Source organism: Manis javanica, chromosome X (assembly GCF_040802235.1).
Source record: "Manis javanica isolate MJ-LG chromosome X, MJ_LKY, whole genome shotgun sequence".
Taxonomy (NCBI): Eukaryota; Metazoa; Chordata; class Mammalia; order Pholidota; family Manidae; genus Manis; species Manis javanica.
Genome location: NC_133174.1, coordinates 45,564,046 through 45,688,650, shown reverse-complemented (window position 1 = coordinate 45,688,650; position 124,605 = coordinate 45,564,046). Strand labels below are relative to the sequence as shown.

Here is a 124,605-nt window from a genome sequence, read left to right as displayed (position 1 = left end):
GATGACACTGTCCCCTTCCTTCTTCTTACTGCCTTGGATATAGTTATACCGCCTGGAGCTGTGACAGGAATGTACCTGTAAGGGCATGAGCATGAGGATGAAGACTCAACAAGTTAAGGAAGAAAAAGAAAGAACTTGGCTCCTTGGTGGTGTCACTGGGCAGCTGAACCCATGTCACACTTCTGTTAGTAATATATTACTATGTATATAGTAATATAATATATTACTGTATTAACTTCCTGGAAAAATAAATAATGCCATATGTGTTTAAGTCACTGTCCATTGAGTTTTTTGTTACTTGTAGCTGCAAGGACTTTTATATGTAACTATGTAATATACTTATACTACTATTTCTCAACTTACTAATTTGAGATATTATTTCTTGTCATCTCATGGTAGAAGAGGATTTTATCCCCCAGGAAACATACATCCCTATTTTCCCTCCCTTCACTCTTCCAGTATGTTTATATCCCAATTCCTACTAAATCAGTAGTTGCTACAGAGCTAGGAATGTACTTTAATTACCTGGATATTTTGTGAGTTCCTGAACTTAATAATTGCTTAGTTTGTTTTTTCACTTGAAACATGCCCAGCCTTAGTTTTTTCCATTTGCTCATCAGTCTGTTCGTAAACCTATTAGCATATTATCCACAGATGTTTGAACTTGTCAGCTCACTGACTTGAGGGAAAAAAAGCAATAAAAAGGTGATTGGTTGGGTGCTGTGTAGTGAGCCAGAGTTTGTTACTCCATTGCTACACTTCCCTTTAAGATGACTGGGTGGGGACCTGCACATTCTGCTGGACAAACTCCAAGTCCAGAATGTGGTGACTTTTTAAAATTTATTTGGGGAACCCTCTGTATTTTCCTTGAGTGTAGATGCTTGACTCTTTTTACTTTTACCCATAAACATTGGGAAGGGAAGGGGGTGGTGAGGGAAACAACTATTCCAACACATAATTTCAATTCTCCCCCTGTTGGGGCCTCTATGTATCACTCCCACCGTCAGAATACCTTTTTTTTTTTCATTTTATTATCATTAATCTACAATCACATGAAGAACATTACGGTTACTAGACTCCCCCCTTCACCAAGTTCCCCCCAAAAACCCCACCACAGTCACTGTCCATCAGCGTAGCAAGATGCTGCAGACTCACTACTTGTCTTCTCTGTGTTGCACATCCCTCCCTATGCCCCCCCCAACATAATACATGCTAATCGTAAGGCCCCCTTTCTTTCTCCTCGCCCTTATCCCTCCCTTCCCACGCCTCCTGCCCAGTCCCTTTCCCTTTGGTAAACGTTAGTCCATTCTTGGGTTCTGTGATTCTGCTGCAATTTTGTTCCTTCAGTTTTTCTTTGTTCTTATACTCCACATATGAGAGAAATCTTTTGATCCTTGTCTTTCTCCGCCTGGCTTATTTCACTGAGCATAATACCCTCTAGCTCCATTCATGTTGCTGCAAATGGTAGGATCTGTTTTTTTCTTATGGCTGAGTAATATTCCATTGTGTATATGTACCACATCTTCTTTATCCATTCATCTACTGATGGACATTTAGGTTGCTTCCATTTCTTGGCTATTGGAAATAGTGCTACGATAAACATAGGGGTGCACCTGTCTTTTTCAAACTGGAGTGCTGCATTCTTAGGGTAAATTCCTAGGAGTGCAATTCCTGGGTCAAATGGTATTTCTATTTTGAGCTTTTTGAGGAACCTCCATACTGCTTTCCACAATGGTTGAACTAATTTGCATTCCTACCAGCAATGTAGGAGGGTTCCCCTTTCTCCACAACCTTGCCAACATTTGTTGTTGCTTGTCTTTTGGATGGTGGTGATCCTTAGTGGTGCGAGGTGATACCTCATTGTGGTTTTAATTTGCATTTCTCTGATGACAAGCAATGTGGAGCATCTTTTCATCTGTCTGTTGGCCATCTGAATTTCTTCTTTGGAGAACTGTCTGTTCAGCTCCTCTGCCCATTTTTTAATTGGATGATTTGCTTTTTGTTGAGGTGCGTGAGCTCTTTATATATTTTGGATGTCAACCCTTTATCGGATCTGTCATTTGTGAATATATTCTCCCATACTGTAGGGTACCTTTTTGTTCTATTGATGGTGTCCTTTGCTGTACAGAAGCTTTTCAGCTTGATATAGTCCCACTTGTTCATTTTTGCTTTTGTTTCCCTTTCCCAGGGAGATATGTTCATGAGAAGTCACTCATGTTTATGTCCAAGAGATTTTTGCCTCTGTTTTTTTCTAAGAGTTTTATGGTTTCATGACTTACATTCAGGTCTTTGATCCATTTAGAATTTACTTTTGTGTATGGGGTTAGACAGTGATCCAGTTTCATTCTCTTACATGTAGCTGTCCAGTTTTGCCAGCACCATCTGTTGAAGAGACTGTCATTTCCCCATTGTATGTCCATGGCTCCTTTATCATATACTAATTGACGATAAATGTTTGGGTTAATATCTGGGGTCTCTATTCTGTTCCATGGCTCTGTGGCTCTGTTCTTGTGCCAGGACCAAAGTGTCTTGATTACTTTGGCTTTGTAGTAGAGCTTGAAGTTGGGGAATGAGATCCCCCAAACTTTATTCTTCCTTCTCAGTATTGCTTTGGCTATTCGGGGTCTTTAGTGTTTCCATATGAATTTTTGAACTATTTTTTCCAGTTTGTTGAATAATGTTGGTAATTTGATAGGGATTGCATCAAATCTGTATATTACTTTGGGCAGGATGGCCAATTTGACGATATTAATTCTTCCTAGCCAAGAGCATGGGATGAGTGTCCTCTTTAATTTCTCTTAAGAGTGTCTTATAGTTTTCAGGGTATTGGTCTTTCACTTCTTGGTAAGGTTTATTACTAAGTATTTTATTCTTTTTGATGCAATTGTGAATGGAATTGTTTTTCCTGATTTCTCTTTATATTAGTTCATTGTTAGTGTATAGGAAAGCCACAGAATTCTGTGTGTTAATTTTGTATCCTGCAACTTTGCTGTATTCTGATATCAGTTCTAGTAGTTTTAGAGTGGAGTCTTTAGGGTTTTTTATGTACAATATCATCTCATCTGCAAATAGTGACAGTTTGACTTCTTCTTTACTGAAAGGAAGGAGTGACACACAGCAGCAATTCACCAGAGAAATCCGCTTTATTAGGAAAGGTGCTGGGTTATATAGGAAGGGTCATGGGGTGATTGTGGTGTTACTTCTACAAGGCTGGTGGCTATTGGCTAGGTGCTGGTGGCACCATCGGGAACCGAGGACCCGGAAGAGAAGCCGGAATTTCGCCATCTTACGTGTGGGGGCCATTCATTTACCAATTTGGATTCCTTGTATTTCTTTGTTTTGTCTAATTTCCGTGGCTAGGACCTCCAGTACTATGTTGAATATCAGTGGGGAGAGTGGGCATCACTGTCTTGTTCCCGATCTCAGAGGAAAAGTTTTCAGCTTTTCACTGTTCAGTATGATGTTGGCTGTGGGTCTATCATACATGGCCTTTATTATGTTGAGGTACCTGCCCTCTGTACCCATTTTGTTGAGAGTTTTTATCATGAATGGATGTTGAATTTTGTCGAATGCTTTTTCAGCATCTATGAAGATGATGTGCTTTTTGTCCTTCTTTTTGTTGATGTGGTGGATGATGTTGATGGATTTTCAAATGTTGTACATCCTTACATCCCTGGGATGAATCCCACTTGGTCATGGTGTATGATCCTTTTGATGTATTTTTGAATTTGGGTTGCTAATATTTTGTTGAGTATTTTTGCATCTACGTTCATCAGGGATATTGGTCTGTAATTTTCTTTTTTGGTGAGGTCTTTGCCTGGTTTTGGTATTAGGGTGATATTGGCTTCATAGAATGAGTTTGGGAGTATTCCCTCCTCTTCTATTTTTTGGAAAACTTTAAGGAGAATGGGAATTATATCTTCTCTGTATATCTGATAAAATTCCGAGGTAAATCCGTCTGGCCCGGGGGTTTTGTTCTTGGGTAGTTTTTTGATTACTGCTTCAATTTCTTTGCTGGTAATTGGTTTGTTTAGATTTTGTGTTTCTTCCTTGGTCAGTCTTGGAAGGTTGTATTTTTCTAGGAAGTTGTCCATTTCTTCTAGGTTTTCCAGCTTGGTAGCATATAGGTTTTCATAGTAGTCTCTAATAATTCTTTGTATTTCTGTGGGGTCTGTCGTGATGTTTCCTTTCTCGTTTCTGATTCTGTTGATGTGTGTTGACTCTCTTTTTCTCGTAATAAGTCTGGCTAGAGGCTTATCTATTTTGTTTATTTTCTCGAAGAACCAGCTCTTGGTTTCATTGATTTTTTCTATTGTTTTATTCCTTTCAATTTTATTTATTTCTTCTCTGATCTTTATTATGTCCCTCCTTCTGCTGACTTTAGGCCTCATTTGTTCTTCTTTTTCCAATTTTGATAATTGTGATGTTAGACTATTCATTTGGGTTTGTTCTTCCTTCTTTAAATATGCCTGGATTGCTATATACTTTCCTCTTACCATTGCTTTCGCTGCATCCCACAGAAGTTGGGGCTTTGTGTGGTTGTTGTCATTTCTTTCCATATATTGCTGGATCTCCATTTTAATTTGGTCGTTGATCCATTGACTATTTAGGAGCGTGTTCTTAAGCCTCCATGTGTTTGTGAGCCTTTTTGCTTTCTTTGTACAATTTATTTCTAGTTTTATACCTTTGTGGTCTGAAAAGTTGGTTGGTAGAATTTCAATGTTTTTTAATTTACTGAGGCTCTTTTTGTGGCCTAGTATGTGGTCTATTCTGGAGAATGTTCCATGTGCACTTAAGAAGAATGTGTATCCTTTTGCTTTGTGTGTAGAGTTCTATAGATGTCTATTAGGTCCATCTGTTCTATTGTGTTGTTCAGTGCCTCTGTGTCCTTACTTATTTTCTTTCCTGTGGATCTGTCCTTTGGAATGAATGGTGTGTTGAAGTCTTGTAAAATGAATGCATTGTATTCTATTTCCTCCTTTAGTTCTGTTAGTATTTGTTTCGCATATGCTGGTGGTCCTGTGTTGGATGCATATGTATTTATAATGGTTATATCCTCTTGTTGAACTGAGCCTTTTATCATTATGTAATACCCTTCTTTATCTCTTGTTACTTTCTTTGTTTTGAAGTCTATTTTTTCTGATACTAGTACTGCAACAGCTGCTTTTTTCTCCCTATTGTTTGCGTGAAATATTGTTTTCCATCCCTTGACTTTTAGTCTGTGCATGTCTTTGGGTTTAAGGTGAGTCTCTTTTAAGCAGCATATAGATGGGTCTTGTTTTTTTATCCATTCAGTGACTCTATATCTTTTGATTGATACATTCAGTCCATTTACATTTAGGGTGATTATCGATAGGTAAGTACTTATTGCCATTGCAGGCTTTAGATTCATGGTGACCAAAGTTTCCAGGTTACTTTCCTTACTATCTAAGAGTCTAACTTAACTCACTTAGTATGCTGTTACAAACACAATCTAAAGGTTCTTTTCTATTTCTCCTCCTTTTTCTTCCTCCTTCATTCTTTATATATTAGGTATCAAATTCTGTACTTTTTGTCTATCCCTTGATTGACTTTGAGGATAGTTAATTTAATTTTGAATTTGCTTTGTAATTAGCTATTCTACTTTCTTTACTGTGGTTTTATTACCTCTGGTTGACAGCTATTCAACCTTAGGAACACTTCCATCTATAGCAGTCCCTCCAAAGTAGACTGTAGAGATGGTTTGTGGGAGGTAAACTCTCTCAGCTTTTGCTTATCTGGAAATTGTTTAATCCCTCCTTGAAATTTAAATGATAATCTTGCCAGATAAAGTAATCTTGTTTCCAGGCCCTTCTGCTTCATGGCATTAAATACATCATGCTACTCCCTTCTTGCCTGTAAGGTTTCTGCTGAGAAGTCTGATGTTAGCCTGGTGGGCTTTCCTTTGTATGTGATCTTATTTCTCTCGCTGGCTGCTTTTAGCAGTCTGTCCTTATCCTTGATCTTTCCCATTTTAATTACTATGTGTCTTGGTGTTGTCTTCCTTGGGTCCCTTGTGTTGGGAGATCTGTGGATCTCCATGGCCTGAGAGACTATGTCCTTCACCAGATTGGGGAAGTTCTCAGCAATTACCTCCTCAAAGACACTTTCTATCCCTTTCTCTCTCTCTTCTTCTTCTGGTATCCCTATAATGCGAATATTGTTCTGCTTGGATTGGTCACACAGTTCTCTCAATATTCTTTGATTCTCACAGATCCTTTTTTCTCTCTGTGCCTCAGTTTCTTTGTATTCCTTTTCTCTAGTTTCTATTTCATTTATTGTCTCCTCCACCATATCCAACCTGCTTTTAATACCCTCCATCATGCTCTTCAATGATTGGATCTCTGACCTGAATTCATTCCTGAGTTCTTGGATGTCTTTCCGTACCTCCATTAGAATGTTGATGATTTTTATTTTGAACTCCCTTTCAGGAAGAGTCACAAGGTCCGTATCATTTAAATCTTTCTCGGGAGTTGTATTAATTTTACTCTGAACAAGGTTCCTTTGGCATTTCATGTTTGTGTATGGTGCCCTCTAGTGTCCAGAAGCTGTAATCTGTGCAGCTGCTCAGCCCCTGAAGCAATGTCGGGGGTCGCAGGGGAGCGGTACTGGTGCCTGGGGGGAGGAAAGAGCTGTTCCCCACCTCCCAGCTGCTGTGCCTGTCTCCACTGCCTGAGTCAGTGTGCCGGTCACACAGGTATAAGTTTTTGTCCCAGAGCAGGCGTATATGGATACCTACTTTCCCAGTTTCTGGTATTCCCAGAACTGGCCAGATTCCCAGTTTCCCCAGGAACTCTGCCTGTATTAACTTTCCAACCTGATAGTCATACGAGTCTCATGAAAGCACCAGGAAATGTAGGTTTGTGCTCCCAGCACAGGTCTCCGGAGCTAGGTATTCAGCAGTCCCAGGCCTTCCAGTCCCTCCCTGCTCTGTTTCTCTTCCTCCCGCCGATGAGCTGGGGTGGGGGAAGGGCTCGGGTCCCGCTGGGCCACAGCTCTGGTACGTTACCCTGTTCGGTGAGGTCTGCTCTTTTCTCCAGGTGTGTGCAGTCTGACGCTGTCCTCTTTCCTGTTGCTCTCTCAGGATTAGTTGCGCCAACTGTATTTTCCAATTGTATCCAGTTTTAGGAGGAAACCTCTGTCTCTCCTCTCACACCATCATCTTTAATCCCCAGAATACCTTTTTTGTACCAGAATCTCTTAGGGATTTTGCAGAGTAGACCAGTGCTCTCCTTCACAGATCTCCTTTCACCTCCCACAAGGAGACTGCCTCTACCTTTCTCTGGCCTGTTTTCCCAGTTACCAACCTCCAGCCCCTTTCTGCTTGCCAGAAAATTGTTGAAATCTCTCACCCACTGATGGGACCTCCTCCAGTTTCCTTTGGAGATGTGGATTTATAAACTTGATTCCTTCACTCTTATTTTATGGGGTCTCCAGGGGTTAGAGGGGACAGATGTGTTACACGTTCTTGAATGGAAGTTAGAATCAGAATTTAACTGTCCCACATGATCTGGATATTCTCCAAGTGTGGAGACCATTTGTGAATCATTGGCAATGGAAAAGGCCTGAGTTTGGGCAGCTGATGGATTTGAATTTGATTTCTGGCTCTCTGACCTCCTTACTCAAGTCACATCCATGGGCCTGAATTTTCTCCTCTACAAAATGGGAATAATAATGTCTATCTGATAGAGTTCTGGGAAGATTTTCTTAGCTATTGTATGTATAGCATCCAACACAGGACTTGGCAGACAGTAGGTACTCAAAATAGGAGTGATCACTTTTTAATGGGAGCAAGTGGGAAATGTAACTGGAAAGATTTGAATGAGGTTTTAGGAAGGCCTAAGATGCCAAGACTTATTCTGGTAACACAAGGAGCCCTGGCAGGCTTGTGAACTGGAGAGTGATGATCATAAAGAATTTGTCAGATTGTTTCCTCAGTCCAGAGTGGGGAGGGATTAAGATGCCCTTGGTCCAGCAGCTTTTGGGTTAAAATCTTCGTCTGCTTCTGAGTTATTTGTAACCCGTTGTCATGGCAACAAGTTTGGCAAGCTGAGCCAGTGCTGCAAGCTCCTGACAGTAGGGAAGGGAGGGCAGTGGGAGAAGACAGAGAATTTGTAAGGAGGGGTCCTCTGTGACTAGCGCCTCACTTCTCTCTGATTTGTCTGAAGCATTCTGCTAGAGTTAAGGGTGACTGTTCTCCAGGGAGAATCAGTGGACAATGGGTAGTCTCCTGCCCAATGTCCTGGTACTCCAGATGTGAAAAAAAGGCCCAGAAGGGTCCAGCATCGGGCTCAAGGCCACACAGTAAGTCAGGGAAGGAGACAGGACTTGACTTTTTAAAAAACGACCCATGGTCATTGAACTGAGGCATAACAAACCTGGAGAGGACCTTTGGAAACATTTCATCCCCCACTCCACCAATACACACATGCTTTTATTGTTGTTGTTCATATGGGAAACCTGGGAACCAGAGAGGGTTAGAACTAACTCAGAGTCACACAGCAACTCAGGTGCTGACGTAGATTAGAACCCAGAGGCCTCAGGCCTCCCAGGCCTGGGTACTTCCCGAGAACGTAGCAGTCTAGGGTTCATGGTTCAGAGAAGACCCTCATTGCTGACTGCCAAGATAAGGCCTCCCTGGGCAAGATTCATTTGACTGCCTTGGTCTTTGAACCCCTCACATCCAACATGCATGTGTTCAGTCACATTTCCCCTCCCTACACACCTCCTTCTGGTGCAAGTATGTGTTTCCCACTGCCAATGGCAATGCTGTTGCACAAATGGCAGCCCAGCCACACCCCACCCTGGATGAAACGCACCTGCCACACGCCTTCCCCTCCACATCACCCACAGGGCTGAGCACTTCCTAGACCTTCTTTTATATCATTCATCCCTCACAATTTTCATCCTCAGTCTCCCAACTTAGCAGGTGGAAACCTAAGGAAATAACAGTGAAAGATCTGTGACTGCCCCAAAGTCACATCGTGAGTCTTAGCCTGAATCCCTCTTCTTCCAGAAAGGTTTTTCTGCCCCTTCTGTCCTACACTGTTTTCTCAGCCCTCAGAGGTCCTCCAGCCATTATCCTTGCCTTAATCACCCCCTTGGCACTTGTGCAATTCCTTTGTGTCCTCTGCCTTATGTGCAAACCAAACTAGAAAGTTAGGCTGCCCACTGAGGTGAGTGTTGTTATTTCCCCTCCCCTTATAGGCAAAGAAACTGAGGCACAGGGGGACTTAGGTGTCTTGCCAATGCCACACAGCTGAGTGCAGTTGTGGTCAGACTGGAACTCTGATCACATTCCAAGTCACTTTCCACGTTGTCTCTGCCTCTCTTCTGGATAACAGGTTTGCAGTAGTTAAGGGTGGAGTCATGCTTCTAACCGGGTCTTAGAAACGATTGCCAGGGAAGAAGAGAGAGAAGACATCAGATCTTGAAAACCTACTGTGACCTTGTTGGGTGGGGGTGGGGGGAAGTGGGAAGGTTGGTAGGGAACACCAAGAGGAATGGGGAAGGCAGGGATGGAGTTTGAACTTTTATTGAGCTTCTGTTACCTGCTTGGGTTTCTGTATACATGACCTCTTAACACTCAAAGCAGCCCCTTTATGTGGAAATTATTACTATCCTGTTTCATTTCTGAAAAGCTGAGGCTCCTAGAGAGGAAGTGGCTTACATAAGTTTAGGCACCTAATAAGTAGTAAGGGCAGGACTTGAATTGGGTTTCAGGCTCCACAAAGAAAGGGGATGAGCAAAGCTCAGAAGAAAATTAGATCATGGCTACTGCAAGGAGCTGGTCAGCGCTGTGCTTTGAAAGGAAGGGTAGATTTGGGCTGTGGAGGACCCAGAGCTAGAAGGCCAACCCCAGACAGGGCACTTTCCATTAAAAAATATATATATGTATATAATATTTATATATAAATATATATTTCTCTACATTATTATATAGAGAATAATATATATGTTTATATATTTTATATAGAGTATATATCGTACATATACTATATTAATTTTAATATATATGTGTGTATACATAGATTCAAAATTTTGTGATGGCAAAAGTAAAACCCGCTAAATACACTTTAATGTTTGTCTTTGTGGCAAATGGGAGTGCGAGTGGGATGTGGGAATTCTAGACAATAAATAAATGAAATGAACAAACAAAGGAATCAAGAGCCTGGAAGGAACCAGTGATGATAATGGGTCTGATCTGAAGGCATGAATAATTTTATTTTCTGCCCAGAAGTTCCAAAACAGCAAAACAAAGTAGTACACGTTCGTTGACGAAAATTTTGGGGAAAAATACACCTTACCATCCAAACACAACCAATGTTAGCATCTTGTCATATCCTGACTTTTTGTAGGCCTTCCAAAAAAAAACAATACATTTCAGATCATGCATATTCCATGATATATTATGATTTTCTTATAAACATTTTCCATTTAAATTTCTTTATGAACATCATTTAAATGGTCAAAAAATATTCCATTGAGTGGATATACTTATGGAATTCATTTTTGCATGGGTCTTGGCATCTTTTTCCTTTCCTTAAATTTCTTTGGCCAGGTTTTAGGTTTGATTTTCTCTGCATCTTATTTTGGGAGACAGCATAAAGTGGGGTTGTTTGTGAGAAGTCAGGAGAATCAGATGGGCTTGTTGGAAGCAGTGGCATTTGAGGGGCACTTTGAAGCATGTTAAACATGCACAGGATAAAACCTCCAAAGGACACAAGAAAGTATATGGTGAAAAATACATCTCTCACCTCACCCTCAGTTCCCAGTTCTCCACTGGGGATCTCCACTGTTAGCATCTTCTTGTAGGACCTTTTTGTGGATAGTCTAAGCCTATACAAGTGTGTATGTTTTTATTTTTTAAAGAGTTTTATTGAGATACTATTCAGATGCTATACAAGCCATCCATTTAGAGTGGCTTTTAGTATATCCATAGAGTTATGCAACCATCACCACAATGTTTTAGAGTACTGTCATTACCCCCAGGAGAAACCCTATACCCCTTAACTGCCTTCCCCAAATTCCAAACTGCCCAGCCCCTGTCAACTGCGAGTCTACTTTCTGTCTCTATAGATTTGCCTATTCTAAATGTTTCATGTAAAATGGAATCATACAATATGTGGCCTTCTGAGACTGACAGCTTTCACTTACCATGTTTTTAAGGTTCATCTGTGTTGTCATATGTATCAGGATTTCATTCCTTCTTTAATATATAGGCTCCTTTCTTTTAGCATTTTTAGGTTTTAGCTGGAATGTACAGAGTTCCTATATACCCCTCACCCAACCCAGTTTCCCTATTAACATCTTTCATTAGTATAGTACATTTGTTACAGTTGATGAACCAATAATGATACACTTATTTCTTCTTTTTCTCCAGCTTTATTGAGATATAATTGACAGATACATTATTATTAACTAAAGTTCATATGTTACATTAGTGTTCACTTTTTGTGTTGTACATTCTATGATTTTTGACAAATGTACAGTGACATGTATCTACCATTACAGTATCACACAGAGTAATTTCACTGCCCTAAAAATCTTTACTCCTCCCATTCACCCTTTCCTTCCACTGCCCAAACCCTGGCAACTACTGATCATTATACCGTCTCCATACTTTTGCCTTTTCCAGAATGTTTTATAGTTGTAACCATACACAATATAGTCTTTTCAGATTGGTTTCTTTCACTTAGTAATATGCATTTAAGTTTCCTCCATGTCCTTTCATGACATGCTAGTTTCATTTCTTTCTATCACAGAATAATACTTCATTGTCTGGATGTACCACAATTCATTTATTCACTCAAGTACTTAAGGACATTTTGGTTGCTTACAAGTTTTGGCAACTATGAATAAAGTTTCTATAAACATTCGTGTGCAGGTTTGTGTGTGGACATAAACTGTCAGCTCATCTGGATAAATACCAAGGGGCATGATTGCTGGATAGTATGGTAAAAATATGTTTAGTTTTGTAAGAAACTGCTAAACTGTTTTTCAAAGTGGCTGGACCATTTTGTGTTCCTACAAGCGACGAATGAGAATTCCTCTTGCTCCATCTTGCCAGCATTTGGTGTTGTCAGTGTTCTTCTGGATTTTAGCCATTCTCATAAGTGTTTGGTGGTATCTCATTATTGTTTTAATTTGCATTTCTCTACAACATAGTTATAGGTCATCTTTTTGTATGCTTATTTGCCATCTATATATCTTCTTTGGTGAGGTATCTGTTGAGCTTTTTTGCCCATTTTTTCCCTTTTTAAAAAATTTTGGTATCATTAGTATACAATTACATGAGCAACATTGTGGTTACTAGATTCCCCCCATTATCAAGTCCCCACCACATACCCCATTACGGTCACTGTCCATCAGCATAGTAAGATACTATAAAATCACTACTTGTCTTCTCTGTGCTATACTGCCTTCCCTGTGTCCCCCTGCTACATTATGTGTGCTAATCGTAGTGCCCCTTATTTCCCTTGTCCTTCCCTTCCCACCCACCCAGCCCCAGTCCCTTTCCCTTTGGCAACTGTTAGTCCATTCTTGAATTCTGTGAGTCTGCTGCTGTTTTGTTCCTTCAGTTTTTGCTTTATTCTTACACTCCACAGATGAGTGAAATCATTTGGTGCTTGTCTTTCTCCGCCTGGCTTATTTCACTGAGCATAATACCCTCCAGCTCCATCCATGTTGTTGCAAATGGTAGGATTTCTTTTCTTCTTATGGCTGGATAATACTCCATTGTGTATATGTACCACATATTCTTTATCCATTCATCTTTTGCCCATTTTTTAATTGGGTTTTTTGTTTTCTTAGTTTTGAGTTTTAAGAATTCCTTGTAGATTCTTGTTACTAGTCTTTTATCAGATATATGTTTTTGAAATATTTTCACTCATTCTGTGGCTTGCCTTTTCATTCTCTTTACAGTGTCTTCCACCGATAATGAAGCCTAATTTGTCGATTTTTTTTCTTTCATGAATTGTGCTTTGGGTGTTACTTTTAGGCATTGCCAAACTGAAGGTCACCTAGATTTTCCAGTTATCTTCTATGAATTTTATAATTTGGCATTTTACATTTAGGATTATGATCCATTCTGAGCTCTTTTTAGGGGAGGTGTAAAGTCTGTGTCTAGATTAATGTTTTTGCATGTGAATGTCCAGTTGTTTGAGTATCATTTGTTGAAAATACTGTCCTTTCTCCATTCAATTGCCTTTGCTCCTTTGTCAAAGAACAGTTGACTATATTTATGTGGATGTCTTTCTGCTCTCTATTTTGTTTCATTAATCTATTCTTTTGCCAATATCACTCCATCCTGATTACTATAGCTTTCTAATAAGTCCTGAAGTTGGGTAGCATCAGTCCTCCAACTTTGTTTTCTCCTTCAATATTGTGTTGGGCATTCTGGGTCCTTTACCTCTCCATACACAGTTTAGAATCAGTTTGTCAATGTCCACAAAATTACTTGCTAGCATTTTGATTTGGGACTGCATTGAATCTAAAAGGATCAATTTGGGAAGAACTGACATCTTGTCAGCATTAAGTTTTCTTATCCATGAACACGGACTATCTGTTTATTTGGTTCTTTAATTTTGTTCATCAGAGTTTAATGGTTTTCCTCATTTGATCTTTGCCCACTATTTTAGATTTGTTCCTAAGTATTTAATTTTCTGGGTACTAATTTAAATGGTATTGGTTTTTTTATTTTCAAATTCCACTTTCTCATTGCAAGCATATAGGGAAGTGGCTGGTTTTTTTTTTTTTTTTTTTCATTGGTCTTATATTACTTCCAGGAGGTTTTTTTGGTTTTTTGTTTTGGTTCTTTTGGATTTTCTGCATAGACAAGTCATGCCTGAAAAGATAGTTTTATTACTTCCTTCCCAATCTGTATACCTTTTATTCTTTTTCTTCCTACTGTATTAGCTAGAATTTCCAGTATAATGTTGAAAAGGAGTGGTGAGAGTGGATATCCTTGCTTTGTACCCTATCTTAGAGGGAAAGTTTCAACTTTTCCACATTAATTAAGTGTGGTTTTTTTGTAGATATTCTTTAACGAGTTGAGGTTGGCTGCCGCTATTTCTAATTTACTGGGTTTTTAAAAAAATCATGAATGGGGGAGAGGAGCCAAGATGGTGGCATGAGTAGGACAGTGGAAATCTCCTCCCCAAAACATATATTCCTGAAAATACAGCAAATACAACTATTCCTAAAAGAGAGACCAGAAGATACAGGACAATAGCCAGGCTACATCTACACCTGCGATAACCCAGCGCCTCATGAAGGGGGTAAGATACGAGATGCAGACCAGCGGGAACCGAGCGCCTCTCACCCCAGCTCCCAGCAGGAGGAGAGGAGTCGGAGCGGGGTGGGGAGGGAGTCCAGAACTGCTAAACACCCAGCCCTAGTCATCCGCATTGGGAGCGCAGACACACAGTGCATGGTGTGCTGGATACTAGGGAAACAGAACAGTAAAATCTGCGAGCAGGTCCCCACAGCTGGTGCCCCTGGGACAAAAGAAAAGTGAGTGCTTTTTGAAAGTCTTAAAGGGACAGGGGCCTCACAGCTGGACGGAAGCTTCCTGGTGCACTCGGCCCAATGGCTGGGAATCCCACGGAACTCTGGGCACCCTAACCCCCTGGGCAGCAGCGCAGCTTGGAAGCCCCTCATGGTGATAAACTGCCTCCCGCCCATTCCCCCTCTGGCGCGGCCCCACCATAGCAGAGTAGCGACCTGAAAGTAGTCACACCCAAAGCAACTGCGTGGAGCTTACTCCACAGTGGCTGGGCAACAATCAAAGACCCCATCTGTGCACAGCTGCCCAGGACTAGCCACTACGGGTCACTGTTCTTGAAGGAAAGGATGGCCAGGAGCAAGTGGAAAGGGACTTTGTTCCCCCAGCTGACACATGCGTCAACTGCATACTACCACCTCTATCGCCATGAAAAGGCAGAAGAATTTGATACAGACCAGACAAACCCAAACATTCTCCCTTGAGAAGGAATGTGGGGAGGTAGAATTAACCAATCTTCCTGAAAAAGAATTCAAAATAAAGGTCATAACAATGCTGATGGACTTGCAGAGTAATATGCAGGAGCTAAGGAGGGAGAATACAGAAATAAAACAATCTCTGGAAGGACTTAAAAACAGAATGGACGAGATGCAAGAGGCCTTTAATGGAATAGAAATCAGAGAACAGGAACACAAGAAGCAGACGCAGAGAGAGATAAAAGGATCTCCAGGAAAGAAAGAATATTAACAGAACTGTGTGACCAATCCAAAAGGAACAATATCTGCATTGTAGGAGTACCAGAAGAAGAAGAGAGAGAAAAAGGGATAGAAAGTGTCTTTGAAGAAATGATTGCTGAAAACTTCCCCAAACTGGGGGAGGAAATAGCCTCTCAGACCACGGAAGCACACAGAACTCCAAACTCAAGGGACCCAAGGAGGACAACACCAAGACACATAATAATTAAAATGGCAAATATCAAAGACAAGGACAGAATATTAAAGGCAGCCAGAGAGAGAAAAAAGGTCACCTACAAAGGAAAGCCCATCAGGCTATCATCAGACTTCTCAACAGAAACCTTACAGGCCAGAAGAGAATAGCATGATATATTTAATACAATGAAACAGAATGGCCTTGAACCAAGGATACTGTATCCAGCACGATTATCATTTAAATATGAAGGAGGGATGAAACAATTCCCAGACAAGCAAAAGTTGAGGGAATTTGCCTCCCACAAACCACCTCTACAGAGTAGTTCAGAGGGACTGCTCTAGATGGAAGCACTCCTAAGGCTAAACAGATGTCATGAGAGAAAATAAAATCACGGCAAAGAAAGTGGAACTATCAAATACTAACTAAAAGCAACAAATAAAATCAACTACGCACAAAAGCAGTCAAAGGAAACACAAAAGAGCACAAAAATAAAAAAACACCTAACATACAAAGAATGGAGGAGGAGGAAGAAGAAGGGAAAGAAATAAAGAATCATCAGACTGTGTTTATAATAGCTCAATAAGTGAGTTAAGTTGGACAGTAATATAGTACAGAAGCTAACCTTGAAACTTTGGTAACCACGAACCTAAAGCCTGCAATGGCAATAACTACATATCTTTCAATAATCACCCTAAATTTAAATGGACTGAATGCACCAATCAAAAGACACAGAGTAATAGACTGGATAAAAAAGCAAGACCCATCTATATGCTGCTTACAAGAGACTCACCTCAAACCCAAAGACATGCACAGACTAAAACTCAAGTGATGGGAAAAGATATTCCATGCAAACAACAGGGAGAAAAAAGCAGGTGTTTCAGTACTAGTATCAGACAAAATAGACTTCAAAACAAAGAAAGTAACAAGAGATAAAGAAGGACATTACATAATGATAAAGGGCTCAGTCCAACAAGAGGATATAACCATTATAAACATATATGCACACAACACAGGAGCACCAGCATAAGTAAAAGAAATACTAACAGAACTAAAGGAGGAAATAGAATGCAATGCATTCATTTTAGAAGAATTCAACACACCACTCACTCCAAAGGATAGATCCACCAGACAGAAAATAACCAAGGACACAGAGGCACTGAACAACACACTAGAAAAGATGGACCTAATAGACATCTATAGAACTCTACATCCAAAGGCAACAGAATACACATTCTTCTCAAGTGCACATGGAACATTCTCCAAAATAGACAACATACAAGGCCAAGAAAAGAGCCTCAGTATATACAAAAAGATTGAAATTCTACCAAACAACTTCTCAGACCCCAAAGGTACAAAACTAGAAATTATTGTACAAAGAAAGCAAAAATGCTCACAAACACATGAAGGCTTAACAACATGCTCTTAAATAATCAATGGATCAACGACCAAATCAAAATAGAGATCAAGCAATATATGGAAACAAATGACAACAACAACACAAAGCCCCAAATTCTGTGGGATGCAGCGAAAGCAGTTTTAAGAGGAAAGTATATAGCAATCCAGGCATATTTATACAACAAAGAACAATCCCAAATGTCTAATGTCACAATTATCAAATTGGAAAAAGAAGAACAAATGAGGCCTAAAGTCAGCAGAAGGAGGGACATAATAAAGACCAGAGAATAAATAAATAAAATTGAGAAGAATAAAACAATAGAAAAAAATCAATGAAACCAAGAGCTGGTTCTTTGAGAAACTAAACAAAATAAAAAAGCCTCTAGGCAGACTTATTAAGAGAAAAAAAGAATCAACACACATCAACAGAATCAGAAACGAGAAAGGAAAAATCATGACGGACCCCACAGAAATACAAAGAATTATTAGAGAATACTATGGAAACCTATATGCTACCAAGCTGGAAAACCTAGAAGAAATGGACAACTTCCTAGAAAAATACAACCTTCCAAGACTGACCAAGGAAGAAACACAAAATCTAAACAAACCAATTACCAGAAAAGAAATTGAATCCGTAATCAAAAAACTACACAAGAACAAAACCCCTGGGCCAGATGGATTTACCTCGGAATTTTATCAGAGACACAGAGAAGATATAATACCCATTCTCCTTAAAGTTTTCCAAAAAATAGAAGAGGAGGGAATACTCCCAAACTCATTCTATGAAGCCAACATCACCCTAATACCAAAACCAGGAAAAGACCTCACCAAAAAAGAAAATTACAGACCAATATCCCTGATGAACGTAGGTGCAAAAATACTCAACAAAATATTAGCAAACCGAATTCAAAAATACATCAAAAGGATCATACACCATGACCAAGTGGGATTCATCCCAGGGATGCAAGGATGGTACAACATTTGAAAATCCATCAACATCATCCACCACATGAATAAAAAGAAGGACAAAAACCACATGATCATCTCCATAGATGATGAAAAAGCATTCAACAAAATTCAATATCCATTCATGATAAAAACTCTCAGCAAAATGGCTATAGAGGGCAAGTACCTCAACATAATAAAAGCCATATATGATAAACACACAGCCAACATCGTACTGAACAGGGAGAAGCTGAAAGCTTTCCCTCTGAGATCGGGAACAAGACAGGGATGCCCACTCTCCCCACTGTTATTCAACATAGTACTGGAGGTCCTAGCCATGGCAATTATACAAAACAAAGAAATACAAGGAGTCCAGATTGGGAAAGAAGAAGTTAAACTGTCACTATTTGCAGATTACATGATATTGTACATAAAAAACTCTAACGACTCTACTCCAAAACTACTAGAAGTAATATCGGAATTCAACAAAGTTGCAGGATACAAAATTAACACACAGACATCTGTGGTGTTCCTATACACTAACAATGAACTAATAGAAAGAGAAATCAGGAAAACAAGTCCATTCACAATAGCATCAAAAAGAATAAAATACCTAGGAATAAACCTAACCAAGGAAGTGAAAGACCTATACCCTGAAAACTATAAGACCTCTTAAGGGAAATTAAGGAGGACACTAACAAATGGAAACTCATCCCATGCTCTTCGCTAGGAAGAATTAATATTGTCAAAATGGTCATCCTGCCCAAAGCAATCTGCAGATTTAACACAATCCCTAACAAATTACCAACAGCATTCTTCAACGAACTGGAAAAAATAGTTCAAATATTTATATGGAACCACCAAAGGCCCCGAATAACCAAAGCAATCCTGAGAAGGAAAAATAAAGTGGGAGGGATCTCGCTCCCCAACTTCAAGCTCTACTACAAAACCACAGTAATCAAGACAATTTGGTACTGGCACAAGAACAGAGCCACAGACCAGTGGAACAGAATAGAGACTCCAAACATTAACCCAAACATACATGGCCAATTAATATACGATAAAGGAGCCATGGACGTACAATGGGGAAATGACAGTCTCTTCAACAGATGGTGTTGGAGAAACTGGACAGCTACAGGTAAGAGAATGAAACTGGATCTTTGTCTAACCCCATACACAAAAGTAAATTCAAAATGGATCAAAGACCTGAATGTCAGCCATGAAACCATAAAACTCTTAGAAAAAAACATAGGCAAAAATCTCTTGGACATAAACATGAGCGACTTCTTCATGAACATATCTCCCCGGGCAAGGGAAACAAAGGCAAAAATGAACAAGTGGGACTATATCAAGCTGAAAAGCTTCTGTACAGCAAAGGACACTGTCAATAGAACAAAAAGGTATCCTACAGTGTGGGAGAATATATTCATAAATGACAGGTCCGATAAAGGGTTGACATCCAAAATATATAAAGAGCTCACACACCTCCACAAACAAAAAGCAAATAATCCAATTAAGAAATGGGCATAGGAACTGAACAGACAGTTCTCCAAAGAAAAAATTCAGATGGCCAACAGACACATGAAAAGATGCTCCACATCACTAGTCATCAGAGAAATGCAAATTAAAACCACAATGAGATATCACCTCACACCACTAAGGATTGCCACCATCCAAAAGACAAACAACAACAAATGTTGGTGAGGTTGTTGAGAAAAGGGCACCCTCCTACACTGCTGGTGGGAATGTAAATTAGTTCAACCATTGTGGAAAGCAGTATGGAGGTTCCTCAAAAAGCTCAAAACAGAAATACCATTTGACCCAGGAATTCCACTTCTAGGAATTTACCCTAAGAATGCAGCAGCCCAGTTTCAAAAAGACAGATGCACCCCTATGTTTATTGCTGCACTATATACAATAGCCAAGAAATGGAAGCAACCTAAATGTCCATCAGTAGATGAATGGATAAAGAAGATGTGGTACATATATACAATAGAATATTACTCAGCCATAAGAAAAAAACAGATCCTACCATTTGCAACAACATGGATGGAGCTAGAGGGTATTGTGCTCAGTGAAATAAGCCAGGCAGAGAAAGACAGGTATCATATGATTTCACTCATATGTGGAGTATAAGAACGAAGGAAAACTGAAGGAACAAAACAGCAGCAGAATCACAGAACCCAAGAATGGACTAACCATTACCAAAGGGAGAGGGACTGGGGAGGATGGGTGGGAAGGGAGGGATAAGGGCGGGGAAAAAGAATGGGGGCATTGCGATTAGCATGTATAGTGGGGGGGGCATAGGGAGGGCTGTGCAACACAGAGAAGACAAGTAGTGATTTTACAGCATCTTACTCTGCTGATGGACAGTGACTGTGAAGGGGTATGTGGTGGAGGGGGGACTTGGTGAAGGGCAGAGCCTAGTAAACCTAATGTTCTTCATGTAATTGTAGATTAATGATACCAAAAAAAACCCAAACAAACCTAGGAACAACCCCAAATACCCCTCAACAGACAAATGAATAAACAAAATGTGTTATGGCCATACTATCAAACTTTTGACTCTGCAGTAGCTGGTTGAAAAATCGCAAATTGACCCTGCATAACCTTTTTTACTCAACATTTAGCTCTCCAGGTAGGTTCATGTGATTTGCCATGCTGAGATCACATGCCCCTTTACTAGCTAACAGGGCATAGGGAAAAGAAGTATGTGCTTCCCTCCCTGGTTTCAGTGCATAGTAGACACCTGCCTCCAATCCTATTTTGGGACTCCTCCCAAAAAGGAAGAATATTTGAATGCTGAGCAGCTAAAATGTCAATATTATTCCAGTCTTGAGATGTTTAACTGACCACTTTCACTTCCTGACTTAACTGAAACTTGCCTCTCTCTCCTGAAATGTGGAAAGCTGCCCAGTTTGCCTCTCTAGCCAATAACATCCTCAGTCGTATGCCTCATTGTCCTTCCGTCACAGACCCACCCTTGTAAGAATACAACTGTCCACTTTCTTTATGTCAATCCTAGGCTCATACAACTGCTCAGACAGGAACCACTAAAAGGCCATGGTCCCCAACTTCTAGCAGACCCTGGAAATCCTGTTTCCCTGATCTATTCTTCAAGTCTCTGTGGCAGCTTTGCCAAATCCCCACTTCGTAAGCCCTCCTACATTTCCCCTCCCTTTCCCACTTCATTTCACTTCCTACTGCACTTAAAATAGAAGACCCCAGACAGCAATGTTCTCAACTCTTTGTCACAAACTACCTGCAAACTCATAATCATCCCAACCGACCAATCCTTTTTCTTTTTATCCTGTCACTGTGGAAGAGGTGTCCTTTTCAATGCAGATTAACCCTTTTTTTGTTGCTCTGTGTCCTATTTCCCACCACTTCCTCAGGAATCTTAATCTATCAGTTTCTTCTCTTTAGTCTCTTCAGTCTACTGACTCAGCCTTTAAACCTGTTCAAGTCTAACCACAAGGTTTTTCATGTGAAACCTTCATAAAAGTGTATATCAATGATACCTTAATGAAAAAATAATAAAATAAAGTAAAGCAAAACAGAACCAACAAGAACAACAAAAAAACATGTTCAACTCTCTTGCAGCTTAAAGAAAAAACGTCCTATTTACAATAGCATCAGAAAGAATAAAATACTTAGGAATTCTCCTTAACCAAGGAGATGCAAGTCTTGTACACTGAAAAACATTAGCCATTTAAGGAGGAAATTAAAGACCTAAATAAATGGAAATACATCCCATGTTCATGAACTGGAAGACTGAACTGTGTTAAAATGACAGTACTGCCCGGAGACATCTACAGATTGAATACAATCCCTATAAAAATCCCAATGATCTTTTTTGAAAAAAAGGAAAATTTGAACCTAATATTCATATGAAATGTAAAGGATCCCACATAGCCATAACAATCTTGAAAGAGGAAAACAAAGTTGGAGGACTCACACTTCCGAATTTCAAAACTTAACTACAAAGCTGTAGTAATCAAAACAGTAGTACTGGCATAAGGAATAGAACTTGGATCCAAAATAAACCCAAGCATCTATGGTCAACTGATTTTCAACAAGGGTGGCAAACCATTCATTGGGGAAAGGATAGCCTCTTCAACAATGGTGCTGGTATAACTGGATAGCCAACATGCAAAAGAATAAGTAGAACCCTATACTTCACACCATATAAAAAAAGTTACCCAAAATGGATCAAAGACCTAAATGAAAGAGCTAAAACAATGAAACTCCTGGAAGAAAACATAGGAGTAAATCTTCATGACCTTTTATTTGGTAATGGATTTTTATATATGACCCTAAAAACATAAGCAATGAAAGAAAGAAAATGCACTGGACTTTATTTAAAAAAAAGAAAACTTCTGTGCATAGGGACACCATTAAGAAAGTGAAAAGATAACCTACAGAATTGGAGAAAATATTTGCAAGTCATATATCTGATAAAAGACTTCTAGAATGTATAAAGAATTTGTACAGCTCAACAAAAAAAGAACCTAATTGAAAAAATGGGCAAAGGACTTTAATAAAAATTTCTCCAAAGAAGATAAATATATAACCATGAAGCAGATGAAAAAATCATTAAACATCAGGCAAAGGCAAATCAAAACCACAATGAGATACCACTGCATACCCACTTAAGATAACTATAGTTAAAAACAGGGAAATAAGTGTTGGCAAGGATATGGAAAAACTGGAACCTTTTTACAACGCTGATGGGAATGTAAAATGGTGTAGCCACTGTAGAAATCAGTTTGGCATTTTCCTGAAAAGAAAAACAGAATTGCCATATGACCCAGCAATTTCACTCTTAGGGATATATAGAACTGAAAATAAGTATTAAAAGTTATTTGTATATGAATGTTCATAACAGTACTATTCACAATAGCAAAAGGTAGAAATGACCCAAATGCCCCTCAACTGATGAATGGCTAAACACAATGGTGGTATATCCCTGCATTGGAATATTATTCAGCCATAAAAAGGAATGAAATACTGATACATGCTGCAACATGTATGGACCTTGAAGTCCATTATGCTGAGTGAAAGAAGCTAGACACAATAGGCCACATATTGTATGATTCCACTTGAAATGTACAAAGAATATGAATTCATACAGAAGAAAGCAGATTGTTTGCTTCCAGGGATTGGGTGCAAGGGGGCAATGGGGAATGACTGGTTAATGGGTACAGGATTTCCTTCTGGGGTGATGAAAATGTTTCATAACTAGATAAAAGTGATGGTTGCACAGCATTATTATATACTAAATGCCACTGAATTGTACACTTTAAAATGGTTACTTTTATGTTCTGTGAATTTTACCTCAATTAAAAAAATCAAAGTTGTACACAAATTTACCATGTGACGCAGCAATTCCATTCCTAGGCATTTACCTAAGATAAATGAAAATATATGTCTACATAAAAATTTGTACTCAGGTGTTCATTGTAGCATTATTCATAGAAACAAAGGGTGGAAAAACCCAAATGCCCACCAACTGATGAATGTATAATCAAAATGTGATATATCCATCCTACTTGGCAATAAAAAGCAATATAGTACTATACACGCTACACCATGTATGAACCTCAAAAGCATTTTGTTCAGTGAAAGAAGCCAGACATAAAAAAAATCCCACATGAGTCCATTTATAAAATTTTTTCCAAAAATTGCATTTTTTAGGGACAGAAAGTAGATTAGCAGTGGCCTGGGGCCGGGGGTGTGGATGGGGAGTGACTACAAATGGGTATGAGGAATCTTTTTGGAGAGATGGAAATGTTCTAAAGGGGGATTGTGGTGATAGTTGTATAATTCTGTAAATATGCTAAAATTAATTCAATTGTATATACTTAAAGCAGGAGAATTTTATGCTATATAATTACACCTCTATAAAGCTTCTTTTTTAAAAAAAGAACAATAACATGGAACATTCCATCCAGTAGCAGCAGTATACACATTCTTCTCAAGTGCACATGGAATATTTTCCAGGACAAATCATGTTAGGCCACAAAACAAATCTTAATAAATTTAAGATCGAAGTCATATCCAGCATCCTTTCCAACCACAATGATATTAAATTAGAAATCTATTACATGAAAAAAACTGGAAAATTTACAAATATGTGGAGATTAAACAACATGCTACTAAACAGCCAATGGATTAAAGACTAGACCAAAAGAGAAATATATAAATATCTTGAGACAATGAAAATGGAAACACAACATACAAGAACTTATGGGATGCAGCAAAGGCAGTTCTAAGAAGGCAAGCTCTTCCTCTAAGATTAGTAACAAGACAAGGATACCCACGCTTGCCACTTTTATTCAACATAGTACTGGAAGTCCTTGCCAGAGCAGTTAAGCAAGAAAAAGAATTAAAAGTCATCTATATTGGAAACGAAGAAGTAAATGTGTTTCTATTTGCAGATGGCATGTTATTATATATAGAAAACCCTAAAGACTACACACACAAACACACAGACACACACACACACACACAACTATTAAAACTAATCAATTTCAGTAAAGTTGCAGGATAGAAAATATACAAAATTCAGTTGTGTTCCTATACACTAACAATGAACTATCAGAAGAGAAATTAAAAAATCAGTCCCATTTATAATTGGTTCAAGAAGAATAAAATATCTAGGAATAAATTTAACAAAGGTATTGAGAGATCAGTACACTGAAAATGATAAGACATTGATGAAACTGAAGAAGACACAAATAAATGGAGATATCCATGCTCGTGGATTGGAAGAATTCATATTATTAAAATGTCCATACTACCCAAAGCAATCTACAGATTCAACGAAATCCCTATCAAAATTCCAATGGCATTTATTCACAGAAATAGAAAAAAAAATCGTAAGTTTGTTGGAACCACAAAAGACCCTGAAGAGCCAAAGCAATCTTAAGCAAGAACAAAGCTAGAAGCATCATACTTCCTGTCAAACTATATTGCAAAGCTATAGAAATGTAAAACAGTAACATCATTAGATCCTAAAATTCCTCATGACAAGGAAAAAGTTTTCTTTTTTTTGTAACTATATGAGGTGATGGATGTTAACTAAATTTGTGTTCAGTGTATATATGCTAAATATATATACACATAAATATAAATAAATATACTATATATATATATATAGTCAAGTCATTAATCTGTACACCACCACCTTAGTGCCTTATCACTGTCTAGCTTCTGCCCTATTTCTCTACTCTTTGTCATGGGCAAACAGCTTGAGAACATCGTTTGCATTCCTGTCCATATTTTCTCACTTGTTCACTTTTTTCTTTGTTATCTTTTTTCCTTTAGTCACCTCTTAACCTGTTGCATTTGCCTTATATTCCTTTTTTCCTAATCCATTGCCATTTGCCATCCGCCCCTACCATTCCATGTTCTCTGCAAGACTACCAATGGCCTTATAACAAACTAGTGGATCATTTTTAGACTTTTTTGTGTGTAATATTTGGCATGTTGACCACTCCCTCCATTTGGAAGATGATTTGCCCTTGGTTTCTGTGACACCATACCCTCCTGGTTCTACTCTTTACTCTTTAGACACTGCTTCTCAGTCCCTTTTATGGGCCCCTCTTCCTCTGCCCTTTCCTTAAATGTTGGTCCAATAAGGTTACGTAGAATACCCTTTTCTCTTTTCACTCTGTACAGTCGCAGTGAGTGATCTCATTCATAGCCTTTAATAACCATCTACAATGCTGATGGCTCCGAACTCTAGAACTGCTGCTTACATCTCTTTCCTGAATTCCAGATCCATAATCCTGCTGCTTCCCAAGTATCTCCCCTTGGGTATCTCACAGACACTTAAAACTCAGTATTTTCCCCATGAAACCTGTTCTTGGTGTTTTCTGTCTCAGTGAATCATTTCATAATATGTCCAGCCTGTCAGCCGTAAATCCTCTTTGACTAGTCTGTTAACTACTACATGCAACCCATTCACTAATCATGTTGATTTTTTACTTCCTAAATATTGTCTTATTCAGAGTTTCTGCACAAGAGTTCATGGACCTTGGAGAGTTTCAGAGAATCCATGAACATGTTGAATTGTATGAAAAATTTGGTGTGATTTTGTGCATTGACATTTGCTGGGGAGAGTGTGCAGGCCATAGCTTTCATCACATTCTCAGACAGATCTGTGACTCAACAAAAAGTTAAACAGATTGCTCTAACTCCATTCTTTCCTCTTTACCCACCCCTCCACTCTGACCAGACGTAGTCACTATAGAGAACTATTATCCATCTAACATTATCTCTGCTCTCTTAAGGCTGCAGATAAGGAGGGCATCTTGCTGAAGACATGGGCGGGGCTATCAGGGCTGGAAGCACTCTTCCCCAGGGGGCTCCCGTGTGCCATGGTGGCCTGCTCCCCTCCCCTCTTTCTGCCAACAGATCAAGTATTCTTCCCCTTTCCTCTCCTCCCCCATATCTCCTTCTTCATCTTCTCCTTTTCAATTTTCCCCATTCTACTTCCCTTCCTCTTTCCCTTCCCCAGCTTCTCCGTCATGTTTCATTAACACACTAATTATAGGTTATTGGGCTCTATATTACACAGAGTTTGAAACTTCTTAAAACCAAGACTAGAGGCAGCATTCACCCTGCTCTTTGGCTCTCACTTGCAGAGCCCCCAATACTCCCTGCACAGAAGAGGAAAAAGGAATGGGGTCTGAGCTTGGAGGTGTTGGGTCAGTAAGTAGGGAGACCCCAGCCCCAAGTATAGCCATGGGGAGTTAGGAAAAATATGTGGAGCAGGACAAGATACCACAGACTTTACAATTTTAAAAATTTAAACTTAAAGTTTGGAAGAAATTTAAGAAGGTATTTGACCCAATCTTCCTCCCATCTCATACAGATGGTCCTTCTTAATTCTTTTCCCTACCCCATACATCCATCAACAAGATTTTGGGCCTTGCCTTAAAATATATTCCATTTTGTTCTACTGAGCTATGTGTCTATTTTATCTTTAGTTTCACTGTTTTGTGTACTGTAGCTATCTTGAAATCAGGTAGTGTGAAACCTGTAAGTTTGCTCTTCCTCAGTATTGCTTTGGTTGCTCTAGCTCTTTTGCTTTTTCATATAAACTGTAGAATCACTTTGTCTATATCTACAAAATAGTTTGTTGGGATTTTGACTGAAATTATGTTGAATCTATGGATCAAGTTGGGAAGAACTGACACCTTAATATTATTGAGTCTTCCTACCTATGAACATAGAATATATCTATTTATTTAAATCTTTGATTTCTTTCATTCAAGTTTTGTAATTTTCCACATTCATATCCTGTACATATTTTGTTATATTTGTACCTAAGTATTTAATCATTTTTCAGTTAGTGTAATTAGTACTGTTCTCTTAAAATTTTAAATTCTATTGTTCATTGCTGGTATATAGGAAAATAACTGAATTTTGTGTATTGGTCTTGTATTCTGCAACCTCAAACATACTCTCATTAGTTCCAGAAGCTTTTTTTTTAGTAGATTGTTTGGGATTTTGATAAATTGTATTTTTATTTTCATTTAACTCAAAATACTTAAAGATTTCTCTTGAGACTTCTTCTTTGACCCATGTGTTATTTAGAACTGTGTTGTCTAATTTCTAAACAACTGGAGGTTTTCAGGTAATTTTACTGATTTCTGGTTTAATTCATTGTGTGCTGAGAGCATACGCTGTATGGCTTCTACTCTTTTAAATATGTTAAGATATGTTCTATGGCCCAGAATATGGTCTATCTTGGTGAGTGTTCACTGCAAGCTTGAGAAAAACACTGCATTTGACTGTTACTGGATGGAGTAGTTAGTGCCAATGAGATCAAGTTGATTGATAGTGCTGTTTAGGTAAAATACATCCCAAATCTGTCCACTTATCTTTCTCCATCATTATTATCTTAGCCCAAGCTATCATGGTCTCTTGCCTGGACCTCCTAACTAGTCTCATAAATAGCCTCCTAACTTGTCTACCTGTTTCCAGTTTTGCCCCCACTACAATCCATTCTCCACACATCAGACAGAGTGATCATAAATCATATAACACTCTCAACTAAACACTTCCATTGGTTTTTAATTGTACCTAGAATATACAGTCTTGCTCCAGGCATCATCTAGTACCAGTCTTCCCTCTTTCTCTCTCCAGTAAGACTTTTCCCTGAAGTCCCTTGAATATACCAAACTCATTCCCACCCTGGGACCTTTGCCCTTGTGTTTCACCCTGTCTGCAATATCATGCCTCGGAATCTTCCTGCAATGACTGCTTTCCTGTCATTCAACCTTGTCTCAACTGTCATCTCTCTTTGGCAAGACCTTCCCTGAGTACTCTATTTAATCTTGTTCCCCATCCCCACCCAGTCATACTACGTTTGTATGTTTTTTTTTTCTTCATTTGTTTTCAAAGAACTTTAGAGTTTTTAAAATGATCTTATTCCTGTATTTGTTGGTTGTTTGTGTCTGTCATACTTTCTCTAAAATGTGAGCTCCAGGACGGCAGGGAGCCACTTCACTACTGAGTTATCAGCACCTAGAACAGGGCCTAGCACCTAAATATTTATTGAATGGCTGCATTTCTGCTTGAACATTTCTGGAGACTTGGAGCTGACTACTTTGATCCATGTGGCAGCCAATGTCTCTTTGGATGGTTTTGTATATTAGAAATTTCATCTTTCTCTTGAGCTAAATACTTCATTCTTGACCATATTAACAGATTGGAAGGGAAAAAACTTTATGACCACTACAAAAGATGCTGAGGAAGACTCAGCATACTAGGAATAAGAGGGAAACTCCTTAACGCTGTAAAAAGCATCCTACGAAATCTTACAGCAAACATACATAACGGTGAACCATGGAGACTTTTCCCTTCAAGATGAGTAACAACACAGGGATGCCCTTTATTGGCCCTTTTGTTTAGCATTGAACTGGAGATCCTGCACAGTAAGACAAAGAAATAATATGACAGGAGTAATTATTCGGAAGGAGGAAACAAAACTGTCATTTAAACCTACTTCCTCATGTTTCACCCATTGGTCCTCCTTCTGTCTCCTGGAGGCCCACAGACTGCAGCTGTCCTATCTTTTGTGTGACAGCCCAGGTCTTCTTCCCGCTCTGAGTCTTTCACCTTATCTGGAAAATGACAGGTTGGACAAGTTATCCAAAAACTCCTTGTGGTTTCATCTTTCTACAATTCTATGAGTCCATATCCTCTCCTCTACAGGCTAAAAAACATATCTATATTTCTCAACATTTCCTAAAAGTGATGGTTTCCAGAGCCCTCCACTCCATTTTGTTTTTTTAAAAAAGTATATGAAGCCCAGAACTGGGGCATAAGGTGAGAAAAGGATAGGGTACAAACTTGGAGTAGAGGGAGTTAGACTGGAAACAGAGCTTATAATGAAATGGTAGAGAGAGGCAGCAGAGGGAACGGGTAGGGCACAGCATCTGATGGAGAAGTTGTCTGGAGGGGAAGAGCTTGACTTCTTGCCCTGAGATGGAGAGGAGGGTGCCCTGCATGGTCTTGGGGACTGTAATGGGAACTGAGTTTGTAGTTGGCCACAAACATTTGGTGGCTCTATGAATCTTTCCTTCCAGCTTTCCTACTCCTGAGCTCCAGGACCCTCCCTCTCACAGCTGGGAAAGAGGGTGGGTTATTGACAAAAGCCAGCTCAGGATGGGAAGAGAGGCTGCACAGAGCCGGTCCCGGTCCAGGAGGCAGGAGCAGCTGCCACAGTGAGAGGGAGCAGAAAGCCAACAGCTGAGTGAAACGAGGCCTGGGTTATATTTTTTCCAGTTTGTTGGCATGTGGGTGGATTTTTCTCCTTTTTTCTTCTCTCCTGCTCTCTGCTGTTTCCACAGAGATGTGGGAGTTTGCAGATTTGTCTCCGTGGAGGGGAGAGACAAGCACTGGCTTGAGGGTCCTTGTCAGGGGCCAGCGGAGCACCAAAGAGCATTGCAAGAAAACTAGGAACCATTTTCTGATGGTATCACTGGGGGAGGGAAGGCTCTGTCTCCTTCCCTCTCGAGGCTGCAGGAATGCTTTCCCTCCTTTGCTCAGCTCTTGGCTCTCAAATCCATCCCACCTGGTGACTACAGAAGACTTTCTCTTCTCCTTCCTTTGCTCTGCAGTGTTGAGTGCTCTTCTCTCCGGGCTCTGGACAAGCTATGGGCACACCTGAGACTCTCCTGCCCAGTACATCAGGGGCGGCAGGGTGTTCGGAGGAGCTTTCCTTTTTTTTCTAGTTTATACATTTAAAGGATAAAAAAAGAAACCCAGTACCTATAGCACATGTTAAGTGTCAGATGAGTGTTGTAGGATTTCAGAGGGGGAAGCTGTCTGGATGGATTCAGGGAGGGTAGTTTAGGGAAGGTGTCCTGAAGGACATGGGACCTAGACAAACAGACAAAGTAGGAAAGGGCATACGAGGCAGGGGTAAAAAACATAGGGCTGTGGGTCTGGACACCTAGATGCTGATCCCAGTTCTGCCATTAATATGTGATATGCTGTTGAACAAGGAAGTTAATTCCCTTCTCTCAGGCTTTCTTTCCTCATCTATAAAACAGGCTGGATTTCTAAAGCTGTACAGATCTGTGGAGCCTGAATCCTAATTCCTGGCCTTGTGGGTTATGAGCCATCTAATGAGATCATGTGTACACAGAGTGAATTTAACAGTACCAAGGGGTGGGATGACCAATGGTCCCAGTTTGCCTGGGACTCAGAGACTCCCTGGGAGGCAGAAACTCAGTGCTGAAACAATCCCGAGCAAACCAGGATGGCTGGTTACCCTAGCAAGGACCACATCCATTACTTGTTAGTAACATTATCGTTATCATTATCACCATCACCACTAGAGGGTAACACTCTCTTATGCCTGGGAATAGGTCTTACCCCACCCAAAATGTGCAGAACTGTCCCTTCATTCCAGGACCAACCAATCCTCTGGGCCTTTCTCCTGTAGAGAAGAACACTGATCAACAGAGAGATGTGAGGATCTCAAATCCCAAGAGCTTCCTTTTAGCCTGGCTAGCCTCATGTGCTCTGACTTTGCCAGTTGTGCCTGAACCCCAATCAGCATTCAGGTGCCCAGTCTGTCTCATTGTGGTAGAGCTACCCTGCTTCAAAGGAGACTGGGAAAATAGAGAGGTGCTGATCTCTAGAGGTAGCTTTGGTTTATGTGAGCAGAACAGGCACTTGCAGAAGGCTGTATGCTGTTTGCCCCAGCTTTGATTGACTGTGTATAATACATTCTACAAGGCCGCTGTACCGATGAAGGAGCTGGGGTCCTCCTTCCTAAAGAATTGATTTCTGTATTACCTTATACCCCTTATCATATTAAACTGTAGTTATAATTTATCTCTCTATATATCCCATTAGATTGTTGATTCATGCATTCGACCAACATGGATTGCTTATTGCTTACCTACCACATCCCAGGCTTTTTGGCAGACTTGTGGTGTGGTGGGGAGCAAAACAGATGGAGGATCTTGCCCTTGTAGAGCTAACAGGCTAGTGGGGAGGCAGGAGGGAAGCAGAGAACTGCGCAAATCAATATATAATTACATACTTGGTAAGTTCCAGAAAGAAGGATTCCCTGAGAGGATATATCAGAGGGATCTGCCTCCTCTGGGAATGAGAGAATGTGCCACTGATGAACTGACATTTGAACTGAGATCTGAAGGATGAATAAGCAGTAAGTAGGCAAAGGCAGCAAGAAGAACTTTCCATACCAAAAGAACAGCAGGTGTGCAGGGCCTGTAGGGGAAGAGCCAGCTCCCAGGGAGGTATCGGTTGCTCCTTGAGGCCACAGCCTGCCTCTTACTCATCTCTTGCTATAACTCCAGGCCTGTCACACAGAGATTCCAAAAAAAAATGGCTGTTGAATTGAATTGGATGACATTTTGTCATGGAAAACATCATAGGCTGGTGTTCAAAAGACCCAGCTTCCACTTCCAGCCCTTCTGGGCAATTCACTTCAAGTCAATTTTCCCACTGCTTACTGTGCACCTATCATGTGCAAGGATCCGGCCCCAGGCTCTGTTGGGGGATTGAAAAGGAAACAAAATTGTCTCTGTCCTTCAGCAGCACATGGTCAGGTGAAGTGGCCGACAGGTAGGCAGGCCCTTTCTACTCTTCGGGCCTCTTTCCTGCCAGTTCTAAAATGAGGGGTTGGGATTACAGGATCTCTAAGACCACTTCTGGCTCTAACAGTCATGACCTGCTCTTCCTTGAATAACTGCCAGCTAGATGGCAGCAGGAGCAACAGAGCTGATTCTACCATTTCTCCTGCCTTATAGAGTCATATGGCATAAGACTGGGGAAATGCAGGTTTGGGATCTGTTTATGGAACAGTCTTCCTTTTACAAGGCTCTCAAGAGCAGTTAGGATTCACTACTTTTGTCTAGAATGTTCCAACATTCGATGAACCTTATTTCTTCCCCAATCCCCTTCCCACCTGTCCCCCTCCCACCACGCTTCTTTTCTACATCTACAGTTGTGTTTTTCATATATCAGGGCCACAAAGGGCCTTTAAAATAATCTTATCCAACCCCTCCATCCACTGTTTACATTCTCTAAGCAACAGACCCTCCTAACGATGCCAGTAAGCTATTATTTGAAGACTTTCAATGATGGTGAACTCACCATCTTCACAAGGTTTCGCCTGTGAGGTTTCTTCCTCTGGGAATCTGTCTCCCTGTAATTTTCACCCATTTCTTCCAGCTGTGCCATTCACAGCTAAGCAGAATAATTCCACTACATAGACCCCCTGACATCCTATTGGGTATTTGAAGCCAGTAATCATGTCTTCATAAACCTGCTCTGTTCTAAGCCAAATATCATCTGTTCCTTCAAGTGTTCTTCTTTTGTTCAAATCCCCTTAACATCTGCAAATAAGGTTTAGTTTATGTAAGATTTATGTCTCAGCTACTTAAGAGAATATTAGTCAATTCATCAGTTACAACATGAAAGAAAAACAATTAGCGATAAAAATGTGGAAGAAAACAGAGACAGTGTAAAGAAGCACGAATAGATGTTGCCAGGTACCTAAAATGAACTGGGTTATAATTGGACTCTGAATTTGGCTCGAAGTTTTATTGGCAGATAGGACAAAATTGGAAACATACTGGGTTATGTAGTTTTATGTTCTGACAGGATCAAGCTTACAAATCATCTTCAGAGAGATAATTTTTCCTAAAATGAAACTCCAGACTAATTTATTAGAATTGCTTTCTGTGAGATGGTTCAATACTGACAGGTTCTGTGGATACATCTTGCCCCTTCCCCCACTAGGGCAAAGGGGGCTGGAAGGATAATTAATTAATGAGCCAAGTGCTGTCTCAGTTTTAAGCACCAAGGTCTCTTTAAGGATCCCCACAGAAATGAGAGTCTTCTTTTTCCCCTTGTTTTTCCTTCTGTGTTCCTCACAGATGGTCACTTTCCTACCATTCTGCTCTTTAAAGTCTGCAATCTTCAGACTTTTTGGAATACCAGACCTCAGGAAACAGCCCAGATAGGGAATTGTAGGCTAGTGGTCACACAGCAATTATATGCAAATTATTTTCCTCTGGTCCTCAGTGTCCTATTCTGAAAAATGGGTTAGTCTGTAAGGTCACTTCAGCTCTGATGCTCTGGATTGTTAAGTCTTTGAGGGAAAGATCAATGATTTTTCCAAGAAATTTTGATTTTCCCATCTCATGTCTGGCAGCTAAGAGGAATAGGGGAAGATCCGGGAGAAGGCTGTGAGAATACAATAGGAAAAACCAGTTTGAACAGATAGATGACACTTTTGCATCTGAGGAGAATATTTCATGGCTCTCATTATCATAATGATTTCTTGTTGAGTGGATACTGGCAGTGGTGACATGTGGTTTTCAGGGTTCTTTCCTGCTCTAGCTGTGCATTTGTTGGCAAAGCCAGCCCCCCAGTAGAGGGAACTGGAGCAGTCACACCAGGGCCTGAGGCTTCTGGGAAATGACTCTGGGAGGCAGCAGGCAGGAAAAACCATCACCAACCAATACAAAACTTGTCTGGGCATGTGTAATATTCAGTACCCTCCCCTCTTAATGTGTTACTCATCTGCTCAAAAGCCTTCTATGACTTTTCTATTGCCTATGAGAAAAGGTTCCAAATGCTCCAGTTTGGCAATGGATTCTTCTCCAAGCTGAATCAAATGATGTCTTCCCATCTCTTGCTATCCCTTACAACACCACACACACACACACACACAGACCGACCCCTCAATGCTCTCTTCAGCCAAACCACCTGTGGTTCCTTAAACACACACTGCTTTCCTGATGCTGTTCCTTTCCTCCCCCTGCACATGGCTCCTTTCAACAGGCATTTCTCATCTCTACCACTTCCACCCATTGAAATCCTAAGCTCAGCTCAAATACCATCACATCCATAAAGACCTCCCAGCACTCTAGTCTTGGTGACTGCACTCTAGCTCTTAGCACATCCAGTCTGGTTAGTCCACTTCATGACTGGTGGTTGTAGCTCTCTGACTAGACTGGGAGCTCCCTGAAGGCACAGGCTATGTCCCATCTATCCAGAACTCTCCATCATCCTTACCTGCTTTGTTGTCCTCCAGAGCACCTGTCACCCACCACCTGCATTAGCTTCCTAGGGCTGCCGCAACAAAGCACCACTAACTGGGTGACTTCAAACAACGGAAATTTATTCTTTTACGGTTCTGCAGGCCAGAAGTCCCCTCTCTGAAGGCTCTAGGGAAGGATCCTTCCTTGCCTCTTCCTAGCTTCTGATGGTTGCCAGCAATCCTTGGTGTTTCTTGGCCTGTAGACTCCAATCTCTGCCTCTGTCTTCATATGGTGTTCTCTGTGTGTGTGTGTGTGTGTGTGTATCCAAACTTCCCTCTCTTATAAGGACACCGTCATTGCATAAAGACCCACACTAATAGAGTATGGCCTCCACTGAACTTGATTACATCTGCAAAGACCCTCATTTCCAAATAATGCCACGTTCACAGAGTGGACACCAAGTTTGAGACAGGGGGACACCACCCAGGATACCATCCTCCAAGCTCTATATACTCTAGCTGTTTATTATCTCTCTCTCCTGCTAGAGTGTCCACTCTATAAGGTTAGGGATTGTGTCTATTTTGTTCATTGCTATAACCTCAGTGTCTAGAACAGTGCTTTACACTTAGACACTCGTAACTATTTTGTGAATAACTCTTTGTACCCATAGGGAATCTGAATGAGAGTTGATAAAAATGGCAATGCAGGTATTGACTAGAACATAATAAATACTCTGTAAATGTTCACTGGATGCATAGAAGTACTTTATATATTAATTTAACACTGACAGAGCACCCATTTTGCACAAGGTGTTGAGGAGAGATACAAAGAAGTGAGAAGTAAACATCTGAGCATGCTGGCTATGCCTCTGTGTCTCCCTAGGCAAGTCATTCAATCTCTGGGCTTCACTTTCCTCATCTGTGAAATGGAGGTAATAACATGACCTGCCTTATAGTATTGTCATGAGGATTAAGTGAGTTCATACATGGAAAGTGCTCAGCCCCGTGCCTGGCACATGGTAAATACCAGAGATGTGTTAGTTATTATTATTCTAGTTGCTGTTATGTGCCAGAGTCTGCATAAAGTGCTTTTTTTTTAAACCCAGCTTTATTGAGAAATAATTCACATACCACAAAATGCTCCCTTTTAAAGTGTACTATTTAGTGTTTTTTAATTAACAGGGTTGTTCAACTGCCACCATATAATTTTAGAATATTTTCATTCTCCTTCCAAAAACCCCCTACCTGTTAGCAGTCATTCCGCTTTCTGCAGCTAGTGCCCCAGCCCCTGGCAGCCACTACTCTATCTGTCTCTATGGATTTGCCTATCCTCGGATTTTATATAAGTGGAATCATACAACATGTGTGTTTTCTGTCTCTTTTAGCATAATTTAATATAATGTTTTCAAGGTTCACCCATGTTTTAGCATGGATCAGTACTTCATTCCTTTTTATGGGGGAATACTCTTCCATTGTGTGATGTAGCACATTTTGTTTACTCAGTCATCAATAGATGAACATTTGATTTTTTCCAGTCTTTGGTTATTATGAATAATTCCGCTATGAACATTTATGTACAAGTTTCTGTGTGGACATATGTTTTCATTTCTCTTGGGCATATACCTAGGAGTGGAATTCCTGGATCATATGGCAAGTCTCTGTTTAACATTTTGAGAAACTTCCAGACTGTTTTCCAAAGTGACTGCATTTTACATTCCCACCAGCAATTATGAGGATTCCAGTTTTTCCAATACTTCTCCTTGCTGCTCCCTTTTATTTCGGTTATCATAGTGGTGTAAAGTGGTATCTCAGTGTGTGTGTTTTAAGAAGCTGATGTTTACTTTTCAATAATCTTATTTCCATTTTCTGTTTAAGAGCCTGTGGAAGAACAGCTTAAGACCACCTAGTGGTCATTCCTACCCATTCAGCTGCCTGAGCTGTGGGAGCTGAGGACCAGTTTTCAGTGGCAGGCTGAACACTCCAGACATCAGCAGGGAACTGCTGGATGGGCACACAAGGCACCTAAATGCTTTCAGACCAGCCCGTGAGCTTGGCATGAGTAGCAGTAAACTCAGGAGCTGGAATGGTCCATTCATCCTGAAATTCCTCCTTGCTCACAACCTTTTCAACAGCAGCCTGCTCTTCCTTTTCAACCTCTTCAGGATCTTTGTGGATGTAGAGATCAGGTATGTCCTCCCATGGGTACTCACAGGAGATGGTGCCATATATGTGCAGAATTTCCAGGGCCAGCACCACAACAGACCCACTGAATGAGCTCCCTTGTGGTTGCGGAGGGTGGCAATGTCCAGAGTACAGAGGAGAGTCTGTGTAGCGCAGAGCGGCAGTAGGCAGGTTCATGTCAGACACCTCTGTGACAGGCTGGGAGTCACCTCTGGCTTCAGCAACAACCAGAAGTCCTGGCTACTGGAAGGCTGCCTGGATCTGGTTAGGGAAGGTTCTAGGAGTGAAGCAGCTGGCAATAGGAGTGACTCCAGTGGCAGCAGTAAACTTCAGCACAGCTCGCTGGCCAGGATTCCTGGAAGATACGGCACTGACATCAGCTGGGTTTTCACTGGCAACAATGACACAAACCTCCAGCAGAAGCTTCTCCAGAAGCTTCTCCAACGTCCTCTTCGCATTTCTGATGCAGATGCCAGTATTTTCCCTTCTGTAAATGCACTGATCCATTTGGGAGTCAAGGTTGGTGCCACCTAAATGGGTTCCTACTGCAAGGAATTTAAGGACATCCTCCTCCTTCATCTGCAGGACATCAAGGGCTCTGGAAATCATGAAAGCTTCCCTTTAAGTTATGATGGGAAACCAGAACAACACCTTATGGGTAGCCCAGAAAGCTCACTGTGGTTTTGATCTGCATTTCCCTGATGACTAATGATGTCGAGCATCTTTTCATGTGCTTACTGGTCATTTGTACATCTTTGGAGAAATGTCTGTTCAAATCCGTTGCCCACTGAAAAAAATTGGGCTATCTTTTTGTTGTGGAGCTGTGAGAGTTCTTTACATATTCTGGCTACAAAACCATTATCAGCTAGATGATTTGCAAATATGTTCTCCCATTCCGTGGGTTGTCTTTTCTGTGTCAAATGGTTTTGCTTGCCTTTTCCCAAGACCACCCCGTGAGGCAGCTGTTATTGATATGGAAACGGAAGTTTGCAAAGATGGAATTTAAATCCAGTTTTGTCTGTAAAACTCATTCTTTCTCCTCCTCCCCAACCTCCTAACGAACATGAAAGAAGACATGTTTCTGGCTTTAAGGAGCTCAGTCTGGCAGAAGACATAAAACAACACAAACAAATGCACTATAAGGCATAGTTCCATTTGCCCCACCAGTGAAGTGTAGAGGAAGTGCAATGGGAGAGAGAAAGTGGGCACTTTGGCTGCAGAAAACAGGGTTGGCTTCACTAAGGTGGCATTTAAGTCTTGAAGGATGGGTACAATTTCATTAGATGCAGATGGTGGGCTGAATGGAGGAGAGCATTTCCAAAGGAGAGCAGAAAGTAAGGGTTGAAAGAATGAAACTTTGATCCCAAGACTGGCTGTGACGGGTAGCCCCAGGACTTGTTGGGATGGGAGATCTTGGGACTGCCTTGGTTGGAAGACCCAGGTACTGACTAACCTGGGGGATCCTGGGGTTAGTTGGGATAGAGTATGTGGGCACTCGCTTAGAGGGAAAGTTTAGCGGTTGGCTGGAGTGGGAGATGCCTGTGATGTTGTGTGTGCTGGCTGGGGTGTTCCAGAGGCTGCCTGGGATGGTGGGAGCTGTGGGCTGGCTGGGCTGCAGGGACACGGGGCTGGCTGGGATGGAAGAACAGCCCAGGAACTAGCTAGAAAGGGAGATCCAGGGACTGCCCATGATGTGGGCTGAAGGAAGGTCGACTGAGACAGGAGGTCCAGGGGTGGGATTGGACAGGGAAACTGACCCTTGGGACTGGCAGACCTAGGGGATGGGGAGTCTGTGGGAGACTGCCTGGGATTCCTGGGACGTCTTACATGATCATCTTGGACCTGGTGGACCTGAAGGGTATTGGTACAGACTAAGACAGAGGGCTTCATTAGGTAGCCCTAGGGGAGGACCCTGGAACCTGTGCAGAGAGATCTCCCGCAGCCTGTGGTGGGGCTGGCGTCTGCCTGGCCCGGGGTCCTCGGGGCGGGTCCGGCGTCGGGTGCGGCAGGCGGCTGCAGGTGGGGCGCGCGGGGGCGGGCCGGGTACTCGGCGAGGTGGGGTGGGCCGGCGGCCGGGGCGGTCCCGCGTGGCCGCGCTGCGCAGTGACTCCGCAGCGGGCGGAGCGCCGTGGGCCGCGTCCTCGGAAGCCGTGGCAGTGGCGGTGGCGGCGGCAGCGGCAGCGGCAGCGGCAGCCTCAGCTCCTGCTCCCCGTGCCCCCGGCCCCAGCGCTGTCTCCCGGGCCCCCCTGGGCCCCCGGGCCCTCGAGCCCGGTGCGCGCCCTCACGTCCCGCCGGCCCCCTCCCCCGGCTGGGCCCGGGGGAGGGTGGCGCCGTGAGCGAGCGGGGACCGGGCTCTCTTGCCCCTTCCCCTGCCCCTGGGCCGCCAGGATGGAGGCGGGGTCGGGGCCCCCGGGCGGCCCAGGATCGGAGAGCCCCAACCGGGCGGTGGAGTACCTGCTGGAGCTGAACAACATCATCGAGAGCCAGCAGCAGCTGCTGGAGACCCAGCGGCGGCGCATCGAAGAGCTGGAGGGCCAGCTGGACCAGCTCACCCAGGAGAACCGCGACCTGAGGGAGGAGAGCCAGCTGCACCGCGGGGAGCTGCACCGGGACCCCCACGGCGCGCGGGACAGCCCGGGCCGTGAAAGCCAGTACCAGAACCTGCGCGAGACCCAGTTCCACCACCGCGAGCTGCGAGAGAGCCAGTTTCAGCAGACGGCCAGAGACGTAGGCTACCCGAACCGGGACGGCGCTTACCAGAACCGGGAGGCAGTGTATCGGGACAAGGAGAGGGACGCCACCTATCCGCTCCAGGACACTACCGGTTACCCAGCCCGGGAGCGCGACGTGGCCCAGTGCCACTTGCACCACGAGAACCCAGCCCTGGGTCGCGACCGTGGCGGGCGGGAGGCCGGGCCGGCGCACCCCAGCCGCGAGAAGGAAGCCGGCTACTCGGCAGCGGTGGGCGTGGGGTCCCGACCACCGCGGGAGCGCGGCCAGCTGAGCCGTGGCGCATCCAGGAGCTCCAGTCCCGGGGCCGGTGGCGGCCACAGCACCAGTACCAGCACCAGCCCAGCCACAACCCTCCAGAGAAAGTAAGGAACGTGTGTCTGTGCTATCCCCACTCCAGCTCTTCCCCTCCACTTCCCTCTCCAGCTTGTCCTGCTGATAAAGTAAGAAGCCCGTGCCTAATCCCATGTCCTCCCCTTCTGCGCCAGGCTGTTGGGAGAAGCCAGGTCGCCCTCATGCAGCCGACATCCCTTCTCTAGCCAGCCCAGAGTGGGTTGGCTTGATGTGCGGGCATCTCATTCTCAGAACCGTGGCCAAGGAGGGCCTAGAGCAGTCACCACCCCACCACTTCTTCACCCTCTTGTATCCTTGCCAAGGATTGCTTTTCATTTATTTATTCATTTAGGATGTGCTGGTTGGGATTTTTATTGTCTGCGATGGTGTCAACTCAGAGCCTCAAGGGAAAGAAAGACACCCCCTCCTTTTTTTTTGTTGTTGTTGTTTTTGCCTGTTGGGGTCTCCTCTGCAGGTCCTAGTGCAGGCCTGATCTTGTCTCCTCTGATGGCCTCAGCTCCATCCTTTCCCAGAGAGGCAGGTGAGGACCAGAATGGCTGCTGGAGGCTGAGACATCCCTTGAAGGGGAACCGCAGCACATCCTGGCTGGGGGAGTAAAGATGGGGGAGCAAAGATGGAGGCCAGGTCCTTGCCTAGTTCCTCAAAGACCACCCCCTCTCCACCCTCAAGAAAAACACCACCCAACTAAAGAGCATGCCAGGAAGTCTACAGATCTTCCCTCTTGTTGGATCAGTGTCAGTTTCTGTGCTGTGGTCTGTGTCTCTGCCTATTTGGGACACCTTGGCAACATCTCCTGGATTGGTGGGACATGGACTCGGTCCATTTCTTATGTGTAGATACCATCAAGAGCTGGTTGGGATAAATGTCAGGCTGAGAGAGTCAAGGGCATGGAAGCTCAGAGGGCTGCCTAAAGGGTCCCTGATTTCTCTTCTGCTGTATTGGAACTAACACTGAAATGGGAGTTAGGAGACCTGGGTTCACCTTCCAGCTCTGCTGCAGATTGGCTTTGTGACCTTGACCGAGTCCCTTCCACTCTCAGGCCATTAGTTCCCCAGGCAAGGTCTGCTTGGAATGCTCTTTAGACCCCACTCCCCAGCTTAGGTTTGGTGGTTCTGTGATTAATACAGCCACACTACAGAACAAGTCTGAAGTCCTCTAGCGAATGGACAGCCTTCTCCTCCTCTTACTGCTCAGCTGGGCTGACCATGTGCCACAACCAGTGGAGTGTCTCTTAGAGGCTATGCTGGGGGTGGGGAAGCCTTCTGCCTCAGGAAATCTGCCGGGAGACAGCTCTCTGTAACTCCCCCGTGGTGAGGCAGCAGGCTGGGGTGTTGGGTTGAGATGGCTGGGCCCCAGGAGCAGCAGCTGCAGCTCAAGCGCTCGACTGGGCTCCACTGCAGTGCACACTTGGTCAAGCTGTGGTACGGACTGCCTCAGAGCAGTCTGGGGCCAGGGAGATGGGCTCTTCTGCCCAGGTGGAGTTGTTGGGAGCCCATTCCTGGAGACCAACTGTGTGCATATTGGAGGCAGGGCCCAGATTGATCAAGCAGGGCCCTTCCAGGAGAGGGCCATGGTGGGGAGGGGGCAAAGGGAGACTGGATGGACACTGTGGTCCTCGAGCCTGGCTGTGGAAGAGCTTTCTAGAGTAGTCAGGCCTATGACAGAGGAAGCAGCCTCATTATGTGTGGCTCTGGGGAGCAGAACCAGGAACAGTGGGAACATTTGGGATAAATCAGGAATAACTTTTCAAGCTGGCTGTCTGGTGATGCAGTGGGTTGCCTGGTGGGGTGGGGGTGGGGGTTGGCTGGTCTGTGTCCAACAGAGCCACAGTGAGCACTGGGGAGAGCTGGAGATAGCACAGTGCCTAACTTGGTGTAAAGCCTAATGACATGACCTGGTCTTCCCCAATTCCAGGATTCTGTTACCCTCAGATTTTCTATCCTGCAGATGTAGGTCTGAATCTCTTGGTTGGCTGGAAGCCCATTGAACTTGAGCTCTGTGCTTCTGCCATCCATGCAGGCCTGCCTCTTGGTCCTTCCCTCTTTTTGTGAACCCTCCAGGCTGTTGGACTTCCTTGCTTCCAGTTCCTACTGGATTAATAATGGAGTTTAGATAGTACTTTGAATTTTCTCCTAACCACATATTAAATATTTGCACATCCACGACTACCTCTTTTGGGCCTCACAACAGGCCCTGTGCAGACAGCATCAGCGACTCCACTTTAGAGTGACATTTCAGGGAAACTGAGGCTTCAGGATGAAAGGACCTTGTTCAAGGTTATGCTGCTAGTCCTTACTGGAGCTGGGACTAGAACCCAAGTCCACCTGTCCGTGCAGCCTGCTATTTTTCCACTAGAGCCTTCTACCCCACAGGAGTCTCTTGGCCTCAGGACCTGGTCAGGTCACGAACCGGGAGAAGCCAGGAGAGCCTCAGGTATCTAGAGCATTTGAGCAGGACGATCTGAGTCTAGGATGTGTGGGGGAGTCAACAGGGGAGGAAAGAGACTGTGTCTGCCCCCTTTCCACTCCCTCCCGGCCAGGCACCAGGCCAGCCCATGGATGAAGTGGCCATTGTTGCCACCACAGCTGCTGCCACTGGCTCCCCTGCCAGGCCTGCTCTGGGTGTGCCAGGAAGGGCCGAGGAGGCTGCCGCTGGCAGCCAGGGAGGCAGGGTGGGAGTTGAGCAGCAGAGGCTGCAGCATTGGGGGAGGATTGGTAGAGCCGCTCCAGGCTGGGAGCTCCTGGTCCCCAGGCTCCCTCTGGTGGGAGAAGGCTGGAGAAAGGGGCCAGGGCCCAGCCGCCATTCATGGAGGGGCCTCCTGCCAGGAGACTTATTTAGGCTAGCCAGTGACCCTGCACATCTGTCACCACAGTCCTCATTTTACAGCTGAAAAAACTGAGGGCTGGGAGAAGGGAAATAACACACCAGAGGTCACGCCACCAAGCCAGGCTCCCAATCCTGTGAACTTTCCCTCTACTGCAGTTGCTGGCAGCTTCATGTCTACCCCCACCCATGTCACCGCCCCACCTCCCCAGGATTCCCACATTCTCCCACACCATCTCTCCTGGACAGGTTCCCGGATGCCAGTATGCCTTCTGCTGTGCTCTGGGTGTGGCCTTTCTAGTGCAGCATAGAGCATAATGAGGGGATGAGGCCCAACCTCCTTTTGCTCGGTCCTCTGTACATGAAGGCCATGTTTGTTTGTTTTTTAGTAGCTGCTGGTCTCCACCAACGCTCTTCTTCTCTGGAATTGCCACCCCCCTTCAGATGATTAGAGAAGAGCTCTGCTTTTGTTGTTGATCTTGGCCCCTCCTTGCACTTCTGGTGCCTGGCATGATTTACAGGCATGCTGGGGGCCACTGCTGAGTCGCTCCACACTGAAGAGAGCTGCGTTTCCCACGCTTTTTGCCTGGGCGCAGCTCTGGCTCTGCTGTAGGCGGTGGTGGGTTGAAGCTGGTTTGGTGGTAACTCTCCATCCTCTGCACCCACCCCCGCCCACCCTGCAAGCTGGCTCACACTGGGGGACAAAAACCAGGGAGGCAGGCCTGGTGTTCTTGACAGCTAGGGCAATGCGTGGTCTATCACATGGCTGCTGGGCTGTCTCCCATGTGCTGTGGGGTGTCCGTGAGCTCCCCACAAGGGCTGAGGGCCCTGGGAGGTGGGGGGGAGTGAGCCCAGGGAGGGACCCTGGGGAAGTCTGTCTCCTTTGGGGTCTTGGGTACTTTTCCTAGGGGGGGTCTCTCCTTCCCTGGAGGAAAAGCCATTTATCTTCCCCCCGCCCACTGTGTTGGGAGCATTATAGTCGTGTGGGAGGAAATGATAATGTCGAGTTGAATGAGAATTAGAGGAGTCTTGCTTCTCTGTCTAGATCTGGGGCAAGAATGGGGTTGTTGTCATCCACAAACATTTCTTGGCTGTGTGCACAGAGCAGGAGGGGCCACCAGGCTAAGCACACACCATGCTCTCTGTGCTTGCAGAGCCCCTCCTCTCGGCTAGATATGCAGGGTTCCAGGCTGGTCCTGCCAGAGTGACAGTGCTTGGAACAAAATGAGAAGCAACGGTGGTGAGGAGTGAAGGTTCTGGGAGGAAGGAGGGAGCAGGGCAGGCCAGGCCACTGGCTGAGGACCTAGGCAGGGGCTTTGTAGAGCACGGGTATCTTCTGGTATCTGATGAAGGGGAAGGTGGGAGGAAAAGTGACCCAGGCTTGCTCTCTGCTCTTCTGTCAGCTGTCCCACCTCTGACTATGTGGCCTCTGAATTTGCTAGGAACATAGTAAAGGTCTGAAGCATGGAGAAGAGGCTACACGTGTGCTGCGTGAGCCACAGCCTTGTGTACCAGGCACCACCCTATGTAGCTTTATGTAATAATAGCAAACATTTTTTTCCTGTGTTTACTATGTGCCAAGCACTATATGTTCTAAGTGCTCTCCGTGTATCAATTCATTCAGTCTTCACAGGACTCCTTTGATGGAGATACTGTTATTACATCCATCTTACAGATGAGGAAACCGAGGCCCAGAAAGGTTGGATAACTTACCCAAGGTCACTCAATGAGTGAGCAGCAGAGCTGAGAAAGCTAGAAGGAGCCCAGTTGGCTGGGCTCCAAAGTATGTCTACAACATTCTCACCCACTGTGCAGTTCTGCTTCATCTCATTTGCAGGGTCTCTGCCATATGGATGTTACTAGTATCCCCATTTTCCAGGCCCTCTTTCCAGTCTTCAGAAGAACATTCAAACTCCTCTACCTGCCTTGCATGGTCCCCTTAGGATTTGCTTCCAACTAACCTTTCTCCTCTCATTTTTTTCACAGTTCTCTTCCCACAGATTGTGCTTTAGCCAGGCAGGCCTGTGTGCCCCACTATTAACCTACTCAGCCTTCTGACAGCTGCTGGTCTTTGCTCATGCTGTTCCTTTTCCTAGGCTGTTCCATCCAGTCCCCAAGCTGAGCTCCTCTGTCACCTCTCCCATGTTTGTCCTCTGGTCTCTCCCCTACCCTTGAAATGAGCACTCTGCCCCTTTTTATACCTTTCTGGTTATTTGTTTACATCTCATGTCTTCACCAGGAGATTGAGAGCTGCTTCAGACTGAGATCTCACTGACCTATACAGAGTCATGTTGTGTCAGTCCTTATGCTAGGTGCTGTGGACATGAGGGAAGGAGCTAGAAGCTTGCCAACACATAGCACAGCACATAGCAGCTGCTCAATAACTGTTGAGTAAACAAATGAATGTCAGATTAAGTCCTGGTACACTAATGGCCAGGGGTGCCTGTTTTTCTTCATTCCAGGGCTCCTGTAGAGAGATGAGTCAACTTAAGAATTCTTTTGGCTTCTGGGTGGCTTTTCCCTCATGCTCCCTGGAGCTTTTTCGCCTCTGCTCTCTGTGCTCCTCATGCTCACCAGTTTCACATTTGGTAGAACATCAGGGTAGCCGAGTCAGATGAGACTTTGGACACATTTGGGCCCATCTGCTCATTGTTACCTTTCCTTCCCCTGCCATGGACCATGTCATACCATGGTCTTGACCCTTGATGCAGGATCTTCTTTTCTGAAAGGAGCAATAAGGCCTGCATAGGACTGCAGACTGTGTGCAGTCTGCCCAGTCCAGTGGAAAATTGCTTATTTATCCATCAAGTCTTTATTGGGCTCAGACCCCAGGCTAGGCACAGTGTTTCAAAGCTGGAATAAGATGCAGCCCCTCTGGCTCATTCTTTGCTGTATTCCTGGCAGAACCATAGACACTGGTCATGGGGAAGATAAATGCCTTATGTGTTCTTCGGAGGTCACTTCCTTAGGGCAAAGCGATTTGCTAGTTAGTCCACCTTCCCCATAGTGTTTGGCCTCCTTCCGAGCATCCATGTCAAAAGCATTTACGCAGGGAAGCCTGTTCTCAAGCACTTAGGAGCTGATGCTCTCTGGGACCTTAGCATTTGGAGAAAGCATGGTGCCATGGAAGAAGACTTCATGTGATGCTAGGCAAATCACTTAACTTTCAGAGCCTCGGCTTTCTCAAGTAGTAAACGAAGATAACCCTGTATTTTCTGGTATATAAGATTTGTGTTTGCCACCCCCTTGCCCTGGCCCCCGCCAAGAAAAGAATGTATCAGAAAATTTCCTGGCTGCCAGGCACACCCGTCAAGGTCCCGATCAGGATGGAAAGCCGAGGGACAAGGATGGAAAACAGTATGTGAGGCTGCCCTGCCCCCTAGAGGTGGAGTGTAGCAAACAAAACAACCCAGGATCACCACATCACATACTTTTCAGAACAAAGATGACAAGCCATAGCAACACTGGCAATTAGGATGATTCCTCTAACATTGCAGGAGGAAGTTTATCACAGATAGCATCCCATATGTACCATTTCAGTAATACCAAATGCATTTATGTGTGGCAATATGATTTTTGTATCTTTTTAAAGAAATAATATGACTTGTGATTTCCTACTAGATTCCAGGATGCTGTATACTATACCTGAATAAAACCAATATTTCCCTCTTTATAACCACTTTAGAATTATTGTCATTATATCTGTGATTAAAAGTACTCATTTTTTCCTTCTCTAAAGTTTCCTTATAAAACTGGGAGGCGTGTTACACAACTGTACATCTGATAGGCCAGCCAATTCATCTTACCATGACTGTTGTGAGAATTAAACAAGATGTCATATATGAAGTGTTCATCACACGGTATGTGTTTACTCTGCAAGCAGCCTTGTTATTACTAATAACTGCAAAACTCTATGCTGTGGAAGAGCAGGAAGGAAAGGCCATGTGGGAGCTCACTGCATTTCTGACAGGGAGGTCAGTCCAGTGAATATCGTGTGCGTAGGATGTGCCACGCATCATGTTATTGCAGGCAGGGAGTTCTGTGTTTAATATCATACAGTTCCTGCCTTTAGGGAGCTCACAGTTGGGTAGAGAAGAGCGTAATACACAAGTGTTCTGTGTGCTGTGCCAGAGTGGTGCACAGAGGACTGCAGGTGTCCAAAGGAGGGCCATCTACCTAGACTGTTGGGGAGGGCTTCCTGGAGGAGGTGATGCCTTAACTGAGGCTTGGGATATGAGTAAGAGTTAGCTAAGTGAAGGTAGCATGTGGGTTGGCAAAAATGGGAGGCCAAAGGGAGGCTAAGGCAGAGGGAAGAGCATGAGCCAATATACAGAAGCATGGAGCCCGCAGGGTATGTACATGTAGGGGAGCGCTTTTATCAGGTCAATATAACCTGGAGCACAAACAGGGAGGTAGGGCGGGTCCAGAGAAGAGCCCAAAGAGTTGGCCAGCCCAGATCTTTATTCGGTTGGGAATTGGGGGCCAACATAGGGCTTTAAGCTGAGGAAAAAGGTGCTCATTGTGGAGTATGGAGTGACTGTTAAGAGCCATGGTTTGGAGAGATCCCACTCTGGGGAGCTTGGCAAATAGACTGGAGGGCATCCAGTGAGGAAGCTGGTGTGACAGTCTACATGAGAGATGATAAGACCTGAGCTTGGACAATGAAAGTAGAGATAATCTATTGGGGGAGAAAGACAGGACAACACACTGACAAGCATGGGACAGAGCGGCGTGCAGCCTACTGTGGAGCTTAGAGGAGTGGCAGCCATTCATGACCAGGAGGGTTTTAATAATGACAGCATAAAAGTCAAGAAACTTCCAGCTGGAAGGACTGTTAAAAATTATTTGGTTCAACCTGTTCACTTTACAGATGAGAAGACTAAGGCCCAGAGAGAGACAGGACTCATATGAGGCCACTCAGTGTGTAAGCAGAAGAGCTGTGATTAGAAGAGTCACTCTGGTAGTAATGCTAGGGTTGAAAGCAGCATTCCTTAAATGTGCTGCTTTACTCCTTGAAATTCTGTGGAGGTTACAAGGATCACTATATTTACAGATGAGAGATCTTGAGCTCAAGGAGGCTGAGTGACCTTTTGGGAAGGAGGCATCACTAAAATATAGGGTCTCGTTGTTCTGCTCTGTGTGGTTCAGCCCTTTGGAAATCAGATCTGCTAGATTGAGAGCTGGGGAGTGGACCTAGGTTTCCTTTCTCCAGCCAGGCTCAATCTTCTTTTTGCTGGTTTCTGCCTTAAAGGTCCTTATTTAATATAACTGAGGCAGCTCAGAGGCAGTTTCTGGCCTGACAGCCAGGCCTGTCAACCCCCTGTTGCTGTTTTTGTTTTTATGGAAGAAAATGGGCCTGCACTGTCATCACTGTGTCCACATTGCCTTAGGCAGAGCGTCTCCAGCATGGATGCCCTTGTTTTGATGCCCCATGGTATGATACATCAAGAATGAGCTTTGGAGACCAACAGACCTAAGTTTGAATCTAGGCTTTGTCCAACTCACTGGATGATGTCAGCTACATCATTTTACTTTCTCCGAGCTTTGGTTTCCTCATCTGTAAAACGGGATAACAATGTCCACCACTCAGGATTAACCAAGATCATTTGAATTACACTCCCTGGTACCTGTAGGTGCTCATTGTGGAGTCATTTTTGGCAGGAAGAAAACCAGTGACATTATCTATGATCATATCAAGATACGTGCTTTTATATCTGATTTAATAATCATGATATTACCTGGCAGTCTTGAGTTTTTATAGCAGATAACTTATCCAAATATCTGACTTGCACACCATTAAAATAGGACACCCTAAAGTTTAAAAAACAAAACATAAGGAAACAAAATCAGTCATTTCCTACTTCATGACATCTCCTGTGGACAATGACTTTGAGAATTCAGTGCCCAGCAAAGATTTGCTTCCTCTGAAAACTGGCATCTTTCCTCCTTCCTAATTTTGAGGCTGTCATGGCTCATTGTATTTTGCTTTCTGCCTTAGCTACCAGTCAATTTGAAGTACAGCTCTAGCATCTTTGTTGATCTCTTTTTCTGAGTTCTTGTTTTCTAATTCCATTTTTATTCTTTCCTTATCTGTGTTTTTGGAATAAGCCATCTCAAATCCTTTGTGACTCAGGCAGGTATAAATAACTAATGGGTGTAAATAGTTGAATGAATGGAAAGCTAGAGGGGCTGGACTGGCAGTGGTTAAATTTGGGGAGGGCCAGGGGGTGGTGCAGGCTGGGCAGCCAAGAAGGCATCTGAACAATGATTGTGTTACTCTGAGGAAGTGAGGCATTCGTTAGGGGGCAGTTGGTCTGCCACTCTCCTGTCTTGCTCCTGCTCCAAAAAGAAGCATGGATGGAGATTCTAGGACCTCCGTCACCTAGAATCATGAACCTTCTCATTTTGTATCTGCCATGAGGGAGGCTAAGGTTCAAAGAAAGAGGAGGGACTTGTTTTTGAAAATTAAACTAAAGCAGTACGTATACATAATGTTATAAAGGCAAATGGTACACAAGGATATGTACAGTAAAAAGCTGACGTCTCCCTGCCCCTCACTTCCTAGCCCCACGAAGTGATCACTTTTACCATTTAGGATTTCTAGTGGTAAATTCGTATCTCTAAATAACATGTTTCAATGGTCATTTCTTCATTCATCAACATTAAACATTATCTATTGACTTCTTCCTACTATGACAAATGAGAGTTTAGTTCATTACAGCACCTGACTCTCTCTCCACCCACAAAATTTGACAGTTACATTACCATTTTGGTTTCACAATTAGTTACCCTTGCAACTTTATTAAATACTACTTTAAACTGTGATTTCTTAGTCTACTAATTTTCCACACTGTCTCCTGACCATTCAGGAGACATGGTTATTAGTGCCCCATCCTCCTCATCGTCTCTTCTCCGCTCTTCTACCTCCTGTTTTCTGTGTTCTGTACTGTTACATCCAGCGAGGTTGGTTACATTTACATTCTGTAATTAGGTCTTCAGTGCTTTATCTAGACAAATTGATTTTAAAAGTTGACCACCAATGCACTGTGTTTATGTGATTATGATTATGTCAGTATTATTCATTGCAGAGCCAAATAACATACCATAATTGTACTTCACTTCCCACGGGTCCACCATCACACCTTTGTACTCCCAGTAAAATGTTCCTAACATCAGGATCAAAAGAATTTCCCTTTCTTATGCTATATGGATTGCTCAAAATCATGCCACTCTTCACTTTGTTTCATATTTGGACCAGGACTTTCTTTCTGCCTTTCTTATTTATTTATTACTTACTTGCTTACCTACTGTTGTGTTTCCTTGAAACCATGGGATAATCATACACAGTACATCTTCTAGGCACATTTTACTTTGAGATTTTTGGGGAGAGGGATTTTTTTAAAAAACTTCACAGTGAAATGTAACATACATACAGAAAACTGCTCATATTACAAGTGAAGAGCTTGGTCAATTTTTACAAGCCACATAAACCCATGTAACCAGTACTCAACTAGTTCACTCACCCTAGCTGGTACTCAGTGAACCCTTTTGACTTGATGCACCTTATCCTTTCTTACATAATTTGATAGTTTCCTCCCCTTCATTTTCTGTTTTCTCTTTCTGGAATGTCTCTTAATTGTATATTCAACGTCCTGGATTGATTCTCTAGGCTGCTTACCTTTTCTCTCATATATTCTATTTTATAGTTTATGAGTAAGTTAATAGAAAGTCTAACTGAGATGTTTGTATATTCGGGCTGGCTTGTCCACTCACTGGCTTTAATTTAGGTGAGCCACCGAGGAGCTGGCTTTTATAATGGGAGCTTCCCAAATGCCAGAGTGAAAAGCACTTTATTCTGGGAGCACCAGTATACCACTAGGTGCCCTAATTCATCTCAGATAGTTTAATTCCTTTAGCCAGGAGCTCTGTGATGTTTTGCCTAGGGAATGCAAGGCAGCTTGTTCTGGATCTGGGAGTTGGGAGAGGACCTGGATCTAGGGAATGATTTCATATACTTACCTTCAGTGCATTGCCCCTGTTTTCAGCCCCTGCTTGCTCCTACACCTACCATCTACAAATCTGGAGTCTCCCTGGACCTCTGCTAGCTCAACTGGCTCCCTCCCCAGCTGCAATCCCCTGAGTGGTATCCCTAGCTCTCCTTCAACTATGATTGCTGTTTGTTTATTGCTTCAGGAAATTTGTTGAAGTCTCTCACCCATTAATATCACCCTCCCTCATCTTCTTTGCTGTTATGGTTTCATACCTTATTTTATTCCTTCACATTCAGATAAGCAAGATAGACATTTGTGCTCTTAAGGTCCAAGCTAAGGCTAACGCTTTTAAAAATAGTTGTTTTGCTTTCTCAATCCAGGCTGAGAATGGAAATTATTAATAAACCCCCCAGATACCCAACTCTCGATGGCTTCATTTTGGCATGTGCTGCCCCTGGCTTGGGCCCTGTCATGAGCTTTCCTGTGGCAGCCTCTGGAGCATCCCCTTTTCCTCAACCTCTGCCATCTAGACCATGCAGTCAAGACAGCCCTCAGTTGAGGAACTGGAGACCTCAGTTCTGAGCCCCCACCCCACCCCACCCCGCTGCCTCCCTCTGAACCCTGGACCAGCCCTTCTACCTCGCCATGTGCCCTTGCTGTGACTCAAGAGGGTCTAGGTCTGCTGTGAGCTATGCGTTGGCAGGATTGGGTGGGAGATTGGAGAGCAGCCCAACTTCCTTTGCTTAGGCAGTGGGAGCCGGTGGGCCAGAGCAGGGTCCAAGCACACAGGAGGGGCTTTGAGACTGGGCTGAGGCTTCTGCAGCAGCGAGCTGCTCCCTCTTCCGCCCACTCTCTTTCCCATTAAGGATGAACCTCCATCCCTCTGCCTCCAGCAGAGGGATGCAGGAAGGGAGGGCTGCAGAGCCAGTTCCATTTTCCTTTTTCTCTCTCTCTTTTTTTGTGTCATATTGCTGAACTGAGCTAGGCTGCAATACCTGTGCCTAACCCCACCTTTCCTTTTTGGTGCACCTCCTTCTGTTCTTGAATGATTGTCTCTTCTAGAAGCTCTCCCAGAATGCTCATGGTGTGGGGGCCCTTGGGCTGTACTGTGTGAAGGGGAAATGGGAGCCGGGTGAGGGAGAGGGGCCAAGCTCACGGGCTTGTATGGAAGGCGAAGTGCTGTTTGCTCTAGCATGGCAGAAGGAAAACTGCAGCTGTAGCAGCTGAAAGCATTGGTTTTGGAGTCAAAGTCAGACTTGACTCTCAGCTCCACTACTTATTAGCTGTATGACTCTAGGTAAATCACATTTCTAGTCTGAGCCTCACCGAGAGTAATAATAACTATAGCTATTAAATAGCTATTATGAAGATAACACAAGCCACAGACCATTGTAGGTGCTTAATAAATAGTCACTTTATTCTTTTTAGATTATTAGAAGGCAGAATATGCTAAGGACCAAGCAAAGATTGCTTTTAGTGATTACAAGGAGCATGACGTTAGGGAAGACAGCATTTGATTTCCTCACTTCTTGGACTCAGTTCCCCAGGGGTTCCCCCGCAATTATAGGATAAAGTTACCCTCTGTTGCCTAGTATTCCAGGCTCTCTTTTTGTAGTTTTTGCCTTTCTTCTCTTAAAAATAAAAATGTGAAATCATACTTGCCTCCTAATTTCCTGAAAAAGAAATTTTTAAAGTGACAGACAAATATTGCCTTTGAAGTATGCAGCAATCTTTATCATGATCATCATCATCTGCACCCTGCTCATCCCAGTAGCTATTCAGTGAGTGGTGGTAATCTTGGTCTATAAAAAGAGTAATCACCAGCAGGAAAGATAACCAGCAACCAAAACCACCATGGCTTTCATTTTGCATCCCCGCCACCATCTTGGCCTTCGATGTTGTGTAACACATCACAGAAAGTGCTTACACTCTCCGAAAAGCTTCCTGACTTGTCCTGTAGTTCATCTGGTTGTTTTATTCTTTCATTAACCTTTATAAGATTTTCTTACATGTCACTATAACCTCATCCACTTGACTTCTATACCTGCTTATCAGTTATTTCTAGGTCTGATTCTTGGCTCAGATGGGTCCCTGAGAAAGGAGTCTTCCTCTCCCCTTGAATTACCTTCAAAAGGTTTTTACTTTTACTTCTCATGTTGTCATGATTTAGAAGGCTTTTGGACACAGGAGGCATTTTCACCTCTACCCTAGTGCTTTTGCATTACCTGGCCATTATAAGTAGGTCTTCATGCCACTTGTGGTCTAAGAAAGCACTTACGTACTCCTTTGGGTCAGGCCACTGATCCACTTAACTTTCTAGACACTCTCTTCCCTTCCTGAACCTGTATTCAAGTTGTACTGAGCTGTCTAGGGTTCTCTAAGCACAGCAGACTTCTTTCTTTGTGCTTCCATGCCTACATTCTGGCTATTTTCCTGGCCAGGAATGCCTTTTTTACTCCTAAGTGGTAGATAACTACTCAGCTGCTAAAGAACATCTTTTGTGTTCCTTGCACTGTTCCAGGCATTTGGAAACAGTGAGAAAACCAGATAAAACCTCTGCCCTGTGGATCTGACATTCTAGTGTATATGTGTGGGGAGCAAGGGCAGAAAAGAAATAAATAAACAGGAAGAGACAGAATATGCCAAATAGTGGTGAGTGCTATGGGGAAAACCAAAGCTGGGCAAGAGAAGGGGAGGGCAAAAGGCCCAGTCAACTCCACCAGTAGCCAATATTTGCACAACAATTACTAAGCAGACTTTTCTCATTTAAGCATTTGCCAATGTTATTACATATTCTTTACAACCATATCCTTTCAACTACTTTATTGGATTAATGCTATCCTCTCCACTGTACTGAGCAAACTGAGCCTTAGACATGTAAATCACATCAATAGGAGGGGCAGAGCTGGGATTCAAATCTAGGCCTGCCTGACCCAAAGCCTGGGTTCATAAGCACGTGCCATTCTGCCACCAGCATGCCTCATCACAACTCTCTGAAGGTAGAATTCTTAGACCTGTTTATTGTGGAGAAAACTGAGGTTCAGAGAGAGGAATGGACTCATCCATGGTTGCACAGCCAATAAATGGATTTGAACCCATGTCTGACCAATACTCAATGCTGGGATTTTCTATAAATCATGAAGCCTAGGGACCCATGGACTTGCCTGCCTCTATATTTGTGGGGCTCAGGCAAGGTACCAGTTCAGGACCTTGGCCCTCCCTCCTTCTCTTCGCACCTGTGCTTCATATGGAACTTGGAGATATGTATGGACACCCCAGCCCACATCCAAGCCCTGTCAACCTCCCCTTCCCCCTGGCTACCTGTTGTGTGAAGCAGAAGGATTACACAATTTCTGCAAGTAAGCTCAAGAAATATGGGTAGGGAATTCTAGGGTTCCGGGTACCTGGGGTGCAGTCTAGAAGAGTGAAGGCCAAAGAGTCTGATAGACTTATTCCCTTGGTCCCCCAGACCCTTTACCTCATGGGGTGGGGTTGCTAAAGTGTGGGGCCCAGTGGAGGGGCCTCTGTTTCCCAGGATGACCTATGATACTGTGATTTGTAATAGGCTGGGCCGCCAATCTTCCTCCTTTGGCTTCCCAAGCTAGGTCCTGCTTTGCAGTGAAATGGGGTGGTGTTGCATGGGCCTGGGCTTTCTGGACCTCTGGCCAATGAAGAACAGAGCTTTCCACCAAGCATGGCTGGATGTTCACACAGACTTGTAGGTCCCCTTCAGTATTTTGTTCATAGCACTCACCGTGAAGACACTTACCTTCATTTCTTAGGAGCTTTTAAATAAGTATACACTTAATGCATTCTTCCATTAGAAAATTTAGAAAAACTTGGGAAAGTAGAGGAGAAAAACATTACTCATAATTACAACACATAGAAGCAGCCAGTCTGAACATACAATGTAGTCCCCTTATTTTCTGCATTTTTTTCCAAATAGTTGATACAGCATGTACAACTTTTTCTTGCTTTTTTTCATTTGAGCATCTTCCCATGTAATTGGCTACTCTTCATAAGCACCATTTTAAATGGTAACTGGTATCCCATAGTGTACTTAACCATCCTCTGAATGTAGAGCATAAAAGCTGGGCCCATTTTTTCGCTAGTTTAAGTCCTGCGGTAGTGGGCATCCTTGCACAGACAGCTTTTAGGGAGCCTAGGGCTTTTAGGGAACTAGCCTTGTATAGGAATGTCTTTGTTCAGCCTATTCCCCTTTCTAGGTGGTCCCTCTGGCTGGATTTGATTCCTTCTTATAGTTACTCACTTATTCAGTCATTCCATCACCACATATTTACTCTGTACCTCTGTGGACCAAACCCTGAGAACTGGGGATACAGGCATGACTAAGTCACAGCCCCAGACTTCCAGGAGCTCCCAGTCTGCAGGGAAAGTAAGGTATGGAAATGGACACTTTAAGGACAGTTTGATCAGGTCTGTGATGGATCAAGAAAAAGGTACAGTGGAAGAACAGACGAGGAGCTCCTCATCCCACCTAGGGACGTTAAGATATCGTTTCTGGAGGAGTTCTTGCCTAAATGAGTTGTGGAGGATGAACAGGAGTTAGCTGGAATAAGAAGGGGAATGTCCTGTTAAACATAATGAATTAAATAAACTTATTTATCTATGCTGCTTCGCCAGATACCACTGAAATATGAGTAAAGGAATAAAAGGGGTAGAAACACACAAGGTCTGGGATGCTGACCAGAAGTAAACTATTCCATCCAGAGAGTCCCAGGAATGCTCAAGATTCAGGGGTGCGGTGAACCACAGAACACAGAGTGAGGTGTGGAACTGAAATCAGGGAGAATATTGAAAGTCTGTAAACAGACCTTCTTGGCCCCTCTGCAGCCCGGTCCACACAGGGACCACTCCCCACCAGCTCCAGCTCTGCAGATGGAGATTGATTCTTTGGGGAAATTGACGTTAAGGGGCTCTGGGCTTGGAGACACCAGACACAGGAGATGATGGGGTGAAACAGAGCTGCAACAAAAAGATCTGCATCCTAAAACAGTGGGACCCCAGCTCCTCCCACTTCCCCACTTCCTGAAGGTCACCAAAGTCAGAAGCTCACAGAGAGCAGAGGGTTCTTCTCTGAGGAAACTGAAAGGCCCCAGAAGGCGGCCTTTAAAAGGAGCCTGCCAACAAAAGAGCAGGCTTTCAGCTCATAATTCTGTAGTGAAGCCACCACCTGGCAGTCTCCATGCGCACAACAGAGCCTCCCATCAGCTTGTTAGTATCATGGGAACCAACTGACAGGGGCCGCCAGCCAAAGACCCTTAAGATAGGCATATTTCATTTTATGTAAAATAAACCTCAGTACTACTGACATTTTTATAAAATCCAAGCCTTTGGTAGCCAGAGATGATCAGATAGCACAAGGCTACTTGAAAACCATCAACCTGCACAAATGACCAAAAAAGCCAGCAAGCAAACAAACAAACATAACAAAGGGACTTGGAAAGAACAGAGGTAATAAAGGGAGAAGAAGAAACCTGGGAAATTAGGAATAGTTGGAGCCAAAATAAAGATTTCAGCAGAAGGCCTGGAAAATAAAAGGTGAGGAAATATCCTAGGAAGCAGAATGACAAGACAAAGAAATGGACAACAAGAAAGAAAAGATGAGAAAATTGGAGGATTGGTTGAGGAACTCCAATGTCCAACAATAGGAGTTCCAGAAGTAGAGAATGGATTAAATAGCAGGAGAGAAGTGATCAAAGATATAATACAAGAACATGTCCCAGAAATGAAGGAATGAAAATCCCACTGAGTAACCAGCAAAATAAATGATAAGACCCACACCAGGGCATGCCACTGTGAAACTTTAGAATACCAGGAATAAAGAGAAGATCCAAGAAGCTTCCAGAAAGAAAACCTATCATATACAAAGATCAAGAAAAAGAATGGCACTGGACTTCTCAAGAGCAACAGTGGGAGTGAGGAGACAATAGAGCGGTGTTTCCAAAAGTCTGAGGGAATATAATTTCCAACCTAGATATCTATGCCCAGTTGAATTATCAATTAAGGGTGAGAGCTTATAAAAGATGTTTTATAAAAAAGCTTAATAAGATATTTTCAGACATGTGATATCTAGAGATTTTACATTGTGCCTTCTTTCTCAGGAAGTGCTAGAGAATGTGCTCCAGCAAAAGACAGACAGAAATTCAGAGAAAAAGGCTAAGGAATCTAGGAAACAGGAAATCCAACACAGAAGAGAGGGGAAGGAATCCCAGAGTGTGGGTAAGGGAGAAGATTTTGGGGGCAGCCTATGCAGGCCTAGAGAGCAAGTACTCCAGACTGTGGCAGGGACAGATGTCTTCAAAGGAAAAAAAATAATCCAATGGATTACCTGATGTATCAAAATATATCGAGAAGGGAATTGCACTTCTGACAGAGCTTGGGGAGAATTGATCATAGATATGAAGAAAACTAAGCAAGCAAGCAAAATAATAGTAATCAACACCAGGGAAAAGAAAAAGAGTTGTACTGGAAAGGAAATGTAATATGATTTATGTATTATTAGTATCAATGCAGTCATAATAACGTAAGCCACCCATATTGAGTTAACCAAAACTTTGTGATGTAACTGTAGTGGTAGAACAAGAGGAGAGGCCATGTAACCTGCATGAGAACAGGGGGCTGGCAGTGTAGTTTGTGCCCTCTCCCATAATAGTAGGAATTCAGTACAACATAAAGAAAAAAAAAGGATCAAGACATACATATGTTCTTTAGAAATGAGAAGTTAAGTACCCAAAAAAGCAGTTAGAGTTGAAAATGGTTTGTCTCTGAGAGTGGGAGTCTGGGGTAAGTGGGGGTAGAGTGGGGAATTTGTAGGTTTTGTTATAATCCTGGCAGAACTGTATGACTTGAAAATCTAAATACGTGTATTACTCTGGTAAAAAAATAAAATGTGAAGAGAACACACAAGGAAAACAATGGCAAAAATGGATTAGCAATATGAGCATGTACTTTAGAAATGCAAAAGTGAACTCAGAGAAAAATAACCAAATGTTGAAAAGGAAGCTGTTTTTTTTGTCAAGATATTTTTATAATTTGACTTCTTAAACTATTCACGTACTTCTTTAATAAAATTAAAAATCATTTAAAAGCCATAAAGTGTGGCAAGAGTAGTCTTGGTAGCAAATATCAGACATACTTAAAAAAAAAATGGATGGGAGTGAAGAGTGAGATTTGGAGCTTTGGAGACCTTGGGTTTGGCTGACAGGGAGGTCTGTGGGGAAATTACTGAATGTTTAAAGCAGGAGAATCACCATGTCAACTGGTTTGCGCTTCAGAGGTGGTCCTTTAGCAGCCAGTGTGAGAAGGGAGTTGTCCATTGAAGAGAGTTACAGTTAGACAAAGTGATGTTTGGGAGAGAAGGTGCTGGCCGCCCCAGGGCTGGCACTCAGCTTTTGGAGAGACCTGCATGAACCCTGGGCATGGCTACCTGCCTGTTTCTCCTAGGGACACTCAGGAGGAACCCTGTTCACATTTGCCCTTCAAGTTTCCTTGAAAACAAACTACTTCCACTGGTGTCCAATCTCCTTTCTGTTGGATACCTGCTTTTTGAGACATGTTACTGAAATCCTGGCTTGAAGACCAGTCTATCTCTGACAGATAATTGCATGTCTCATTTCTGATGCATCTTATGCTTAATAGTTTTGCTCTCAGAGGACTACCTTGTTTATCTAATTCCAGGCTCTTGGAGAGAGGCATCTTACAGTCTTCCCAGGTACTGTTTATAAATGGCTTGGACAATCAAAACCAGAGGCAAGGAACCAGCCAGGAGGTGAGAGAAGAAACCCCAGTATGGCAACTCAAGGGCCTACATTCTTTTCAATTATTCTGCCTTGTTGTCCCTATTAATCCCTAAAAGATTCAGGAACTTTCAATATTTTGCCATGTATTGTCCCAACTACCAGGTTGCCTCCTGTACATGGAAGTAGCAACATCAAAATCTTTGGTCAGATTACATGCCCGAGTTTGGGGTTCAGAAAATATGGTCATTATACTCATAGGCTTCAATCAGTTTTTCTTTATTGAGCCTCACTCCCGAAGAGGGGAATTGGCATAGCCAAGCCTTTTGAGAACCCTGAGGTCTTAAGTGGACTTTCTTAGGGCCTGAAGATTTTTGGAACTCAACTAACATAGTCTTATTGTTTATAAGTGAGGAACCAAGATCCAGAGAGCAGTGACTTGCCCCAAGTCTATGCTACCAGTTAGGGAATGAGCCATAGCAGAACCCAGCCTTCTTTCTACTGGTCTGTGCTGCCTCCCAAAGGAATGGCAGCCCAGCTTCATGGAGGAAGATGTGGGACTGACCGTTGGATAGGTCACTAGTCCCAAAGAGGTGTAGGATAGCATAGCATTAGTGACAATTCTTATCTAAACATAGTTAATAATATTCTAAATGTGTGTCTGTAAATCCCCGAGGTGGGATGTGGCCCTTTACTGAGGGTCATGTGATGCCATCTATCCTCACACTAGTAAGAATCAGTCTGCAGTGAGGAAGACTGGCTAATCAGTCTGCATCATAGCTTGGAGCTCTTTTGCTCTCCTTAGCTGCCATCTTGAGGATGGTACCATATACAGAAATGCTTTTGGAGCAGAGGTACGTATCTGGTAACCTCATAGAAGAAAAGGCCTTCGGGAGGAAGGGTATGTCTTGACACAGGGGAATTAGGAGAAGGGAAGTCACCTTATCAGTGTATAAGTGCCCATTCCTGAGCTACTGGTAAAGTGAGTGTGGTGGTAAGAGCATGAGCTTTGGGGTTCGCGCCAAGCTCCCCTACCTGTGTGATGTGAGGCAAATCATTTCAACATTTCTCAGTCTCAGTTTCATCATCTTAAAGTTGGATGAGTAATTCTTACTTTACAAGATCAAAGGAAATAATGGACAAAAAGGGCCTGACACTGTGCCTGGTACATAGTAGGTGCTCAGTGATTGTTGACATGATGATGGAGATGATTATATATGTTGCTTATGCTCGAAAGTAGGTTGGGGCAGGGGGTCGATCCATGAACAACTTAAGGGTTTGTATTCCCAGGTTGGGGCCTGGGATACAGAGGTGAATAAGTGTGTGCTGGGGTTTGGGGGTGGGGCGAGGTGGAGAGGAGACCAGCCTACTTGAAACAGAGGGATAGTGTGGTAGGGAAAGAGGCTGAGGCACTGGCCTCGATTCTGTTGGCAATTAGGGGTCACTGAAGTCAGGACCCTACCAGCGAATAATCGGGCCAGGCCTCAAAAGCAGTCTTGTTACTGCAGAGTGAGATGGAAATTTTAATAAATGTGAAAAGGTGCTCTGTGTTCCTGGTCCTTTGTCCCTTTGGGGGTTGCTAAGGCTAAAGGTTGGTACCACTGTCAGTGGCTGAGCCATATGCCCAGGCACTGTCCTGGGTTAAGCCTCACAGCCACACCATAAGGGGAGGGATTCTTGCCGCCCTGCCCCATTTTACAAGTTAAAAAGTTGAGGCTGGGCACAGGGAAATCCCTTCCCTGGGATTATGTGGCTAGTAAGTAGAAGGTCTGGAAGTACTGTACTCACCCACTGCCTGAGCTCTAGGACCCTGACACTTGCCTACTCCACCTCACTGGTGGGCATTCCAGTCACTCTTAGAACAGATCCTCCCTTTGAAGGTCCACCTCCCCTCCTTTTGCATCCCTCTCTCATTTTGCACTCAGAGAGATGGTGCTCCCTCCACTAAGGCTGTACCTTGGCTCTTTCTCCTGAGGACAGAGCCTGGGGTGTGCTCCTCTCTGTCTCCTCTGCAGTCTGGCCTGGGAGGAGGGGCGGGGGCTGGTAAAGAAGGAGGAAGAGGAGACAAAGGGGATGAGAAAGGCTGCTTCCCATAATCTCCCACTTCTTCCAAGTTCCCTGGTCCTTTTTCCTCCCCTTCCTCACCTACAGGGCACCAGTGCCACTGTCCTAACCCTCCCTCCCCTAAACACACACACAAACACACACATACACACACACACGCTCCCTCCCTCCCTGCCTCCTCCTGGGGCAGAGCAGCCAGTTGGATGCAGTTCAGATCTCATTCCTCCCCTCAGTTCCCACAAAGCTGTTCCCCACTCCATTATCTTCTCTCACCCTTCCTTTGCTTCTCAGGGGCTCACAATGAAGAAGGCAGACCAATGCAGTAGAAAAAAGCCCAGCAGCTGACTCACTTACTCTCATTCTCTTCATCTGGAAAATAAGCAGGTTGGACTAGGCAATTGGCAAAGCCTTTTCTATGTTGTTAATAATACCTGGCATTTGTCTGCTGGGTTCCAAAGGGCTTAGTCATCCCAACATCCCAGCCAGGATAGGCTTCATGTTACAAGTGGGGAGACTAAGGCTCAGATTCTGAGAGGAGGAAATAGCCTGCCTGGGTCGCGGGGCCGGTAAATGGCAGAGCTGACATCCTGGGCTTGGTGTCTAAAGCATGGCTTTACTCTTGCCTACAGCTGCAGGCTGCCTCTCAGCCACTCTGAGTCAGGCTGGCCCTGCACAGTTGGTTCCTGGCACCTCTCTAACCTCACCCCAAGCATTCTTCCCCCTGTTCACACTATCACAGCCGCACTGTCCTCCCCATGTCCACTAGCTGTTCAGGCCCTTTCCCATCTCATGGCCTTTGCACTGGATAGTGTGCCTGCATGAGACACCCTACCTCTCATTTTCATGACGTGGGATAGGCCTCAAGGCCACTGCCTTGGATAGAGGAAGAAAAGGAGTAGAGAATACATACTGATGGTTGTTATTTTTCCCCTCTGTTTTCCTTTCAGATCTGATGGTGAGAATTCCAGAACAGTCAGGTCAGTGCCTCCTTCCTCTAGTAGTAGTTGGGAGATGGGCTGGGACTGGGGTGGGGGCCTCTGGTTTGTTACTTAGGGATCCATGGGCAGGGGTGGGGGCCAACTCCAGGGGTTCCGTTGGTAGGGTTGGTGTGCAGTGGGAGGGCTGGGGTGAACAAGGCAGGCATGGGGAGAGGCTTGAAAGCTAATCCTCAGTTCTTCTGAGCCTAGCTAACTTGGGGGCTTGGGCTGAACCCTGGAGGGGCTTACAGGAGCTGCTCAGATGGAAAAGCTGTCCTGAAGAGAGGTTGATTGTGGATCTGGGATTCTTTCTACCTTCTCCTCCCAGGAGAAGAGGGCATGATAGAAACAGGGCATCCCTGGTCTGGCATTTATACTTTCTCTACCCTGAACTGCATTAGCCCTGAGTAGTGGATGTGGATGGGCTTTTAATGTAATACTTTCTACACATTAGAAATATACATTAGGTAATAAGTCCACTTTTTTTTTGCATGCTTGGTAAAAAAAGGTTTCCAAGCTTCAATAAGTTGTCAGGGTATGATCAGTCTGCCACTTGAGGAGGTGGGAGTAAAACTGAGGTAGAGACAAGGGCTATTTGTGTATTTCCCAGACTGTAACCTATCAGAAGCTTTGTGAAGACACCAGGGTCAAGCATAGGGACTATATGGGAATGATGGGGGTCTCAGGGTAGGGCCAGGTCAGTCTTAGCATCCAGGCAGGGAGTAGTGGGGTAAGCCTTTGAGACCAGCTGGGCACAGGCAACAGAGGCATGGGGCAGGGGCACTCAGTTCCATCCAAGGCTGTGACTAGCATATATAGCACCTTTGTGAAGAACAGGATCCACTGAGTGGACCAGTTGGAGGAATGTTCCCTTTCCACTGGGCAGTGGTAGCCCCTCACCAGGGTTCCTAGCTCAGTAAGCAGAGTGCAGCCCACTTGTGCCCCCTGGGCTGTGAAGCCTTGAGAAGGGTACAGCTTTCCCAGCCATATGCAGTAGCTCAGGCGCTGGCATCCAGGTGGTGGATATGGGTGGTGAGCAAAGGACCCCAGCATACAGACGAGCTGTATAATGAGATACACCATGTCCTAGCATCCCAGGCAGGGGATATGGGATGCCCAGGGCCAAGATAGGGCTATGGGATGGGAGTGCACTTGGGCCAGCAGGAAAGCAGCAGGGTACGATGGATGCAGTCAAGCCCAGAGTCTAGGCAAGGGGTATATGACAAGACATAATTAGTCCCAGCATGCAGCCAAGGAGCATGGCAAGGGCATAGCTTGTCCTAGGAAGTCACTAGTCCAGCAAAGGACATGGATCCTATTGTTCCACTGTGGGTTTGGAGAAAGGCAACTTGGGCTGACTCTGAACACAGACCCCCAGGCCTCCCTGTTGATATGCCTGCTAGTTGTAGAGGAAGTCGATTGAAGCCATCTCTAGCTCTCAGCTCTTGCCAGTAGGGGACTTCCTGGGACCTATAGCTCAGGCAGTTTGCTAATTATCATAATCATTAGTCATATGGTGACATACGTTGGGACTTTATAGTTTACAGAAGTTGTCAGGGACTTCCTCTTCTTTGATCCTCCTGGTGACATTCTAGGTGGAATCTGAGCTGGCCTTATCATCACTGTTTTACAGTTGAGAAAACTGAGGCTTGGGTTGGTTATGAGTTTTGCCTACAGCCACACAACCAATATATGGCTGAGGCAGGATTCAAACCCAGGTCTGTCTGGCACCAAGCCCAGAGCCCTGCCCATGCCATCACTGTGGGAGCTCTTGACAGCCTTGCAGATAATAATAATCTTCCTCATCCGCATCATAATATTAGTAATAATAGCAGTTATCATTTACTTCTCACGTGCTAAGGACTCGGAACATGATCTTATTTAATGCTCACAATAACCCTAGTAGACATGGATTGGGAGCTCTGATTTACAGATGAGAAAAATGAGGTTCCCCAGAGGGTCAGTACCCTGCCCAAGGAAAGAAGAACAATGGGTCAGGGTGACGTCACTCTGACTCATACCCTGGGCTATCTGGTTCCAAAGCCAATGTTTGCTTTACTAAAACATGTTTCCTGGCATCCATCCTGGGCTCACAGTCGAGGGCCTTGAGGACTCAGTGACTGGGGAAGCAACGGTCACACTTGAGCTGTAGAAGGGGCCTAAAGCTTAGTTCTTGGGGGTAAGATCTTGCAGATGTGGTGGGAAGACTCATTAACTTGGAACTTGGGCTGTGTGGGGCTGTGTGAGGGTGCTCTCAAGACCATGGCTAAATTCTTGAGCTCTCTTCAGTCAGGCATCAGGGAGAGCTTCCTGGGAAAGGCAGTATCTGGATGGGCTCTGGAGGACTGACAACACAGACTTTGCCTAAGGGGGGCATCCCTGGGAGTGGAATGTGCATGCATTAGAATTGGGGTGGGGGGTGCAGTCAGTTGGCTGAAGCAGATCTGGGCACGAAAAGAGTAAATGTTAAGGTTCAGAATGGTAGTCAGGGCTGGATCACAGAACCTTCTATCATCAGCGGGAGCTGGGGAAAGCTAGAGGAAAGAAGCTGGGCTCTGCAGCATAGCAAGGGCAGCAACAGGCAAAGGGCTCCTTTTGTGGCTAGGTCACTTTCTAGGTATATGACTTTGGACAAATCTTTCATCCCTTGGAGCCCCATTGTCATCTAATAAATAGTGTGTATATATATGTGTGTGTGGAAGGGAAAGGTTTAGGACAGTAGAAGAAACACCAAGGAGCAGAGCTAGGCCTTGGCTGTTGTGGAAGCAGAACAGCAGGAGTGAGCAGGGTGACTGAAAACTTCCCACCACAGGGCCACGGCTTGAGGGTTTCTACATGTGAGGCACCAGAGGAAGTGCAGCGTCTGATTAGAGCTGAGTGGCTGGTGTCACAGTAGGGCTGTGGGCAGAGGAAGGTGTCCTGTAGGTCCGTGAGAAGTTGCCAAACCTACAGGCACCTGAAACCACTGTCTAGAGAGGGGCTGACAATAGCTCAAGAGCGCAAAGCTAGCTCTTAGTAGAGCCTGTTTCCTAGCTGTGTGCTCTTTTTAAAGTCACTTAACTTCTCTGATCCTTACTTTCTTCATCAGCAAAATGGGGAAAATAATTCCGACTTCTCTGTGTTGATGAGAACTTAGAGTGATGCTCAGCTTTATAAAATAGTGGCTCATCATTGTAGTTCCCTTTGCCCTCCCCTAACCCAATCCGTTGTCATATATTGGATAGTTAAGCTTGAGAAATGTGGAGAAGTGCAGAACTTGAAAACAGAGAGAGGCAGGAGGGGCTGATCCCTCTGCCACCAGAAGTCAAAGGAGCCAGGCTTAGGTGCACTGCCACCACAGTGAGGGTCAGGCTGGAACTGGGGGTGGGGGAGATGGGAGTGGGGAGTTTGGGGACACAGTTGGGGTTGCTAGGCATGCAAAGATGGGAGCCGGAGGAGGTGGCCTGTTGCTAGGGAAGGAGGGAGGAGGTGGGGGAGCTGCTGACACCCGTGGAGCCAGGGATGTCCCCATGGCAACGGGAGCCACTGCAATCTGGAGTAGAAGTGGGAGGAGGAGCCACCGCTGGCTGTGTTCCCAGAGGAGGCCTCCCACTCCAGGCCTCAGTGCCCACATCTGTCCAACAGGAGTTTGGATTAGATAATCTCTAAGATTCTTCCTTGTTTTGACCTCCTTATGTTGGGTGGCCCAGACCCCACTGGCCTTCTGTGGCTCCCCCATCCGCAGCTCTGAGATACCACTAGTCCCCAGAGCTCCCCCAGCTGTGTCCAGCCCTTCCTCCCATGCTACCTCCAGTTCATTATAGCCTGGTGGCCTGCCCTGCCCAGCTATCTGTGCTTACCACTTCCTCTGCCTGAAACTGTGTTACTGCCTATGAAATGGTATCTGGCTCTGAAGGGCCCAATGCCAGTCCTACCTACTCTGGAAAGACCTCCCTGGCTGTCCTAGTCCACACTGTGCTTCATTCCTTGTGGGCTTCTTTGGCTCCAAAGCTCTGAGCTCCTCCTTAGTGTTCACTGCTGCAAATTTACCCAGCTGCTTTGAAGATCTGGCTCCACACAGGACACTTGACAGGCTCAGATCTTTGCAATAAATCTGTGGTGTCATATTGTGAAACCCCATTTGACTTGTGAGACAGTGCTCTGAGAGGTTATGTGAATTGTCTGAGGTCCCCTGGGTGCCACGTGGTGGAGCCAGGCTTGGAACTGGCCTCTGTGTAATTGCTGCTACCCCAGGCCCAGGGTAGGGTGTTAATTATAAGCAGCAGCAGCACAAGGCTGGGCACTTTACCTGTATTTACTCATTTACTCCTCAAAATAATCCTATAGGGTATATTCTTGTCACTTTACAGATGAGGAAACTGAGGCTAAGCAGCTAAAATAATTTACCCTGCAGTAGAACTAGGACAGGAATCTAGACTATCAGGGTTAGGTCGCCAAGTATATTGGGATCACCCCAGTCATGCTCCAGAAATACATACAGAGCGTTTCCTATGTCATAGGCCTGTGTGAAGTGATCCATGGTGGGGTGGGGGTGGAAACAGACAGAAGTGGGGTACAGACACATATAAGCCAGCTCTAGCAAGCCCAAACAGGAGTGTGCCTATGAGGAGAAGCCAGTTGCTGGGACAAGAGTCCAGAAGGGGTAGAGCTGGAATCTGACAGTGGGATGGAGGAGGGTGGGGGGAGGGAATCGCATAATTTTCCCAAAGGAGGTACATTTCCAGGAAGCTCAGGAGGGGCAAAAGGGTCCTCCCTCCCCTTCCTGTTTTCCCCCCCAGGAAGTACCCCCACCTGGCCCAGCCCCAGGAAGTAGGTGACCCCTGAGCTGGCTGCATGCCTGGTTAGCACCAAAATAAACTTGCCTTCTCTCTCTTCCCCTCCCCTCGCCTCTGTCCCCTCTGTCCTGGCTTTAATTAGCAGCCCTGTGGATGAGTCACTTGGCAGCTGGGGAGGGAGGCTGCACAGAGCCCAGTCAAGCCTCGACTCCTGCCCTGAGCCTTGCGGGCAGCACCACTGTGTTCGTGCATGTGGATGCCCTCCCACGTGATGGCTGGCTCCGTGTCCGTGCAGGTGTGAGGAGCACAGGGGTAGGGCATGCATGCTGGCACACATCCGCACATGTCAGGGTGTCTGCATAGAGGCATATCTGGTCACTTCTCCTTTGTTTCTGCATGCCACTGAATGTCAGTGTGTGTGAGTCTGTGTCTGTGGTAGCAACTGTCAGGAAATGAGGGAGCATTTGGGTGGATAAACACAAACACTTTATAATTGCATTCACCCCTCCCTACATAATGTTCTTTATGCATTTTTACTTATGCAAGCCCTGCACTTATGTCCCCCATTTTCCCTTGTCTTAGTCTGGGTACAGTTTATTGCAGGGAACAGAAACCCACTCAAACTCACTCAAGAATAAAGGTGGGGGGGACCATTGTGAGGCTACATCTCAGAGAATCAAAGAACAGTAAACCAAGTAGAGCAGGCCTCATGCCAACTGTAAGTGGGACTTCTCTCATGGCTTGCCTGGTCCCTGTCATCTCTTTGTCCCTGACTCCTCTCTCTGAACTGGCTTTCTTGGCTTTCATATGGCCTGACATGGCCACCAACCTGGAACCTACATAACCTTCTGGTTTCAGGGTCCAACCCATATTACGTCAGTGTTTCTGTCCAGACTTCAATAACGTCAGGCAGCAAGGAGCTGTGGGGGAGCCAGTTCTCTTAGAAGTGGGAGAGGGTAAAGAAGGCAGATACTTGGTATTTGGTGTCTTTTACAATGAGCACAAGTTTTTTGTGTCCACAGTGAGGTCAGAGCTTGGGGGAGCAGTCTGCTCACGACTGTAAGGGTTATCCATCCATCAAGATTTTGGCTCCTAATCTAATGCACGTCTACCTTTGCTCACTATGCTTTCAAGTTTCATGCTTGCATCAAAACACCCTGCTTTATCTAAAAATTTCCCCTTATTTTATGCCAAAACAGCTTTTAGGTACACAGTGAATATTACCATTGCTACCAGTGTGCAGTGATTTTTGTAGCCTGAGAACAACTGGCATAATGTTACTCATGGCACAGCTGCTACCAAGTTCTTGGTTGCCTCAGGAATTTTCACATTTTATTAGTGTAGTGACTGGATTTATAGTTATCTGCAGTATATAATTATAAGCATACATTATCAATATTATCAGCTTGATGCTTGAGCTTACTTTTCCATTAATACAAACTCTGCAGTTGTTACACTAATTACAGAGGGAATTAATGACCCCTTAGACAAGTTTTCACCTATGAGTAAAGAGTTTGGAATCAGCTGTGCCCATAATGACTGTTGTCCAGATGCAGGGGCAGTGCCCATGGCTCTGACACTGGCTGTGGCCTTGCATCTCTGGCTGAGACTGGAGGCTGCCCACCACCTCCTTGGGGGCCTCCTGTTTCTGGACTGACATGTGGCAGGTGCTGTTGCTATTTTGAATTAAAAAAATAGCTTTCTGATTAATGTTAAAGCCACCTTCCACATGGAAATGGTAAACCTGAGTGGAGGAGATCCTCCCAGGCTCAGGGCAGAGTCTCCTTCAACTCCTCTCCCCTCCTCCCTTTTGTTATTATTCCAAATACTAATAATTGCTTTCATCCAGAAAATGTCTACTATTCATCAGGTACTGTTAGGGAGCTCTAAGCACACATTATCTTTAAGCCTCCTGGCCATCCTGCCAAGTAGGGGTGATTCTATCCACTTTAAAGATGGGGAAACTGAAACTTGGAGAGGTAAAGTCATCCATCCACCCAAGGTCATCCATCCATCCACCCACCCATTCATTCATTTATTCATTCATTTAACTCAAGGATGATTTATTGACTGCCTACCTACAATGTGTCAGGTACTGGGCTAAATTAAATGCAGTTGATACAATGATGAATAACAGAGTCCTGCTCAGAGGAAACTCACTGTCTGGTAGGGATACAGATGAGGAAACAGACCATTATAGACAATTACAGGGAAGTGTGGGAAGCACCTTGGAAGTATTCCCAACTCAGCTTGAGGGTCAGGGAGGCTTCTCCAAGTGGATATGTGAGCTGAGACTTGGAAGGTGAGTAGAAGTTGGCCAGGTGAGGAGTGGGGACAGGTGAGGTGAAGTGGAGAGTGTCTCAGGCAGAGCAAAAATGTGTTCCAGAGCTGTGGAAGGCGTGTGTGGCAGCTGTTTCCATTTGTGAAGAACTAAAGCGGTAGCTGCAGTGGGATGGGACTGTGTGGAGAAGGAGTCTGGGAAGGGAGCTGAAAGTGAATTGAGAGGCTGGAACTGGGACGTTGGTCTGTTAGGCCCAGGGCTGAGGAGCTGCAGGACCCAGGAGCAGAGTTTCTACACTTCCACATGTGCCAGGTCCCAGACCCAGCCTGGCCAGCATCAGTCCACCTGGACAGCGTCAGGCCAGGATTCCACTGGCTGCAGTGCCCTCTAGTGTCCATGAGCCCACCTTGCAGCCTCCACCTCAGCGAGAATTGTCAGTCTCCCCCAACACTTAATGACCTGTGTGGATGATGGAGACACTGGGATGAATAAGACACAGCTCCTGTCCTCCCAGAGCTCCTGGCCCAGAAGGGGCAACAGCATGTGAACAGACAGTGCTGATACAAGCACAGGGTAAGAAGGAGACAGGGGAGGGATCAGGGCAGGTTCCCAGAGGGCACAACCTCTGAGCTGACTTGTGAAGGACAAGAGCTAGTGAGGTGTGTGTGTGTGTGTGTGTGTGTGTGTGTGGCAGTGGTGGTGAGGGAGCGGGGACGGGCCTTTTGAGCAGAGGGGCAGCACAAAGAGGAGGAGGCATGGAGAGCAGCAGAGAGTGGTTGAGAATTGCAAGCAGTTCTGTCTGGGTGCAGCACCAGTTGAAGATGTGGGGAAGATGGAGACTAACTGGAGGTGGGGGGTAGGGGCCAGTCATAGAAGGTTCTAGGATGCCTGCCACTGGCTCCTGGTAGGCACTTAGTGAATAGAATCATATACAGAGCTTCCTTGCCCTTTTGGGATCACAAACCTTTCTGAGCATCTGAGGAAAGCTATGCTCTCCCCAGAGCCATGTTGTTACTCACTAATATCTTTCATACGACTTCAGGAGCTTTAGAGGCACTCCCCCCATACCTGTCCATGAACTGCAGGCTGCCAAACTGCTCTTTGTATAAATACTGAAACTTTATCATGGTCTCCGAAGCTCTGCATGATCAGGCCCCTGCCTACATCTCTAGTCTTGCCTCTCTCCCCTTTGCTTTTTCCAGTCAGCCACGCTGGCCTCTTTGCAGTTCCTGAAAGTACTACCTCAGGTCCTTTGTCCAAGTGACTTCCTCTGCCTGGAACATGCTCTGCTGCTACCTCCACTTTTTGCCCAGCTTAATTCCCTTAGTTGTTGAATGTCTGTCTCCTTTCATTTCGATATAAGCTCCATGAGATCAGGACATTGACTAATAGCTTATATCAAAGCTATATCTGGCCCCCAGCCCACTGCCTGGTCCACAAGATTTGTTTTATAAGTGAATGAAGGCCTCACCAGTGCCGCATGGCTCGATGCAGCTCCTCACCCTTAATTCCTTCTTCCCTCAGCCCCTAGTGGGCATTACATGAGTCTACCCAACATGCTCAGATATGTCTGAATGCCAAGAGTGGCCATGATTAGGAGGGATTTTTCTAGAAATCTTCCCTTCTCTGAAACAAGCAGGCTTCCCATGGGTCTGCCCCACCCCCTTGAGAGAAGGGTCAGACTCTCAAGCTCAGGCTGAGACTCTTCATCCTGTACACATTTGTCTCACCGAATCTTCACAAGAATCCATGAGGTAGGAATTGCCATTGGTCTTTTACAGATAAGCAAACTGAACCTCAGAGTGGGTACCCAGCTAATACGTGGTAGAGCTGGGACTCGTCTACCAGGCACCAAAGTGTAGCCTCTTTGCCTCCTCAGAGTGGAGAAGAGGCTTGCCCCAGGTCACACAGCATCAGCCATAGGGCCAAACTGCAAATGGGCACAAAGCAGGAGCTAGAGTTGCTGAAGGAGAGAGAAAAAAGCAGGGGCTGAGGCCAGAGCCCTGAGGCCCAGGGGGCTTTAGGGGGTAGGCCAAGGGAGAGGAGGCCTCAAAGGGCCCACAGATGCCAACTTTGCCTGTCTCTCTAGGCAGCTTGGCTTTCTTGAGAGGAACCAGCTGCCCCAGCAGGGAGGCAGGAAGGCAAGAAGGCTGGCCTGTTGCCTGTCAGCTCCTATTCCTTCTAGGTCACTAGCCCCCTAGCCCCTTCCAGGGCCACCTTCTGCTCAGAACAGCCAGGGGCCTGGGCTCTGAGGCCACAAAAGGACAGGAGCGCTCTGAGCTGGATCTGTGGTACTCCTCAGGGGCCCTGCATCCTTCAAGTCCTCCCAATTATCTCCTTTCTCCAGGCCCGCACATATGGAGGAGAGATTATTGTGATAGGCAGGTGGGAACTCAGGGAACCTGGGTTCTACTCTGACTGGCTGTATGAACTTTCTTCCCCTCTCCATGCTCCAGTTCCCCATCTGTGAAATCAGGTGGCGGCAATTTCCTTGAAAGAACAGCCTCTTGATCATGAATGGTGTTTCTTCTGATTTTTGTTTTTCTCTCCAGGAAGCATTTCTGTTAGCCAGTCCAGAAAACAACATAGAAGAGAGTGAGAGCTTATTGCAGTGGTCAAGAATATTGGCCAGGGCCTCATCTTGATCTCCTAAAATAAGTGATGTGAACTTTACTTGATCTGGATCATCCTAGCACAACAACCAAACAATCTCTTTAACTGTGTGGAAGATAAGAATGTTTGTGAAAAGCTTCTATAGAAAGGTTTCTGTATTCACAGGACAGCAGTGTGGTAGAGGAAAAAGATTCCAGATTTGGGAATAGCCAAACCAGGTCCTGATCTTGCAGTTCTGCCACTTACTATCTATAGTACCTATGCTGAATTATTTATGGTCTATCCATCTCAATTTTCTCTTCAGGAGAGTAAGGCTAGTGACACATACTTGACAGGGTGCTTGGGGAGATTCCAGGGGACAGGCACATAAGGAGTCCAGCCTGGGGTTTGCCCCAGAGGAGTCACTGTGAGTTCTCAAATCTGCTTCCTCTTACTAGGAGTTCCCAGCCCTCCTGGGAGAGCAGGGGAAGGAGCAAAGTTTCTCGTTGCAGTCTGGCCTACAGCCCAGCAGGCCTGGCCCCGCCTCCATAATTCCTCCTTCTAGGGAAGGACTGGGGAGGAGGGGGTGGTGATATGGTGGAGGCACCGCCCTGGCCAGGGGCCTGCCCCCGACAGGTCCGGACCATGGAGCCCCCCATGGAGACCCCCGGGAGGAGTAGCAGGTAGGAACCTGGGTCTCCCCACTCTGCAGCCTGCCACCCTCCTTTCCTGCCCAGGCTTGGACCGGTCCCTGGGCTGCTGATTCAGCAGCCTGCTGGCTTCCTGGTTCTAGGCTCCCCTCTAGGACATTTGGAGGCCTTTGGCTTCGGGGAGGGAGGCAGCTAGAATGACTGAGCCTATGGGCATCTGGGAGCTCAGCACTGTAGGACTCCAGAGTCCTGATGAATGCAGTTGGTAGCCTGTGAGTGGTGTGATCCTGTGAGGGGTGTGATCAGTGGCTGCCCTGGCATGCTAGCTTGGTCTGGCACTGCAGGGCTCCATGTAGCTGCTGAGATTCTCTGATACCAACATTTCAGCAGCTTAAGGGTCTCTGAGTCTCTGGTATAATGAGATAACAAGTCAAGGACTTGGGCTGGTGACTGGCACATACATGGCACTTGAGAAACAGTCTTCTGATGATGTTGATTATTACAGAGTCTCTGATAAGAAGTCTCAGATTCCAAGATTCTCTGTAATATTCTAAGATTTGGGCGTTCTCAAATTCGCAGCAAGTGAGATACTGGGCAACTGACCTGGCCTGCAGCCACACCTCCGGGCCTTCACTTGGGCTCCTGAATGGCCAGCCCTGACTATGACCTGTCCTCAGAGGCCGGTGAGGAACAGGAACAGGGGCTGGCCAACTTGGAAGGGCCAGCTCCACTCCTAGTGTCTGCCCTGTGCTGGGCAGGGCAGGGACCAGGGCCTCAGCCTCATTACCCTGCTGTCCTTCCTCCCCTTTCCCATTCTTTGGACTTTAATTCGTGGGGGAGCCGGAGGCAGTGGGGCATTTGGACCCTGTACTACGGGTCGGGGCACAGCATCTGGGAGGGGCTGGGGTGGAGCGTGGGCCCTGCTCTGGGCTGCGGGCAGTGCACTGGCCCTTGGAAGCAACAACTCCTGCTCTGAACCACTCAGTTCCCTGGCTTGCTGGGCCCCACCCACCCACTCAGCCCCAGTCCCATCCTGTCACCAAGACCACAAGACCTTCTCAGCTCTCCCCGACCCTTTCCTCTCCTCTCCTTTGCTCTGGCGCTCTCTGCCTCTCCCTGTCTTCTCTCTGTGTCTTTTGTCTGCCCTTTCTCAGTCTTCCTCCTTCTCTGTCTTTCTCCTTTCCTTGTCTCTCCCTTTCCTTGTCTCTTTTGGTTTCTCTCTTTCTCCCTCTACTACTATAGTGTTTCCTCCACCTGCCTGGCCTGGGTTTTTCCCCCCTCTTTGGACCCAGAGCCTCCTACTCTTTCCCTCCCTCCCTCCCTCCCTCTCTCCCTCTCTCCCTGTCTCCCTTCCTTCCTTCCTTCCTAGGCCCCCAGACATTTTTTCTCTTTCTCTCTCCCCCCTCCCCCTTCCCTCCCCGTGTGGCGTCTGGTGTGAGGAGGGCTCCCTTTCCCCTTTCCTGCTCCCTGTGTCTCCGTGGCCGAGGTCCCCACGGAGTCACCTGGAACACAGGAGGCCCAGCCTGGCTCTTCCGTCTCTGCTGCCCCCTGTTGTCATTGTGTTGTTTGTGGTTCGAGTGCCGTCCTCTCTTTCTTGACTTTGTGGTTTTTTTCTTTTTTTCTTCCTTCCTTCCTTCCTTCCTTCCTTCCTTCCTTCCTTCCTTCCTTCCTTCCTTCCTTCCTTCCTTCCCTCCTTCCTTCCTACTTTCCTTCCTTCCTTCCACCCTCCCTCTCTCCCTTCCTTCCTCCTTCGCTCCCTCCCACCCTCCCTGGCCTCCCCACCACTGCTCCTCCTCTTCCACTCCCTATCCTCCACCACCCATTCTTTCCCATCTTCCCTCCCCCTTCACTCACTCTCACTTCCGTGTCCTCATTCCCCATCCTGCCTCTCCCCTCCTTCCTTGTCTCTCTCTCTCTGTCTCTCTTCCTCTCTCTGTCTCTCGCTGTCTCTCAGGTCCACAGCGTCTCATATTCTACACCAGTATTGCTGTCCTACTCAGGTCCTTGACTCCATGAAGCTTACCCCCTCAGGCAGGCTGGCAGAGAGCAGGTAAGAGCTAGACTCACCCCTTCACCCATCCTTCACCCTTCCAGACAAATACGCAATATCATTGCCAGACCCCTCTCCCACCTCCCTCTAGCCCCTGGAGTGATTGTGGAATGGGTGTCTGAGTGTGTGAGGAGAGTGACTGGGGGACTAAGTCAGGAGACCAAAGAGGACAATCAGAATCTGTGGTTTGTCCTTCCTTAAAAATCCTTCCCTAGAAACCTGCCCACAAAAGTGGGAGTGGTTGGCCCTAGACTCTGTAACATCTGAGCCGTTTTGAAGGATGAGTAAGAGTGTGACAGTTGGATAGGATGGGGAAGGGTGTTTAGACAGAGGGAAAAATCTGTCCATACCTTTGGAGGACAATATTGTTTCCAAGTTAATTGGAAAACACATTTTTACATTTTCTAATTATAATGCAATAAAATGAGACATTAATAGCAATGGCAAAAAGGCTACTATAAATCAAAACCTATAAGATAGGACCATGGGGGTTCCCAGAGGAAAAACTGTAGTCTTAAATACTTTTATTAGAGAACAAGACAGTTTAAGTCAAATGAACTAATTATCCTACTAAAGATCTAGAAAAAGAACAACCAAAAGGAAGCAGAATAAAATAATTAATAAAGATGAAACTAGAAATTAATGAAATAGAAAAAAAAAGCTTTGATAAACCAAGAGGTGATTTTTGAAAAGACCAGTAAACTGTACAGACCATCCTCTGGTGGATATGACTGAGACTAAAGCAAGAAAACATAAATAAAACAAGGTATGACAAAGGGGATACAACCACAGATTCTGAGGAGACAAGAAAAATCATAAGGAAATGCTTTATGTAATTTTATACCAATAAATGTGAAAACCTAGATGAAATGGATGGTTTTCTAGAAAAATATAAATTACCAAAATGCCTTAAGGAGTGGCAGAAAACCTGAATAGAACAGTATAAAAGACATTAAAAAGATGATCAAATTTTTCTTCTCAGAAACGGTCCCAGGTCCAGTTGGTATTATGAAAGTGCTGTATGATGGAAGTTCTACTGAATCTTGAGAGAGCAGACAGTATGAAAAGAAGGACAGCTTCACAGTTCATTCCAGAAGGCTAGCAAAACTAGACAGGTTTAGAAAGAAAAAAAAGTAAAACTATAGCCTAATCTCACAAATTTATAGAGTAACAAATATTTTCAATAAGATTATCAAACTGAATCCATCAGTCTATTAAAAGAAGACTATCATGACAAATGAAGATCTGTTCCAGGAATGCAGGGATTAGTCAACATTAGAGAAACTTATTGTAATTGATTAAATTAGTAGATTAAAGAAAAGAGCTCACATAACTCCATAAATGCTGAAAAAACAATCTGATAAAATTAGTCACCCATTCTTGAGTTAAAAACTCTTACTAAATGTCTTGGTTACCTCTTGCTATATTGGGGTAATTTAGTACACAGCAATGGAAAACAAGTACAGTAAGCTAGGAATCAATAAAAACAACTTGGTAAAGAATTTTTATCAGAAACCAAAGACAATCATCAAATGTACTAGTGAAGAGCTGGATAAATATTAAATTCAGGAGCAAAACACAGATGACTACTATCACTGTCATTAACCAACATTTTTTTCTGAAGTCTTACCAATGGGGTTAAAAAAAGAAGTAAGTGATATAAGTATTAGAAAGAGTCAGAATTGGCATTATTTGAAGATGACATGGTTGTCTACTTAGAGAATCAGAAAGAATAAAAGGAAAAATTATTACAACTAATAAGAAAATTCAGTGAGATGGGTAGATACAAATTAACTATATACACCCAAACCACTAGCTTCTCTGAATACCAGCAATAATGAATTAGAAGACATAATAGAAAAGGTTCCATTCACAATAGCAGAAAAAAATGATAAAATTCTTAGGAATTAGTATTTATAAGAAATGCAAAATACTTCTCTGTAGAAAACTAACGTTTCATGAAAGGCTGTTAGGAGACTTGAATAAATCAAGAGTCATATCCTATTCCTGGATGGGAAGACTCAATATGGTAAAAATGACATTTTTTCCCAATTTGGTCAAAAGATTCAATTCATTTCTCATTAAAATTTCAGTGGTATTTTCTTTGGGAATTGGGCAGTTGGATTTTAAAGTTCATTTGGAAGAGTAACTATCCATGAATTACTAAGAAAAACTTGAAAAAAGAACAATGAGGGGGGCCTTGCCCTATTAGGTACAAAAACTTACCATAAAGCTTCATAAATTGCAAATATTGTATCATTACAGACAGAGGATTACATAAATGGAACAGAATAGAGAGTTTAGAAACAAACCCGTGTATTTATATGGAAATTTTAATTTGTGATAAAGAACACAGTTGATTCAAATCAGTGGGGAGTTAGTAAATGGGTTGGGACTGTTGGCTACCATTTGGGGAAAACACTAAGTTAAAACCTCATACAAAAACAAATACAAAAAATTAAACTGTGAAAGTACCAGAAGAAAAAATCCAGAATATTTTTATAATATTAGGGTGGAGAGGCCTTTCTGAGTGTGACTTAAAAACATAGAAGCCATAAAGTAAAGAGCAATAATTTTGAATACATTAAAACTGAAAACTTCTGTGTAGAGAGCCAAGCTATACACAAAGTTAAAACATAAACAACAGGCTAGGAGATACATGGATATCAGGCAAAGGTGAATATCTATGTATCTGTATCGTCCCCTGGAAATCAAGAATAAGAATGCACACAACCCATTTAAAATGGAGAAATGACATGATTTCACAGTTCAGAGAAGAAAAAGACATTCACTAGCTGATGAGCTAGAAAGGATGTTCAAGCTTACTAATAGCTAAAGAAATGTAACCAAAACAACAATGAAGTACCAACTTTAAAGTACAAAACTGAAAAGAATGAAAGGGTTGGGAGGAAAGAGAACCTCTCATATGCCTTGACTGGAGTGCAAATTGGTACCATTTTTTATAGGGCTGATTTGTTAGTTGCCACCAGAATCTTATATATGCATATACTTCCAATCTGAGAACGGTGTCTTGGAGCTAGATTTATCTAAGGTTTTACTACTTAAATGGACCCCAATTTGGTCAACTAGAGGCCTTTTCTAAAACACCCAAATCCCAGCTACAAACAAAAGCCATACAGTGCAACTCTTTATAACTTGCCCTCAGAGGATAGAGTTCTCAACCAGCTCTTAATGAGAAGGTTGCATGATGTATGCTTATCAAAATAAAAACAGGACTACAGGAGTAGGAATAATCTTTATTTTTAGCTGGCCGATAAAAATGTTAAAGCAACGTAAATAACTTTTATCTACATTTTGAACAAAATGTGCATTCCTTTGGCCCAGTAGTTCAACTTTGAGGAACATACCCTCAAAACTATTTCCAGACATACGTAAAGATGTTCACTGCAGCACTGTTTGTAACAGTGAAAAATTAAAACAACCTACATGCACATCAGTAGAGAACAGCCCTTCCTTCATGATCTACCCATACTATGGATTACTCTGTAGCATATCAGAAGAAAAAGATAACTGGCAGAGAAAGGTCTCCAAGACTTGCTGTTATATGAAAAAAGCAGGTTGCAGAACAGGGCTTATAGTAAGATCCCATTCTTGTAAGGTAAAGAAAACCCCCATAACAACAATGAAAATATGTTATACACACTCTGTCATAATTTCAAAATTACTGGCCTTTTTCTTTGGTCCCATTTCCTTGCTTTTACTAACTCATTTCCCTCCTCCTGTATACTGTTTCCCTGTATCCAGCTGTTCATATATTGCTTTTCCTTTTAATAACTAGCATAAACACCACCTCATTCATTTAGCAAGCATTTACCCTTCCTGCTCTCGGTTAGACCCTGTGCTGAGCCTTGGTGGGATATGAGAATGAACTGTATCTGGTCCTATCACCAGGGAGCTCAACCCTTGAAGGGAGAGAGACACATAGACAATGACAGCATAGTGTGGTTTAGATGGGACAGAAGATGGCTCAGAGGAAGGATACGTAACACCATCTGTTTCCTATATGTGTAATGACTTCCCTTCATCCCCCAACCTCAGGAGAAGTGGTCTTGCCCACTTTTTGGCTCTCCTGAGCAGGATGACCTAATCGGGGAAAAATAAATGAGTCAGTACCTTTTATTCAAGTCCAAGTTTAGCCACTTACCAACTCTATGACTTGGGCAAGCCATTTAACCTCTGAGCCTGTGTTTCCTCATCTGTGTAATGAAGAGAATGCCTACTTACCCCACAGGGCTGAGTTTAGGATTGGAGATGGTACATGTGAAACTACTGGGTGAATATCAACTCTTGAAGGGCAAGGACTACCCGTGTCTTGTTTTTCTCAGAGCCAAGTGTGTATCATTGGTATGGATTGGATCTAAAAGCTGTGTGTGTCTGGGGATGGTTCTTGAGCAAAGGATAGGCCTGACCATAGTGGAGCTTGGGGGTGAAGAGGCTGAGAGTGGTACATGGGATGGAGGGGATTGTACCATAAGAAGAGCTAGGTTCCTGGGCTTGGCATGAAGGTGACACAGGAGGGAAAATCTTAGTATGTGGTCCTGGGAAATGAAGCCCAGGCAGGGTGTTCTAGCCCTGGTTCTTGGTCCTGTTCTTCTAACTGATGCCAATCTTACAGCCCAAGGCAGGGAAGCATGGTGGGCCAATACTTGTGTTGGTGCCAACACACCTCAGTTTCAGTCCCAACTCTGTCACTTATTAGCTGGGTGGCCTCAAACAGCTCAATTTACAACTCTGAGCCTATTTCCTTATCTGTTAAAAAGAACACAGTACCCCCAACATCATGGGGTTTATTTATTAAGGAGTAGAAGAGATCATAAATAGAATATATCTTGCTGAGTGCCTGGCACATAATGGGTACTCAAAAAAGGGTAGCTGGTATTAGTATCCATTGCAGTAGATACTTATGGAGTTATGCTATGGCCAGGACCTATACCTATGCTTAGGTAATGGTTCTTGCTTTCCACAAGTTTCCAGTCAACTGGGGAGACTGGTGTAGGCTATGACAGATGAGCCCAATGGGGGCTGTGGCAGCCCAGAGGAAGGGATCTGGCCCTATCTAGGGCTGGTGCAGGTCAACTCAGCCTAAGAGCTGAGTCTTAGAGGATGAGTAAAAGTTAGCCAGGGACAGAAAGGTGAAGTGTGGAAGAACATTCCAGACAGAAGAAACAGCATATGCACAAGAACCTGGATGTTATTGTGTAGGGCCAGGGGTTCTCAAGCTGGGTAGCATGGGTCCCATATGGGGTTTTGGTGGCCCATGAAGCATTTTAATTTTAAATGATGGAATCTAAATCCTTTGAGAGTTATTAATGAGAGAGATTCAATAGAAAAAAGAAGGTGAGGGAAAGGGAGGAGGTAAGGATGAGTCATTGTTAGCAAAGGACCCAGAGCAACATGAGTCCAGGGTAGTAGTGCAAGAGAAACCTCTACTGATGCTCACCCAGCACCCAGAGTTGTTGGTCTCACACATAACTCTTGACTACCACCCTACTCTGGGTTCTTGGAGATCCTGAATGACACTGGAGACACTTAACTTCTCTATGGATTTTGGAAAGGAATTACTTCTGGTTTGTAAGTCAGGTAGTTTCCTGAAGAATGTAGTGTTTGAGCCAGTTGTTCAAGGTCCATAAAGAATTTGAGAGATAAAGATGGGGGAGGATGCTTTGAGAGTGTACAGAAAGCTGGGGGGTGGACTAGAACACTGGAGAGTGCAGAGGTTAGACATGTCTCAGACAGTTGTCTGGGAAGCACAGACTTCTTTTTTTGTGGTAGGAAAGCCATGAGCAGTTCCTGAGTAGGGAAAGTGCCATGATCAAATGAGCACTTTAGAAGGAAGGGAGACAAGGGAGGAGGCTGTTGCCATGATCCAAGAGAAAAATAAGCTTAGGTAAATGGCCATAGGGGTAGGGCAGAGATGACGGGTTTGACAGATGATTGGGAGGAAGAGGTTTGGAGTCAGAGACTGAATAAATAATGGGGGATGGGTGAGGGAGGTGGAGATGACTGAGGGTGGAACACACAGTAAGCTGCAGTGTTCAGGCCTAGCAATGAATTCATTCATTCAACAAATACTGAGTGCCAGATACTGTCCTGGTCATTAGGGCTATAGCACCAAACAAAATAGATGCCTGTCCTGATGGATCTTACAGTGGATGAGACAGATAATAATAAATAAACAACTAAATCTATAGAATGTGTCTGGTGCCATACCTATCCAGGGACAGTGTTCCTTCTATGTGGAGCATTGAGTGCAAAAGCCCTGAAGCAAAGTGTGCTTATCATGTTTCAGGGACAGCAGAGAGACCAGTATGATTGGAGTAGGAGTGAACAAGAGACAAGAGAAGTAGAAAATGAGGTAGCAGGGGCCAGATCTTGTATTGCCTTTTAGAGTCATTTAGGAGGTAGAATCAGCAGGATCTGGTGGCTGTCTTCCTAAGGGAGCTGGAAGAATCTGGCATGACTCACAGGTGTGTTTTGGGCTTGGGGGACTGAGTGGATGGTGGTGCTTTTCACTGAGGTGGGAAATGCAAGAAGACAGATTTGTAGTGGTAAAATGCTGAGTTCGAGGTCCCTGTGAACATTCAAGGCTCATCCTCGTGGAGCTTCCAGTAAGTATCAGGCTTGAGGGGTCTGGGACCCAGGAGAGAGATCCATGCTTGAGAGATAGCTGCAGGGGTCCTCAGCCATGCTTGAAATTCTGGGATGGAGTGAGATCGCTGACAGAGAGCATGGAATGCAAAAGAAAAGGACCAGAGAAGAACTGGGGAAGAAGTACCACTACATATGGAAGAGGAAGAAGAGATGGGGGTGGTCAGAGAAGTAGGAGGAAAACCAGCAGGGAGTGGGCTCACAGAAGCAGAGGAAGGAAAGAGCCATCCGTGCACAGAAGGGGTTTGTGAAGAGTGGCAAATGTTACAGCTGGGGAAGTAAGATGAGGGTGGAAGATAGTGTATTGGCTTTAACTGCTAGGAGGTCCTGGGTGACCTTACTGAGAACGGTTTCAGTGTGGTGGGCGCATGAGGCAGATTGCAGTGGGTTGAAGAGCTCGTGGGAGGTACTGAACTAGAGATGGGCAGTGTAGATGAATTTCTCAAGAAGCTTAGCTGTGAAGAGAAGAGAGGGACATTGATTGCTAGAGGGAGATGTGGGGGCAGATAAAGGGTTTTTATTCCCAGATGGGAGAGATTGAGCTTCTATAAATGTTGGTAGGAAGGACGCAACAGAGAGGGAGAGGTTGGAATACAGCAGGGAGAGGGGATGATTGTTGTGGAGGAGGTACCAGAGCCCAGGTGGAGAGATAGCCTTAAATAGTATAGGGGCCATCTCTCACTAAGAAGGAAAGCAGGGCTGCCACTTGGGGAGAATACAAAAGCATTGAGGGGATTGGTGAAATAAATGTTTCAGGAAATTTCAAAGCAACAAATGGAGATCTCTGACCAAGGTCATAGATGCTGGAGTGAAGAGGAGGCAAAGAAGGCTTCTTCTGGCTGGGAGGCAGGGAGGGCATCCTGTGGGAAGCAGCATTTGAGCTGGGCTGTGAAGTTCAGATAGAATTTTGATAGGCAAAGGTCTGTGCAGAAAGAAGAAATTGAGTCAGCAGAGGCATAGAGGATGTGTGAAAAAGCATGTGCTGAGGGAATCCCGAACAGGCTAGCTTGATGAAGGCTGGGCATGAGTGAGCAGGATAACACTGACACCACTGATAATGACAGTAATAATAGCAGTTCTCATGTATGAAGCATCAAACCTACCCTGTGGCAGGTGATTTACACACTTGAATTTGTTTAGTCCCACCAGATTCTGTAGACTAGGTATTTTCTCATTTTGCAGATAAGGAAAACAAAACCTAGAGCAGTGAAGAAATGGACCCAAGGTCACCCAGCTAGTAGGTGGTGGGGCTAATATTCAAACCCAGGTCCATCTGACTCTAAAGCCTATGCTTTTTCCACTTGACAGGAAAAGCGAGGTGAGGCCATATGGTGGAGGGGTCTTAAATGCCAAGTTGAGGAGTCTGAACTTTATCCAGGAAGCACTGGGGAGCCAAGGTACATGTCTGAGAAAAGGTGCATGTCATGCTCCAAGGCTTCGTTAGGAAGGCTCATGGTCCAGAGGGTAAGAGGAGGAATTAGGAGGTGACTGTAGTATAAGAGTGAAGGGGAGCAGGGGCCTGGACTGGATACAGGAGGAGTGAGCAGTGGGACTGGAAGATCACTTGTTTCTCATGACAGTCTTGAGAGGTGTGAAGTTTTCTTCTTGTATTATAGATGAGGAATGGGAGACTCAGAGAGGGGGGTGCTACTTGCCTAGGACTTGAGCCTTGTTTCACATGGTTTCATTGACTCAGTGACTCTGGAACAATGTGTTGGAGGGAGCTCTGAGTATGAGGAGAGTGTGTGCTCACATGCATGTGTGTATGTACGTGCTCACGTGTGTGTGCTTGTCTGTTTGTCAGATGGACAGCAGTGCCTTCCCTTGCCTGTCCTCTTTTCTTCCCATCTCTTCCCAATCCTCCAGTTTCCTGGATTCCATACTTACTGACTCCCTGATCCAAGGAGTCTGGGAGTGAGTGCTACTGTTTCATTGGCTATCCCCCAGACCAGCCTTTTCACTCCCGAGGTACCTGTCTCCCGAGCCCTATTGTCAGTCATCACCCCATGAAGCTGTAGCCCAGCTCCAGTGACTGCCAGGTGCAGACTGGCTCCTGGTACCACTTGGCAGTGCCCTAGGGACAGGTGCTTGTTCTTGCAATGACTCCTCCCCACCGCTGTGGCACTCCTGTGTGGGTGCAAATGACCACCTTGGGAATTCAGTTCAGTTCATGAGCAGTTAACAATAACCACCATCATGTTCCCATTGCTCTTGTTTGTCAGGCACTCGACATATGTTCCATTCATTGCAACAATCCTGTGGGGTTGGCATCATGAGCCCCATTTTTACAGATGCGGAAACTAAGACTCCAAGAGGGGCAATAACATGCCTGGGGCACAGCCTGGAAGCACTTACAGAGCTGACATTGGAACCCAGGTCTGTTGGTTTCCAATGCTGTGTGCTTTGCACATTCTCTTTCTAAGCATTTCCTATTTTCTCAACTCTGAGCATTCGGGAAATACAAATCTTGGTCCTTCAGAGATAGGGTGGATTTCTAGATTTGCTAAGTTCACCCAAAAGACCTGGTGGGATGAATCCAAGAATTCTGGGTTTAAATCCTGACTTTGCCACTCAACCAACTGTGTGACCTTGGGCAGGTTGTCTAACCCCTCTGAGCTTCAATTCCCTCATCTCTAAAATGTTGCAGTTGTTGTGGGGGTTAAATGAGATGGTGTATGGAAAGTGCCAGCATAGAGCAGGTTGCTACTATTTATATGAAAATGAAGGTTGGGCACCTGTCAGGGCAGAAATGGGGTTTATATACCCTGGGCATGACCTTAAGACTGAGCCCAGCCTGGGTGTGGGAGAGGGCTGTCTCAGGAGGGAACCAGTGACAGGCTCCTTGGAGACTGAGTTGGGTATGGCCCTGGATAATCTGTCACACTGGTCTCCCCATTTAATCCCCCATCCTAGCCCCATCTCCCTGGCTCCAGCCCTTCATGTATCTCCCCTGCTCTGCAAACTAATGCCTCTGCCTCTCTCTGTCACTCGCCGCCTGTGGCCTCTACCCTGCCCTCCCTGGCCCCAGGGAAGAGGAGGAGGAGGAGGAGGAGACTGAGGAAGAGGAAGAGGAAGACGCTCATCAGTTCTGCTGTCCGGCCTCCGAGTGCAGTAGCCCCTCCTCTCGGTAACTGAGAGGACAGGGTCATTTTCTATGCAGAAGCAAAAGCCTTAACCACCCCCCTCCGCCCCCGCGATCCCCTGTGGGACCCTGTCCCTGCTTCAGGGACCAGCTGGGCAAGCATCGTGCCCCTTTCTCCGCTGCCTCCTTCTGGGAATTCCGACCCCCACTGCTGTCTCCCCTGGACTCCAGCCCATCCCTAGGTCTGACTAAAATGTGGGAGCAGTAGAGCTTGGAGCTTGGTACGTGGACCCTCCCACACTGCACCCCACTTCCTAGGCACCCTGGAGCCTGCCACTCCTGTAGAGGTCTCCAAATGACATCCCAAGGACCTACCTCTGTCCTCTGTGAGCACAAACAGAGATGCAGGGTGCCTAGGGCTCAGAGGACCAGACGGGAACGGGACCCAGCCCGCCTAGTTCCCTGTCACTTGTTCCCTTGCTGTGGCCAGCGCTGCCATCTCCTCCTCTGCTTGAAGGCCTCGACCCATGACCCTGCCATTCCCATAATGCTCTGTAAATATTATCAGGAGGAGAAGGCCTTTCAGAGTGCGTGTCACTGTGTACAAAGGAATTTCCATCAATAAAAGCTGATCTCTTCTCTCTGTCTGATGTATGTTCCGCCCTGCTCCCACTTTCCTCTGCCCATCCTCACCAGGCCCTTGTTCTCTCCTCTCCGGGGCTGGGAGTGGGCTGGGGGAAGAGAGCAGGGTTTGGTTGTCAGCACTTAGAAGACACTCAGTAAGTGAATGAGAGGTGTGGTGCTCTAGCCATGGCCACGTTCATCAACCTGAGGCCATATCAGCTGGCCTGCCTGGTCATGTTGCTTGGTCTTTCTGCTCCCTAGTTTCCCTGTGTGTAAAAAGAGGAGGGCGGTTGAATCAGAGGATCTACAAAGGTTCCTCCAGCTCTGACATTCTGTCAATCTGAGATGCTACACTTTCAAGAAACTGATTACATGAATGTAAGATTGATAATTTGGTGACACATTCCATGCAATCCTGTGGTTTCTATTTCTACAATGCTGTGATTTTGGGATTCTTCAATCCTGTGGTTTTAAGATGTCATTATTTTATCATTTACAATAATTTTGTATTTTCAAGGTTCTCATTTGACAACTCAATCTCTCCATCTGAGGGGAAGTCATTTCCCCCAGATGCAATGACTTTAAATATTTCCTGCAACCTGCCAGAAGCTGATTTGAAGAAATGTTGGAAGCTGTCAGCAGGAGGGTGGAAGGTATCCTTTATGGGCTGTAGGACCCACACATTCCATGATGTGTCTGTGTTAGGAGCAAAGCCAGGCGACCCCCAAGTGGATTCATACTCTGGCTTTCCCTTTCTGAGCCTTTGGCACCAGAAAAATCTGAGTTTACCTTTTGGTTCTGCCACTTACCATCCGTGTGACCTCAAGCAAGTATTTTCTTCTCCTTGAACTTTCTTTCTGAATAGTGAGACTATATGTGCCTCTCTGGGTTGTCCTGAAGTTTAGCAAGAAAACACAGGGAGCCCAGTATAGGGTCTGGTGCACTGTTGAGCAAGTGTGCAGTGATTAGTGGTTCTTGCATTGATTAAGACTCAGGTGACAGGCTCTGCTCTCCTTTTCCCCCTCCCTTCAGCATCCCTATCACATTGTTCCTGTAGTTTTCCCCAAGGGTCACCTCATTCCTTCACTCATTGTCTCACTCAGACACTCAACTCCTCTTCTCATTCACTCATTCAGATTCTCATTTATTTCTCCCCTCCCTTTCTCTCTTCCTTTCTCCCTATTTATTCTTCCAGAAGGCATTGCTTGAGCACCTGCTGTGTGCAAAGCTTCAGGATAAATACCATGAGGGATCAAAAGTAAGACAGTAGCTGTGTTCTCCTGAAGTTCTCTATCTCCCAGGGGAGATGACAATTCCTTTGGGAAACTAGGCAGGTATGAAGGGCCAAAATGATTGAGCATGTATGGCTTCACCAATGAGCAAAATATGCTCCTGGCACAGAAAGGAGGAAGATGTGGAGGCAGTGGTGGGGGAGGGGGCAGGGGCAGCAGTAGTGTCCAGGAGGGCTTCCTGGAGGAGGAGGGGCAAGAGTGGAAGGCTGGAAAGGGTTTGAATAGGTGGTGAGGTGAGGAGGCATTGCAGGAGACAGGGATGGCATGGACAAACCTGGTGGAGAGCTCCAGGATCCTGTTGCAGAATGGTATGCAGATTGTTCTGTTTGGCTCGCCAGGTCCTTGAGTCTAGGTGACCTGTGGCTGGGGAGGAGACCATTCTACCCTTCATTTGATTGGAAATAGAAGGAAGTGGGGAAGCAGGGTTGCAAATAAATGGAGGGAGAGGGCAAATCAAAGTCAGAGGGCCATGACGGTCACCATGGGGATGTAGACCCCTGTGTAGGTGACCAAACTGGCCTAGGGTCTGTGCTGTGGGAAAGAGGAGGGCTTCTAACAGTTGTGAGGAAATCGGTGTGCCTGTACATATGTGTGCATGTCTTTACATGAGGTCAGGCAGGTCAATCAGGACTGAGAGATCAGTGTATCTGAAGGCATGTGATTGTTTGAAACTAGGTGTGAGGAATTCTGAGTGTGAAGTCGATTGCATGAGGTGGTGACTTTGTGCCTGGCAGGCTCTCTGCAAGTGCCTGGTGGAGATAATCACAAGACTGGGTGTGGGTGGCTTTTGGGCATGTGGGGCTGTAGTTTTAGGGTGGCAATTGTCAGGCAGGATGGTCACACAGACACACATGACTGCCCCTGTCATTCTAGGGGGCCAAAGTGGCTGGGGAGCACTTATATGCTGTGTACTGGGCTCTGGCCTGGGCATGGAGGATCCTCAGGGATGAGTCATAGCAGTGTACTGCCCCTGGAAAACAAGAGCAGGGTTGGGGATGGACACTTCAGGAGAGAATCACATGTTAACTACTGATAAGGACTGCCAGTGGCATGACTGTGCATGAAACAGAGCAGGGGGGTCAATGACCCTGTCAGTCTCAGTAGGGGATGGGAGTGAATTAGAACCAACTTCCCAGGAGGTCTTGGCTGCTCAGGGTGCTGCAAGAGGCAGATGAGCTCACCCAGACTGATGGAGTCTGTGGGTAAAGGGGGGAGGGAAGACATCCTGGGCAGAGGAAACAAAGGAAGAGCATGGGCACAGGCTGGGAATGCAGATCAGCTCAACCTAGAAGGTGCAAGGTGGGAGTAGGGGGTGCTGGATACATTCAGCGGGTGCTTCTGAAGCCAAAGGGGAACTTTGGCCTGGGAGGTAGGGGATTTAGGTTCTCCTCCTGTGCAGCCTGGGCACTTTGACTTCCTGGGCCTCAATCTGTATCTGAGGAATTGGATGGTTCAGAAAGTCCACTTCAGTTCTGCAGATCTGCCCTTGGCCAGCCAAACTTAGGAGTCATCAGTCTCAAAGTCAGGCGTTTTTCTGTCTCACCTCAGTCTTTCCTGCTTCCCTCTGGGTTGCTTCCTCACTTACTCGCTCCACAAATATTCACCCAACCTCTAGTCCTCTGCATGCCATGGTGAGAGGGCACGAGCAGCTGAAAAACTCAAGGACTCGACCTTGGAGAGACTGCTCAGTGCTTAGATTTGACTTATGGCTCTGCCACTGCTGAGCTTTGACACTTAGGGAAAGTGACTTCATCTCTCAGTACTTCAGTTTCCTCATCTGTATCATCCCTTCAAGGAGAACAACCCAGACCTTGCAGACCTGCTAGGCCTAGCAAAAAATAGGTACTCAGTAAATGACAACTATTATTTTTAGGGCTGCAAAGAAGCAGAGCCAGGATTCCAACCCAGACTGGTATGCTCCCAAGCCTGTGCTCACCCACTGTCTACCCAGTCAGTCCCTTTGATGGTCTCCTTCCCCGCTGCCAGCCCATGCGCCAAGCTGGGCTGGCCCTGGGTTTGCAATCTCTGTGGTGCTGGGATTAGGCAGTAGAAACAGCTTGCAGAATAGCTGTTGGGAGAGAGGGTGACTGGAGTCCCTCTGCCCCTCTACTGGGTCCAGTCTCCTTGACCAGTTTTTCTTCCAGAGCCCAAAGTCCGAGGCCTCATCTAGGTGTGCTGACCTCATCCTGTTTTTCTTCTCTCTTACTTCCAGTCCCCCTGCCCACCCCGCACCCCCGCTTTTCCAGCCTGAGTTGTCATGGGGATTGTCCTCAGCATCCCTAGCTTACTCTTGCCCTTATCTTATGGTATCCATAGCAACAGCCCCCATTCATTTCCATGGCAATTGCATTCTGATCCCATCCCCTGCTGGCTGCCTGCTCTGGACAGGGCCAGTAATGGGAAGGAAGGAGAGAGACCTCCCATTAGGAACAGTATCTAGGGAGGGTCAGTGCCCTACACCATGGGCAGCCCACCCTGAATCCCTATGGAATGTCCTTCCCCACTACCTCCCATCTTAGTGCCTTGGCTCACAAGGTCCCTTACTCCTCATTTCTAACAACTCCTCCTAGGCAAGACCCCATTCAACAGCTTCCTCCCCCAGGAAGCCTTCAAGGCAGCAGGTTTGGGCTTCAAATTCCTATTCTGCCACTTGCTAGCTCTGAGACCTTGGCAGTCACGTTCCCCCTCAGAGCTTTTTTCCTCTGCAAAATATTCCTGTAAAATAGGAAACCTAATTCTTCCTTCACGTTTTCCATGCACGTTAAAAAAATGTGCAGAAAATGCCTGACACAGGGAAGGTGAGCTGTAAGTGCGAGTTTATTGTTATTCTGCTCAGCCACCCACAAGCAGAAGGAATCTCTCTCCTGACCTCCCCCAGCAATTCCTCTGTTCCCTAGCCTGAGAACTTTCAGCTTTGTGCTGTGGTTATTTGTGTAATATGATTTTTCCCCCAACTGCGGTAGATGCTCTCAAGTTGTTCCCTCAGTAGTCCAGAAGACAGTGCCTGTGTGTGTGTGTGTGTGTGTGTGTGTGTGTGTGTGTGAGAGAGAGAGAGAGAGAGAGAGAGAAGAGAGAGATTTTCCATGTGATCTGCATGCCCCTGTTTGGGGTGTCCTGAGTTAAGGGATTCCACTTGCCCAGGTCCCATTTTGTCAGCAGGGTGTATGATGACAGGAGCAATGCCCTCAAGCAAGGTCCTCAATGTCCACAATGTCTTCAGTGTACTCAAGCACTGTCCAAAACTGGCAAAAATACCAGGCTCTCTCAGGGGTGGCTGTGCTGACAGAGTTCAGGCTGTCAGGTCTATTCCCTTTGCAATCAAAATAGGGGATGGGCTTTTGCAGGGGGAATTGCTGAAGAGAGGAGAGCTAGGGGAAGCAAAGAGCCAGAAGCAGGGAGAGGCAACAGGATAGCATGAAAAGACAGCCTGAGCCCTGGGTTTGCATCTTGACTTTCTCTCTTAATAGATGTGACCTCCAGCAAGTTTACATCACCTCTCTGAGTCTCAGAGAGGCTCTCATCTATAAAATGGGGCTAATGGTGCCTGTCTCAATAACATATGAGGATTCAGTGAGCTAAATAATGCTGTTAACATGGGAATAGAGGTGACTGTAGGGCCCTATGGCAGCACAGAGAAGGGGCCTGTAAGACAACCTGTGTGGAGGGGGCAGGCAGGCATGGAAGGGCACACCTGAGCTAAATGTTGAAGGATGAGCAGGAAACATTGAATGAGCAGAGGTCAGGTCAGGTGAGCCATCCATGGCTATGGTGAGGAAGCTAAAAGTTACCCTGTGGATGTTGATTCCTCTAAAGCTGACGTCTGCTCATTTCAATCAGAGCAAAAGCCAAAGTCTTTGTCATGGGTTCAATGACCTTCACAATTTTAGTGCCCATTACTTCTTTTATCTTACCTCCTATCATTCTCCTGTCCAACTATAGTGGCCTCCTCACTGTTTCTCAAACATTCCATGCACAGATCTACCTCAGGGCCTTTGCACTGTCTCTATGCTCTGTTTGAACTGCTCTTGCCTCAGATAACCACAAAACTAACTCCCCCACTTACACCAGGGTTCCTCTTATATGCCATTTCTTCAAAAAGACCTTCCCTGACCACCACATCTAAAACAGTGCCTTGTGTCACTGCTGTATTTTCCTTCCTAGCACCTATCTCTACCTGAAATGATAGTATATATTTATAGTTAGCTTCTCCCACTAGAATGTCATCTCCCTGAGGGAATAAATCTTATGCCTTTCATTCATCATTATATTTCCCGCACTCCACACTGTGCCTGGAACACAGAATATGCTCAATTGTTGTTTGTTGAATGATTTATGAGGAGCTGTGGAAGGGTTCTAGTGGGAGAGCGAGATGGTCAGATTTGTACTCTGTTAAACTCTCTCTGACCACAGGATGGAGAATGGATTAGGAGAGGAGACTGGAGGCTGAGGTTGAGGTTCAGGTGAGAGGATTTATTAGTATAACCATCAGAGCTCATTCATGAACTCTCTCTCCAGAAGTTTAATCAAGCACGTACTGTGTTCCAGGCCTTGTGCTCTGTGCGAACTAGGAGATTACCAAATCTTCTTCCTGTGCTGGGATTCTGGGAGTCTTGAACACAAATAACTGTCATGCTTTGCCAAAGCTAACCTGCGCCACAAAAAGAAGGATAGACATGTGCTGTGTGTGGGAGCTCTGAACAGGATCAGCAATGATTTCTGGCTGGAGGCGGGCTTCAGGAGGGCTTCATAGTGGTGGCATATGACCTGAATCTTGATTGAACTAAGGTGTAGGGAGATCTCTCAGATTGCAGATGGCAGAGATGATAGGGACTATGTTCCAGGTGGAAGGTATGAGCAGTTCGGGAGGTAGAAAGCAGAGGAGTATTTGGAAGAAAGAGGATCTGGGCCAAGCTGGAGGGAAGGGTGGATGGGATGGAAGCATGGCCGGCAGCCAACCCTACAGTGTGGATTAATGTTTAAGAGTGTGAGCTTCTGGAGTCAGACTGCCTAGATTTGAATCCTGGCTCTATGGTTAGTAGCTGTGGGCCATAGATATGTTACTACTAATTTCTCCAGGCCTCAGTTCCTTTTTGTGTAAAATGAAAGTAAAGAATACCTATCTCACAGGGTTCTTTTGAAGAGTAAGTTATTAAATATTAAATGGTAAGAACAGTGCCTAATGTGCTGGGTACTCTATTGACACTTAGTAGCTGTTGTATCTTGGAGAGGCCTCAAATGCCAGAATAAAGAACTTGGGCTGTCTTTTGTGGGCAGTGGGAGCTGTGGATGGTTTATGAACAGAGGAGACAGCTGATCAAACCTGGGCTTGAGCTATGTGCTGGGAGGGAAGAGGTTTGAAGGGTTGGTGGGCAGGATGCTGCCATCCAAAGGAGGAGGTGAGGAGCATCTTAGATGCCTGGGGAGCTGGGCAGGCCTGACTTCACAGGCCCCTGGGGCACAGAAGGAGAGATAATTTGGGGTGGAAAGCAGTACCCCCATTTGTTTCCACCTTGCTCCTGGAAGTGTTGCAGGCTGACATGTGGAAGGGTGGAGGATGAGTGGTGGGTGGGAGCTCCAACTAGGGTAGAGCTGAACTCTACCCTGCAGCCCAGGACCCAGTTTTATGGGGGATATAGCCTCCCCATGGCACCCAGCACCCAGCTCAAAGTGCTCTTCTGCAAGGCTAGCAGGTCTGTGGCAGCTCAAGCTCCTGTACTAGTAGGGATCCCCCCTATACCCACCCCAGCTCACCCATGGCCTCTGCCAAGTAAGGGCTGGGCAGTGGCCTCTTAACCTTTTCACCAGCCAGGATGCCCCTCAACCTTGTGCCTGCCCAAACAAGACCATTCTCTGGGCCCCGGCCATGCCCATTCCCCCCCACAATCACCATGTACCTGTCCTCCGGACCTCCCTCCACTGTTCTCCCCACCTCTGTGGCTTCTCACCATGCCTGCTCAGCTCAGGGCACCTGGGTACTGTTGCCACCTGAGTTCCCTGGCAACCTCGTTGCCATGGCACCATGGGAGCAGGTCTGGCGGAACAGCTCTGCATAACCAGGGCAGGCAACGCCCAGTGCCCAGCTCCTACTACTCTTCAGCCTAGAGACTCCTGCCCACCACCCCCAGTTGAGCAGAGGAGGCCATGAGGAGAAAAAGGAAGTTGCCCCGCAGGGCAGCTCTTTACCTGTGAGGATGCTGGATGGGAGGCACCTCCCACTGTTACTGAGCCTGAGCCCTTGCAGCCAGGAAACTCTGGGAACTAGCCAAGCCTGAGGAATCCAGGCAGCTGAGGACAGGGGTGGGGCAGAGGGAGGGGACAGGGCTGAGGGGATACCTGGAGGTGCAGGATGCAGGAGTAGACCTCAGACCTGGGGACAGGGCTGATCTATGGTGGTGCTTGGGGATCAAGCTGGGAGGGAAACCACAGCCCACCGTGTTGTAGACAGAGCCGGTTCGGGATGGAGCTCTCTGGGGAAGAGGTCTGGTGGGGTGGGTGGATAGTTTAGGGATGCAGATGAATGGTTTAGGGATGGAGCTGTTAGGGGACTGGACTATTAGTAAAAGGGGCTTGACAGGACAAGACTGGAAGGAAACCGGTCTGGGGAGGAGGCTGTGAGAAGACATGGCCATGAGGGGACCAGGCTGTGAGGAGTGAGTAGGGCTGGGGACAATACTGTGAGAAGACCCAGCCTTGAGGGAAAGGAGTCTAAGAAGATGGAGCTGTGAGGCGATGGGCTGAAGGGAATAAGGGAATAGGGCTGTGAAGGCCAGGGAGCCTGAAGGGAAGGGACCATGAGGGCAGCTTGGCTGGTGGGACTCCCTCTGACCTTTAAGTATTAGCATCACTATATCTGTGAGGAAGCTGGGAGGATGTGTCTGCGGGAGGGGATCTGGTCCACGCACCCTCAGTCTGGCCCAGCTGGCCTGTCTTCTGCTCCTACATCCTGGCTCATCTTATCTCATCCCCACAGTGTGGAGGGTGATGCCCCAGGCAGTGACCTGAGCACAGCGGTTGATAGTCCTGGGAGCCAACCCCCCTACCGGCTGAGCCAGCTGCCCTCCACCGGCAGTCACATGGGGGGCCCTCCAGCTGGGGTCAGCCTTCCTTGGGCTCAGCGGGCTCGCCTCCAGCCAGCCAGCGTCGCCCTGAGGAAGCAGGAGGAGGAGGAGATAAAGCGTTCCAAGGCCCTGTCGGACAGCTATGAACTTTCCACAGACCTGCAGGACAAGAAGGTGCAGATGAGATGGCTCTGGCTGGGAACGGGGGTGTGAGAGAACCAAGGGAGGGATTGGGATGTGACCCTTGGGGGTGGTATCATTTAGCTGAAAAAAGGTAGACAGGGCACAAAATACTCTGTATAGAAAAAGAAAACTGGAAGGACATATACCAAAATGTTAACTGAGGTTATTCCTGGGTGTTGGGAATTTAGGTGAACCAAAATTCCATCCTCTCTCCCTTCCCTTCCTCCCTCCCTCCTTCCCTTCCTTCCTTCCTTCTCTCCCTCTCTTCCTTTATGTCTCTCTTTCTTCTTCTAGCTCTCAATTCATTTCTTCCTTTCTTGCCTTTTTGGCTCCTCTGTTTTTTCTACCTTACTTTGAATAATGAACATCTATTTCTTGTAAAGAAAAAAAGACAACCCCAGTCCAGTCTGGGGTGACAATTGCTGTCTGAGATTAAAGTGAGGACACAACGTATAGCAGCCTGGTGTAGCCAGGCCACAGCAAGCACTGAACTGGGGCCCCAGGCGGCAGCGTGGCTGAGGTCCAGGGAGATGAGGCTACAGGGAGTTTTTGACCTTGTTCCCCTTGACTTTCCCCTGCCAGGTGGAAATGCTGGAGAGAAAGTATGGGGGCTCCTTCCTGAGCCGCAGGGCTGCCAGGACCATCCAGACGGCCTTCCGCCAGTACCGCATGAATAAGAATTTTGAGCGTCTCCGCAGCTCCGCTTCAGAGAGCCGCATGTCCCGCCGCATCATCCTCTCCAACATGAGGATGCAGTTCTCCTTTGAGGAGTATGAGAAGGCCCAGAACCCCGCGTACTTCGAAGGCAAGCCTGCCTCGCTGGACGAGGGTGCCATGGCTGGTGCCCGGAGCCACCGGCTTGAACGGGGGCTCCCCTATGGAGGCTCCTGTGGAGGAGGTATCGATGGTGGGGGAAGCTCTGTCACCACATCTGGAGAGTTTTCTAATGACATCACAGAGCTCGAGGACTCCTTCTCCAAACAGGTCAGCATCTCTGACAAAGCCTTTCCTTTCCTTCCCTTTCCATGCTTTGGCTTCTCCTATGACTTTTACCTGTACCTCAAACTGAAAGAAATTACCTGAGAAGCGTTCCATAAAAAAGAGTAGCTACCATCTGAGTAGGGACTATGAGAATGATGAGAAAGAATTGGAAAGACGAAAAATCACATAGTTCAAACAAGCAAGGTAGAATCTGGGCATACAGAACACATAAGAAAATTGAAGTTCTCACTCTTTGGAACTTGATCCATTATCACATTAAGACCTTCCTAATAGATGATGAGTTCCTACTCTGTGCCATTGCCTCATAATGACCTACAAGATTTTACAGAGGGGAGATTGAGGCTCTAGGGCCCTGAAAGGTAATGTGACTTTTCCAAACTGGATTGGAATTTAGCTCAGTCTTGTTCCAAAGCCCATGCCCCCCTTCCCTTATACCACATGACCATGGACTCTCACTGTGGGAGAGACAAATGAACCAGCCAGGGTCCTTGTTCTGAAGGACCTTCCCAGGCCAGTAGGAAATGGCAGACACATGTGCACAAGACTGTGCTCAGAGCCATAAGAAACGATCACTTATAGTACCATGGGAACATAGAGGAGGGAAAATAAATGTTCTTCTGGGAGGACCAGAGAAAGCTTCTTTGAGAAAACAGCACTGTAGCGGGCCTTACCAGACACTAAAATTTAGCAAGCTAGAGATAGTTGAGAGGGTGTTGCTGGCATAGGTAGTGCATCAGTGAAAGCATGGAAGGGTGGGAATGTAACAGGCAGTGATGGGGGTGGACATCATTCTAGGCCTAGGGTGGGTCAGCATAGCTGCTCAGGTACAAATCCCAGTTCTGCTATTTCCCAGCTATGTGACCTTGGGCAAACTGTTCAACCACACTGAAAAATGATCAATAGCATGGAGATAAAGCCTTCTTTTTAGAACTGTTTTGAAGAATCAACTCAGCTAGGTCACATATGTGAAAGCATTTAGTAGGTGTTAGCTGCTAAGTACATGTAATTTCCTTCCTGAAACCAAGGAGGTATTTGGCAGCAATTGTTGAATGAACAAATGAATGAATGAAAAGAGAAGAAATCACTCTGCTTTAACATTTGTGATCTGGCATTCTTCCCCAGAGCTAGTGAAGGAGTGTGTGTATGGGAAGGAAAGAAGTATTAGAGGGAAGATCTAAATCACTCATCCATTCATACAACAAACATTTACTGAACATCTCTTCTGTGTCATAAAATGTGTTGAGCTGAACTAAAAAGAGAGAAACCAGGCCCAGACCCATTCCTCTAGAGGAGAATGGGGAATGGTGGGGAGACTAAGGAACCAGGCTTGGGCCTAGCTGTCTACGCTATCCAAGCCTGATGGGGAAGCATATTAGTTCCATGTGTTAGTTACATTGCTGCATAACAAATGACCCCAAAATTTAGTAGCTTAAAACTGAACTTTGACAGGAAGATGGTGGCATGAGTAGTTCAGAGGAAATCTCCTCCCCAAAACATATATATTTATGAAAATACAATAAATACAACTATTCCTAAAAGAGACACCAGTGGATGTAGTACAACAGCCAGGATACATCTACATCTCTGAGAACTCAGCATCACATGAAGGGGGTAAGATACAAGCTGCGGCCAGGCGGGACCCAAACACTCCCTCACCCCAAAACCTGGCAGGAAGAAAGGAGTTGGAATGGGGAGGGAGTGAAAGCCCAGGACTGCTAAACAACCAGCTCTAGGAATCCGCACCAGGAACACAGACACAAGGTGAACAGGGTGCTGGATATTAGAGAAACAGAAAAGCAAAACCTGTGGGCAGGTCCCTGCAACCAGCGCCCCTGAGGCAAAAGAAAAGCGAGTGTTTTCTGCAAGTCTTAAAGAGACAGGGACCCCACAGCTGGACGAAGTTGTCACAGCACATAGCCAGCAGCTGGGAATCTTGGGGAAACAGGTGCCCTAAACCCCGGGGAGGCAGCGCAGCTCTGAAGCTCCTCATGGCACTAAGCAGCATGCCAGTCGTTCCTCCAACTGGCGCGGACCCCGACACACTGGCCCAGTAGCGGGAGAGTGGCGGCGTGTGCCAGGGACGGTGGCGCTGGAAGGGGCCGAGAGCAGATCCGTGTGCCAAAGGCACCAGAGAAGACGAGGAGAGGCTTTTGCGAACCCGCAGCGGCGCGACCAAACAGCCCGGGTGCGGCTCGCACGCACCGGTGGCAGGGGAGCCAGAGGAGCCCAGTAGAGGCCCGCGTGCACCAGAGGGAACAGGCACGCTCCAAGCAGTGGACCAGAATCCCAGCCCAAGGCACAGCTGCACAGGCCAGATCCAAAGGCCGCTGTTGGTACAAAGCTGCTCGGCAGGGTTGCCGCTAGCAGAGAGGAGCGCACCTGGTGTGCCTGCCACTCCCTGCAGGGCTCCATGCTGCTCTGACAAACACCCCGCCCACAGCAGCTTAGGGGACTAATCCGGTGGCTGCTCCAGGAGTGCGGGTAACTGTCACAGGCAGCGGAGAAGCACAAGGCATCCAGCAAGCAGGAAAGGATTTTCTTCTTGCAGCTGACACACCCACAACCTGCCTACAGACACTGCTATCACCATGAAAAGGCAAAAAAATTTGCTCCAGTCCAAGATACTTCAAACACCACCTGAGAAAGGATCTGCAGAGGCACACCTAACCAATCTCCCTGAAAAAGAATTCAAAATAAAAATCATAAACATGCTGACAGAGCTGCAGAGAAATATGCCAGAGCTAAGGGATGAAGTCTGGAGGGAGAATACAGATGTCTGGAGGGATATTACAGAAGTGAAACAAACTCTGGAAGGATTTATAAGCAGAATGGATAAGATGCAAGAGGCCATTGATGGAATAGAAACCAGAGAACAGGAATGCATAGAAAGCTGATGCAGAGAGAGATAAAAGGATCTGCAGGAATGAAACAATATTAAGAGAACTGTGTGACCAATCCAAAAGGAACAATGTCAACATTATAGGGGTACCAGAGGAACAAGAGAGAGAAAAAGGGATAGAAAGTGTCTTTGAAGAAATAATTGCTGAGAACTTCCCCAAATTGGGGGAGGAAATAGTTGCTCAGACTACGGAGGCACACAGAACTCCCGAGAGATGGGATCTGAAGAGGACAACACCAAGACACACAATAATTAAAATGGCAAAGATCAAGGACAAGGACAGAGTATTAAAGGCAGCCAGAGAGAGAAAAAAGGTCACCTACAAAGGAAAACCCATCAGGCTATCATCAGAATTCTCAACAGAAACCTTACAGGACAGAAGAGAATGGCATGATATATTTAATGCAACACCAAGACACACAATAATTAAAATGGCAAAGATCAAGGACAAGGACAGAGTATTAAAGGCAGCCAGAGAGAGAAAAAAGGTCACCTACAAAGGAAAACCCATCAGGCTATCATCAGAATTCTCAACAGAAACCTTACAGGACAGAAGAGAATGGCATGATATATTTAATGCAATGAAACAGAAGGGCCTTGAACCAAGGATACTGTATCCACCACGATTATCATTTAAATATGAAGGAGGGATTAAACAATTCCCAGACAAGCAAAAGATGAGGGAATTTGCCTCCCACAAACCACCTCTACAGAGCATCTTACAGGGACTGCTCCAGATGGGAGCACTCCTAAAAAGAGCACAGAACAAAACACCCAACATATGAAGAAGGAAGGAGGAGGAATAAGAAGGGAGAGAAATAAAGAATCATCAGACCGTGTTTATAATAGCTCAACAAGCGAGTTAAGTCAGATAGTAAGAAAGTAAAGAAGCTAACCCTGAACCTTTGGTAAACACAAACTTAAAGCCTGCAATGGCAATAAGTACATACCTTTCAATAATCACCCTAAATGTAAATGGACTGAATGCACCAATCAAAAGACATAGAGTAATAGAATGGAAAAAAAGCAAGATCTATCCATATGCTGCTTACAAGAGACTCACCTCAAACCCAAAGACATGCACAGACTTAAAGTCAAGGGATGGAAAAAGATATTTCATGCAAACAACAGAGGGAAAAAAGCAGGTGTTGCAATTCTAGTATCAGACAAAACAGACTTCAAAACAAAGAAATTAAAAAGAGATAAAGAAGGACATTACATAATGATAAAGAGCTCAGTCCAACAAGAGGATATAACCAATATAAACATACATGCACCCAACACAGGAGTACCAGCATAAGTAAAGGAAATACTAACAGAACTGAAGGAGGAAATAGAATGCAATGCATTCATTTTAGAAGAATTCAACACACCACTCACTCCAAAGGATAGATCCACCAGACAGAAAATAAGCAAGGACACACTGGCACTGAACAACACACTAGAACAGATGGACCTAATAGATATCTATAGAACTCTACATCCAAAAGCAACAGAATACACATTCTTCTCAAGTGTACATGGGACATTCTCCAAAATAGACCACATACAAGGCCAAAAAAAGAGCCTCAGTAAATAAAAAAAGATTGAAATTCTACCAAACAACTTCTCAGACCAAAAAGGTACAAAACTAGAAATTATTGTACAAAGAAAGCAAAAAGGCTCACAAACACATAAAGGCTTAACAACATGCTCTTAAATAATCAATGGATCAACGACCAAATCAAAACAGAGATCAAACAATATATGGAAACAAATGACAACAACAACACAAAGCCCCAACTTCTGTGGGACGCAGCAAAAGCAGTTTTAAGAGGAAAGTATATAGCAATGCAGGCATACTTAAACAACGAAGAACAATCCCACATGAATAGTCTAACGTCACAATTATCGAATTGGAAAAAGAAGAACAAATGAGGCCTAAAGTCAGCAGAAGGAGGGACATAATAAAGATCAGATAATAAATAAATAAAATTGAGAAGAATAAAACAATAGAAAAATCAATGAAACCAAGAGCTGGTTCTTTGACAAAATAAAAAAGCCTCTAGGCAGAGACTTATTAAGAGAAAAAGAGAATCAACACACATCAACAGAATCAGAAAAGAGAAAGAAAAATCATGATGGACCGCACAGAAATACAAAGAATTATTAGAGAATACTATGAAAACCTATACGCTAACAAGCTGGAAAACCTAGGAGAAAGGGAAAACTTCCTAGAAAAATACAACCTTCCAAGACTGACCCAGAAAGAAACAAAATCTAAACAGACCAATTACCAGCAATGAAATTGAATCGGTAATCAGAAAACTACCCAAGAATAAAACCCTCGGGCCAGATGGATTTACCTCAGAATTTTATCAGACATACAGAGAAGTTATAATTCCCATTCTCCTTAAAGTTTTCCAAAAAATAGAAGAGGAGGGAATACTCACAAACTCATTCTATGAAGGCAACATCACCCTAATACCAAAACCAGACAAAGACCCACCAAAAAAGAAAACTACAGAGCAATATCCCTGATGAACATAGATGCAAAAATACTCAACAAAATATTAGCAAACCGAATTCAAAAATACATCAAGAGGATCATACACCATGACCAAGTGGGATTCATCCCAGGGATGCAAGGATGGTACAACATTCGAAAATCTATCAACATCATCCACCACATCAACAAAAAGGACAAAAACCACATGATCATCTCCATAGATGCTTAAAAAGCATTCGACAAAATTCAACATCCATTCATGATAAAAACTCTCAACAAAATGGGCATAGAAGGCAAGCACCTCAACATAATAAAGGCCATATATGATAAACCCACAGCTAACATCATACTGAACAGTGAGAGGCTGAAACCTTTTCCTCTGAGATCGGGAACAAGACAGGGATGCCCATTCTCCCCACTGTTATTCAACGTGGTACTGGAGGTCCTAGCCATGGCAATCAGACAAAACAAAGGAATACAAGGAATACAATTGGTAAAGAAGAAGTCAAACTGTCACTATTTGCAGATGACGTGATATTGTACATAAAAAACCCTAAAGACTCCACTCCAAAACTACTAGAACTAATATCGGAATTCAGCAAAGTTGCAGGATACAAAATTAACATACAGAAATCTGAGGCTTTCCTATACACTAATGATGAACTAATAGAAAGAGAAATCAGGAAAACAATTCCATTCACAACTGCATCAAAAAGGATAAAATATCTAGGAATAAACCTAACCAAGGAAGTGAAAGACCTATACCCTGAAAACTACAAGACACTCTTAAGAGAAATTAAAGAGGTCACTAACAAATGGAAACTCATCCCATGCTCCTGGCTAGGAAGAATTAATACCATCAAAATGGCCATCCTGCCCAAAGCAATATACAGATTCAGTGCAACCCCTATCAAGTTACCAACAGCATTCTTCAATGAACTCGAACAAATAGTTCAAAAATTCATATGGAACTGTCAAAGACCCCGAATAGCCAAATCAATCCTGAGAGGGAAGAATAAAGTGGGGGCATGATCTTGCTCCCAAACTTCAAGTTCTACTACAAAGCCATAGTAATCAAGAAAATTTGATACTTGCACAAGAACAAAGCCACAGACCAGTGGAACAGAATAGAGAATCCAGACATTAACCCAAACATATAAGGCCAATTAATATACAATAAAGGATCCATGGACATACAATGGGGAAATGACAGTCTCTTCAACAAATGGTGCTGGCAAAACTGGACAGCTACATGTAAGAGAATGAAACTGGATCACTGTCTAACCCCATACACAAAAGTAAACTCCAAATGGATCAAAGACCTGAATGTAAGTCATGAAACCATAAAACTCTTAGAAAAAAACATAGGCAAAAATCTCTTGGACATAAACATGAGTGACTTCTTCACGAACATATCTCCCCGGGCAAGGGAAACAAAGGCAAAAATGAACAAGTGGGACTATATCAAGCGAAAAAGCTTCTGTACAGCAAAGGACACCACCAATAGAACAAAAAGGTATCCTACAGTATGGGAGAACATATTCATAAATGACAGATCTGATAAAGGATTGACATCTAAAATATATAAAGAGCTCACACACCTCAACAAACAAAAAGCAAATAATCCAATTAAGAAATGGGCAGAGGAACTGAACAGTTCTCCAAAGAAGAAATTCAGATGGCCAACAGACACATGAAAAGATGCTCCACATCACTAGTCATCAGAGAAATGCAAATTAAAACCACAGTGAGATATCACCTCACACCACTAAGGATCGCCACCGTCCAAAAGACAAACAACAACAAATGTTGGTGAGGTTGTTGAGAAAGGGGCACCCTCCTACACTGCTGGTGGGAATGTAAATTAGTTCAACCATTGTGGAAAGCAGTATGGAGGTTCCTCAAAAAGCTCAAAAGAGAAATACCATTTGACCCAGGAATTCCACTTCTAAGAATGTACCCTAAGAATGCAGCACTCCAGTTTGAAAAAGACAGATGCACCCCTATGTTTATCGCTGCACTATTTACAATAGCCAAGATATGGAAGCAACCTAAATGTCCATCAGTAGATGAATGGATAAAGAAGATGTGGTATGTATACACAATGGAATAGTACTCAGCTATAAGAAAAAAACAGATCCTACCATTTGCAACAACATGGATGGAGCTAGAGGGTATTATGCTCAGTGAAATAAGCCAGGTGGAGAAAGACAAGTACCAAATGATTTCACTCATATGTGGAGTGTAAGAAAAAAGGAAAATTGAAGGAACAAAACAGCAGCAGAATCACAGAACTCAAGAATGGACTAATAGTTACCAAAGGGAAAGGGACTGGGGAGGATGGGACGGAAGGGAGGGATAAGGGTGGGGAAAAAGAAAGAGGGCATTACGATTAGCATATATAGTGCGTGGGGAGTACGGGGAGGGCTTTGCAACACAGAGTAGACAAGTAGTGATTTTACAGCATCTTACTACGCAGATGGACAGTGACTGTGAAGGGGTATGTGGGGGGGACTTGGTGAAGGGGGGAGCTAGTAAACATAATGTTCTTCATGTATTTGTAGATTAATGATACCAAAATAAAAAAAAATAAAAAAAACTGAACTTCAAGGCTGAGATTAAGTAATAAACATTTGTTATCTTACACACTTTCTGAAGGCCAGGAATCTGGGAGTGGCTTGGGTGCTGGTTCTGGCTCAGGCTCTTTCACGAGGCTGCAGTAAAGCTGGAGAGTGGGACTATAGTCTCTGAAGACTTCACTGGGGCTGAAGGGTCTGCCGCCAAGATCACTCACTTGGCTGTTGGCAGGAAGAGTCAGGTCCTCACCACATGGGCCTGTCTGTAGGACTGCTCATGGTGTGGCTTCCCTTAAAGTGAGGGTTCTGAGAGAAAGAGAGCACAAATGAGTGAGAGCACTCAAGACAGGAGCTGCAGCCTTTCATAAATGTCATTTCAGAAGTGATATCCCATCACTTCAGCCATGTGCTGTCAGTCCCACAGGCCAACCCTGGGACAGTGTGGTACATGAGGATGTGAATACAGGACGTAGGGATCATTATGGGCCAGTGTGGTGGCTGGGTACCATAGGGAGGCAGAGTTACCAGCCCTAGTCCAGATTCTCAAGGCTAAATATTATGGATTTCCTAAGAGAGAACCAGACGAAGGGCTCTGGGAGCCCAGAGGAAGCTGGGATTTGGGTTTGTCTTGGGGCATGGCAGAGGCAGGAACATGGATTGAATCAGGGAGGGGATGGCATTTGGCTTGGGTCTGTATGGACATGGAAGAGGTTTGGGATACCTGAGAAGGAAATTTGTGGGCATTAGTCCCAGCCCCTGTGAGCTCACAATGGCTCCCCAGGAGTTATTTTATATATTACAGAGAACCTGTGATGGTGGAAGAGGGGAACCCCTCTTTCTTGCCAACCCACCAGGAAGATTCCCCCTTTTTCCTTTCCTCCCTCCCTCATTCCCACCCTTCCACCACCCCACCATCCTTTCCTTCATTATTCCTTCCTTTCTCTCCATTTCCCTCCTCTTCTTTCCTCCCACACAGGTAAAGTCTCTGGCCGAATCCATCGATGAGGCCCTAAACTGCCACCCATCAGGGCCCATGTCTGAGGAGCCAGGGTCAGCCCACCTGGAGAAGCGAGAGTCAAAGGAACAGCAAGAGGACAGCTCAGCCACCTCCTTCAGTGACCTTCCCCTCTACTTGGATGACCCAGTGCCCCCACCATCGCCTGAGCGACTGCCCAGCACAGAGCCCCCTCCCCAGGGCCGGCCCGAGTTCTGGGCACCGGCCCCTCTCCCGCCAGTTCCTCCACCAGTGCCACCAGGGACCCGGGAAGATGGTGCCCGTGAGGAAGGCACTCGCAGGGGTCCTGGGTGCTTGGAGTGCCGGGATTTCCGGCTGCGGGCTGCCCATCTGCCCCTGCTTACCATTGAGCCTCCTAGTGACAGCTCTGTGGACCTGAGTGACCGCTCAGATCGCGGCTCTGTCCACCGCCAGCTGGTGTATGAGGCTGATGGCTGCAGCCCCCACGGGACCCTGAAGCACAAGGGGCCACCAGGCAGGGCCCCAATTCCACACCGCCACTACCCAGCCCCAGAAGGCCCGGCCCCAGCCCCGCCAGGGCCCCTGCCACCAGCCCCCAACAGTGGCACTGGGCCCAGTGGTGTGGCTGGGGGTCGGAGGTTAGGCAAGTGTGAGGCAGCAGGCGAAAACTCTGATGGTGGAGAGAACGAGAGCCTTGAGAGCTCCAGCAATTCCAATGAGACCATCAACTGCAGCTCAGGCTCCTCTTCGCGGGATAGCCTGAGGGAGCCCCCGGCCACTGGCCTGTGCAAGCAGACCTACCAGCGGGAGACAAGGCACAGCTGGGACTCGCCTGCCTTCAACAACGACGTGGTGCAGAGGCGGCACTACAGAATTGGCCTCAACCTCTTCAATAAGTATGTGCTCCCTGTTCCCACCTCCTCTCCCCTTCCTACCCTGGCATGGACACTCTGACTCCTGGGACTGAATTCCTAGCAGTGATCCAGCTTTCACCATCATGTCGTGGATGATATTTCTTCCCAGCCATTTAGGGAAGAGGATTGGGAACAGGGTGGCAGAGTAGAAAGCCCCCTGTCCCCCAATACCCGTCAGAGGCAGTTCTGGTCCTGGCACTGCTTCTGACTAGGTGTGTGATTGTGGGTGAGATGCTCCCCTCTCTAGGCCCCAGTTCACTGTCTATAGGATGGATTCTGAACCTTGGGTCCCTACCTCCCCTTTTCACTGGGAAGACTATGTGGTGTATAAAGAGCCTTGCTCTGAGAAATAGGAGCATTGGAGCCCTAGTCTGATTTTGGCCAGATTCTCCATGTAACCCTGGACAAGGTGGGTTCCTTCTTGGGGCTGCAGTATTTCCATTTGTCGACTAGCAGGATGTGTATATCTGAGGCCTTGGTGGGTAGGGTGGAGTGGAATGCTGAACTAGTCAGTGATCATGACTGAGCCTTTTCTAGGTGTTTGGTCTTGTGCTGGGTGCTTAGGAGTGGAGTGGGAGGGTGACACTTGATTAGAAAATAATTAGTGAACAAATGCCTTATCTCTTTATAGCCTATTAGACATTGCCACCTATATTTAATTCTCACAATAGCTCAGCAAAGTGAGAAGTGGTGTCCCTATTTTATAGAAAAGGAGCTGAGGCTTGGGGAAGTACAGGCAATGTCCTGAGCCATACAGCTGCTAAGTGATGGATCAGAGACTCCTGTGGCACCAACATCTCTTCCAAATCCCAGTGTCGTGGGGTCTGAAAGCTCTGGGGCCCTGTGAATGGTATGGCTCAGACCCAATTTGGCCTAGTGGGAAGTGGGGAGCACCTTGTCCATGGCAACACTCACAGAGGCTGGGTGATACCTGTCTGGGTGGGATGTGGGCTGCAGACAAAGTAAACTCTTCACTTCTTTCCTACTCTGAGGGTTTGTAAATTAGAGAGAAGAGCTTAGCCTGGAGCTTAAGAGTCCCAGGACTCCTCAGTGCCCACTGGGAGTATCAAAGCACCTCACATAAAGCAGGCTCTCATAGATGTTAATTTTCTTTCACTTATAGTGTGGCCCCAGTGAAGGAGAAACTTGGGTTGAGGATACCTTGGAGTTCTGAAACTCTATGAAGTGGGAAAGTGGCTACCTGTCCTTGGGCCTCAGTTTTCTCATCTGTACTATGAAGGGATTGGATCAAATTATATACTTGACTTCTTTGGTTCTCTGAGGCCATGACTGGGCCCCAAATTTGTTCAAGCATCAGGACAGAGGACAGAGTTCCAGGAGGATGGTCATCTCATCTACCTCCCCTCTTTCTGCAGGAAGCCAGAGAAGGGTATCCAGTATCTGATTGAGCGGGGCTTCCTGTCAGACACACCAGTGGGAGTGGCTCACTTCATCCTGGAGCGGAAAGGCCTGAGCCGGCAAATGATAGGGGAATTCCTAGGGAACCGGCAGAAGCAGTTCAACAGAGATGTGTTGGAGTAAGGACCCCAGAATAGGACAGAGCAAGCCAGGGATTCCTGGAAAAGGAGGGAGGAAGGGGGCAGCCTGTGCTTTTTGCTCAGATAAACTCCACAAAACAGGATGAATAGACCTTTCTGCTTCCATACCCCTCTGCCCCAAAGATGTCTGATCTCTCTTGGCCCTATTCCTAAAGTCTTCTGAGTGGCCCTGGGCAAAACATCCTTGTCCTGTGGCCTGCTTTGGGCCTCAGTTTCCCACCTCTGAAATGAGTGGGTCAACAGAAAGGACCCTTACCAGCCATGTGTCTGGCCTTGATTTTGTGGGATGGATTCAATTTCAGATGTTCCATCCTCACAAGTACTTGTTTGGGCCTCAGGTCCAGATTTTGAAGTCTGTCACTGGGGGCGTTTGTCCATTTGAGCAGGTCAGGGTGGGTCAGAGGTTTTCTGCAGAGGAATTGAGAGTGCCACACCCCCTTCTTTGCTCCTCAGCTGTGTCGTAGATGAGATGGACTTTTCCTCTATGGATTTGGATGATGCACTCCGGAAGTTCCAATCCCATATTCGGGTTCAGGGCGAGGCCCAGAAAGTGGAGCGACTCATTGAAGCCTTCAGGTGTGCCTGCTTTCCACTCCTGAAGCTGCCTTCCCCTACTTTGGGGGGCAGTGTAGTATGTGTCTACAGGTCACCTCTCTGAGTCTTATACTTTCCTCATTAGAAAATGGAAACTGTAAATTTTATCTTGCAAGGCAGTTGTGAGGATCAGAGGTAATACACCTAAAGTATCTAGCTCAGCATTTGGGACATGGGCATCCAATAAGGGATGACAACATCAGCAACAACAGCTAATGCTCATTAAGAGTACTTACTGAGTATCAGGTGCTGAGCTGGGCACTTTCCATGATTATTTCACTGAATACTCACAATGACCCTATAAGGTAGGTGCTTTTGTTATGATTCCCATTCCACAAATGAGAAATGGGAACTGAGAACAGTTAAGTAACTTGCCTAGAGTCATACAGTAAATAAGCAGTTGAACCAGGGTTTGAACTCAAGTGTGTCTGACTCCCTGACTCATACATACCCTTAATTCTTATCCTCTACTATGAATGCTTTGGGTATCAGGCAGACCTGGGTATAAACCCTGGTTCCATCCACCCCTTTAGGGTGTTTGGAGAAGAAACAGAAGAATTGCTGAGAACTTGTTTCTCATAACAGAAGGATTTGCTTTGCAGTCAGAAAGATCTGGGTTTTCATCTTGGCATCACTATGTACCAACTCTACCAACTCTATTACCTTGGGCAAGTTACCCCACCACTTTGACCCTCAGTCAGTTCATCTGTAAAATCTGGCTACTCATAGCTACCTTGCAGGATTGTGATAGGATTACATGAGACAATGTATATAAATCCCATGACAAAGTTCCATAAAAGGTACAGGTTGTGAAATGTAGGCTTGTCTTGGGGAAACTCTGAAGAAAGAGGACAGACCCAGAGGGCTTGGGAATATTTCTTGGAGAGGGTTGGTGGTGCCAGCCTGGGAAGATGGTGGGTGGGTAGAGATTACTGGTGCCTGATCCTGGCCTTGATCTCTCCTGCCCTACAGCCAGCGGTACTGTGTGTGTAACCCAGCCCTTGTGCGCCAATTCCGGAACCCAGACACCATCTTCATCCTTGCTTTTGCCATCATTCTCCTCAACACTGACATGTACAGTCCCAGTGTCAAGGCTGAACGCAAGATGAAACTAGATGACTTCATCAAGAACCTGAGAGGTGACACTGGAACTTCCTGTCAGCTTTTCCTGTCCTTCACTTGGGAAGGGAAAGTGGGCAGGATGGGGGTGTGGTGGGGAGGAAGGCGGGAGGGTACATCTGCTCCTAGGAAATTAACGTGTGATGCTTTCATTGTCTGCCAAGCCTGGATGTTCCGAGGACATGTGCTTATTTTACTCAAGCAGTCGTTTGTCCATTCTCTCATTCTTGCACTCAATGTTGACTGAACAGGTCCTGGGGTTTAACAGTGAACATGAGTGATAAAAGCCCAGGCTCTTACACAGCCTACATTAATTCACTCAGTCATTCCAGTGTCCCTTCACTCATCACTGCCTCTTTCCGTCTGTTCTTTACATATGCCCATAAAGACTCATTTAATTATTTAGATAGCCTTTCTTCCATTCATACATCCATTGATTCACTCGACCAACCATCCAGCCAGCCAGCCAGTCAACAATGAGTGCCTCATGTGTGCCAGGCCCTTATGATGGGTGCTAAGGACAGTTGGAGGGGTATCTGCCATAGTCCCTGCCCCAAGAAACTCCCTGTTTGTAGTACCAGATACCCAGCATGAGACAGGAAGGGTGAACCCCCATGTCAGAGAGCCCAAAAGTGCAATCAGAGCTCAGAGGAGGGAAAGCCCCCTGCCACCATGCTTCCTGGAGGAGGTAGTATTTTCATTTTGGGCGCTGGTGTGTGGGGAGGGGCTCGAAAGCATGAATAATGTGACAGACTGGCAATAGAGGCGGTTTATCTAACAGTAAGAATGACAAAGGGAGGAAAAAGTAAAGTTGTTTGGAGAACAATCAAGATGGGGTGGACAACCCAATTGGGAAGGTCAGTTGGAACCAATGTACAAAGGAAGGACTTGAATTCCAGGTGAGAGTTGTTACCTTCACCTTTTCTCTTGGTTTATGGTATTGGTGTCAAGCCCTGCCTCTCACTGAAGAGCAGCCTACTAAAAATGGCAAAGATTTTAGGGTTATTTAAACAGAAACGAAAAAGGGAGATAGAATTGAGGAAAAACAAACAGACAACACAAATTTTCTGACCATCAGGGTTTGCACACTTAATGGGCTTAAGCTCTCTGGCACCTGAGGTAAAAAGGCAGTATGATGAAGGATGTTCCTTTAGCACCTGTCCAAGGGGATGGCACACCCTTTCCAAAGAAGAAAACATTTTCTCTAGCAGAAGGTTTAGAGGGAAGACTGAGTGGGTTTCACTCAGCAGACCATCAGAATGGTAGACTTAGGAGGGAGTTAGATCAGAGGCCATCTGGAGCTATCCCCAGAATCCTGCCATTAGCCATTCATTTGTTCATTCATTCATTTCACCCATTCTCTCTCTCTGTATGTATATATGTATATCTTTACCCCTCCAGTTATTAAATAAATAAGCAAACAAATTTTGGAAATAAAGAAAAATTTTTAATCCAAAATTCTGTCCCCTAGAGGCAACCATGATTGATATTTTGGTGTAGTCTATTTGTTTTTCCTATGCGTATATAACTTTTTATATAGTTAAGATCATGCTGTACATACAATTCATTATACCCTCTTTTTCATTTAACTTGGTACAGAAATTTCTCATGCTTTTTGTAAATGTCAAGTTTTTAATAGCCATAAATTATTTTATTAAATGGATATGCTCAGCTTTACTTAACTATTCCTCTCCTGTTAGAACTTAGGTTGTTTCAAATTTTTTCCATAAGTAGTACTTGTACATGTATCTTTGCACATATTTCCGAGTAATTCCTTAGGGCATATTTCTAGAAGAGGAATCACTGAATATTTAGGCTCTTGTCAGATTACCTTCCAAAATAATTATGTCGATGTAAGTGCCCACCTCCCTGCACTCTCACACTGGATATTATCATTTAACATTACTTTTGCTCTTTAGAATGGCAAAAAAAATGAGTATCTGGTTGTGTTAATCACACTGTGCGCTAAGTTATTTAAACAAAATTCCCACCCTGGAGAAGAAAGCAACTGGCTGTGTTGCTGAAGGATACTTTTTCTGGCTTGATCCTGCCCAAGGGACTGAGGGTGCTCACTCCCTCTGGTCCTGGCCATTGTGATGGCCCATGCCCGGGCGTGAGTGTCATGGAGAACCGCAGCCACCCACCCCCAACATTTATGCAATATATCTCTGTATTATTCCCCTCACTCAGGGGTTGACAATGGCGAAGACATCCCCCGAGACCTCCTGGTGGGCATCTACCAGCGCATCCAGGGACGTGAACTGCGGACCAATGATGACCATGTGTCCCAGGTGCAGGCTGTGGAGCGCATGATTGTAGGCAAAAAACCGGTAAGTGCCTTCGGAGGCTGCAGAGGGGACAGGGTTTGGGTCTGCCTTTGCCACGGAGTGAGATGTTAGTGCTGCTCTCTAAGCTCAGGCTCTCCTTGCCTGCCAAATGAAGTGGGTGATTCCTCAGGGTTGTGGTGCAAACTGAGTGCGCCGCTCTATCGGAAATGCATCTAGCACACTGCCAGGCACATAGTGGGTGCTGCATACATATTAGTGTCCTTCCCACCTCTTGTTTTACCCATCCATCCCAAGTGAGGAGCCAAGCTAATAGCTGATATCCAAAGCAAAGAACATACTGTAGTGTTTTGCCCAACAAACATTTACAGATGCTTTCCCTCTTAGTCCAGCATATTACTGGGCAACAGGGATACAGATATGAATCATACATTGTCTCTGTCCTTGGAGGTACTCACAGAACCAGTGTCAGACAAAGACACAATACTTCTGTCTTATAGTTAATAAGTTATGAAGTTAACACTTCTTCATACAAAGAAGGGAGAGATCATTTTCAGTCTGGGGAAGTCAGAGTGGTTTCTTGGAAGAGGGAACCCTTAAAGTAGGATTTGGAGGAGGGGTGGAATGTCGCCTTATGGAGCTAGGTGAGAAAGGCCTTCCAGACAGAGAGAGCTATAGGGACAAGGCAAGCCTAGACCTTAGTTGCTTAGACTCCTTGTGTCAGAGTGACAGTGATATGTATCAGACGTAAACTTCCTCTTGTGGTAGAATGTTAAGATGCCAGAGGCCTAAGGCTGGCATGCTGGCCTCGCTAACACTCATTTCTTCATGCCTATCTAGGTCCTGTCTCTTCCTCACCGTCGGCTGGTTTGCTGCTGCCAGCTCTATGAAGTGCCAGATCCAAACCGCCCCCAGAGGCTAGGATTGCATCAGCGGGAGGTCTTCCTTTTCAATGATCTCCTTGTGGTATGAGCACATGGGAGTAGGGATGGACGGGAGATGGTGAACTTGGCCCCTGGGTCTGGTGTGAACCATGTTACCATTGGTGGGTGAGGTGTTCTGCCAATGATCTGTGCCATCGTGGACAAGACATGGGCCAACTCTGCCCCTCCTTTACCTCCTGGATCTGGAGGTAGTGACTGCCACATGGGAGCAGAAAAATGTAAGGGCCAGGGCAGATAACAGACTTACAATCTGGGAAGTGGTAGAACATATTCCCATCTACCTCAGTAGCCCAGAGGGTTAGCTGGAGGAATGTGAACCTCTGTCCATGGGGTCAGACTGAAACCTTTGGGTGGCTAGAACATTTGAAGTGATTCTTAAAACTGCTTATCACCAGTGTAGATGTGCATGTTTTAGAGCTGAGACTCCTAGGACTCTGCAGGTGGAAAGGGAATTTCAGAGTCTCCTTTCCAACGTCTTACTCAGGGGAAGAACTGGATTTGTGCATGGCCTCCTGCTTGCATGACTGCAGAGACAGAAGGCTGCCTTCCTCCAAGGCAGCCAGTTTCCTGGTCAGACAGCTCTGACTGCTAAAATCTCCCAGTGGGTTTCCTCTACCAATCTTCATGTCTTGACCCTTGGGATAACAGAGAAAAACATATTCTCCCTCTGCTCTGAGGCAGCTTCTTAGGGATTGAGGACAGTGACTTGTCCCCTCTTGATCTTCTTTCCTTTAGAGCAGGGTCTTGCAAACTCAGGACTATTGATTGACATTTGGGGCCATGTAACGCTTTGTTGTGGGGGCTGTCCTCTGCATTGCATGGTGTTTAGTGACATCTCTGGGCTCTAACCTACTAGATGCCAGTGCTACCCCTTCAACCAAAAATGTCTCCAAGACATTGCTAAATCTCCCTTTTGGGGGCAAAGCCACACCCAGCTGAGAATTGCTGCTTGAGCTGGAGCCCCTGCAGTGCTCTCTCTGAGCTTTAATATCCTCCTCTGGGAAGTAGAGCTAACTCCTATCTCTAAGGGTTGTCATGAGGATGAATTAAGAGGTCAGATTTGGAATAGCCTAACCCAGAGGATTGCCCGGCCCACACAGGTGCTGAGTGAGTGTTTCAGTATCTGTCATGCACTGACACCTGTGTGTGTCCCCATGTTATGGACTGGGTGCACAGAGATGAGTGAGACTCAGTCTTTGGTCTCGGGGAGCTCACAGTCTGAAAGACTAAAAAATATGCTTTGCATAACTGTATACTGTAATCATTCTGAAATCAAATAATTTACTTTTAACCACTTGCAGACCATCTGAGGTATTCATAACCTATTTCAGTTGAATCCAGAGTGCCCAAGTACTTGATAAAGACCTTGGGTTGTTGAGAGGAAGACTTGTTAACTCTACACATTGGTTCATCAGAGATTGCCACTGTGTGCTGTCCCATGGGGGTGAGAAGATACCGGACAAGCAGGCTCCTCTGGGCACTCCTGGTCCAGCAGGGGGCGATCACACACTCAGAATGCTCTCCCAAAGCTTGATGGGGGGAAAGCACTGAACCCGCACTCTGGAAGGTCAGGAACCGTGGCGGTTGGGATGGTGATCCATGTGAAGTGTTAGAACAGGCTTCCTGCAGAGAGCAACATTCAGTTTCTTCCAGTAAAAATCGTAAATTCCTCTTGTGCATCATCAATATACCAGGGACTTGCATTTTCTCCTCTCTCCCATTCTCCCCAACTTGTGTGTGTGTGTGTGTTGGTGTGTAGATGCGAGTGGTGGTGGGAATAGAGGGTGGCTGTGAGAAATAGGTACCATCTGGGGATTCCACACCCCAAACCCTGCCTCTTGTCTTTTTCTCACCCCTGCCAAAGGTCACTAAAATTTTCCAGAAGAAGAAGATCTTGGTGACATACAGCTTCCGTCAGTCCTTTCCCCTCGTAGAAATGCACATGCAGCTCTTCCAGAATTCATGTGAGTCGTTTTTGGATTCCAGAGTCCCAGGAGCCTATGCCATGGCTCCCATACTCATTCTTCATCCACACCAACCTCTATTTGTGGGATTCCTTTGCAACTGCCTAAGGTCTCCAAGGAACCTACTTGGTCCTGGGATACAGGGCACACCAGCATGCAGTATGGTGTGGGCCTGTGCCCTAGGGAGCCCATGGTCTCACAGGGAACCACAGTGTGTATGTTTTCTGCTGGGCCAAAGAGATGATGATTGTGCTGTGCTTTGAAGGACTGAGCCACAGGAACTTTGTTGGGTGGCCTTCTGGGCAGCATTATGAGTAGAGGCAGAGGCGTTAAGGAAGGGGTTCTAGAGAACAGCAATGCAAGCCCACGGTGGCAGCAGCCGAGTGGCCCGGGAGTGGCCTGCATGCGCCATTGGCGGTGGCACCAGAGGGGTCCGGGAGTGGTCCGCCCAAGCCCGCAGCGGTGACAGCGGCGGCGGCAGAGTGGCCCGGGAGCAGCCCTGCTGACAGCAGCAGCCCAGAATCTCCTCCTGGCGCACAGATGCCCAGGCCAGACCCAAAGGCCACTGCCAGCATGCAGCTTCCCGGTGGGGGCGCCGCTCTCGCAGGAGAGCACACCTGCATGCCTGCCACTCCCCGCAGGGCTCTGGGCTAACCTGATGGCCACCCTGCCCACAGAATTTTAGGGGATTAACCTGGAGGCTACTCCAGGAGTGCAGGTAACCGACACAGGCAGTGGAGAAGGGCAAGGCATCCAGCAAGCAGGAGAGGACTTTCTTCTCACAGCTGACACATGCGCTACCTGCTGAGAGCTACCTCTATCACCATGAAAAGGCAGAAGAATTTGGTCCAGTCCAGAATTACCCAGACAACCCCCAAGAGAGGGCCTGGGGAGATAGACTTAACCAATCTCCCCAAAAAAGAATTCAAAATAAAGGTCATAAACATGCTGATGGATCTGCAGAGAAATATGCAAGAGTTAAAGGATAAAGTTGGGAGAGAGAATACAGAAATAAAACAATCTCTGGAAGGACTTAAGAGCAGACTGGGTGAGGTGCAAGAGGCCGTTAATGGAATAGAAATCAGTGAACAGGAACACAGAGAAGCTGAGGCAGAGAGAGATCTCCAGGAATGAAAGAATATTAAGAGAACTGTGTGACCAATCCAAACAGAACAATATTTGCATTATAGGGGTACCAAAAGAAGAAGAGAAAAAGGGATAGAAAGAGTCTCTGAAGAAATAATTGCTGAAAACTTCCCCAAACTGGGGGAGGAAATAGTGTCTCAGACCATGGAGGCCCACAGAACTCCCAAAACAAGGGACCCAAGGAGGACAACACCAAGATATATAATAATTAAAATGGCAAAGATCAAAGACAAAGACAGAGTACTAAAGGCAGCCAGAGAGAAAAAAAGGTTACCTACAAAGGGAAACCTATTAGGCGATCATCAGACTTCTCAACAGAAACCTTACAGGCCAAAGAGAATGGCATGATTTATTTAATGCAATGAAAGAGAAGGGCCTTGAACCAAGAATACTGTATCCAGCATGATTATCATTTAAACATGAAGGAGGGATTAAACAATTCCCAGACAAGCAAAAGTTGAGGGAATTTGCCTCCCACAAACCACCTCTACAGGGTATTTTAGAGGGACTGCTCTAGATGGAAGCACTCCTAAGGCTAAATAGACATCACCAGAGAAAATAAAATCACAGTAAAGGAAGCAGACCAATCAAATACTAACTAAAGGCAAAAAATAAAATCAACTACTCACAAAAGCAGTCAAAAGAAACACAAAAGAACACAGAATAAAACACCTAACATATAAAGAATGGAGGAGGAGGAATAAGAAGGGAGAGAAATAAAGAATCATCAGATTGTGCTTATAATAGCTTAATAAGCAAGTTAAGTTAGACAGTTAGATAGTAAAGAAGCTAACCTTGAACCTCTGGTAACCACAAATCTAAAGCCTGCAATGGCAATAAGTACATATCTTTCAATAATCACCCTAGATGTAAACTGACTGAATGCACCAATCAAAAGACACAGAGTAACAGAATGGATAAAAAAGCAAGACCCATCTATATGCTGCTTACAAGAGACTCACCTCAAACTCAAAGACATACACAGATTAAAAGTCAAGGGATAGGAAAATATATTCCATGCAAACAACAGGGAGAAAAAAGCAGGTGTTTCAGTACTAGTATCAGACAAAATAGACTTCAAAACAAAGAAAGTAACAAGCGATAAAGAAGGACATTACATAATGATAAAGGGCTCAGTCCAACAAGAGGATATAACCATTATAAATATATATGCACCCAATACAGGAGCACCAACATATATGAAACAAATACTAACAGAATTAAAGGAGGAAATAGAATGCAATGCATTCATTTTAGGAAACTTCAACACACCACTCAGTCCAAAGGACAGATTCACCAGACAGAAAATAAGTAAGGACACAGAGGCACTGAACAACACACTAGAACAGATGGACCTAATAGATATCTACAGAACTCTACACCCAAAAGCAGCAGGATACACATTCTTCTCAAGTGCACATGGAACATTTTCCAGAATAGACCACATACTAGGCCACAAAAAGAGCCTTAGTAAATTCAAAAAGACTGAAATTCTACCAACCAACTTCTCAGACCACAAAGGCATAAAACTAGAAATACCAAGAAAACAAAAAGGCTCACAAACACATGGAGGCTTAACAACATGCTTCTGAATAATCAATGGATCAATGACCAAATTAAAACAGAGATCAAGCAATATATGGAGACAAATGACAATAACAGCATAAAGCCCCAACTTCTGTGGGACGCAGCGAAGGCAGTTCTAAGAGGAAAGTATATAGCAATCCAGGCCTACTAAAGAAGGAAGAACATTCCCAAATGAATAGTCTAAAGTCACAATTATTGAAACTGGAAAAAGAACAAATGAGGCCCAAATTCAGCAGAAGGGGGGACATAATAAAGATCAGAGAAGAAATAGAGAGCAGCCAGAGTTCAGTTCACCTTTACATGCTGGAGTATAGGGAGTAACAGGGCCACCAGGAGTTTGGGGGCCTTGGGGGGGAAAGGGGAGCTGCTGAAGATGCCCAGGCAGAGAAGAGGCTGGGTCAGAGTTGGACATTAGGAAAAGCATTTCACAGATAGGCCACCTTGTTTGAGTCCTGACAGACCTCCCCTTTCCCCGCAGATTACCAGTTTGGGATCAAGTTGCTGTCTGCAGTACCTGGTGGAGAGCGCAAAGTCCTCATCATCTTCAATGCCCCCAGCCTCCAGGACCGGCTGCGCTTCACATCTGACTTGCGGGAGTCCATCGCCGAGGTGCAGGAGATGGAGAAATACCGCGTGGAGTGTGAGTAGCCCAACCACATTTCCTTCCTCCTCTCCTGGTGTGGTGCCCTGCAGACACCAAGAATCCTGTCCTCTGAGAATCTCAGAGTTGAGGGTTAGTTTATCCAACCTTCCCACCCTCATCCCAGGAACCCTTCAGCCTCTGCTTGAATACCTTCAATGCTAAGAAACTCATTACCCATCAACCTTGGATTATTATCCAAGCCCTAATTATGAGCCAGTTCTTTCTTCTATCAAGAGGCAGAAGAGAGAAGAGTCAGGGTACTAGTGGAAGGACTCAAGTTTCAGATCCTAAGCATGGAACTTATTATCTGGGTAAACTAAGACAAGTTGCCCAACTCTCCAGGCCCCAATTTCTTCATACATGACATTGAGATAATAAAATCTCCTTCATAGAGTTGTGGACATTCAATGAAGTAAAAGTAGACAAGGTGTCCTACATGTTAGAAGGACTCTAGTTTTGATCATCCTGTTCTTCCAACAAACATTATTCCCCTTCCCAGCCTCTCCCCTCCACTCCCCAGATTCTAGTTCCTGAGCTGAGACCTGGTCACTAATCTTCCTGGCCCCCAGGGGCCACACCAAGTCATTCTGATCCTATATAATGGAAAATAATGATTACATCTCATTCCTTCCAATTCCCTCCAAGTTTTCTCTTCTCCAGGCTAAGCAGTCAGTTTAAGAAACATGGTGTTAAGGAAAAAGAGGCAGGCTGAGAGACAGACAGAGAGAGAGAGGTGATGGACAGCTCCTTGGTGCAGCTGTCACAGTTCCAGGGTCTACTCTGCTCCTCAGCAAGGCAGGGTCACACATTTTAGTTGACCAGATCCTTGACACCATGGGGACATTCACAGACAGGGGTGAGCATACCAAGATGAAGGGAGGGCAAAAGATAAGAGTATCCATGACCTCCACAGGGAGATGGCGGTGTTAAAAGAGGCTTGAGAGCACAGGCTGTGGACTCAGGTAGACCTGCTTCCACAATGTTGGCTCCACTTCCAACTGTATGATGCTCGACAAACTCTGTGGCTTCTTGGATTCTTGGTTTCTTCCTCTGAAAAATGTGGATGGCAATAGTTACCTCCAAACTGTGGGGAGGGTTGAGTGAGATCAAATGCCGAGTGTACTGCTGGCACATAACAGAGGATTTGCTTCCTGTCGGGTTCCTGCTCCTGTCCTTCCAGAAGCAGCCCTCTGCTCCGGGGCAAGGTATCTGAGAACTGAGTGGACCCTGGAATGATTGCCCACTGCTGCCATAGGCTAGAAGGGCCTTCCTGCCCCTGTAAAAACCAGCCACTGTGAAGCTCTGTTTTGAAGGGCAGGGGTGTTTTGGGAGACCAATCTGAGAGCGGGCTTGTGCAGGGAGAGGCAAAAAGGGTGAGAGGAGGGAGAGAGGAACAGGAGAAGCAGGCACTGAGAGGTTCCAAGGGCAGACCAAGTCAGTGGAGATGGCACCAGATAGGGCTGGTGCTGCAGGGGCCTTGGAGATGCAGCTGAGATCCGGGGGAATGTGCTGGGTATTCTGGGAGCAAAGCAGGATGCCTGGGGAAGGAGTGGCGAGCAGAGGGAAGGCCCATGGAGGGCTGGGGTCAGTCAGGTCTCCTCTCACACCTGTTCCTGACCTTCACTCCCCATCTCCCACCCTGTCACCCAGCGGAGCTGGAGAAGCAGAAAGGTATGATGCGGCCTAACACCTCCCAGCCCGGAGGGGCCAAGGAGTCGGTGAATGGCACGCTGGCCCGCAGCAGCCTGGAGGACACGTATGGGGCAGGCGATGGGCTCAAAAGGGGTGCACTCAGCAGTTCCCTGCGAGACCTCTCTGACGCAGGCAAGTCTACTGGGCCCCTGCCCTGGCTGGGAAGACTTGGGACCGGGTGTCCTTTCTGCCTCTCCCTGACTGCCAGCCTTGTCCGCAGCCGCCACACACACACACACACACCCTGCCTTTATCCAGAGCCCTGGGCGCCATGCCACAGGGGGCCTGGGGAGCCCGGTCAGAACAGGTGGAGCCCAGGGTTTGGGCCAGGGAGTGTGACGTGGGGCCTCAGTCGTAGCCCCTCTCTCTTGCTGCTCCACCTCTCCTCTCTTTCCTCTTCTATCTCTCCAACACCACCTCTTCTCTCCTCCTTCTCCATCTTTTCCTCTTCTTGCTCCTCCTCCTCCACCTGTACTCCTCTTCACCTCCCCCTCTTCAATGGGGGAAAGGGAATAGGGGTGTCTGTCCCCGGGAGGGGCCCAGGCCTGGTCCCCAGCTCTGGAGCCCAGCAGGGTGGGAAGGGGGGTTGCTGCTCTGACGCTGGGCTCCTTGCTTGTGGGCGCAGGGAAGCGGGGGCGGCGTAACAGCGTGGGATCGCTGGACAGCACCATCGAAGTAAGTGCCAGCTCCTACCCCACTCGTCCTCTGCATGAGCCCTGCCCCTCCGCCCGCTGTGGAGCCCCAGAGGACGAGGGGACCTGTTGCTTCCCCCTCTTCCCTGCTGGGAACCGAGCAGCTGCCTCTCCCAGCCAATCACTCTCTCCATCTGTCCTCAACTCTGTCTGTCCTCACTCTGCCTGTCTCTCAGTCTGTCTTCCACTCTCCCAAGCCCTCTCTCCACCCCATGACCAACACTGAGTAGTGATGCCCTTGGAGTTGGGCCGTGAGAAGCACTCACCTCCAAGTCTGTCTGTCTCTCTGGGCCTAACATTCTCCCTGCCTGCAAAATGGGGATGAGGAGGAGGTCCTAATTGTTCCTCTCCCAGCAGAGGCTCAGATGAGTTAGTGGATGTGACAGCAGAGCTCTGCAAGCCAGGGTGGTCCATGTTCAAGTATAGGACTGTTACTTGGAGGTCATTATGCCGCGGGGGCTCCTGTCTCCCCAGCTCCAGGCCTCAGGGACCGGGTGGAGTTTAGGGTTGGGAGTTTAGGGGATCTAGACTGGCCTGACTCCCCCTCCTCCCCCCTTCCAGGGGTCTGTTATTAGCAGTCCACGCCCTCACCAGAGGATGCCACCTCCACCCCCACCCCTGCCGCCAGAGGAGTACAAGAGCCAGAGGCCCGTCTCCAACTCCTCATCCTTCCTGGGCTCCCTATTTGGAAGCAAGCGGGGCAAGGGGCCCTTCCAGATGCCACCACTGCCAACAGGCCAGGCCTCTGCCTCCTCTTCATCTGCTTCTTCCACCCACCACCACCACCACCACCACCACCACCATGGTCACAGCCACGGGGGCCTGGGAGGGCTGCCTGATGGGCAGTCCAAGCTCCAGGCCCTGCATGCCCAGTATTGCCAAGGACCAGGCCCTGCCCCACCACCCTACCTCCCACCACAGCAGCCCCCTCTCCCCCCACCACCTCAGCAACCCCCACCCCTGCCCCAGCTGGGCTCCATTCCACCACCTCCCGCCTCAGCCCCACCTGTGGGGCCACATCGCCACTTCCATGCCCACGGCCCAGTCCCAGGCCCCCAGCACTATACCTTGGGCCGGCCAGGCAGGGCCCCCAGACGGGGGGCTGGAGGACACCCTCAGTTTGCTCCACATGGCCGCCACCCACTGCACCAGCCCACATCCCCTTTGCCCCTGTACAGTCCTGCCCCCCAGCACCCTCCAGCCCACAAACAGGGCCCCAAGCACTTCATCTTTAGCCACCACCCACAGATGATGGCAGCAGCAGGGGCGACTGGAGGCCCAGGATCCCGGCCACCAGGGGGCTCCTACTCCCACCCCCACCACCCCCAGTCACCATTGTCACCACACTCACCCATCCCACCTCACCCCTCCTACCCACCCCTGCCCCCTCCCTCACCCCATACTCCGCACTCGCCCCTGCCGCCCACCTCTCCCCATGGCCCACTACACGCCTCTGGGCCCCCTGGCACAGCCAACCCGCCCACTGCAAACCCCAAGGCCAAGCCAAGCCGGATCAGCACCGTGGTCTGATGAATAGAGTGAATGAGCTGGGGTCCAGGGAGGTCTGGGGAATCTACAGGAGGGGGGCCTTGCACCCTCTCTGCTTCCTCAGTTTTTTCAAAATATATATACACGTAGAGATGTCCTCCTCCCCACTTCCTCCCTGCCTCAGAACCCCTTGTCTAATCCCCAAGAGTTGCCATGGGGTTTCCATCCAAATTCGAAGATCCTCTCCACTTGAAGCCTGGACACAGGGCCCTCAAACTCTGGTGAGTGGTGAGGACCTTTGGGAGCTCCTTTTCCTCCTTTTTCTCTCTTCCTCCTCAACCCCTTTCCCCCAAAGGTCTTGCTGGGTGGCTTTAGACCTCTGGGCAATGTGAGCTCCCTGTCTACTCTGGCTAGTAGGGAAGGGCAGGTATCAGGAGCAGTGAGGTGGAAGGCCCTCTCTCTGACCTCAGGGCCTGGCCACACACCTCTCTCTGCCTGCCAGAGGAAGGAGCTGTCAGTGCACTTGGTGGGTGGGGCCCCACTTATGCTGGAACCCCAGATGGGGCAGTGCTTCGACTCCAGAGCCAGTCTCTGCCTTCTCTCCAGTAAGCCCCAACCCAGACCTCTTCAGCTTCAGAACCTTGCCTCTCCCAGCAATATTCTTATCCTGATCAAAGTCCAGACAGGTTTAGGTGGCATGGGGTGGGGGTGGGGCTCAGGTCTGGGATGAGAAGGGCGCTGCCCTCCCTCACCCATATTGCATGCCCCCCATTCCCTCACACTTATTGCCCCTACAACTGAAGACAATGCACTTTACAGATCTCACCCACAAACACCTCACGGGGCAGGGCACCCAGCATCAGCCCTGGGGAGAGAGGCTCCTCGTGAGCCCAAGAGGTCCTTCCTTAGGCAGAGATGGAAGCCATCAGAGTGGGGGCTGGGGGCCAGGATGCCTGAGTCCTTCCGTCTGTCAGAATCTCAGCTGTCTCTCCAGCCCCTTTACAGCCCTGTTTATTTATTATAAATATATTTTTTACAAACCCCAGCTCCTCTTCTTGCCCTGTACATCCAGCTCCTTTCTCAGCTCCTGCCTCCGTCTCCCCTCTCCACCATGGGCTGCAGTACAGACAGACAGACTCTGGCTGTTTGAAGGGCCGGGGACCCTGGGGCTTGGGTGTGGGGAAGGTTGGCAGCGGGAGGGTCCGAATGGAGAGGAGTTGGGGTTCAGGCATTGTCTTTTTCCTCCTTGTACATAAGAATGTATATTTGATGCCTCATAAAAGACCTTGTGCTCACCTCCCGCCTCTGTCTCCTGCTTCTGCCCCCTCCCCCACAATGAAGCCTTTGGAGAGAGAGGCCTTAGCCCAGAGAGTTGAGGCACTAATAGTAGCAGCTCAGGCAACTTAGTGGGCAAGATGCTTTGGTTGGGTGGGAGGTGGAGTTGAGGGAGGTTTTCCTATCGCATCTCATTAATGGTCTGCATGACAGAGTGGCAAGGGTGTGGGCCTTGGAGTTGATCCAGTTCAAATCCTAGAGGTTTTCCCTCCCTAGGTATGTGCACTTAGGAAAGGCACCCTCTTTGAGTCTCAGTTTCCTCACTTTAAAACTTGCGGTGATAAGCTGTTGCACATGGAGTTGTGATGATGACATGAGGTAACAAATGTCAAGCAGAGAGGATGCAGTAGGTACTCAGCAAGTTAGTTGTCTTCTCTTCCTTTCACAGGTTAAATACTTCCTCCTACTCTTGTGCCATCTAGTCTCACCCTTCCTGTGGCTGGCCTGGCTCTGCCCTGGAGCCCTGCCAGCACCCACCACCACCACCACCCTGCCACAGCTGGCCACATTTCTTCCTCAAGGGTAGGGGAGTGGATGACCTGGGCCAAGAAGCCAAGGGCTAGATCCATTATAAGAACTCTGTGTATACTTAGGATGTTAGATAACAAATAGCTGGACTCCCTTGAGTTTACAGGGGAGAGGCCAGGCCCAGTGAAGGGAAGGGTCTTTTCCAAGGTCACACAGCAAGTCAGGATATGGGCTCCTGATTTCTAGACCAGGCTCCTTTCCAGTCTCCCAGACTGCCTCCCCATGAAATGGGCATGTTTCCAGCACCATGGATTATGTCCTGGGTCTTGGGAGGCACAGGAGGAATGGGGCAGAGCACTGGCCCTTGCTTAGGGTCAGCAGGGTCCCCAAGAAGCAGCAGTCAATAAATATTTTTGTACCTTTTAGAGTCTGGAATGACCTCTAAAAAGGAATGGTTTAGATGGCCCTACTCTTTAGCAGCTTGGACCAATGCCTTTGTTTTCTTCCTCACATGCACATTTATGCAAAAGCAGAAGTTGGGGCCATCTAAGCATTTGATGCCTCCTTGAGGATCAGACCTGAGTGTTTGAATAGCTTAGACCCAGAGGTTTCAGAATCAAGTCCAACCAATATTTTTTGGTGTCTTCCCTGGTGGATCAAGCTGGATTGCCTTTAGTCACTCCCTGTTCTCCCACCTACAGCTTGATGCTGGCTTCATCTTCCCAAAGCTCAGCTTTTAGCACTAAAGTCCTGGCTCATCCACAGACTTGACTGTTGCCTTCGGCGAGTCACCTAGCCCCTCAGACCCTGGGCTTTTTTTTTACCTTTAAAATAGGAATAATAATCTTGCAGGGAAATTGTTAATGGATATGTATGAAATGCCTCCTTCCTGCCAGGTGCACAGTAAGCTGTTCATGGCCAACTACAGAAACAAACTTGAACTCCTTGTCTTTATGTTGGTGGTCCTCCACCACATGGCCCCAGCTGATGTCTGTAGTCCTAACTCTCCTTCCTTGCCTATACTTTGGCCATCCCCTCACTGTTCCCTGAAAAGGCCTGTGTGTAATTTCAGAATTCAGTATTTTACCTGTGCCTTCCCCCTGTCAGATGTGTTCCCCCCAACATCCCTGATGAAAGTTTTCTCACTCTTGAGAGATGAACTTAAAGGACCAATCCCTCCTGAAATGTGCCCTTGATCACATTCTCTGAGATCCCTCACATTGTTATCTTCCCTGCCATGTCATAAGTGGCTCACAAGTGACACAGGCCTGAATCATGTCTGTCCAGAGCATTGGCGCAGCACAGATGACACTAAAATCTTGTTGACTTGAATGAATGAATAGCTCTTTCTAAGCAGGTATCTGCATTGGTTAATTTATTGATTGATGCAACCTGCGCACCAAGCTTTTGGGACCCTCTGGGACCTCCTCATACTTCCTTCAGCTCTTTCCTACGTTCTTCTCCCCACCTCATTGCAGTCCCAGTGCTGCACTGTCCCTGCCCCACCATTCCCCTCTCCCTGGAGGCTCACCATCTAGACTGTGGAGAAGTAGTTCAGCTCCTCACCTCGCATTTCTTTGAGGACCCCTGAAGAGATGCACATTGGCTGTTCTCATATCAAAGGTTCTATTGCCAATCTCTTTGCGGATGTGGGTAGGAAGGGACAACACATAACAAAGACAAAAGTCCTAGAATCTCACAGAAATCTTTATCTAGACCAGTGCTGTTCAATAGGTCTTTCTGTGCTGATGGAAATATCCCATACCTGCACTGTCCAATATGGTAACCCCTAGCCGCATGTGGCTATTGAGCACTTGAAGTGTGGCTAATGTGACTACAGAAACAAATTTTTAAATTTAAATGTAAGTAGCCATATGTGGGACAGTGCAGGACAGGACTTTCAGGAATGGACAGCCTGGCGGGGATAATGTCAATACAATATAATAATAAGTACAAGCCCAGAAGGAAGCACAGCATGTAAGGGGTTGGCAAAGAGGAGGAAAACTCAACTTGGGGTGGGGTGGGGAGATCAGAGAAGGGTTTCTGGAACTGGCACTTTAGCTGAGTCTTGAAGCGTGAATAGGAATTACCCTGGGAAAAAAGGGCATTTGTCAGAGGAAGCAGCATATGTAAGGGCCTTAGAGATATGTGAGTTTGTGGTATGTTAGTGGAGTAGTTAGCAAAGAATGGAAGAGGGCAGCCCAGGTGGCGGGCATGGCATACTCTGAAACAGGAGAGCAGTCCATGAATCCTCATTCCTCTGTTGCCTACAGGTTTTCTCACCAAGCCTCATTAGGAGGTAAAGTAAGACCAGGTGACACATTGGGCTACTAGTATCTTCACTATAAAGTTACTATTTTCCCCTTTGTAATTAATGAGTATCTTGTGGAGAGATGCATTGAAATTATGTATCTTGTTACTCCTCAAACTTTTACCCACCAGTTTTAACATTCACTGGTGATTCTCTAGATTGCCAAATGGTTTTCAAATGCCATCTTTCTTTTGACATGAATTAGCTGGCTTTCCACTATGAGAGAGAGCTTTCCTGTCTCCTACATTTATTTATTCATATCCTCATGGACTCATGGTTGTCCATTTTATTCAGTGGGTTGTAAGCCATTAATATCATTATTTTGATGTTCAAAATGCTCCAGATTTGGCCAGCAGGAGGCCCTGCAAGCTGGCTCCTGTGTCCTTTTGGCAGGTCTCCATCTTTATTTGACCATTTCCTTGTTTTCTGGCTCCACGAGATGCTCCAGGCCCATCTTGCCCTAGTCCTGGAATCAGCCACTTTTGCCAAGGAGCCTTGGTTCTTTTTAGTAGAGAATAGAATTTAGGAATGAAGATTTGAGCACTAAGTGTTATAGCTATGTTTTAAGAGTTTGCTTTTTTATTTGAGAAAAGTTTGAGCACCTACTGATAATTTTCTAACTACATCATTCCTTTAAGGTAGAGTTTTCCCTTTTCCCTCATTTTAAAAATTTATATCAGTGGAGTCATGGCTTTTTATTTTACTCGATCAGTTAAAATCCACTACTATCATAATTCATTTGGAATTATCATTTTGAATATGTCATTTTATTGTTATGTATATATATTAAGCACATAATATGCATCTATATTTCTCTTTGTATTTAGCTGTATATATACACACACACATGCACATGCACACATACATATATATAAAACCATGAGTTCACATAGGTACCTTGATACCTTGAGGACACTGTTTTAATAATCCTGGCTAGAGAGAGTAACTGGCTCTCATGGGGAGTAGATCAGAAAATGGCATAGGGAGGAAGGGATGAATTCCAGAGCTATTTAGGAGTTAGAACTCACAGCTCATATCTGCTTCAAAACTGGGACCCAATTTTACAAATCAAAAATGTGAGGTATAAAGTCACTTTCAACCAATTCATCCAGAAAACAGGTGGGGTGAGGGTGGTTAAGAGCCCAGCTGAGACTTCTAATTACTGCTGTGCACCAGCTCCATGCCAGATCCTCTCTCCCAGGTAGGTGGATGAGGCCAACCCAGCCCCAAGTCCAGGGTGAGCTCCTTGATGCTTCCCAATTCTTAACCTTACCCAAACTCAGGCTGGTCCCCAACAAGACCCAGAGGTTGGGAAAGGAGCCCATTTCCTGAGCACCTTACTGGGGTGGAGTGCAAAGGAGCACCATCTGAGACTTTTACAGGCAGAATTGTACGACAAACAGACCAGGGTTTGAATTCTGCCTCTGCCACTTACTATTCAGGTGACTTGGGT

General features: G+C 45.8%; 1 protein-coding gene and 1 pseudogene across 8 annotated transcripts; one reads left to right on the top strand and one right to left on the bottom strand.

Annotated features, from left to right (window-relative positions):
• Positions 1–35,153: 35,153 nt before the first annotated feature.
• On the bottom strand, positions 35,154–38,432 carry LOC108384282 (small ribosomal subunit protein uS2-like; annotated as a pseudogene).
• Positions 38,433–38,678: 246 nt separating this feature from the next.
• IQSEC2 (IQ motif and Sec7 domain ArfGEF 2) lies at positions 38,679–119,189 on the top strand. 8 transcript variants are annotated; one of them, XM_037010380.2, is made up of 16 exons: positions 38,679–39,610; positions 61,185–61,214; positions 73,467–73,562; positions 92,200–92,461; positions 93,053–93,454; positions 102,412–103,307; positions 104,702–104,863; positions 105,338–105,460; positions 106,451–106,617; positions 108,788–108,927; positions 109,723–109,848; positions 111,691–111,790; positions 115,002–115,163; positions 116,817–116,990; positions 117,484–117,533; positions 118,112–119,189. In XM_037010380.2, exons 1-16 carry the CDS (start codon positions 38,904–38,906, stop codon positions 119,078–119,080), a joined length of 4,566 nt encoding a protein of 1,521 aa, XP_036866275.1. In that variant the 5' UTR covers positions 38,679–38,903; the 3' UTR covers positions 119,081–119,189. The 8 variants fall into 8 exon arrangements, with proteins under 8 accessions (XP_036866275.1, XP_036866276.1, XP_036866280.1 ...); XM_037010381.2 differs by lacking the exon at positions 73,467–73,562 and having other exon boundaries at positions 38,681–39,610; XM_037010385.2 differs by lacking the exon at positions 117,484–117,533 and having other exon boundaries at positions 38,682–39,610; positions 118,112–118,281.
• Positions 119,190–124,605: the final 5,416 nt, after the last annotated feature.

What these genes read in the sequence shown, in the direction of transcription:
- IQSEC2 (XM_037010380.2), top strand. Translation starts at nt 38,904, where the DNA reads ATGGAGGCGGGGTCGGGGCCCCCGGGCGGCCCAGGATCGGAGAGCCCC. An exon ending in GCCACAACCCTCCAGAGAAA is followed by an intron (nt 39,611 to 61,184) that starts GTAAGGAACGTG and finishes TTTTCCTTTCAG; the next exon opens with ATCTGATGGTGAGAATTCCA. An exon ending in TTCAACAGAGATGTGTTGGA is followed by an intron (nt 104,864 to 105,337) that starts GTAAGGACCCCA and finishes TTTGCTCCTCAG; the next exon opens with CTGTGTCGTAGATGAGATGG.